Source organism: Sphaerodactylus townsendi, linkage group LG09 (genome assembly GCF_021028975.2).
Source record: "Sphaerodactylus townsendi isolate TG3544 linkage group LG09, MPM_Stown_v2.3, whole genome shotgun sequence".
Taxonomy (NCBI): Eukaryota; Metazoa; Chordata; class Lepidosauria; order Squamata; family Sphaerodactylidae; genus Sphaerodactylus; species Sphaerodactylus townsendi.
In genome coordinates, this window is record NC_059433.1 from 47,705,200 (window position 1) to 47,823,031 (window position 117,832).

A 117,832-nucleotide genomic window follows, 5' to 3' on the forward strand; every position below is an offset into this window, starting at 1 on the left:
GCCTCTCTTGGTCTGGTTGGGTTGAGACACGATATCGTCCTTCGTCTGGATTCAGATGCTGGTCATTTGAATCCTTGCCTTCTACAAGATCTTCTTCAGCTGAACTTAGGTAAAGTATTTCCCTGAAAAGCCCCCTCCATTTCTATAATCCAATCTATCATTTAAAACCTTTTTTATATCTTAGGAACTTGAATGTATGTGCTCTTATGTCTCACTGTGTGTGTGTATTTTTAAACAAATTTATATAAACATTTAAATTCAATTTGGACTCTTGCTTCTCTGTGGAATATTCATTGCTAGAATTCCTTCCCCGTAGATACAGTCTAAAAAGATCCCCTCTCGGCCCCTCTCGCTGCCAACGTGAGAGCTCATTCCCCTTTGCTACTTTTGTGCTGTTATATTTTTAGCAGCTGGTGGAGAATCCCTTTAATAAAATCCTTACCCCTGTTAAGGCCGTAACACCTCCCTGCAGTGACTCTATCCTATCCTTTTTCTTCCTTTTGCTTTGGACATAACCTTTTTTGTTGTTTTTAACTTCTTTGGCTATTAGTTTTGTCCTGGTTAAGAATCCCAATTATTGAGAATGAAACAAATTTGGAACGAAGCAAACCCACATTTAGATGTCATGACCAAATGGAGTCAATGGAAGGTTTCTGTCATGAGTCTTAATACATTGCATAGAGGTAGTAGGGAAGGAACATGTGAGCCTGGTAGTTAACCAGGGATGTACCAGTCAGGAACAAACCCCAGTTAATGGCTTTAGAAAGTGCCTACTGGTTTAGTACTGAATCTTCAAGAAGAGACTGCCGCCATAATCCTAAAGTTGAGAAGCAGTGATCTGCATTCTAAAGTATATAAACATTTGTTTGCTTTTTTGCCTGTTCACCAAAGCATAAATTACTTGTTGCCTGTGTATAGTAAGTTGTACAGTGTTTCAAAAACCTAGGCTATGTTCCTGTAAGACAAAAGCAGCCATTGCTGCTATGAGTGATTATTTCAGGGGAAATAAACGAACGACACCTGTATAGAATTGATATAAATTATTCTAACCGGCAACTGTGCCTTTCAATTGAAAATTCATGAAGTATACAAGGTGTCCCCTAAGCATCTGGTAGTACAACGTTATATGACTTCTGTTGTCTCTCTCTCTAGGCTGATGATGCTGTGAGCTATAGTAATTGATGCTAATTTATAATATACTTTAAGAAGCCCCATATTGAGAACATTACGGGTATGAAAGGGTTCTGGGAAAGCATATGAAAACATAATTTTGTGTATTATTTAGGGGGAAATTACCATCCTAATTTCCACAGTGTGACAATCAGTTTTGTTAACATACAATTCTGAAGAATAGATTTTACAATTAATATTTCAGGGAAAACATACTGTAGTTCTCCTGACTGCTTCTGTGCATCTGCCACAGTGGGAAAGATGTACTCTAGGCATAAAAAAATTAAATGGGAAAATATGGCATATACACACTTCTTTATTACAAAAAGCAATTTCCTATCTTAAGCATGTAAACTATTTTGGTAATACAATCTGTAAGCACAGTCTGGTTCTACACAAATCCAGCTGTTTGTCTTTTCTGAAGAGATCCCTCCGAAATACCACTTTTGCTCTGTTCATCTTATACTGTCTGAAATAAGTCCAGCTATGGATCATGTGACATGTGACACTTCTAAGATAGTGTCATTGAATTCAAATGGACCACCTCTAATTAAAAAAACCTAATTCATCATTGAATGCATGTAAAAAAACTATATAGTTACTTCTTTGGTTGACAGGACCAACAGAATGGGAAGGGAAGTGGAGATTCTCCACCATAATTTGTTTCTTTCTTCCTGATTTTAAAAAGCTACAGAGGCTCTCATATGACTTGGTCATCTATCTTGAATTACACTGTAATGCTGGGCAAAATTGATTTCCTAATAAGATGCATGGAATAAGTATAACAACTGCATGACTACTGAACACCCTTCCCTGCCCCCAGGAAACAGTAATCATTGACTTTAAAGCACCTGATTTTCACTATGTGAGATTTTATTAAAGCAGACATAACCCAAGTGTTTTTTTAATTTGCTTCATAAAATCCAAATAGCAACCTTAAAGCTCTCAAAAATATAAGAGACATCTTGATGCCCTTTCATCATCCTCAAGAAAAATGTCTTCTTGAAGCAGGCTGCCTCACCCTTCCTATGTTATGCTGAAGTTATGAAAACTTATTTTCCAGAAATCTTTCCAACTATTCATCCACTCATTCTCATATATTAAAATATTATATTTATTCAATTTGCTTCATCTTCTCACACATAAGGACTTTTGCACTTATCATCATAAACTGGCTTCTGGCTATATACAGAAAAAAGGAAACAAACCCTGGTGTCTACTTGCCTATGTTTGGCCCCCTTCTGCTGGCCCCCTTCCGCTGGCCCCTTTCGCTGGCCCTTCCGCCGGCCTCTACATCTGGGCCTATAACATCTATCTAGACCTACCGTTCTCCCTGGGGGTGGAAGAATTTAATATTAGGCACCGGGCGCCACCTACACCTATGCCTATATTTATTTTACATTTAAATGCTAATGTTTAGCTAGTTTTCGCTGCTTTTATAAGTTTTAGCCTATTTATGATGTTTTAAAATTGTATTTATTATCTGCTGTACACCGCCCAGAGCCCCTCGGGGATGGGGCGGTCTAGAAGCCCAAAGTATAAATAAATAAATAAATAGAACTGGTCTGGAGTAAGACAGCACAACTGTGCATTGTTATAGGGCCACTTGGGCACAAGTCTAGGGATGCCAACTTTCTTTTAGGGCTGTTGGAGAAAGTAGTGCAAAATCTAATGCATCTCCAGATGTGTCTCTTCTGAAAGCAGTTGCTATATGATCACAGTGGTACAGAACCAGTCAGCCATTGATTTTCTATGAGTTTTATACCATGCATACTCAAGTAGACACATGCACATTAGACACTGCTTCTTACTTAGGTCTAAATACACCCTGGGGAAGTCAAAAAAGAGAGACCTCTCTTCATCATGTAAAGAAGCAGGCGGTCTAAGGGAAATGACATAGACTCCTAAGTGATCATCAAAACAAAGGGACAAAGTTCTGCCAGGTGTGAAAGGAAAATTGAGGTGGGAAATTAGCAGAGTTTATTGTGGGAAAAAGGAATATTCATGGACAAAACACAAACTAAGAAAATGACCACAATACCCATGGTACTTTTGTTCAGTCATGAATAACAGAGAACAGAGGATTGAAGGGGGAGGATAGAAAAGGATGACATTATTACCTATACTTTTCAGTATATGGCTATTGTCTGGCTAGTTTCAGAGGCATCGCTGGGCCAGAGCGCGCTCGATGTGCACTCTGTGTCCCCCCACCCCACCCCCCCGCGGCACCCTGCTTCCCCTTACCTTAGTGCAGGCTGGAGAAGTGGTCTTTTTTCTTCAGGCTGAAAACGACCTGGTGGGAACTACACTTCCCATGAGTCCCTGGGGCTTGCAAGATTTCCTGGGAAGTGTAGTTCCCACAAGGCCATTTTCACCCTGAAGGGAACAGGCCGCTTTTCCAGACTGCAGTTTCACAAAGGCAAGTGTGTGTGTGGGGGGGGGGGGGGGGAGGGCGCCACAAGGGGGTGATTTCCTACCCCAGCATGTGCCCGGCGCAATGCGCACCCCCCAGCCCCTGGTAGCTCCGCCTCTGGCTAGTTTATCACCATTTCAGCATCTAGTGACCCACAAGGACCTCAAACAGCTAAAATCTAGCAGTTCAAAGTTCCATGATAGATCATTTGTTGAAGAAGTCAAGTGGGAGTCTGGGCAGCAATTCATTCAATAATCCAATGGATATCCTGAGTGCAAGCACACGGCACAGAATTAGATGTGACAAGAGACAGTCAGAACCATATACAGTTTGGGATGATGAAAACAGCTCTTATTATAAGCTCAGGAACAATGGTTTAATTTCCCCAGTTTTGGAGACAAGCAAGCAAATTCATGAAGGTTTTCTGATTGGTGCATGGGGAGACTAGAGGCAGAAAGGAAGTGGGCTTCACCAAGCTATACAATCATACAGGATTCACCTAATTCTACATTCATCCAGAACATTGCTAACTCACCATTCTTAATGCTACAAACAGCATGCTTCATTTTAGCTTCTTTGTGCAATGCTGAGTTGCAAGTTTCAAAAATACAGAAGGAAAAAACAAAAATGTTTCAAGAGTCATTGTTATTGCAAGTATCAAAATTGCAGCATACTATCAGCAGCTAAAAATACCTGGTTTCTACATTAAGGCTGAATTTGGAACCTGCTGTGCAAGCAAATAGATATTAACTTCTCCCACTGAAAACAAGCTGTTTATCATTAGGCACAGTTTTGTATTTAAGAGGCTTCAAACAGTTTGCAATAACTCTGTTTCAGTGTTTTATTAATCATCTGAATGTCTTGTTCAAGATACAGGATATTGTTCAAAATACAGTTACGTCTCCATTTGAAGCAGTAATGTTATTATTTAAAGAAACCTAAACAGTGTATTGTCAAAGGCTTTCACGGCCGAATTCAACTGGTTGTTGTGGGTTTTCCGGGCTGTGTGGCCATGGTCTAGTTTAGTAGATCTTGTTCCTGACATTTCGCCTGCATCTGTGGCTGGCATCTTCAGAGGTGTATCACAGAGGGAAGTCTGTTACACACTGTGTCTGGTGAGAAGGGAATGTTTTTAGTGGAATATATACTGTCCATGTCCCAGAGTGGGGAACCAATCAGTAAGTGTTTGGGTGGAACTTGCTATGCAAAGATGTGATTGATAGTATTGTATTGCGGGTGGGGTTTTTCAGTTCCAATGTAGACCTTTCCACAGCTGCAGGGTATGTGATAGACTCCTGCAGAAGTGAGGGGGTCTCTCTTGTTTGCTGAGTGTAGCAACTGCTGTATTTTCCTGGTAGGTTTAAAGATTGTTTGTAGGTTATGTTTTTTCATCAGTTACCCTATTTGATCTATGATTCCCTTGAGGTATGGTAGAAATATTTTTCCTGTGGGGAAAAAACCAAACCCAAACAAGTCTCACGGGAGTTGGAATAAAAATATAAACATGGAGAACAATCTTAAGCAGGTCTATTCTGAATCCTACTCTTGTCTATTTCATGGGGCTTACTCCCAGAAAAAATGTTATTACAATTGTACTGTTAGACACAATGCCAACCTGAGCAGAGTTATATTCTTTGAAATCCACTGACTTCAGTTGAGTTAGAATAATGTAGCTGTGTTGAGAATTGCATTATTTTGTGGGATTCAGTCCAGTTGACCTCAGTGGAACTTATTTCTGAGAAAACACACTTGGGTCCATGTTACACAGTGCAGCTAATTTAAAGGATTAATGAGAAATTTAATTTTATATTTGTCTGTTCATTGCAAGCAGTTCATTCTTGATAATCTTGTTGAAGCTTTGCAGGAAGATATAAGAAGATTAAACTGAATGTATGGAGATTAGTTCATCTTTTTACCAAAGCACTGGATTTCTATGGTTGGTTCATATGTGTGTGCCAGCCACTCCTTTGTCTTCATACAATCCTTTCTGAGTAGAAAATAGTGTAAGAAAAAATCAGTGTGAATTTTGTGTATCTATTTATTTAGAAATGTTATGGGTTACTTCTCCAGAAACAAGTCTGCTCTTTCAGCGGGAGTGCAATCCCCTCCAGGACAAAATAACTCCTCAGTCATTGACCAGCAGTACTTCAGTCTTATACAGATTGAGCTCCAGTTTATTGGCCCTCATTCATCCAGGTACTTTCTCGGGGCACCTGTTCAGAACCACAGCAGATCCACCCAACTCAGCTATTATGGAGAAACAGAGCTAACTGTCATCTACATATTGACAACATCTCCAAATCCTCACATGACTTGTATTTTACTCTGCAAAGTATTTCAAGACAATGTACATGTTTAATGATGAAAATGCTCTGCACTTACGTAGCACTTTCAGCATTCAAAATGATTTACAATTACTGGCTTATGATTTTTATACCTCTGCAAGGTAGAAAATTATTATTAGATCCATATTGCAAGATCAATGGCTTTCCCAAGGCCATCTAACAAATTTGTGTCAGAGGACTTGTGAGCTTGACACTATACTTCTGCTAATGCATCCTATAATTTCACTAGCCTTTTTTATTACTTTCTTAAGAGACTTTCCTCTGAATTAAGAATTATCCTCTTATTGCTACCCACTGTGGAAGGAGGAAAAACCCTAGGATTTAATAGGTTAGGGTTGTTCACAGCCAGTCAGGTGTTTCCATATCTCTCCTGGTGAGCATGAGCTAAGCTGAGCTTCTAGTTTGTGAACACTGACCACTTAAAGCCTGTAATGTACTGCATAGGTAAATTCGATTCAAAGTGCAACCAGAAACAACAAGCCAGAGACTGAAGAGCTGGACAGTTCTGAGTGGTCATCTAATCTATGATCTGATTGGCTAAGCAAACAGCTGATGAGGGGAAGGATGAACAGTTTTAGTATCCTGTCTGTAAACATGAGAATCTGGAGGACCAAAGCATTTTGAATATTAGCATATTCTGATAGCAGTGGTATACACACTCATGAATTGCGATATTGTTTTTTGGAAAAGCAGAATAGGGATGATAAAGTAACTCTCCACTCAGACCCAAAACTAGAAAGGAAGGTCTTCTAGACAGAGAAGAATGATCCTAAGGCTGTTAAAAAGGGACTCGTGCTCTGAGGAGAATTACCTAATCTGTTGTTATTTGAAACCTGTAATATTTTGTGGGATTCAGTCCAGTTCAGCAGTGAGATTTTAAAGTTGGGGTTCTAATGGAAGATAGGGTACTGAAATAGAGGTGCAAGCCTTCAAGAACCCAATAGTTTTGAGAAGCACTAATTAGAAACTACTAATTGATTCAGGAAATTATAGCACCAACAAGGAGGAAAAATCCCCTCTCATATAAGAACTAAGAAACCGAGAAATAAAAGATGACTCTCTCTAAAGCCTTTGAAAAGAACTGACAATTCATTAATAACTTTACCATCTTTCAAAAAATTACCATTCTTGTTATCTAATAAAGAGTTTTATTTGTTGCCCTTACGTAATTGTCAAGTGCCACTATAAAAGGTGGGGGTTGTTTTCAAATAAAGAGACATTTCCTCTTTGCAGTTCCTGGGGCTGAGCTAAAAGCCAAGCAAAAAACAAAAAAACTAAAAGCCAAATAAATAACTTCCTAAGGGCGAGACATTATTAAAACATTAGCCTAAGGCCATTTACACATTACCAAAGGCAGCTCAGTATCCAGTGGGAAAATCTGCTTCTCAGTGTGCAAAGGGTATAGGGTTGCCTCAACACGATTTTCAGAAAAAGAAGAAAATCTTTAGTTATATAAGCAGTACATTGGTTACAGAAAGAAAAAATAATAGCCGAGAGGCATTGTGGTGTAGTGGTTAGTGTCAGGCTAAGATCTGAAAGGCCCAGGTTTGAACCTCCACTCTGCCACAGAAGCTCACTGGGAAACCTTGAGCCACTGACTTTCAGCCTGACCTACCTCACAGGGTTGTTGGAAGGATAAAATGGAGCAATGGAGAATTAATGTAAGCTACTTTGGTTCACCATAAGGGAGAGACACACGGTATACATTTTAAACAAATAATAATTTAATTGTCTGATTGCAAACCATTATCTATTTACTCACTCTAGTGAGTACTTCTACTGAGATTAGTGGTACAATTGTAGAATGCAGCCAGAGTGCTAGTCCACCTAATACATTTTCTACCCTCAGGCTAGTCACAGTTTGTTCAGAACTCTCTCAGCCCCACCTACCTCACAAAGTGTCTGTTGCAGGCAAAACAGTTTGAAAGTCCCTTTGAGTCTCCTTACAGGACAGAAAGGGTGGGGATTTACATTCAAACTCTTCTTCTACCCAGTGTAGAACTCCAGTGACCCAACAGTTGGACCCCAAATCCCAACTATTATATTTAGATGGACAATCGCAATGTTCGAACCACAAATACACCCAGCAGAAATACCACGGAAGGGAGGGGAAATGCTACCAATATGATAGCACTTGTTTCCACTCATATTTGTGATTGCTAGTGTAACCTCAGCTTGTGGGTTCTGTGGGGCAGTACTTGGAAGGAGTTGCAAAGAACCAAATTTAAACAAAACAGTTTACTTCTCTTTACAAATAACATTAAACATCAACATTTAACATTACAATTCAAGGTCCTGTTCAGGTTGCATTTCAAGTCCTGCTAGTTACAGTCTACTGATACTGCCAAGTCCAATTCTTCTTTGCAAGTGGGTTGGCTCCTGAAGACTCCAAGGGCTTGATGAACAGGATGCAACATGATGAAGGTTTCCAGGAGAACTCTCACCCATTACAACCACAAAAAGAAACCCTGAAACAATAAACTCCAACATTTACAACATAGCAAAAACAAACAACTACCTTCCCAGTAGTTCCCAATAATATTGCAGTTTACCTTAACAAGGTGTTAAGGGCTTATAGAAATCAAGGTCCGAGTCTGGTAGCCTTGTCTTCTCCAAAGAGCTCTGCAGCATTTCTGCTGCTCTGAGTCTCCACCCCCTTACTGGTTCAACCCATTCTGGGCATGGGGGTTACACTACTAGCTTCACATGTTACACCTGCTCAGGCAACTACGTAGCCAAGAGAGGATGAAACTGTCCTGCTGAAGAAATCACACATTATAAAACTCATTACCATCCTAACAAGAGAGTCCATAAACCTGGGGAACAGACTTCATTTCCTTCCTCCTTAAATCAGAGATGCAGCAGCAGCTGACTTTTAAAAACCACGTTCACCTTCCGCAGTTAACTTTCTCTCCGCTTCTGCCTCTCCTTTGGTGGTGTGGACAGCTGCCTCGATGACGCAGCTTTGCGCCTTAACCAATGAAACCGCAAAAGACAAGCCCAGGTTTGCAGTACGGCGCGTGCGCCGGGGCTCCGCATGGCTACATAAACACGGATGATGAAGGCTGAGTCTCCGGGTTTCTTGCTTGAGGGGAGAAAACCAGCCCTGGGTGACGCAAGGAGTTGGGAAGGCGCTGCCGGGCATAACAGCATGTGCGACTCTCTTCCGGGCAGCGACTGTTAGAGGAGGCGGCCTGGGTGCGTCCACGTGCGTACAAATGAGGAGGAAAAGAGTCGGCAGCGGATGCATGACCATGTGTTTGCAAAAGGGTCAGTAGCTGCCGCGAGGTCCTTATGCTGGCTGAAGCAGCTTATATATTGGGGACCCTCCTGCCGTTGCCGCATCGTCAGCTGCTGAATCTTCGCCCAGCTTCTGGGAACTCCCGGCGGCTGCTATGCTGTGGATAAACTTGGGCTGTGCTGGAAGCTCTAGTCCGTTGCTTTTCAACGCAGCTAGTCTCCTCCATGAATCTCCCGCCGCCGGCTGTACCAGCAGCCCCGGGGAAAGGGACGTCCTCCCGGCCTCCTGAGCACGCTGCCTTGGCGGCAGGCCCACCTGTAAATGGGGCCAGTGGACTCCAGGGAACCCCCGCTGCGTTGCGTATCCAGACTTCGGAGGCCTCTGTCTCATGCCCAGTGCCCGCCACGGGGCGTGGGGCAGTTGCTTTGAACCCCAGGAGCAAGAAAGTTCCTTCCAGTCTGGTATCTTCAGTCTCACAGGAATCCCGAGTGATATCTACTGCCGGAAGGACTCTGGTGGCCAAAGTAGCTCCCCTAACTCCTGTCCAGCAAGTCTCTAAACCTTCCAATGCTGCTGCTACACTGGCATCCCCATCTGTGTCTAAAGCCCCGCCGACCACTACACTGCAGTGCAGTGCAAACTTTCAGATTCCACAAGGTAAGTGATTTCTTTAGGTCTCTCCCCTGCTCAGTACAGTGTTGAGCCTAAGAGCACATCTCTGTCTTGTGGATTTCATTCAAAACCACCTATCTAAAGGAATGTCTGAACAAAGTTGAGCCTGTCCTTTAAATGTGGGTAGGAAAGACCAGGGAGAGTAGCTTCACTGTAATGCTGTTACTGAGTGAGGAGATAAGGGGCATTCTGGTTGTCTTATTTCATGCAAGTGCCATTTCTCTGTAAGGAGACAGATGTGGGAGTACAAGAAGCTACAGCAGGTCATCTTTGGATGTCTCTATGTACATGCATTCATTGAATAAAAGCTCATGAGTGGTGTTTGATGGGGCTGGCCCTTGTAATTTGGAGGCCACTACTTGATACATGTGAGTACCAAATCTCAAGATCGGGGTAAACAAGAAGTTATTCCTTTGGCAAATATCCAGGGAAAAGTTTAAGGGAACAAAGTCAGACTACAAAACTCTTCCTCTTCTGGACATTCAGGGTTCAAGCTGAATCTTTTGTTAAGTGGCAGTAGTCGTATGCAAGACTGCCCAGGTCTCCATCAATTCCTTCCTCAGAACTTGAGTGGTACTGTGTTCAGTACTGGTGAGTACCAGCACAAATTGTGTAAAAATCCAGTAGGAAGTTGCATGCCCTATCCTGGATGGCCAAGGCCAGCCTGATCTGGTCAGATTTCAAAAGCTAAGCAGAAGCAGCCTTGGTTAATAATTGGCTGGGAAACCACCAAGGAATGTCAGGGCTGTTGTGCAGATGAAGGCAATGGCAAACCATGTCTGTTAGTCTTTTTCTGCCTTGAACCCTACAGGGTTGCCATAAGGTGACTGTGACTTGATGTCACTTTACACACAGAGGAAGTTGAACACACTATATGGACTGCATAATGGACAGATAACTGGGCAGTGTTGCATCTAATCTTTCTACTTTTTAGTCAGTGAATATATTGGGTCATTGAAGGAACAACTGTTTGGGAAAGTAAATAAGTAATAGCATCTTTAAATTAGAATTGAGGGCAGGTCAAAATGAATTTATAGTCCAAAAGCAGATGCAACATGTTTGGCAATAGCTCATGCATTTCAGTAGCACTCTGAAACATACAAAATAAAATGAAAATATTCAGTGCCTTTATGCAAATAGTAGATAGCGGTTGTAACTCTGCTTAAATCTCAAGGTTTTGTTGTAGTGTGAAGTCCGTGCATACTAATATATGTAGCTTGCATAGTGGCTGCCCATCTCAAGGTTGATATGAATTCCTACTACCCACTGTTCCATCCTCTAATGTAGTGAAATAATTACCTGCCTCTTTTGTTGCTGATTCTACCCCTTCTTGAAGTACATTAAGCAATGCTTTCTTTGACTATCACTTCTAATGTTCCCTTCCAATTAGTGGCTGTGAGTCGGTCAGCTCTTGTTTGGAACTGGTTGAGGTCTAGTATGAAAGTCCTTAAACAATGTTAGTACACTTTGTTTCAAGGGTGAGGTACACAAATCTCCCATTTTTCTATTGTAGTAATTGGACTGTTGTGTCATATGTACCAGATTTCCAGTTCATGTCAGAAGCAGCTGCTTGCACCATTGTATAAACGACTTCTGGAATGTTGACAGGATGCTTGGGGTTGTGACAGCCACCATTATTCAGATTGGATCTGTGTCAGTCATGACTGAAGACCAGCCCTTTTGAACAGAATGGGCTTTTCACTAAAATTAGTGTTTCTTTGGAGGTGGTTAGGCTGCTGTTTAAGGTAGTAAATTCATTCATTCCTTAAGCCAAACATTGAATAAAAAGGCAGTTCTTGACTGGTATCTGAAACCATAGTGGTCAAACTTCTCCAGGCACTCATTGGTGATACTTGCCTTCCTTTTATCTCTTGCTATTGGATCTTGTTATAATGGCTTGAGTAGAATGAATGAATGAAAATTATGTTTACATCATTCCACATAATTGCTTTTAACATTGAGAACAGCTTTAGATCAACTGGTGGGTGTGTCAACAAGGCTGCCTATAACTTCATATTTTTTATCATGGGGAACAGATGGTGGTTTCTGGGAAAGATGCACTGATGTCATTTCCTGGATGAAGCAGATTGTTGGGATCTTTTCCACTCAGGATAGTTACAGGACTCAGACAGCTTTGGTCAACCTGGTGGATGACTTGTGGCAGGGGATGGACAGGGGTTGTGTAACTCAGTTGATTTTCCAGACCTGTTGGTGACTTTCCGTACCAGTTATTATGATATCCTTCTGGGACACTTCCAGGATGGGATTAGGAAGTAGCATTTTGTGGTGGTTCTGGCCCTCCTTGAAAGGTAAGTTTCAGAACTGCTGGGGAACTGCAGTTCAGCAAACCATGTATCAGTTAACTGTATGAGAAGTATAGATGTCAAACAGCTAATATTTCCACATCCTTAAAAACAGGTCCTGCCATGTTCAGGTCTTGCAAGCCTTCTGAAAGGTATGATGGGATAGAGCAGTGGTTCCTAATGTTGTGCCTGTGAGCATTATGCACTCATGAATGTATTTGCTGATGCCCATATGCATCGTTCCCAAGGTGAAGAGCCACTCCAGGCTTTCATCCTCTTTAGTGAAGTAGGAGGTGATTCCAAAAAGACTTTTTGGCACAGAACATCTTTTAGGAAACACTATCATTCATAATGTGAAAGCTTGGAAGTTTAGCATTTCCACTGTTCTATGATTAGTACTCTCTTCCCTCCTGTGACAGCCATTTTGCTCTGGTGCCTTTCACCTCTCACAGTTCAAAAATTACCAAGAAGTTCAACATGATTGGAATCTCTGTCTCCAGAAGCACTTTCTGAAGTTTAGGAACCGCATTAGAAAGTACATTAGCAGCAGCAAAGGCACTGAAGGAAGCAGCTGTTGGTTTCATGAGTTCCTGATGGGAAAAAGGAAGTCATTCAGATATTTGGATGTGTGATGGACCCCCACACCTTCTTCATATCACCAAGGCAGGGAAACCACTCTCTGACTGGACTTGTCCGAATTTTCCCTCCTTTTTCACCTAATATGATAGCGTTTGGTGATAAGAACACTTGCCTTTGGCCCTGTTATACTCCCCAGAAGTTGACGAATGCTTGTTAATTAAGAACTTTTCTCAGCAAACTCCTTTATAAAAGGCACAATTAATAATGATACTGAGGCACAGATAACTTAAAATGGAATAAAATATTTTTTTAGCAGACAGGAGATGGGAATGGGAGATAATTTCTGTGAAAGAATGAAGAGGCAGCAGAAATATATATTTACAAATGAGAGCTTTGGCAGATAAGCAGTATATTCTCAGGCACAGGCTTAAATGAGTTTGGTTGGTTTCAGCTTAGCTGGTAAATTCAGATTGTTCTTAAAGATCGTACAGTTACTTAGTTCTCAGTTTGTTTAGATGGTAGTCTGGCTAATGGATATCAACACTGGGTTCTGTTGGGCTTGGTACATTTACTTCAGTACCCTCACTCACCCCTCACAGATGGAAAATCCCAAAATTAAAACACTCCCTTAAGAGGAAAATAAGGCAAAACTTAATACAACTGACTAACTGGTCTTTGGGATTCTTCTCTCCTCCCTTGCAGATCTAGCTCTCCTTGGTGTTATATATATATGCCCCTTAGCCTGGACCCCTCAATAATTTAATCACCAGTTCACTCCCAGGCTGTGTACATTTGCTTTCAATCACAGCACACAGGGCTGTTACACAGTAGGTCAAGCCAAAATCACACTGGCTGCCACTACTTTCCTCAGAGTTTAGTTAAGTTTGTTTCCTCAGAGTTTAGATAAGGCTGATAGCTCTTTTCCTCAGGAACTTCAAACTCCCAAAGCCTTTCAGATTGTTCTCCACAGGGACAGCTCCTCCTCCTCCTCCTCCTCCTCCTCCTCCTCCATGTCATCAGATTTCTTACTCCATCGAGTGCAGGGTTCTCTCAGCCAATCAGGTGGTTTCCCTATTCCCAGGCCTTTATGCCTCACTCTGAGTGTAAACTGTAATGGCTTCTGCACTTTTAGAATACACACTTTTCTCTGCAGTCCATCAGAGAATGTCAGGTTGTCCGGCATCTCACCAGGAGAGAATCCAGAATCTACCTGTTGAAATTAAGTCCCATGTGCCAATGCACAACTGGGTGACAGCACTGCATGATGACTTCATTTTTCTAGCCTGTCTTTAGGCATTGTTTTACTATGGCTTTGTTTGATTAAACCTCTTGAAAACCTTTTAGTGATGTGGGAGGAAGTTCAAGAGAGTGGGGAGGAGGAAGGTATTTTAGAACCTGGCTGTCATAAGTCCTTGGTTCATATTTTAGCTGGGTTGGCGTCTAACATGATTGAAGTGGTACACAGGCTTGAGAAACATGATCATTATAATGGTGTTAATGGGATGAAAAATATGGAGAGACAAGATGTCAAATATGCAATCTCTTATTCTAGTCTAAGCAATATGGGTAACAAGTTCCCTTGCCCGCCACTTTGTCCTCAGTTCTTGTTTTTTTGTTTAGGATATTTCTGTGCTGCCACCTCAGAATCTTGCCGGACACAGCTTACAATTAAAATAATATCACAATATGAAGAACAAAATGATAATTAAAAAGATCTTGTCTCTGGTCATCATCTGCTTTACTTCTGAAGGTGCAGTCACAGATCAGGGGCTGGGAAGTAGATCTTAACAGGTGGTCTAGATAGCATGGGAAATGGTCTTTCAGATATTCTGGTATCATATCTTTCTTTCTTTCGCCTTTATTTGGCATAAAACAAATAAAATAAAATCCTATCAAAAATACAGAATTTATAATAAAAGCAGTATTCAAATGCAAAATATATAGCATAAGTGTAGGCTACTGGATATACATCACTTCCAATAAAAATTTGGTACCATTTAACAAGTTGTGAGATCAGATTTATCCAGTAAAAAAAGGAGTCTGCATGGAACATCCATTTAATCAGGAATCAGAGAAAACATATTAGAATATTTTAATCTAATATTTGCAGACTTAGGGCAGTAGAACAACTGATGATCAATGTTTCAATTTGTTGTTCGTTACAAGAGCACACCTTTTTACTCATTTCTAAGTTGTTGAATCTACCGCGCAATAAAGCAGAGGGGAAGACGTTAAAACGAGCAAGTGTAAAGGCTCTTCTCTGATTAGGATTAGTTAAAAGATACAGGGATGGAGCCATTCTATTTTGGTGTAAGGGAATTGAGAGATGTAGGGGAGAACAAGTTTTCCTAGCAGCCCTGTTTAAATTGATCCATTCTCTTTCCAAAAAAATTTGTCTTAATAAATTATAGGATTCTAAACTGGATAAAAGGGAAAGAGAGTCGAGAGGTATGCCAAGTGATTCGATCTTTCTCTCTATTAGAGAAAACCATGGATTAGCCTGGGTGTCAGATAAGTGTAGGTGAACCAACGAGCGCTCATTGTGTGAAAAATGTGGGCGAAGCCAGAATTTAAAGGCTCTCGACCAGGCCCTATAAACTAATGAATTTTGACCCAGTTCTAAGCAAAGGGCTGCATAGGGTACACAGTTTGGTAGGCTCATAATTTTATGGAAAAAAAATGGATTGGACAATATTCAGAGAGTCGTCAACTGCAGTAGCCAAATGGGAACTCCATATAATAGCTGCGTTTCTGTCTTTGCATTAAATTTTTTTACTGCTGCTGGAATAAGGGAGTGGCCCTTTCCATAGAAAAAGCGTCCAATAGCAGAGTAACTGTTGGTAGCAGCTGCAATAGCAGTTTTTTTGTGGGGTAACCAGGAACGGTTATAAGAAAAAAAAATCAAGATATTTATATCGTTTAACCTGCTCACTGGCACATTGTTAATTGCCCAGTTACGTTTTTTATAATGTTTGGCAAAGACCAAAATCTTGGACTTTTGATGGTTAATAGCTAATCCATTATCTACACAATACTCCCCACATCTGTTCAGCAGTCGACTAAGTCCAATTTTTGAACAAGATAAAAGAACAGTGTCATTAGCATATAAAGGAATTGGGATGTGTGTTGTGCCTAATTTAGGGGCATGGCTGTTAATTCCCACTAAAGCTAAAGGTAGCTCGCTCAAAAAAAAATTGAAAAGGGTTGGTGCTAATACACAACCTTGCCTCACACCTTTGTAAGTTGGAATGAAATCAGTCATAAGACCTTCTCGCAAGCACTTTACAGTTTGTACCATTATAGAGTTGCCTTATTAAATAAAGGAGTTTGTTATCTATTCCTTGTGTGACCAAATTTGGTCCACAAATGCTCTCTAGAAACTGTGTCAAAAGCTGCCTTCAGATCAATGAAGGCAGCATAAAGTTTGCTTCTTGGGCTTCTGGAATATTTATTGGCAAGATGTGAGAGAAGCATAGCATCAATCTAACGTTGATTTCCCCCTCGTAAAACCTATTTGCTCTGTTGAGACATCCAGGCCTGCAGTTTAGGTAAGAGTGCCTTTGCATATATTTTACCAATAACTGATATTAGACTAATTGGACAGAAGTTGGCAGGATCCAGTGGGTCACCTTTTTTGTAGATGGGTACAATGACTGCAGATAACCAAGATTTAGGAATATGACCTGAGTCATTGATTTGGGTAAATAGATTAGCCAAAAGAGGTGCCCACCAGTCTGTATGCAACCTCAGTATCTCTGGAGATATTATGTCTGGACCAGAGCCTTTACGGGGTTTCAATTCAGTTATTGGGCCAATGATTTCCTGAGTTGTAACAGGAGGCCATTTAGAGATATCTAACAATGGAGAGAATTGATAGGTGTTACTGACCTCATCCTTTTGAAACAGCTTGTGTAAGTAATCAGTCCAAAGCTCAGGTGGAATAGAGGTGGTTGCCCCTAGTTTAGTAGAGTCTAGTTTGTTCGTCATGGCCCAAAACTGTCTAGAATCATTAGAAATTACAGCTTGGTAGAGGAGATTCCATTGGGACTGTGCATACTGGACCTGTTTCTCCTGCATTAAGGAATAAAGGGTAGCTTTGTATTGAGCTAATTGGGTACGTAACACAGGATTTCTGAACCTCTTAAATTGTTGATAAAGTACACAAATTTGTTTGTTCAATTCTAGACACTCTTTATCAAACCAAGGGGCACCCCTATTACTGTGAGAGGGTTTCTGTTTGATGGAACTCAAAAGAAAGTCTGTGATATACTTAATTAGTAGTTCAAAATTGCCAATTGCCTCAAGAGAAGAATCGGCATTGAAAACAGCACTTGAGAGGTTACCTAAGTTATAGGAATTGATTAGCTCATTGGTAGTGGAGGCCAGTTGGGGTGTCCAAAAGAGCTTTGGTAAATACTCATTAGATATATTTCCAGAAGCAAGTATCATATCATTTATGACCTCAAAGGATAGGGGTCAACAGTTTGAATTTTGTCCAGAAAGAGATGGGTGACTACCCTGTTTCCCTGAATATAAGACATCCCCTGAAAATAAGATGTAGTAGAGGTTTTGCTGAAGTGCGAGATATAAGGCTTCCCCCAAAATTAAGACGTAGCAAAGTTTTTGTTTGGAAGCATGCCCGATGAACAGAACACAGAAAAATAAGACATCCCCTGAAAATAAGACATAGCACATCTTTGGGAGCAAAAATTAACATACTGTCATATTTTCGGGGAAATACGGTAGTACAGATCTTTCAGTTGTGACATGCTCTCTGGAACTGAACTTGGACAATTGCTTGGCTGTTGGATTTTAGACCAACTGAAACTTCTGGGTTGTTTTCAAAAGCAGAGTGCCCACTTCAATGTGGCGTACCTCAGAGGGCGCTACTATCCCCGTTGTTATTTAACATCTACATGCGACCCCTTGCTCAGGTAGTACGGAGTTTTGGGCTGCTTTGTCATCAGTATGCTGATGACACACAGCTCATTCTGTTGATGGAGGGGGGAGCAACCGCCGCCCCTGCAGCTCTACAGCATTGTTTGGAGGCAGTCGCTGGTTGGTTGCGACAGAGCAGGCTAAAACTGAATCCATCGAAGACGGAGATCCTCTGGCGTGGCCGAGAGTGGGGTGGTGGGATTTTCCAGCCGCCGGTGTGGGAGGGGGTCACATTGGCGCCCACCCCTTCCGTTCGCAGCCTGGGGGTCCACCTGGATTTGTCTCTCTCAATGGAGACCCAGGTGGCCCATACAACCCGGGCAGCCTTTTTCCATCTTCGCCAGGCCCGGCGGCTGGCTCCCTTCCTCTCCCGAGTGGACCTAGCCACTGTGATCCATGCAACGGTCATCTCCAGGATAGACTATTGTAACTCGCTCTACGCGGGCCTTCCCTTGCGTCTGATCTGGAGATTAAAATTGGTCCAGCATGCGGCGGCGCTCTTGTTAACAGGCAGCAGGGGATGGGGCGGTATAAAAGCCTAAATAAATAAATAAATAAATAAAATAGAGCAATCAAACTTAGATTACTTGAAATCCGAGTTTGGTGCATTGTGGTCAGATGGCAGCTTTCAAGAAACAGTCATAACTGGCAAATAGCCAGATCTAATAAAAGTTGTGACATTCCATGACGGACACCTGCACCTCCACTCATAGACCAGGATCAAGTAGTGTCCCCAAGCTGTATTGGGCAATGATAAATTTGTTGGGAATAACATTTGTCTTGTGTGTCTGTAGTAGAGAAATGCATACATCTTGTTTGTGTCACTGAAATGGCTAGATGATGGTGATTATGTAGTTCCGTCACAAATTGCTTCAGCCAAGTATATTTTTGTGCCATCAAGTCACAACTGACATATAGTGACCACATAGGGTTTCCAAGGCAAGAGCTGGTTTGCCATTGTCTTACTGTGTGTCATGACCTTGGTATTCTTTGAAGGTTGCCCATCCAAATATTAGCTAGGACTGACCCTTCTTAGCTTCTGAAATCTGATGAGGTCAAGTTTGGGCTGTCCAGGTCAGGGCCAAGTATTGTCTTTAATGCCATGCAGAAGAGATGCCATAGTCCTCTTACAGTTTCCTACTACAAGCAATTGCATGTACTTTGTGCTGAGTGTCAGAAACAGTCGGGTGCTCCTGCTTGTGTGTATGTATGTGTTAAGTGCTGTCAAGACAATACGGCTGTATGACTCAGTGTCCTCCAAACTATCCTATTGTTAACAGCCTAGCTCATGTCATGAAAACTGAGGCTATGACATCCTTTATAGAGTCAATCCATCTCATGTTGGTGGTTCCTCTTTTCCTGCTTCCTTCAACCTTTCTTAGCATTGTTGTCTTTTCCAGGGATTCTTGTCTGCTCTTTACATGACTAAAGTATGACTAGGCTTGGTGATTTGGGTGCACTGAATCTCAGATTCAGCCCGAATCTGGCCACATTCAGGCACATTCGAGCTAAAATCAGCCCAAATATGTCATGCCCGAATATGAACAAATCCGAATGCAAGGCATTCAGGCTTTCTTTGGTATTTTTTGGTGTTTTTGAGTTTTGGCCTGCAGGGAGTGCAATTTTAAAGCTAGCAGCACCAAAATGTCAGGGTCTCATCCAGAGACTGTCCTGATGATGTCACCCAAGGTTGGTTCAGGAGTTCCAAAGTTATGGATCCCCAGAGTGGGTGCCCCTATCTCCCATTGTTTCCAATGGGAGCTAACAAAAGATGGCACCAGACTTCCAAGGTTGCTACAGGAGGCCCTCCTGGTAATAGCATCCAGGCTTGATGAACTTTGCTTCTGGGGGGTCAATTTTATGGGCCCCCAAAAGGCTTATTTTGTTTCCCTGCTCCTACACATAAAGCCTGCTGGACTCTGTCAACCCACCCATCCTCATGGCCCCCAGAAATAGATGTATTCATCACAGGAAGGCGTGACTTGGATGCTGGTTTGGAATGTCTGAATATTTTGTTGGGCATTTGGTGGTGCCTGTCAGTGTTCTCAAATTCTAAAGATTCCAACATGCTTGACAAGGTTGGGGACCTCTGTAATACAACGTCATTTGTCTGTGGTGCTTGCTTTGTTGTTCCTGTCTCTGCTGCAGCCTGCTGAAGGACTAGGAGGACAAGCAGGCTCTGCTCTTCCTCATAGATGATAACATAATTCAGTAAAATCAAACTTTGTCCTGTATGGTGGCTCCACAGAACATTTGCCTTTTTCATTTAAGACTGTTGAATATGTGATCGCATTCAAATGGATAATTGAATATTTGACAAGTCCATTGACTGATGTGCACCTAAAGTAGAATCTCAATCATCCATGCTTTTTGTTTCAACAACAGAATTATTGTTGAAATGAGCCCATGTCAGTGGCTAAAGCAGCAGTGGCGTAGTGGTTAAGAGCAGGTGTGCTCTAATCTGGAGGAACCGGGTTTGATTCCCTGCTCTGCTGCTTGAGCTGTGGAGGCTTATCTGGGGAATTCAGATGAGCCTGTACACTCTAACACAAGCCAGCTGGGTGAGCTTGGGCTAGTCACAGTTCTTCTGAGCTCTCACAGCCCCACTTACCTCACAGGGTGTTTGTTGTGAGGGGCGAAGGGAAAGGAGTTTGTAAGCCCCTTTGAGTCTCCTGAAGGAGAGAAAGGGAGGATATAAATCCAGCTCTTCTTCTTGCACACAGGCAATTACCAAAGGTGTGCTTACTAATTTTACCATTAGATGGCAGCGTTGTCTAGCCATAGTTCGCTGTGTAGCCTGGCTCAGACAGTTGCCAGGCTATGTTCCTCATTCTGGAGGCATTTTCATACATGATGCTAAAAGTGCCTTTAAGCCTCTTGTATCATGCACATGAATACTAATGTGTCATAGAAAGCAGAACAAAGGCATTCTAAAACTGCATCTACATTGTAGCATTTGCAGATTTTATGGTTTGTATTAAACTGGAAAAGGTGAAAGTTGATCTAAGCCTCACTGACAGACTTTGCACTTTTATCCGAAGTATGCAAAATCACCACTAGGAGCTTTTATTTCTCTTGTTTTGTTGCTGGAAGTTAATACATACTCCTAGACTGAAACAAAGTGGCTGGTTCCACTTTTCTTTGGGAAACTATTTCTTGCAAATTGGCCGGGGGGGGGGGGGGTGGTGGTGGTGGTGGTGTTGCTGTTGCTTCAGCATCATTTCTAAAAGCGTCCAAGAACATGTTTCCCTTGAAGTCATTGACTCCGCTAATGTAACGTGGGAATAATGTTTTTAATTTGAGTGCGAATTGCAGCTGTGGCTACAGTGTAAAAGAACTTGTTTTCTCAGTTGAGTGAACAGATGTACACTCAAGTAAGAGTGTATGTCAAACCCCCCTCCCCAAATGGATATTTTAATTTTTGTATAACAAAATGAAAAAAAGTTAGTATTCCCGATGTCCACAAATTCCACTACTGGTATGTTATTCGGTTTTGTATTTTATTCCAGAATCCGAAATTATAGCCTATGGCGCCATTATAACCTATGGGGAAGTTGTGTGAGGGGGGCTGTTTTTTTAGCTAGAGGCACCTAATTTGTCACAGAGCTACTGGCCTACATCCATAGAAGAATCCTCACGTTTCAAGCTGGGTGGGTAAGGAGGTCCAATTTTATGGACCTCAAAAGAAAGTTCCTCGATCCATCCTCCATTATTTCCAGTGAGGGGAGGCCTTTTCCCCTCCAGAGCAAAAACAAAGAAACATACCAGTGAGCAACCACCGCTCAATGCCTCCCTCCCCAAGAACCAATGCAAGCCCAACAGAAGCACAAACTAATGTGGAAAGTTCAACATAACCAATGTCAAACCAGAGAATCCCAGCACTTCTAACTCAAGCGGGGGCACTTTTGCACATTCATCAGAGAAGCCCAGCAGAACCCAGGGCCAAAGTAACAGTGCAATGCTACTTGGTACCCTTTCAGAGTTGCCAGAAATTGAACTTTGAACCTGCATAGAAAGCAATGTGCTCTGCCAGTAAGCTACTATAGAACACTCCCCCTCAGACTGTATATTGAAAAGCAAAATATTGTCCACTAATATCAAAATCAACCACATAAATCCTCAGAATTGTGGCATACAGGGCTATGGTATGTTTAAATAAAATCGTTGGCTTACCCTCCCAACATTAAAATCAGCATTTTTGCATACATAGGTGTTTTGGGGGGAGGGGATGCTAGGGCATTTTGGATTGTCAGAACAACTGAAAATGGTGCCTGGCAGACAGTAAGCATGGGGTGGCAATGTATACAGGAGTAGCAAGGAGACAGAGTGAGACATACCTCGCTGGTGGAGTCAGATGGGACAAGTAAATAGAACAGTGTGGTGGCTTAGAGGGGGAGAAGGTGATGAGATGGAAGAAGCAAAGCTAGAGAAGGAGGCAGAAAAGCTGAGACAGAGCAAGAGGGGTGGAAGTTGGGGCCAGAATGAGGCTGGGAATCACTGCTAAGAAGCGTGGATTGGGCAACTGGGGGAGAGGTTGAGAAGAATGATGCATTACTGAGGGAAAGAGCAAAGGGAGTGAAACTGAGTGGAGATAGGACAAAGTAAGATGGAACACAGAGAAGAAGTGGGGCCTGGTGGGTGGGATTTCCCCACCCTTCTGTCATCCCAGCTTGTTTGGACTGGTAATTAGTAAAGCAGTTTCCATGACATAGTGCTAAAATAGGTGTTGAATCTGTATTCTCTATTTAGTGTTCTTCATTAATGAGCTCCACAGAATCTAATGTGGCATTTGTGTGTTTTTGTAGGAACAGTTCTTGTGAGGAGTAACACTGGCCAACTGATGCTAGTGTCTCAACAAGCACTTGTGCAAGCCCAGAGCCAAACCCCAAATAATACAAGTCTAAGACGGTCATTGCCTGCAAATGCATCGGTCGTCAAAATAAGGACTGCACAGGTAATAATTTCAGTAATAAGTATAGTGTATGTCAAAATGCTCTTGCTACTGTTTGTTTCTGTAAGGCTTGGAGTGCTGTCTTCTCACTTCCTTGCATGTTGGCTTGTAAATGAAGTAGATCAACTTTAGATTTAGGTTGGCCTTGCAGTGTTGTTATTGTGGCTTGACTGAGGAGACATGCTTAAATATTTTTAAAAGATTTTTTTTAATGCAGTCAGTTGTATAAATGTCTGTAACATAAAGGGGTTTGTGTCCTCACTGTCTTGTATCTCCAGTGCTACCATACTTGTGAACCAGTACCTGTGAATATGAACATGTAGTGCCTTTGACAAACCCCTTTCAAGTTGCCATGTATCAGTCCACGATTCTTATGTATAGCTTAAATGTGCATTCTTATGTATATCTTTCTGATATGACTACCCCCTTCAAGTTGCCATGTGTCAGTCCACTGCTATGCATTCTTATGCATGTCTTTTCATGCAACAGTGTCATATTCCAACTTCCATGAGGCAAAGAATAGCCATGAAATAGTGTAGAAGAGAAGTGTTGACCCTTTACCTGAGATTTTTGCTTTTTACCAATATTGTGTTTTTTATAAAGAATTCTGGCACACCTGTAGTTAAAGTACTGGCAGCTCCTGTGAAAACAGCATCTCAAACGATTCCTCTTACATCAGCTGTTAAAAAACCTACTGTGATACAGGTAGGACTTCTGTCTTACTTTTTGGTACAGATTTAGATGAATTTTAATCACTGTAATAATAAAAATTAAACCAATGGCACAATTACTGCTGTTTTCTCTGTTCTTTAACGTGTTTCCAAAAGTGAATGCATCAGAGTGGCTCAATATTGTCCTGTTCACCCATATGAATTAAGTGGTCAGTGTAATCTTCGTTGATCAAGTTAGTGGGGTCGATGTTGTCCAATGTCAGTGCCAACTGTCTGCATTCCTCAGAGTTTGGAGCAGTGAAGCAACTGGCCCAAATTTTAATCATTTAAGCATGCTCTGTCAGTAAGTGTGTCTAGTGTATGGAAGTGTGTCTAGTGTATGGAAGTGATGTAAATGTATACAGCTTCATCTTTTGCAGCATTTTAAAATGTATTGTATGGGTTGTGTATGTACTTTCGCTAATATTTCCTAAAGTATTCAGTATATGTAGATGGGGGAGAGAGTTGAAAAGGGGGAAGGGACTGGAAGCTAATGTGTTTTGTTTAGGAATGTCTTGATGCTTAGATGGGAAGGCCTTCCAAATGCATCCCTTCCTGAGGATCTGCAATGCTGGAAGGGAAGAGCTTATGCTGATTATTCTGACTTCTTCTGATGAGGATTGAATATTTCTGATAGGAGCATCCCTTGAACAAAGGATTGCATAATTTTAAAGCTGCTGTCTCTGACTAGTGGAAGCTGTTCCAGTGTTGAATCATGCTGGAGACCCAAAGAAAAGAGGCACAAGATACAGTAACATGAGGAAAGAGCGAAGCCGCCTAGATGGTGGGGAAGAAGCTAGGTCCAAAGCCAGGACTCAGTCAGAAGATGCAGGAAATGGTCTGGGGAGATGGGAACTGCCAATAGGTGACAAAGGAATGAAGATGAGACAGCTGACAGGGAGAGCTGGAAGAGGTAGAGGATGGAGGAATAAAAGGTAGGATAAACTGGATAGGCACAGAGAAAGTTGGCTTTTGAGATGGTACTCATGAGTAAGCTTAGCAGTCAAGGGATAATAGGACAGGCTGTCTTATGGATTAGTAGTTGGTTAAATGTTAGTAAACAGTAAGTAGGGATAAAGGGACTATTCTTGCAGTGGGGGCGCACAATAAACTGGGACTGGTGCTATTTAACTTGTTCCTAAGTTTTTTTTTAAACTTTCGTGGGTGAGTAGCATTGCAGCCAAGTTTGTAGTTGATGCCAGATTGTTCAGGGTGGTGAAAAACAACATGAATTGTAAGATCTACAGGAAGCTCACTCTGAATTGTGTGAGTGGGCAGGAGCATGACAAATGAAGTTCACGACATGCAAGTATAAGATGATGTAGAAAAGAATATAAAATCCTAGTATATGCTGATAGGGTTTGAACTGGCTGAGACTGACAGGAAAAGGGATCTTGGAGTTATAATAGGTAGCTCAGTGAAATGTTGACACACAGTGTGCATTAGCAGTGAAAAAGGCAAACTCCATGCTGGGGATTATTAGGAGGGGAGTGAAAATAAGATGCCCAATACTGTAAAGTTAAAGGCCAAGGCCCCATTTAAGGGTGCCAGGTTGGTCAAGACCAAACTAAAGTGCTGAAGTCTGAGTTCACGCACACCAGGGTAGGACTTCCACCAGTCCCCTTAACTACCCAGGCAAAGCCTGTAGCCCTCCTGGAACTGGGATCAAGAAAGTTGTATACGTATTAGGCAGGTTTCAAAACCAGTTATTTCGATAGCTGTATCCAGTGTAGGCCAAAGTACTGGGTTCAGATAGAAACTCCAGAATTTAGGAACACCACAAAATGAAGTGATTTATCAAAATATTTTATTTTATGTACATTATTTATAGTCTGCCCTTCTCACTGGAACTCAAGGCGGATTACACAGAGTGAGTCAATACAGCTGACAAATGGGATATTCAGTGAACAGTGCAATAGGATTAGGGTTATAAAATCAACCAGAAGAAAAGCGTAAGCATTAACATCACACGTTAAATTATGAAAAATTTCATGGTAGATGGGGTCACAGTGGAGAAGGCGCATGTGCGGGCAGTTGTAGATTTTGCCGATTTGCAGGTTGGCAGGAATTGTGCATGAAAATACAATAAAAGAGTAGTGAACAGTGAAGATAAAAATAAAGCTAAATAACCAACATAGGCACTTTTACAAGCATTGGTTCTAATCTAGAGTTACCTTGTCAAAATAGCTCCAAAGTCTAAGTTAAAAAGGTGACAAGCCATTTTGACCCACCCAGAATCAAATATGTCTCAAAACTAGTGCCAGACAGAGGGCAAAACCAGAGTAAAATATCATTCCTTTATGCTTCATGATCTGTGTTGGCATGATTCTGGTCAACTAATCAAATGTGATCTAATGATGTAGCTTAATCAACTATCGGTGTTTCTAACTAGGTGTCTCAACCTTTCAGGTAAGATTGCCAATTAGTCCTGACACTGTGGTTGCATCAGATCCAATTAAGGAAACACCTACCTTCAACCCATACCACTTTGTGTTAATGAGATAGAATGTGTAGACTCACTCTGGTGACCTTGAAACTACTAGGCCCAATGATTTACCTATCACCTGTGAAAAACTCTCACTGTCCTTATGTGTCCCACTGAAGTGACAGTAAGCTTGAGCAGCCAATTCCCATTTTTTAAATTTTTAACAGGAAACTATAAAATAGGCATAGACTATTGACAAGAACCACGGTGCAGCCTCTTTTGGAATACTGTGTACAGTTTTAATTGTCTCTCAAAAAGGATATTGCAGACCTGGAAAAACTGCAGAAGGCAATGAAGGTGCCTAAGGTGCAGATTGGGAAACAAAAACTGTCCTGGAAAAAGTTTCACGGTGGCCCCCTTGCAAGCTTCTCATCAGGCGTAAGGGTGGACCCTAGCAGGTCAACAGGCACAGAACTGAAGGTCCCCATGGCAGCGGGAGATATGGAGGATTATGTCTTCCACTGTGCAGAATCCAAGATTTTATCTCATTTTCTCCAAGAAACTCAAAGCAGCATAGAATTTACCTTCCTAATTTTATTCTCACAGCAACTTTGTAAAATGGATTAGTTGAGACAGCAAAAGAGAGAAGGACTGATTCAAGGCTATGAAACTAACTTTATGGCTGAAAGGGGATTTGTCCTGCATCTCCCACCCTAGCTTTCTAATTGTAAATCACACTGGCTTTCAAACACTTTAGGTGGAGACTAAGAATGGCTTGCCTGAAGCCACCTGGTGGGTGTGGTAAGATGACAGTTGGCCACCTTTTGGGTTACAAGGTCTCTCCTGGGAACCATTGGAGGTGGGTACAGGGGTGGTGATCTGTGTCTGTACATGGTGACATCACTTCTGATGCCATGCGGAAGCAATAGCATTGCACCAGGTGATCTTTCACTTGCCCCCAAAACTCTTTGGTTTCCATAGAGTTTGGGCGAAACAACTGGCCAGAAGCAGCAATCAGCATAAGATTACCTGTCACTGGTGGGCACCTGGAAACCCTACTTGCAAAAGACCCTGAGATGCAAAAAAAGGGCTGTGAGATTTCTATGTGAAATTCAAAAGCAACCAAGAGAAACACATAATGACTTGTCCCAACAGAAATAATTGATGGATGTTTGAGTTTTGCTTAGTAATAGCTGCAGACTGTACATTTTCTTTCACTAATTCTGTGCGTGTGTGAGGAGATTCACTTTAGTCACAATCCCTTTCTTCATGGCTGATTAAGACCAAAGAATACATCTGGTGTTCCATTTGGAGAACTCCAACATGATGTGTAGTGCAATCCATTCCAAATAGCAAGGCTGAAGCTATTTGAAATTTTTTAAAAATAATCACATTGTCCTGTCCAAGCACCCACAGACATTTTTCTCACATTTTCTCAATTTGGAATGGATGTGTTTGTACACCTGAAATATACCATCCATGTCATCTACATTTTCACCCTTGAACACTGAAATAATAAAACCGCTCAAAGAAAAATAGTTATATATGATTAACAACAAGATGCATCAGCAGTTTCTAGGGTGCAGCATCAGATAAACAAAAGCGCAAGGAAGTTACCAGGACGATGTAACTGTTCACTTGCTCAACCATCTTTACAGTTCCATGCCATCTCATCTTTTGGCTGTACCACTTTAAGAGAGTAGCGAACTGCTATATTTTAGAGCTTAGCTCCTTGATAATATTTATGGTAGAATAATAGTATTATTTTGAAATGTTTATTCCTGTTGAAGTGGGCATTTACATAAATACTTTTTTTCTAACAGTCATCAACATCTACAAACTGTACTGCTACTGTTACTATTGTGAAATCTTTTGCTAGACCACTGGCAAAATCTCCTGACTGTCCTGCACTCTCTGTCACTCAAAAACCAGCTCCCGACAAAGAAGTCATATCAGCGACACAGACCAGCACTTCAACAGTAAGAACAAAATTATCTGAAATCATTGTTTTTGGTGGTAGAAAGTGGTGCAAGCAGGGCATGCTCCAGAGTGGCAAGGTCTTTTTTGCCCAGAAAAGGCCAAAAGTGGTAAAGGTGGTCCTGGTACTTCTGCAGCACAATTATCCAGGGGGTGAGGCCCAGTAGCCTCCCCAGGCTTACTCATTTGGGGGTAGGGCAACTCCATCTAGAAGAGGTGACATCTCAATTGCTGGGTCTGCCCATCAGTTGTACCTCCATCTTGGTGGGATTAAGCTGTAGTTTATTGGCCCCCATCTATTCCAAAATTGCCTCCAGGCAGCAGTTCAAGGCTCCACAACTTCCTTGGATTCTGCTTGAAGTGCAAAATAAAGCTATCATCTGCATGTTGATGACTACCCAACCCAGATCTCCAGATGACTTTTCCCAACTGTTTCATGTTAAAGAAGATGGGGGACAAAATGGAACCTCGAGGGCCCCCAGAGGCCAAGGGGCTGAGCAGCATTCCCCCAGCACACCTTTTGAAACCTGGAATCTAGGTAGCACCAAGACTACTGCAGAACAATGTTTCCTAGTCCCAATCCCAAAAGATGTTCCAGAAGGATTCCATGGTGTTGAAAGCTGCTGAGAGGTCCAGGAGAATCAACAGGGTGGCACTCCTGATGCCTGTCTCTTGGCCTAGGTCAGGGGTAGGGAACCTGCGGCTCTCCAGATGTTCAGGAACTACAATTCCCATCAGCCCCTACCAGCATGGCCAATTGGCCATGCTGACAGAGGCTGATGGAATAGTAGTTCCTGAACATCTGGAGAGCCGCAGGTTCCCTACCCCTGGCCTAGGTCATCAACTAGGGCAGATAAGGCCATTTGAGTCCCATAACCAGACCTGAAACCAGCTGGCATACCCTCATTTTACCTGTTTATACCCTGCCCTGTCAAGCCCTGTGTGATTATTAAGGTGGCTTACAATAAAAATATTTAAAATAAATAACCACAATATTGCTATTGTGCCATATTGCGCAAGAGTTTAAACCCACCAGTATGTTCTGCAGTATAATATATAGAAAGCGTATGTTATTTTTAGCTGTACAGTTAAAACAGATTGCATAAAAACATCTTAGTAAAATCATTAGAATGCAAAATGAGTCAACAGTATGATGTGGCTGCTAAGAAAGCCAATGCAATTCTGGGCTGCATCAACAGGAATATAGTGTCTAGATCAAGGGAAGTAATAGTACCATTCTATTTTGCATTCATTAGACCTTACCTGGAATACTGTTTCAAGTTCTGGTCATCACAATTCAAGAAGGAAATTAACAAGCTGGACTGTGTCCAGAGGAGGATGACCAAAATGGTAAAGGTTCTGGAATTTTCGTTGGAGAAGAGAAGGTTAAGGGATGACATGTGTAAAAGGGTTTTGAAGCTCAGACTCCCTTTTTGGAGTCTGCCTCACTCAAACTCTCCCCAGAGAAATAAAAGAAGAAACCTCTGACAAAAATGGAGGGGAAACTCTGGAAGAGAGAGTGTTGGCCCATATGCTGACAGACACCTCCCTTTGCAGGCACACTGAAAAAAGTAGACTGGAACTTCGGGTAACGTGAAACAGAATTTGTAAAGTTTATTTTGCTAGAATTGAAGGCTTCTCAGTTGACTTGAGAGGTTTTAAACGCTTGTTGATTACAGAAAGTAAACAGCTTCTACTTGTGAGGTTACTCAGTCAGTTACAATAAAGTTTTCTGTTTGGTCACACGCAGGTGGCCAAAATACTTCTTCTCTTAAAGAGGTTCTGGTTCTTAAGCTTTCTCATACACACAGGTTCTAATTTACTTCAGCTTCCTCTCACAGAGGTTTCAGCTTTTAGTTGTTACACATAGACACTAGATTCTCTCTGATCCACACCCTTTCCAGTTCACACAACCACCCAAGTCTTAAGACTGGAAGGACTCTGGCTCAACACTCGCCACCTTCCCTTTCAGTCCCCTGTTAGGGCCTAACTGCCCCCTTTATGGACTAGTCTTCTCCTGACTGGGCTTTGAACTGGGGTTGGACAGACACTAGTCAGGTGCCAAGCACCTGAGTGGCGGATTCACCTTCCACCAAGCCCAGGGCTTTCCCTCACACTCTATCAAGCCTCCTCAGCCTGACTAGAGCAATCTGACTTCTTGTCAGAACACACAAGCAGCAACAGATCTCCCTTCCTGATCTGCTCTCTCTGCTTTGGATCTTGGTCCAAGCACGAACCAAGGAAAAAGAACCCTCAGCACTCCAGCTGCCTCCTTTTCTTTCCCCTGGCAATTTCCTCCAACCAATCAGAACTGGGCAGGACTTAACTCTTTCAGGGCAGTCTCTCACTGGAAACCACTTCCCAAATATGGGCATTTGTCACAACATGAAAGCCATGTTAAATATTTGAAGGGATGTTATGTTGAAGCGGGAACACGCTTGTTTTCTGCTGCTCCAGAGACTGGGACACAGAGTAATGACTTCAAATTATGGGAGAAGAGATTCCATCTACCTTCCTGACAGTAAGGGCTGTTCAACAGTGGAATGTGCTGCCCCAGATGTGGTGGAGTCTCCTTCTTTGGAGGTTTTTAAAGAGAGGCTGGAGGACCATCTGTTGGAAGTGCTTTGATTATGTGTTCCCTCATGGCAGGGGGATGAACTTGATGGCCCTTGTAATGTCTTCTAACTCTATGATTCAGGCATTAGGCAAAAAACATGTACATAACATCACTGGAACACCTGGGAAGAAAGCTACCGGTAGGTGTTTATACTGCTTCGGGACAACTGAACAGGATTTAATTTAACTTTATGTTCTTGACTTCCACTGTCAGGAAATGCTGGAGAATGTGAAGAAGTGCAAAAACTTCTTAGCAACTTTAATAAAGTTGGCATCAAGCGGACCTCAGGCTCCAAAAATGGGACAGAATGTGAAGAATCTGGTCCAGAGTCTCTTGGTAAGAGTTCACCCATGAACACTTAAATACTGATCCTAGTTGCCTTTATTCAAATGGCATTTTAAGCTCTGTATAAAAGTGCAGCCTCCCCCAGATTGAATCTAAAAAACTTTAGAATTTGAAAACTCATTGTCCATCTCCATACATCTGCCTGAATGATTCTTGGAAATGAGCAATTAACCATAGTCTGCTTATAAACCTAACCATTTATAGAACTTTGTTCATGTATGGGTTTACTGTGCTAGTGGGGCATTTATTGCTATGGTTTATATTTCCACCTGCATTGTTTATGGAAGTGTATGTAAATATTGCAAAAATACTATATTGTACACAGCATAATTTCAGAGGAATATGTCACAGCTCTGTGTCAACATATTCAGAAAAAGGACTGCTATAAAAAGGGATTATTATAGTCCTAAATCTGTTTTCTGCATTGGCCTTGATACAACAAGGCTTACAACCACAAGTTTTCTTAAGAGGGAATGGCTGTTTTTGCAGATTTCTTTCTTTTTGCAGATTTTTGTATGGAGTGGGTCCATTGGGATCTGTTTAGGGGACAGGGGTATACAATGGGAGAGAGAAATGAGTAGAAATCAATACAGGCTCTTAAGGAACAATTAAGTCTTTGGAATGTTTGGTTGGATATAGGCTGAAGTGTCAAAATGAGCATACTGCATATGGTTGGAACTTGGAATTTAATCAGTGACTACAAATTAATTCTTAAACAGTTGAAGAAATAATCTCTACACATAGAGTGTTAATTAATAGTGTCATGCTACATTGTCAAAGACCTAGCTCTTGGCATTAATGTTGTTTCATTTTCCAGAATAACTGTAATGAAGAGAGAGAAACTGTGCATGATAAGTCTTATTTTCTAGTTCTGTTGCTATCTTGTGAAGATTGGTGGAAACAACTGATTGTAAGACAGAAACAGTAGGAGGGAGATGATCTCACCAGTGGCTTTTGTTGCAAAACTATAGGCATATTCTAAACAAAGGGCCTCATTATTCTAAAGTATTCTATTACAAACTCTACACATACATCTTGAATTGCATTATATCTAGGGTCTGGTTTGGGAAATACCTGGAGATTCTAAGAGTGGAGCCTGGAAAGGGAGAACTTTGGGGATGGAATGGACCTCAGTAAGGTATCATTCAAAGCCGCCATTTTCTCCAGGGGAACGGATTTGGTCATCTGGAGATCAGTTGTAATAGTGGGAGATCTCCAGGTGTCACCTGGAGTTTGGTAACCCTGCCTTATAGCAAATATTTATAAAGGAGATCTGAACTTCCAAGAAAATAGTCTACCAAGTATCTATAGGACCAGCCTCCATGTACTGGAATTGGAATAACATAATCCTTGTATGAAGTTATTCATTCATGCTAAGAAGTCATTGAATTGGTGGTGTCTGGACAAGCTACATCTCGCATCTATACTATGATTTCTTTTTCTACCTAGGAAGGCAAAATTGAGCCTGAAGAATTTACCAAAAAACTGTACATTGAGCTGAAGTCTTCTCCACAACCATATCTTGTCCCCTTTCTCAAGGTATGTTTTAAAGACAATATTATTAATTTAAAAACCTGAAAAACCTCAGTGGTGATTTTCCTTTGTAGGCAAGGATTGATGTACCAGGGCAGTTGAATGGTAAGCCCATACACGAGCCATTTGGGATTGGGGGTGAGATGAGACCTTAAATCTAAAACCTCAGTACTGGTTTGGTCTCCCTTTGCAGGGAGGTGAAACAGCTGCATCCCATAATGTAGGGACTTTGCCAAGGGGTCCTTGTTTCTGCAACCTCTGCCTATGCAGTGTTGTAGTCAATATAAACATATAGGATTTGTAGGAATTATGTGCCCCCTAAGCATCAATTTAGTCAGTGGCTGAATGGCTCTTGTTAAATAGCATTCAGTTTTAAATTCTTAGTAGCACTACTAAGATCCTCCTTGATCTGAGATTGCAAATGCCTTAGCAGACCAGGTGCTCGGGAGCAGCAGCAGCAGAAGGCCACTGCTTTCACATCCTGCATGTGAGCTCCCAAAGGCATCTGGTGGGCCACTGCGAGTAGCAGAGTGATGGACTAGATGGACTCTGGTATGATCCAGAGTCAGAGAGCCAATGGTGCTCACTGACTGCTTACCTGCTTTCAGTAATGCAAAACTTGTATAATTTAGCTTGATTATAATGTTTCACTGCTTTGGAGGGAATACATGGAGTGGAATGGTATGCATGGTAAACAAACTTAGGGCTGTGCCAAATAGCAATGTATTTGCTAGAATGTATTTTCTAGAAATACATTTTCTAGTGTATTTTCTGCAACCGTATAGACGTCAGTGGGACCATTGAGTGTCACATGCTTCTCTTGAATATGACTTCAAATCTGCCAGGAAGATGTAACTTTAAGTTACTTTACAGAAGGTTGTGCACTATGCATTGTAAGCAGTGGAACAATCTGTCTTTGTTACAGATAATCAAAATGCTTGCGGTAATGTCCTGTATGTACACTCCCCATGGAAGGAAATCATAATGGTTAAAGTATTTTTAATCATGATTTACTGTGCATACTGGCTGCAAATTGGAAAGTTACAGAAAGCTAAAAAGCATCCTGCATATTCAAGGTGGTGTGTTCTAAATTTTATCTAACAAGTTCTTTCAAGATGCAGAAACAATGAGCAGTTTTGCGCTGAGGATTTGTAATTCACTGAATTCCAGATAGTGTGGAGAAATGAATTAAATGGTAAAAAAAGTTTGAGAAATGCTGATTAATTAAAGACAAAAAAATGTGATTGTTATTGTGACAGTCTGTGCTCTAATATTCATAGACACTCTGGCACTCAAAAAGTGTGTGGTTCTCAAGCATGAGGCTCAAGTGCTGTTACAAAAAATGTTGACTCTGGTTGCCAAGAGCAATTAAGCAACCACAACCTTAGGAACAGGGCAGTTGTCATGGAGATGCTTTAGAACTTTAGAGAACTTGCTGTCAGCTTAGCAAATTAATTTGGTAAAGATTATTGAACTGAGATTCATCGTAGAGACTGAAAGGTCATAGTTCTGTTGTGGACTATACATGTTCAGCTTGCTCAGGAGTGTACAGATGCTTTGTTTTTGCAGCACATCTGGGCTGCTTCTCTGTTTTGTGTTTAGAATGTATAGAAAGGGCTGTAAAATGACTCGGCTCCCATGTCTGATGTGAAACACTCAATATGACTGGGGCAGATCTGTTCCATCCATTTTCAGGGAGGTGGGCCACTGTGCCTCAGACTTGTCAAACTCTAGATCAGTTACCTAACAAAAAGTAAACAGATAGAGGTCAGGCAAGCTTGCTGGAAAATCAAGCATGATCAGTTTCATAGTGATAATTTCATTGGGTTCTGCTAAAGTTGTCTGTGATTTCTCTTTAGTACTACTTGACTTGTCGAAAGGATATGAAATTGATACTTTGTCCCCTTTCCATTTTAGAAAAGCATGCTTGCCTTGCGGCAGTTAATGCCAAACACACAGAGCTTCATACAACAGTGTCTTCAGCAATCTTCAACGCAGTCCGCTGCTCCAGTTTGTGCTCCAATGGTGGTCACCACTCCCTCCTTGGTTGCTTGTGGCCCTCCTTTGAACACAGCAGCTCGTCCATCTGCTAGACCAGCCCCTAGGACTCCAGTGGGGACACTGTCTCCTCAGATCTCAAACTCTGTCTCCTGTACACCACTGGCGACAAGAGGATCTCATTATTTTCAGTTTGTACATCCAGTCCAAACCTCATCAGGGGTTCTCCAGGTGTCAAATCCTGTCCCACCCTCTCCACTGACAACAGGAATAGTTACAAAGACTGTACATCTGCCCCATTCCACTGCAGTGACAGGAACAGGAACCACTTCCCTTCAGGGTATAAAACCAGCTGTTGCTTCTACAGCATCCTCCTCCACCCTTTCTGCTCTCAATGCTGCAAAATCAGTTTCTTCTGCTGCAGTAACAACTTCTCTCCAGGTAGTCAAGCAAACCTTGACAACTGCTACGGTGACATCTACTCCAACAGTAACGTCGTCTCTTCAATCTGTAATACCAATAACTGGGACACCAATCACTATCAGACTTGCCCATCCCAATTCTGTCCATCCCCAGTCAGCTCAAAATTCACAAGCTATAAGAGTAAAGCAGCTGGTAAGCTTGTTTGTCTCTGGACTGTGCATACCTTCACAATGTGGTCTTTTTTGTTGGAGGTTGCTGGTTTTAGTAGCCTGTGTTTTATGAAGTACAGTCTGAAAGGTGATGAAAAAGAAATAATGCAGGGCGGGAAGGGAGGTGGAATTAAACTAAAGGTTAGTCTGCCTTATTTGTTAGTTATGCTTATTTGTTGGGTTTTTTAAAAAATATTTCAACCCCCCAAGAAACACAAACAAAAGAAGAAAACTCAATCTAGCACCTAAATAAAGTAGAAAAAGAAGTATATCAGAGACAAAAATTTAACCGTGGTGGTCGATCTACACATAAGTTTATGTGAGAGGTTTCAAAATGCCTAAAAATAAGTCCGTATGCAATTGTTGTCTATATACCATGCATTCAAATATTTATAGAATTCTAACATCCTCAACTCATTGGTTTACCAGAGGTGGGCATTTATCTTTCCTATGTTGTAATGTAAGTGTTTTAGCTGTACTAATGGTGTGGAGGACCCATTTTTGTTATTTGCCAAGATATGGACAGTTAGTTTAAAAGCACACAAGCATCTTCATAAATCAGTGAACATTTTAATACAAAATGGATATGAGTTTGGCTTTTCCCTGAAAAACCAAATGAGTGGATGTGCCCAAAGAATATGTTAAGAGATATGTCCTGTGAGTTACAATGGCAGTAGATACTTTACTCAGTCCTTTGCTAAGAGTTGCTGTGATGTCTTGTATATCCTAAGCATAATATTTAGCTCTAAGTCTCAACTTAAGATCCATGGAGAAAGCAGGTGTAAGCTTTAAAGGCTATATGCCATTTCTTTGATGAAGTAGGGTGATCTAGCACCATTCGTTCCTGAGACTCTGCATATTATCTTTTAATGACATCACATGTTTAAAGACTAATATTGTGGATTTTGTTTTCTGCCTTGATTCAATTAGTTTCTTGGCACAAAGAGGACTCTGAGACACTTAATGCTGCAGGGCCTTTTTTCGATTCCAACAGATGTTGCAGTTGTAAATATTGCCACTCAGTGGGACTTGACAAATCGTACCTAGACCACAGCTGAGAAAATGACAAACTCAATCAGCGTAGGCTATCAGTTCAGTGTAAAAATCACTTTATCAATCGAAGCCTTCTGTTTAAAAGATTCCTTTCCCATTTTTAGTCTCAGTCGACCCAAAAATATTAATTTAGCTTGTGAAAAAGGATCATGATATTGTAGTTGCATTATGCACCTTCCTCAAATACATCTGACCCTTCAGTGCTGCACTGAAAGGCGGCATTTCAGAAAGAGTACTGTGTGTGCTTGGAAGAGCCTGGTAAGCTCTGAAATGCACGGGAGCTCCCTATAGAGGTCAGTTCTCTGTACCCCCTCCCTCAGCTATATTGAGTTGTTTAGTGGAGAGAATGGGGAAATGTTCTGTTCTGAAGCCATTGTGTTTCCTCTCTGGAGGAGGAAGCAGCAGTAGGATTCAATTGTTAGACTTCATGGAAGCGCCTTTTCTACTCCCTCTATATATGTACGAGTGTGCGCATAAAGCAACTGTAATCGCTTGTATTTGGTACAGCCTGTGTTTTATCTCATTTGCCCTCTGTTAGAATGTTTAATGCACTTTTTTCTTAGACAGTCCAGCAGCCACCAGGAAGCACGGTGAGAAAAGTGACCTCAATGCAGCAAACTTCAGAACTCCCTGTTGCACACAAATCGAGTGAAAAAAATCCAATAAATGAATTGATCCAGGCAAACCAGCTTTCTGCAGGTGTGGTTGAATTTCTTCTACTTTAAAACTAGTAGATTAGTAAAATGGTATTTGGTATACAACTGAGGTGATGGGGTGATTGTTAAGAGTGACAGGCTGGTGGTTAAGAGTGGCAGTGTTGTGTTAACTTTCTAAATGAATAATAGTGCTTCATAATTAGAAGAAGAGTTGGCTTTTATAACCTGCTTTTCTCACCCATAAGTAGTCTCAAATCAGTGTATAATTGCCTCCCCCACCACAACAGGCATCCTATGAGATAGTTGGGGCTGAGAGAGTTCTGAGAGAACTACAATTGGTCCAAGATCAAATGTAGATCTCCAGATTACCGTGTTTCCCCGAAAATAAGACAGTGTCTTATATTAATTTTTGCTCCCAAAGATGTGCTATGTCTTATTTTCAGGGGATGTCTTATTTTTCTGTGTTCTGTTCGTCGGGCATGCTTCCAAACAAAAACTTTGCTACGTCTTACTTTCGGGGGATGCCTTATATTTCGCACTTCAGCAAAACCTCTACTACGTCTTATTTTAAGGGGATGTCTTATATTCAGGGAAACAGGGTAGAGTGCATCATTCTTAACCACTACACCATGCGGGTGGACTATCTTGTTTCTATTTGCACGTAATAACATGGAGCATGGGTAGCATTTCTACAGAACAACAGCCAAATTGCTTTTTTTTAAATTAAAAAAGGTACCTGCTTCTATGTGGGAAGGGTAACAGCAGGTTTTTCACAACTCTGTTTGGATAATGACACAAGCAGAGCCTGCTGGATCAGAGCAGTGGTCTGTCTAGTCCAGAATAATGTTTCACACAAAATGGCTAGTAGATGCGTAAGCCATGATATGAGTTATATGAACACAGCCCTGATATGAATTATATGAGCACAGCTCTATGATACATGGTCTCTATCAGATAAAAAAATCATTCTGTTCATAAAATGATGTATAGTGCATAGTATAAAAGAGTTTGACTTTTCTAGAGGTTCTGGGTGTTAATAGATGTCCATGATATATGGAGAGCAACATTTCACAAATCACTTATTCACAGTAGTTGCACTAAGTAAAGAACTGGATTTTCCCAATAGCCATTTTGAGTAGTGGTACAGTGCAACACATGAGCAACATTGGCATCTCATGTGAAATGTGCATAACTCCTCAGCTAAAAATAAAAACAGACTAGAACAGAGATGCAAGGTCAATTCTATTCAATGTCCTTTCACTACCAAGTTCATAGTGCATGTGACCAGTCGTGGTAGGCCCTATTCACCATATAGCTTTTGCTGGGGAAGGAGATGGATTTACATCATGGATTTACCAAAACATCTGTTAACCAAGGGATATGTCAGTGGGTCATTCTAGTATTTCTGTGTCTGTATTCATTTTCCACCATTGCTATATCAAAGTGGTTTCTCTGATGGTAGCCAAGTAAGGACAACTGGCATCTTCTCATAAAGAACTATATGTCTCATGACTTTGAGCCACAAGGCAACAGAAAGTCTTCTGGTGCACCATTATTCTGAGCAGCCACCCTATCCCAGTAGTCTAGAAATTCTCTTGGTGGTTTCCATTATGAAAGATAAAGTTTTCTGAAAGATGGATTTCATCAGTGGCTTTTCTATTCATATAATCTGACTAGTTTCCTTATAAAGTAATATTTCTTAATTAGCTACACTTAATGTTTACTCATACCCATTAGGTACTAATTTGACTTGGCAAAACTAACTCAGTTGTCCAAATAAAATGACCCATGCAGGTAATGCAACTGACTGAACTGGTGCTGTGACCTTGACACAAATATGTTGTTTCCATTTAAAAACTGGGCTATCCTCACAGCTTTTTCCTTCAGCGTATGCATTGAATGTCATCTTGGATTTTGTTTTCTACAGTGGATTGTTCATTCTTTCTTTTTTTTAGGATCCATTGTGAAACAAATTACCCTGCCAGGAAACAAAATTCTGTCGCTTCAAGCATCTCCTGTTCAGAGAAACAAAATAAAAGGGAATGGAACAACATCCTTCAGGTAAAAATAAACAAAGTCGGAAGTTTATATGGCTATGGGGAAGCCTGAGTTAAACGAAAGGGAACAGACAGCAACATAGATGCAAGTGACACCCAAATAAATATTTAAGGCTTCTGATGGGTGTTTTCACTTCCTTTGTTGTAATGTTCTATAGTTAATGAAAGGAAAAGCCTAAGAATTTTGCCCTGATGGCTTTTTCAGGTATTTTGCATTTTGCAGCTTCATTGGAGTTCTATGCTTCTGAAGTTTAGACTTTAATTTGGCTGACTGGCCCTAGTTCGAGACTCTTTTAATCTGTATTGCTTCTGACTGATTGCAGAATCTCACTGTAAGTGCCTATAAGTGCACTTAAATTTTATTAATGTCTTTCTCTGGGTTGTCATTCTCATGGGGTTTTTTTGGGAAAATTTTGTGTGCATCATGCTTGGCTATTATTCCCTATGAAATAACATGAAAAATACTAAGTTTGAAGTACTGTAGGTACTGTTACTTAAAAAACAAAAACAAATTTAAGCTGAACATTGATGTATTTAGTTGGAAGAAGTGTCATGGTTAGTCTCTTCCCCTGAACAGTTATACATAATACTAGCTTTAGACTTAGATTAGAGGGCAGATCTTCCAAATTTGACCTAAAGGTGACATTGTGATTCTATCAGATTAGGAAGGCTAGGTTTCATGGGTATAGTTTACAAACTTTTCTGAGAAGTGTGCATGTATCTGAGGATGAATAGAGCGCTCTAGATGACCAGACTTTGGTTCCTCTGAACTCCTGAAATAGGGATTACAAGTAGGGACCCATGAGGAATTTACAGCCCAGGGGGACAGCAGCAATAGTGCAAGAGGAAGGAGCTTGGCCAGGCTTGGACTTTGGAGAGTAACAATACCAGGAGCACGGGGGGAGGGGCAGGGCAGGCAACTATTGCAGCTTCTCCTCACACCCCCAGCCAAGCTGTCCAGCTGAAGTGCTGTCACTGTTTGCCTGTATTGGTTCCCTTTTAGCACACATGCACAGACATGCACATGTTTGGATGATTTCCACCCCGTCCATTTCCCCTGTGCTTCTAGGTTTTTCTGCAAATCTCTCCCCACGTTTGCAGGGAAAACTTTCTGCTCTCCATCTGGTCCCAATATGTGGATTTAAGTATCCACAGATCAGGGCATAGTTGGCAATTAGATTATGGGATTGAGTATATGAGGAAACTGAAATTGTTGAAGAGTTTTTATTCCTTTGCTCCATCTTCAACCAAGATGGGAGACTGCAACTAAGAAATCAGAAGAAGACTTAGGCTGGGAAGTGTAGCCATGATATGGTGAGAAAATATTCTTAAATGTAAGGATGTGTCAATGGAAACCAAGTTCAAGTTAATGCATGCCATAATATTCTCTATTATTATGCATGGGTGTGCAAGTCAGACAATGAAGAAAGCTTGCCAGAATAGATTCCTTTGAAAAGTGATGTAGGAGAGTTTACAGATACCATGGACCACCAAAAAGACAAATAAGTAGGTTCTAGATCAAGTCAAGCCTGAACTATCCCTTGGAGCTAAAATGACTAAACTGAGGCTATCATACTTTGATCACATTATGAGAAGGAAAAAGTTGAAGGCAGCAAGAAAAGAAGACCCAACATGACATTGATTGATCCATATAATGTTAACAGAAGGACATTTTCACTGACCCTATTCTGTTCCAAGAAGGTGCGTCTATTGTTCCCAAAGGACATCATTTCAGAAATCATTTTTTGCTGCTATGGAAAGAGAGGGGGCAAGGAAGTCACATTCTGTTGACATAAATCCCATCTATCAGAACAGGTAAAACATGGGTTTCAAGCTGTAGAAAGTTACTTCCAGCTCTGCATTGCTATTGCAATGGTGTTGAGAAATCTTATCACTTTAGTTCATCTGGTTAGCTTGGCATGAATCCCTATTTTAATGTAAGGCAAGACAGTGAATATATGTAACAGTACACAACTTCTCAAAGTTGAAAGCTGCCTGTCTTAATCTAGATTATGTTTAATAATTCCATGTGGTTTGTGATTAGCAATTTAGGTTTTCCAAGCCACCATTTGAATCAAGTGAGGATCAGTGCACGCAGTACAACCCAATAGACATTACACTGCTGTCTACCTTCAGATGAAGTCTTGTTATAACTGTAATATGTGTCCAAAACTACAAACAATACAAACGTACCACAAAGTATCTGAAATCAGTCCCTAATATACTGATAAAAATCCTGTGTAGTACAAAACAAAGGTCTTGTGTAACATAATGAAAGTCAGCTAAGCTAGCCAGAACCCGAATGTGCACCAGTCTCAAACAAGCTTCAGGTCTAGTAGAATATAAATTCCACATGTCTGTGCTTCCAAAATGTACAAAAGTTTGTTAGAATAGCAAGCTGCAGCTCAGGATGTTCAAACCAGATTTCAGTTTTAGGTAAACAGAACAGTTGAAGCACAATTGTGTGGCCTATGTTGAGTCAGCAGAGGGCGCTAGAGGTTTGCTTGTCCAGTTCTTATGAATTCTGTTTTGTCATTTTCAGAATTAGTTCACTGTAAATTTGTAGCTGTGTTCTGAACTTCTGTGGAGCCAGAAAGGACTTGTGGTTGCTTCAGTGTAATGGTTGATTAGATGGTTACCTTCCATATGAGAGTATTTGAGTAAGTTAGCTCATACCTGCCTGCACAAGTAGAGAAAAATTCTGTGGTAGAAGGGTTAAAACAAACAGTATCATATTATTTAACTGAAACACTGCATTGGGAGGGAAGAGGCAGGAAACATCCGCTCTGCCATGGAAAACCTCGGTCTGGATCTAACCCAACATATACTGTAGGAATTATCAAAATCATTGACTACCTTGGTCCTTTATGCATGTAGTACTTAACCCATGGCTGACAGCTTTAGAGCGGATTTTTCCTGTTTTTTGTCTGTTTTGTATTGTTTAAATGCTGTAAAGTGTCCCCATTTGAGCTGAGCCTCCATTTTGCCCAACTCTTCTATCTCTGAACCCTCTTGCTGGGGAGGTTGCCTACTGCCCTTTTTTTGGGGGGAGGGGTGCCATCTAGGGTCTAGCATTACTTTGCTAGACCGTTTAAATTTAATGTTGATTTCAGTGGTCTATTGCTACAGGGATAGACTGACAGCATCAAAAAATTTGTAAAGGAAGCTGTTCTGAGAGCTCCGAATTACTGGTCAGAGAGTGAGAGGAATTGATGCTGGATGAATGGGACAAGGTGGGGAGGAGCAGAAAAACCTGATAAAAGTGAAATTCATACTGTCTCCCATCACTTTACCTGAGAAATGCAAGGAAAAATCACACTTTCAGAGGTATTGAAAACTGTAGAGGTTCTCTGATTTGAGGTGCGATGAGTTTAGGAGGGGGTAGTCCAACTTGAAGGGAATGTAAGCTAAGTGTGGAGATCACCACTGTGTAAATGGCCCTGTTTTCTTAAGCAGTGAGAGAAGGAGAAGACTTTGGTGGCTTGCCAATCTTACCCCAGGAAACAGGAGAGTTTTTTTTTCTTGGCTCTCAAAATCCTGAGTAATTCATCTTAGTATTTCTCAGCCTGTGTATTTTAAAGGTAGTGAGATTTCAACAAGATCAAGATCATTCTCAGTCCACTGACTAGCTTCTTTGTCTTGTAGTACTTGTACTTGCATTGTTTGTACTTGACAGACCAGCTATGGATGTCATAGGTCATCACTGTATTTGATACTCTTTTTGTAATGTTCCCCTGAGCTTAATACAGGCCCTGCACCAATGCTGCAGGGCATCTTTGCATAGGCGTCTATTACTTTCACCATTCATATAGGCACAGACTAAATGTTTCAATAGCAAATTAGAACTTTCCTACCTCTTCCCACCTACAGCAGTCCACTGATCTCCACAAAATACTGCTTGTGCAGGAATGCATGGAGGGGGATATGCAGCAGGAAGGGGAAATCAATGGAAATTGCTGATGTAGTCAATTGTATACTTTCTCCACAGTTCTGATAGTCTACTTAATGTTAAAGAATCAAAGACTGCTTCTTATGTTAGTGTCCTTTCTTCATGTGTGTCTATGAGAAACTGAAGTGACCTGGACTTCTTTGTTCACTGCAGAATGGCAGCAGTACAGAAGACAAAGTGAGAGATTTCATCATAAGTAAAACATTTGGATAAGCTACATTTGACTATTATGCATGTCAAATGCATGTTTATGTCTCAGACAATTCAGACTAGACATCTGGCTTGTCCATTAATTGTGTAACATTAACCTGACCTTTCACTGAGGCATCATTTAAAAAATTTCAAAATGAAATATTTGGGGTGACAGTAGAACAGCTGAAGGAGCCTAGAAAACTTTCAAATGGCAAAGTAATTGGCCAAGTTTAGTAATTTCAGGCATTGAGGTAGATTATCTTACTTAAAATCTGCAAGGATACAGGTAGGGGGAACCAAGTTGTAGCCAATGCTTATCCTTTGCCTACTAGTGTCCAGGAGGCTGAGACAGGTTTCCCTCTCTGTGATTGGAGAAAATCTCCTTGTTTCTCATCTCATACTACAGGACTGGATCCAGACTAAATTTGCAGTTTCTGCTGATCCCTCTCATTTAATTCTTTTTTCCTATCACTCAGGAGCAGCATTTTGTGGAGATCAGTAAGGTGCAGTGCAAGTGAGGAGGCAGGAAAGTTCCATTCTGCCATTTGAAAACCTCGTCTGGATTCAACTTCCCTTCTGTGGGTAGAGGTTGTGGCTTAGTAAAATGAAACAAACACAATTCCCTGGTGAAGACAAACAGCCAAATTAGCAGTTCGGGTGCTCGCTACCCTTTAAATTACTATCTAAACTTTATGGGAAGTATCAGCAATTGGACCTCCTCCCACCAATTCTGTTTCCACATCAACAACTTCTGCAGACACCCAGCTCCTTTAGCAAGTTGACTGTGTGAGTAGTGGTGGCTGGAGACTAAGTGCAGAAAGGGGGGGGACAAGGAAGGAAGATGGAAGTTGACAAATAACAGAATGGAGAAGGAAGTATGGCAAGCAGGTTGAAGGAGGTGAAGAGAAAAAAAGGTACTTGACAAGAGTAAAGGAGAATTATGGAAAGGTTAAGCAGCGGGGAAGCAAGTAGACACCCGGAAGCACGTGGGCAGGTGCCTCTGTGCCCTCTAGAGGACTGCTGGTGTAATCCCACAGGGAAGTGAAACAGAGCAAGGCAACTCTTTCTTGTTTTTATAATCCTGCCCTGACTTGAATAGCACAAGATAGCCTGATCTTGGAAACAAAGCAGGGTTGACCCTGATGAATATTTGGATGGGATACCATCAAGTAAGTCCGGGGTTGCCATGCAAGGGCAGGCAATGGCTAGCTACCTCTGAACTTCTGTTGCCTTGAAAACCCTGCTGGGTCACCATAAGATGGTTGCAACTTGATGGCATTTTTCATCTCCACTATTTGTGATTCTACTCTTAGTCATCATTCATGGCAATCTCCTTGGATTTGTTCTCCACTCATAAAATTAGACTGTCTTATCAGCCCTTCAAAACAATAAAAGCTGCCTTCGATGTAGGAATTAGATGAATAAGAAGTTGAATTAGTGAAGAGTAGGTTTGAGTTATCCAGTGGACCAGAAATTGTCCAAGAGCAGAACTGCAAGTTGCATGTAGTCGTGTAATTCTTTGTCATAGTGGCTTTTCTGTATCAGATATAGCAGCTGGGGTGGCTTTTTATTGAATGCATAACTGCTGTCTGTCATTTTTGGAGGGGATATTTCATCTTCATTCCAATCTCCTTCTGGGAGAAAAGCAGTTCAACAGAGTAACTTTGAGCAAAGAAATAGCCACAAAGGAAAATGTTATTGTTCCTCCTCCTTCTAACTCACTCGGAAGTTACCTGCAGTTGTTTTACCTGATGGGATTTCTTGGGGGGAGAACAATTGCAGAACTTCAGATAACAATGAATGAGCATTTATGGGCTGGAGTCCACTTCCTCTGATGAAAATTGGGTCCCAATAAATCTGTTAGTCTTTGAAGTGACAGAAATGCCCCATTAGTTTTCACTGCAACTGTGTAACATGAATCATGTCTGCACAATTATCTGACCCAAGTTCAGTGCTTTCGAGAAGTGGTCTGTTTCTTGCTTCCCCACAGCATCATGCACTCTCAGGAGTTTCCAGAGCATTTTTCCAATCTCTCTGAAACCTGTTTTAGGAAAATTCTCAGTAAAGCCTGGATGGCTGATGTATGGTTGGGAAAATTCAGTTTTTCCAGCCCATACAGTAGCCATTTTCCCTAACCCTGTCACAGCCATTTCCTCCTCCCATCTCCTACTACTGGAAGACTTGTTATTTTTTTAAATCGCTATTAAAATTTCATTATGCTGATGTATCATTGTAACAATAGCTTTATCGGGTTCTCTGAATGTTCAGCTTTTATTTTTTTTCTTTTAAAAGTCCCCTTCCCTTGCAGAGATACAAGGAAGAAGGCAATATCTTCACAAAGGAAGGAGCTAGAGACTTAGTTTTTAAAAAATGAAATATGGGAACTCAGAGAGCTCTCTGCACTTGAAGTTACTATATATCACTAAATCACTATAATGATATATTAGGGCTGATTGTTTTTACTTTCAAAACCCTTGGTGGGCCTCGGAGCGGTGAGTGGCCTCCTGAGAGTGTGGTGTTGGCTGATTGCACAGAAATCGGTTTCAGTTGGGGTGAGATATTAAATTAAATAAATAAAAAATTAATGTTGAATCCTTGTAGCTTCTGTGCGTAGTCTGCAGCTGCACTAGCAATGGAGAAATGACAAAATCCTTTCCCTGTGTGGATGCCACTGTGTGGAATTCATCACATACTTCATGAAATTCTGCCCTGAGTAACTTTTCTTAAAAAAAAAAAAAAAGCTAACCTTACAGGCCTCTGTTGCCAAATGCAAGTAGCTCATTTTTTTTAAAGCTAATTCAAAGCAGAACTACCCCCAGACAGCATCATACCTTTTTTCAGGGCTGCTCCAAATGGAAGTGAATTTATTCTAAACAGATGTGCTTCAGTGTTTACTTCCAGTCTGCTCTGATAAAGAAGAAATTAGGATGTAGAACCTTCAAGCACACTGTTGTAGTTCATAAACTACAACATAGCCGCTACATTAAGTGCATTTGTCTGATGCACAAGAATAACTTAGATCCAAGCTTCATAGCATAATAGCTCTTTTTGCTGACAAGCCACTCTGAGGGTAGAGGAGCAACAGGGACAGGACAATAGGCAGGGGCAGGGGCGGAATCTTTCTCACATCTCTGCATTCAGAACATCATGTTTCAAACAAGGTTTGAAATGGGTGCTCACAATGTAAAGAACCCTCTCCCAGTTGGCAGTTTGCTGGTATAAACGGCTCTCTCCTAAAGTTTTTCAATTAAAGAGGCATCTGGGACAGAATCATGTGTTCACCTAACGTTCCATTTTGCCCTCACTCTTTGAAGAATGAATCTGCCTGAATATGAAACCTGAGAGCTTTCATTACTCTGCTTTTCAGGCTTCTTATCGTGTTTTTTCTAAATTAATTGAATAAACAATACAAGACTTGGCTAAATATTCTGTAAGAGCTTACGTTCTAAGCTAGTGCAGGAAAAACCTATGAATGTTACCAACTGCTCTGGATTCTTTATAGTACTAGTAAAAGGCAGGTTTGAATATAAAGTTTTTCCTTATGCTAAATTAGGATTCCAGCTGGCAGTAGTGAATGGGACATTCTTGTTTGCCTTGTGGCCCTGCACCAAATGTAATGGAAGTCATTTGCTTGTAGGGATGAAGATGATATCAATGATGTGACTTTTATGGCTGGGGTCAACTTGAGTGAGGAAAGTGCATGTATATTAGCAACAAATTCTGATGCAGTTGGCACACTTATCCGGTCTTGCCCAGAGGAACAACTTCTTTCTTCGGATGTGCTGCAAATGAGAATCTTAGAAACAGGTGAGAGAAATACAAGTTGGGAGATGTTCCCTCCTGTAGGCAAGTTACATCATGTCTTACCTATGATGCATTCATTTCCGCAGTGTATTATCATCACTCTGTACTGGGTAAACCTGCTTGAAGCAAGGCCATGGAGTTTGTGTGATAACACATAATGGCGTACTTTTGGAGTATCAGTGATGAAAGTGTGATCCAGTACTTTTGTGGTATACTTTTTTGTGGTCTCCATTAATTGTACTGGGTTTTGCATCTGCTTGGAGCTTCAGTTTGGAAATTTCTAAGGCTAGGTTTTAGATATGGAAATGTCTCCCAGTGGAGCCATCATCTTGACACCGTGTGCCTGAGTAGCAGAAATGGTAGTTTTCCACTTAATCTTTTGTCTGTCAAGGCAGCATTGGAGAATGTATTGTTCAGAGACACTTCTTTTGCCAGTGAGATTTCATCCTTCTTTGGTATAGAGGACAAGCTTTCAGCCTCTAAAGCAATGGCTGAAATCTCTGACCATGCAGAAAACTTGCTTGAAAAAAGTGCTGCCGATATAACTCCTAATGCTGGAGCCTCTGATACTAAGCTCCTTGGCACAGTCCCATCCTTATCACCCTTTAATGGAGAGATGGCCTTGCGTTCACCAAGTTAGTTCTGTCGGCCATCTTTTTCCTGCTCAGAGTACCAGAGCTACAGTAGGATTCTATATCCATTCATATTCAGAACCTGATGACCTGAAGTTTACTGAAAGAATTTTTCATTCAGGAGAGAATGAACATTGCATTCACATGCCCTGAGAGTAATATTCCTGCCTACTAGAAGTACATTTGTATCTTTGTTTCAGTGCAGGAATGGGACTGTCAGGTGACTTTGTCTTAGGGTAGCTCATTCATCTTTATTCTCAAGGTTTAGTACAGGGGTAGGGAACCTGCGGCTCTCCAGATGTTCAGGAACTACAATTCCCATCAGCCTCTGTCAGCATGGCCAATTGGCCATGCTGGTAGGGGCTGATGGGAACCAGGCACATCTGAAACTACAGTTTAGTATATTCCTTTCAGGCTCCAGTTGATCACAGTTGCCACAGAATGCCTGCTGGTGCCAAATTACCCCTCTTTGCTTAGCCTTGGTGGACAAACATTTCAACTGCCTCATCAGATTTCATACTCCATTAATACCACCTATACCAGGGGTCTGAAATCTGCAGCTCTCAATTGGCCATGGTGGCTGGGGCTGATGGGAATTGGGGGTCCACGAACATCTGGAGAGCCGCAGGTTGCAGACCCCTGACCTATATCCTCATGGAAATGCTTCATATAAAACACTTCCATTCCCTGCAACAGGTGCCTTTAACTTGTGGTGTTTAAAATAACTGAGTAGGAAGCTGTCAGTCCTCTTCGTAAGAGCTGAGATTGTGCCTCTGGGATAAGAAGATTCCTGAATCTAAAAGCTAGACATAGAATAGTTTGAACTGAAGATCTGCTTAGATACAAAGCCAGTTAGTGTGAATGTGCAGATGACCATTTGAACATCACAAAGCAGTGAGCAACCTGATGTTTAAACAGAAAATGAATTTACATCTTTTTGGTAATAGTATTTTGTTGTGGGCTCAAAGTCTGAAATCCTGTAAGAGGAACCAAAGTTTTCATTACACTTTGAATGTCCAAGACATTTGCAACCTAGTAGCAAAATTAACCTGGTGCTGAAAATAATTGAAAGCCATTGATCGTTTTAACTGGTGATTCTTGGACATCTTTTGGCTTGTTAAGTGGCACCATTTGACTCTAAGTGCTTATTGGCTTACATTTGACATCTTGCACACTGATGCTTGGCTAAGCTGTCCTGCTTCCCTTGGACTAGGGGAGGAGCCCAGTGTCAGAACATCAGCTCTGAGGTCAGAAAGTCCCAGGTTCAGTTCCTGGTCTCTCCAGTTAAAGCAGCTGGATAATAGGTCATGATAAAGACTTCCATCTCAGACCCTAAAGAGCCACTGCTGGTCAGAGCAGACAGTTCCGTCATAGATATTTTATTTATTTACTTCAGTTATATCTCACCCTTCTCCCCAATGGGGAGCCAAAGCAGATTTCTTTCATTGTACAATAACCCTGAGCCTAACCTTAGGCTGAAATGTGTGATTGGCCCAAGGTCACCCAGCAAGCCTCTACTTTGATTTCAAACTGGGTTTTTTATCCTAGCCTCAGTCTAGGCAGTCAATTCAGAAGGGGGAGCGGGGAGGGGTAAGCAAATATGGGGCTTTCTGTGGAAGGAGTCTCATCTGCAACAAGGCTGAGATCTGTTTGGATGATAAATATCTTAGGTCATTTGTGTGACTTGGTGGCTGTTTGTGTTCATGTGGCTGACAGGAAATGGCTCAGAGCCCAACAGCTGCCTCAAAACACCACTGCCTCAACATCACACCCAGCCCAAAACTTCTAAGAGAAACCCCAGAGGTCACTTCATGACTCTATTGTTAAGCTGTGTTGCCTGGTAAGGGTGCACTGCTTGGATGTGCTACGTTTGGCTTAAGCTGTGCTGCAATTGAAGTTAAATTCATATGTCTCTTAAATAACTCAGAAATAGTGTGCAGTCTGTCAGCCCCAATTTCCAGTTCCAGAGTGGAGAGACAATCTCAGTTTCATTCTAGTGGCATAAATGCATACAAGGAAAGGCCAGGACATGTAGGGAGGATTCATATGTTACAGGCCTGCTTAGAAGTGGTGACATGCTGGGAGTTCTTAAGCTTGCCAGCAAAAGAAACTAGTAGCATCACTTGGAGGTCTACTTTAAGGCAAACAGATGAAATTCTTGGCATACAACATAGGAAGATATTTCACATCCCCTTCCCTCTGGGCATCCCCTCCATTTAGTTAATCAGGCGCACCTTCTCCTTTGTACTTAGAAGGAGGGGCGAGCTTTCCCCAGATAAGCTGCTTCTGGAAAATAATGACATCTTAAAGGGACAAGTCCAGTCCCAAACAGCTTGGTGAGAGTGCCAATGGAGTTAACTCATACAGTGTTAAAACTTGCACTGCCAGGTTCTGTTTAGGTGGGGGACTTTTCTGTTCTCTAGAACATAGTGGTCCATAGATCAGAAGGCTGTCGCCACAAAATGTTTCCACAAGGCCAGGCTTTTCAACAAAGCTTGGAATCTAGCAGTAAGAACTTCAGTAGCAAAGTTTATGCACTCAGCATTAGCAAAGACATGTTAAACCAGTTCCAAAGAGATGAGGCATTGAAAGACGAGTAATGGTCTTATGGCAACTTTCCATTGAGAGCAAATTTGGGAAGATTTTTATTAGGAATAAAATTTAATATGACCACCAGAGGCCAGATAAAATGGCTTCAGAAGTTCCATTTGTTTCTTGAATATTCCACTTTTTCCCTGCTCTGGGGACTCAAAATAGCTTACACTGTTGCCATCTCCATTTTATGTGCTCATCAATCCTGTGAGGTCAGTTGGACTGAGAGCATATGATATGGTCCCAGAGTCACCCAGCAAGCTTCCATGGCAGAGTGGGGATTTGAACTAAGTTTCCCAGATCCCAGTTCTCCATTCTAAATGCTACACCACACTGACTTTGGCCCAAGGGCTTCTGTAAAGTAATCCCATTTTTGCTCTTTTTGCCACCAAATCTCAGGATCTTAATTGGAGCAAATAGTTTAATATCAGTATGAAATTAAATACTACTAGCAGAAAGTGCTTTCTAAAGAAGTTTATTGGTAGAGAACACTTTCCCACACCCCACAGTGACCTTGTTTCTTGTTAATGAAAACAGTTGAGAGTCATCTACATGCCCATTTTGAAGGCTGTGTTCTTGACAGGTCATAGCGTTATGCAAAATATCCATCTGAACATCAGTATACTTGGCATTCTTCATACATCACACTTCAGAGGGAGAGTGCAGGAATAAGAAAAGGTTTTTGGTAAGCTTTTAATAGAAGTTTGTAGGACTGAAACTGCAAGGCCAGCTAAGCCTTTCCCTATAAGGTTAGTTGTCATCCTTGGTTAGTTTATCAGAAATGTGCAGGCATAGCCAAGGTAATATTTAGGCATGAGTCCAATCAGCTTTCTTTTAAATAGATCTACTCTGGTGCAGTCAGGCCTGTTCCAGGTTTTGGGGGGCTCTGGGCATAGGCAGCAAGTACCTGGGTCTCCCTCCTCTGCCATCTCCTCTGCATGTTTCCACCTGTTCATATGTACCTTTGCCACTACTTGGCCGTGCCTCTTTCCCACCAGCTCATTTGCACACCCTCCCACCAACTACCTTCCTAGCCACATGCGTGCCTTTTCCCCATCAGTGCTGGGCAGAATGTACGGCTGGAAACTCTTGTACATAAGCAAATGGGTGGGGGATTGGAGGGCAGCAGCCGCCGCCTTAGGCTTCACCAGAATCTCTGAGCTCTAGCAACTGCCCTATTCCAAGCTATGGTGGGGCAGGCCTTGTTAGTGCTGGTCCTACTAGACTCTATATGAATGAGCTTGAATTTGCCCTTTCTTCAATAGCCCCTCTCTCAGCCCCTCTAGTAACTAGAGGGGCTGAGGGAGACTGTCGATGAAGAAGAATGCAAATAACTCATTCTCAAACTTCTGTTATAGAAGAGGTGACAGGGGGATACTTTGGGATCTGTTTGGGCTTGCTGTTTTTATTCCCAAGCCACTGCCTTGGCATGTGGGGCAAGCTGCCATTTGCTGTTGGTTGGGCTGTGTGTCAAAAGGACCTGGGCTGAGATGCCTGGAATATGTTATTAAAAAAACCCTCTGTTCATTAGCATGTCAGGATTTAACAAGTGCAGTGTCAACTGGGCAAAATGTAATCCTCTATTTCTTTTTAATTACTGAAATTAACAGAATCTGGCACTAATTTCTACAGCTACTGTTTCTACCCTTTTCTGAACCACAAGGCTTGATTTCTGTATTCTTAACTTTTTCCTATAAATGACCTTGCAAGGAAAATTATTCTACAGGCTAAGTGAAACAATGTCTATTTTCTGAAGCTGTAGGCTAGGTTTTATTAATGTAATGTCTAAGATCTTTGAAGTTGTGACTTTACCAGGAAAATCACAATCTCCAAGCCTTTATTCATAATGGGTATGACTTCCAGGGGGAACAGAATACCTGCTGTGCTAATTATTTCAATTATCAGCTAGTACTAAAATCTGTAATGGATTTTCTGTGCCTCCACAGGTAAAAGGCATGACATTACGGAAGTGAATTCAGAAGTTCTGGGCTTGATCTCCCATGCTACACAGGAGTGGTTACGAGGCCTTCTGGAGAAACTGACTATAATTGCTCAGCATCGTATAATGACCTGTAAGGTAAAGGAAATCATAATGGTTGTAGTCTATTGGCATCATTGTGCTCTTTCGGGGTTTTTTTGCAGAAAGTTGGGTAACTTTATGGCTACATTTGAAATGTGCATCCTAAATCCACCGTGAAGAATTATTTTATTTAGATCTACAAAATATTGGCTATAATGTTCTGCCAAACCACACTTAATGGTAGGAACAACATCTGTTTATGGAGGCTTGTGCTGTTCTGGAGAATTCAAGCAAAGTGCTGTTTCACCTGGCCTTGAAGATCAAGCCCAGAACCTCTGAGACTGCAGTGTAAAACTCCTGGAAGTAAGCATTAGAGCATTGGGTAGTAATTGTAAAGGCAATCTTACTGGAAGTCAGAACTCTTACAGCACCATAGTGCTTAACAAAGAAAAGTCATCTCTTCTCTTTTATTGCCACAGTTCATTCATCAGTAAGTCCTAAAGCATTACTTGGTATTTGAGAATTCTCCCAACCACATTTTTTTATCTCTAGTGTCTTCGAAGTACATCTGTATATAACCCATAGATAGGGAAGATAATGAAGATGGATGGTTAGTATTAGACTTGACATGGCTGCTTCGCAAGTAGCTGTAGGAAAACTTAAACCTCCAGCGTTTCAAAACATTTAGTGAATTTTCAGTCTTGACAGTTAGGGCAGTAGATAGGATAAATTGCCTTTTCAGAGAATTTGAGACTGAATCCAGTGGTTGTTTTCTGCTAGTGGATCCACACAGAGTTTCTTCAAAGGCTACTCCAAAGGATCCTCTGGAATGGTGGGAGGGGGAAATCAAAAGGAAATTGGAAAAAGCATCCTGATAGAAAATAGCACTTTGAGTCAACTCCTGTTTTTACCCATCCGATCTAGGTCAGTGTCAGCTTTTTTCATTTCCAAAACCCATGCTTTCTAAAGGGTAAAAATCAGAACTAGTCTCCAGAGGAGGCAGCTAACATTACATATGTACATACACGTAACCAGGATGTAAAGTACACTGACTGCATGACAACAGCTTAAATGATAAGTGATCAACCTAGACTTCACAGAACATCTTCAGACTGTTGTGTTGGATGATCAGTGTAGTATAAAATTGGCATGAAGTGGGATTCATTGTTTGTGTTTTTAGGAAATATGGCCACTGCATTCAAAAACAGAACTTTCTTCATTAGCCATCAGTGGTTACTGCAAAAATCCTTTATAAAGAGTGCTTCTGCTTTAGCATGGTTGCCTTACTATTCTGAAACCAGATGTAGTCTCTCTCCCTCCCAGTGGAATAAGAGACATAATTGAAAGCACCATAAATGAAGACACATTCCTTGAAGTCAAATGTCAAATCCACCATGTTTGACGATGTTGCAGCAATGCTTTTAAAACTTGGAGAAACTAAGTTTATGGAGAGATCTAACTGTCTTACAAAATATGTTAATTTTTCCCACTTTCCTGTAGTGGTTTATCGATTTCCTAATTATTTTCATAGATTAAATTATAATGTAGATGATGATCATCTCTCTTTCACTGCTTGCAAATTTCCTGGGCTTCCATCTGGCTACTATTGAATGCTGGATCTGACCTATGACTTGGCAGGCTGAAATTGGACATCAAATAAAATTATTTCTTCATACACCTGAGTTACCAACCAGGACAGAAAACGAGGAGAAACCTGGCTTAATATTTTTCTATAAATAGACAAATCAATACATAGATGGGGCGGGGGTGCTGTCCATGGAACAAAGTACTTCACAGACACCAATCTCATATTGCTTGATGAGTAAATATTCATAGAAACCTTTTGAAAATAACAGTAGTCTGAAACATTTTGTTGCATCTTAATTATCAAAGCAGATGGGAAATTGGTTTTAAACCAGGACAGACAGTGATCCTACTTGATCTGTAAAATCATAACCTGACAACCAGGTTTTTCTTTCAGGACAACAACATGTATGCCATGTCAAGTGATGCTCGGACTCAGCTGAGGTTTCTTGAAAAACTGGATCATATGGAGAAGCAAAGAAAGGATGAAGAAGAAAGGGAAATGTTGCTTCGAGCAGCCAAGGTGAGAGAATTCGGAAAGGTTTGTCATTCACAAGACCCAGAACAGCTGAACACCCTCTAAACCTTCCTTCTGAATATTTTCTGGGTTTAATTGGTACTGTGATGCATCCATGTAAGAGATGCATACTCAGTCACAAGGCCCTTGAATGTTTAGACATCAGGTCCCTTATTTAGTTGTGGAGACTGCAGATTCCCAGTGTTCAGTGCATAAAATGAAACTAAGTTTTCTGGCAGGAAAGAAAAGCTTGCAGCTGCCAATGTATACTCACACACAGATCTAGAGTCCATATCAGTGAGGTGAAAAGCTCCAGTTCCCTGTTGGGTTACCTTAATGTTGCTTGAAGACTGGTCCTCCTTCAGCATTACAATCTGCATATCTAATTCTAAACAATGGGCCCCCAAGTGCTAATCAAAAATCCACGCAATAAGATTAGGAACAACTAAGGCAAATTTTTTTTTGCCAACCTCCTCCCAGGTTTGCAGAAAATCTGAAAATTTAAAAAGCAAAGGGAATTTAAAAATGCACGCAGTGAAAAGAAAAAAGTGAGACTTCACAACATAGCATTGTGAGATCTCAGTTGTCATTGTAGGAGTTGGCTAGCTGCCCCTGTCAATGGTGCTGCAGCATGTGGCAGCAGTGCCAAGGGTGGCAGAGGGAAAGGAGTAGGGAAGAGACTGTGTCAGCAAGAGATGTGGAATCAGAAAGAGAAAATGGTGATGGCAAGAGCAGCAGAGGACATGGCAGTGGTGGAAGGAGTGTTGGAGGATAAAGGACATGAAAGGGAGGAAGAAGGCCTCTCCACCACCTTTGGGTTGAAGCAAAAAGTGCACTGTGTATGTGCTCTCTGTTCTGAGTGACTGCTGCAGTCCAGCTTATGCAGTAGGTTGAAGGCAGAACTTCTCTAGCTCAGAGTTGCGTACCCTCAGCCCAAAATGGCATTGAGAAGAGTCTTGGGATGACTGGGGAGGGGAAGAGTAGTGACAGGGAAAAGAGAAATGTGATAGAGTTGGGATTAGCAAGAGGAAAGGAAACAGGAAGATAGGAATAGGGTTTCTCTCCCATGAGGATGGGATGTTTTTATATCTCCTTGGAATGTTCTTCATGTCTCTTCATTTCCAACTGCTCTGGCCCAACTGACAACGAATTACCTGTTCCTGTTTGGAACTCCTGTTTTGCACCCGTCATGCCAACTCGGACAAACACTCATTCTCTAAACTTGCCCCTTTTCCGCAAGCCTTGTGGATGAGTGCGTCAAAACCACAACCTTGATTGTTACCGTTAATAATTAAATATAAGAGTGTCATAAAGTTATCCATTGGAAGCGTTACAATTTAAAGCTATTATTCCAAGGATTTTAAAAAATGGAAATTCTACAGTGTCAAAAGGGTACAATTATTATTAGTACTGTACCTTGCTTGTATTTTTAAATTATTTTTTTATTTTCATAGAATTAAAATTCATTATTACAATTTATATAATATGTGATGCTTGCTTACATCTATTGTCGGCCGCTCATACAACATCTTAAATACCAATTAATGCCTTGCTTGCATTTCTTGACCTTAGGCCTTTCAATAGGCAATCACTGTCATTCATTTTAAATTTCATGTTGAACATTTCTTTAGCATTACTGCGAGGGCAGAGGAAAAAGATCGGGACTGGAAAACCAAGGCAAAATGGGTGCATGAAGTTTAAGCAAGCTCAGTGTATGAAACTATTTATTTGAATTTCTATCTCACCCTCATCCCAGAAAGCAGTACAGCAGCTTTATTGCTTATATCATGAGTAAGATAAGGTGGGAACCTAAACGGATGACTTCTGCAGGGTTTTGAATGGTGAATACTGCCCTAGCTCTTCTCTTAAACCAAATGGCATGTTTCCCTAACAGCACTGCATTTCTGTGCACAAAGGATTTTTTTTTTGCTGTGGTGTCACAGGAGATTCTGTAGGGTTTTAAAGGGAACAGACATTCAGAAGTGGCTTGCTATTTCCTGCCTCTGTACTTGATGCATCCATCCTCGAAGGTCTCCCATCTAAATACTTGCCAGGGCTAATCCTGCTTAGCTTCTAAGATCTGATAAATTCAGGCTAGCTTGGGCCATCCAGGCAGTGACGAAGGGAGGGGAAACTGTGCCTGGGGCATGAGCTGCCCACACGCCCCCTCCCGCTCCCAAAACATCCCACCCCCGAAATTCCCTTGGCCCCGCTATGTGACTGCAATGGCGGTACCTGGGACAAACCACCCCGGATGTCCCCATTGCCTCTACGCATCTGCATCCAGGTCAGGGCTTTTTTGTATGGTACAGCATTAAACGATTGGAGCACCCATCTGGAATCTAAGAAGGTGAATTCCAGACACATGTTTACAGCTGCCATGATACTATTCTTTAGATGCTAGATGATGGCCCCCACAGAGATACTTCAACTTTTTCACAATACTTAAGGCAGCTTACAATACAGACAAATAAATTCAGGCTTGCATTACTACGGTAAGTTAACATGAGAAATAACTTGACGAATTTAGTATCACATAAAAAGGACTGTGCAAGAACAGTTCCCTTCCCATCACCACTTTTTAAAAATCCAGAGATCTTTACTTTCTAAGAGACTCAATCCACCTCTTCTCCCCAAACAGCCAACTAAATTTCATTTCCTTTTTGCCTTCTTTCATGCTTTGCCACAAGGCCTTTGATCTCCCAGTCATTTCCACTATCTTCTGCTCCTCTCCAACCAAAGCTTACTTTATCCCCCCTGTCCTTTGTCCCCTTTGTCGTTTCTTTGTTAGGGATGGCAGCAGTGTGCATAGGCTGCTTGCCTAGAGCGACACAGTACCTTAAGCTTGGATCCCAAATGACTTCCTTCCCAGTTGCAAAAGTAGACAATATGTACGTCCTTTGTGGCAGTTGCCACTGATCATTCATAACGTGTGCCAACTCCATCTGTCTCTGAGGAATTTATCTGGGATCTTCGTATCTTCAGGACTGCATCTCTTCATATTGCCCACGGAGAAACACTTGGTTATTCTGGTGGAAACCTTCCGGTGGTCCCTGACCCCAAGGACATTTGGCTGTCCTCAACCAGAGCCAGGACCCTTTGGGCTCCAGCCCCAACCTCATAGAACTTTCTACCAGGTGACATCAGGACCCAACAGGATCTAAACAAGTTCAGCAGGGCCTGCAGGACAGAGATGTTCCACTGGGCCTTTGGTTGAGGCAGTCCTGAATCCGCTTTATCTTGCTGGCCTCCTGACCTTGCCCCCCCTTCCCTGTTGTGACAGTGATTGGATAAGTAATGGAACAGGGTGATGATGGATTTTAGGCTGTATAGTGGTTCTATGGATACCTGATTAGTTGCCATCAATATTGAATATTGCATTTCAAAGTTTTAATGCTAACTGCTATTATTGTTACCGAATTTGATTTTATGAATTGATATTTGGTTTGGAGGCGGTTGCTGGTTGGTTGCGACAGAGCAGGTTAAAACTGAATCCATCGAAGACGGAGATCCTCTGGCTGGGCCGTGAGGGGGAGAGGGGGACGTTTCAGCCGCCGGTGTGGGAGGGGGTCTCATTGGCTCCGACCCCCTCCGTACGCAACCTGGGGGTCCACCTGGATTCGTCTCTATCAATGGAGACCCAGGTGGCCCATATAACCCGGGTTGCTTTTTTCCATCTTCGCCAGGCCCGGCGGTTGGCCCCCTTTCTCTCCCAGACCGACCTAGCCACAGTGATCCATGCAACAGTCATCTCCAGATTAGACTATTGTAACTCGCTCTACGCGGGCCTTCCCTTGCGTCTGATTCGGAAGTTAAAACTGGTCCAAAATGCAGCTGCGCGTTTGCTTACAGGTAATGCCATCTGGGATCATATCCAGCCTGTGCTACGCCAGCTGCACTGGCTCCCAGTAGAGTTCCGAATCATTTTCAAAAGTGTTGGTGTTGACCTTTAAGGCCTTACGCGGCCTGGGACCTTTGTATCTTCGGGACCGCATCACCCCACATGTCCCAATACGGCCTCTTCGTTCAGCAGAGGCCAACTTACTGGTGGTCCCTGGCCCCTCGATGATACGGCTGGCCTCCACACGGGCCAGGGCCTTTACAGCCCTGGCCCCAGCCTGGTGGAACGCTCTACCACCAGCTGTCCGGGCCCTGCGGGACCTGACAGAGTTCCGCAGGGCCTGTAAGACGGAGCTGTTCCACCGGGCCTTTGGAGGTACCAGCCGTTGATGGTGCCCCCTCCCATGGCCGTACATCTGCGCCTGTCATCTTGGGATTTGCTGCTCTTCCCTCCCATAAGAGGGTTTGAAATTGGGATTGCGGATGCCATCTTATACATTAATTTATCTATTATAGTCAGTTTCTATTTTACCGCTGCTTTTAAAAGTTTTAGTTGTTTTTAACTGTACCTGATGGTCATTATGTTGTGCACCGCCCAGAGCCCCTAGGGGATGGGGCGGTCTAGAAATCTGAAAATAAATAAATAAAAATAAAAATATTAAATCGTGGATAAGGTACCCTGAGTCTGGCTTTGGCTGGGAAGGGGCAGGGTGTAAAATCTAATAAAATAAAATAAATCAGTTTTATAGCTATATCAGTGGTGGTTGGAGCTGCCTGATACATCATCTTGCTAAAGGGTGCCCAGTGAGTGCATGACTGTGCTGACTTTTGAATGGGAAACTTCCAGCTCATGCCTGTAGTACCTCAGCTACTGTGCAAGGATTTTTTTTCTCATTAGCTTTCACTGAGAGTAAAATATAGCCAGTTATCACCTTTGTAAATATTTCAGAATCTTCAGACATTGTAGAACAAGAGCGAAAAGTCTTTACTTAAGGAAGCCTGCTGTACTCAACAAAAAATGGATCTTTCTCCCTTACTAAAACATATTCCCCCCCCCCCCCCCCCCAGTCTGTCGCTGACTTGAACATCATCACGCTTAGACTGGAGCTGACTGACAATGTTAGCATCATTTCTGGTTTCTGTTTCCTCTGGGCTAAAGCAGAGGCAGCATTCCCCGGTGAAGGGAGTGTTGCAGGGAGCCAGTCTGGACTGAGGCATTAAGCCCCTACAGCTAAACTTTCCAGTCAAAAGGGAAAATTGTAACTTATGAAATATTTAAGGATATATTGTATATGCCGTGCTCAGCCATTGGTATTTGTATTAATTTTCTTTTTTTGATAGAGCCGTTCCGGTAAAGAAGATCCAGAACAACTGCGATTGAAGCAGAAAGCAAAAGAGGTAGGACTTTTCAAGTCACCATGCCTGCCTTTGTGTTTTTGAGGGAAGGTTGGCAGCCCTCTCCTGGCAATTAGGTCAGGGTTTATTTTGCTGTTGCATACCATTTGCAGAGGCCTTGGGGAAGGACGGGAACTGCCGCAGGCAAGGGCAGCACTTCAAATGAGGTCAATGAATTATGAGCTCTTAACATTTTATTTTCATAGTTTACAAAGAACGGTTTCTAGACAGGCCTAAACTATAGCAGTGTGCTTGGTAGGAATATAATGTGGGATTAGAAAAAAAGACACTTTGAGATTTAGCATCTGGGACCGTACAATAGGCTACATTTTTCCAGGGTAATTGTTCGTTTTGTAAATCTGATACTGCTTATAATTCTTTGGCTGGGAGGCGGTACTGGGATTTAGTTTTAAATGGAAAACGCCTCTGGCTTTTAATTTTCTGGGCCCAGCAGTTTTCTGTTCTGGAATGGAGCCCTTGTTTCACACAGTTCATGTTTAGCTGCAGGGGTTTTAGTTTATAGCTTAGACTGGTTAAGCTTTTACTCCCAGAGGCCTCTGCATAGCAACTGCAGAAATCAACAAATAAGTTCATTTATGTCTGCTGCAGCCTCCTCTCAGTAGCTGACTTTTTACATTTCCCAATATCCATTTCCTGACTTTTCTAGCCGGAGAGAAAAAAGCTCCACTAATTGGAGCTTATTTTAATTGAGCCTTAATATTGGATCTCACTGGAGTTGCCCCCAGAGCTAGTGGGAACAGAATTAAATGAAAATACCTAAGGTTGAAGACTGTGTGAATGAGAAATTTTTTTTACTTGACCTACAGATTCTTTTCCCCGCTGAATAAATCAAGTCTGTTCACATTTCTGATTAAGGATCTGACAGCAGACAATAATAAAGACAATTGAGGTGTGAGATGTGTGATACAGAGCTGAAGAAATTGGTTTCTATAGTTACTTGACTGATTTCATGCCATTTTTAAGGATCTCTGTGGTAAATGAGTGATTTTTTTTCTGAGCAACCTTTTTCTTAACTGTGCCTCTTGAACTATGAAATTTGTTGTTGCTTAACATTGCCACGGTTGGCTTCGAGGTGCCAATAGCAGCAGCAGCAGGTTATTTATGAATGCTATAAAGTCCCTTATTGTTTGGATTAATGTAGGAGCTGAGGCAAAACACATGGCAATCCAGAAAAAAGGTTTCAAAATCAGTTTGCCAGACTTCAATTGAAGTGGAAGAAGTCCCACGAAATAGAGGAAGAGCAGGAGTGACGGAACTTGGCTTTCTCCATCAGAATTTGTGCTTATGGAAATGGACACCTTGTTTAACTTAGTCTCATTCCATCAATGTCTCCCTACCACTGGCTGCAACTAATCTATACTTGTTTTTGCAAGAGTCGTAGTGGCCATACTGGAATATTCTAGTGAACTAATGCCTTGAACCTTTAAATACTATAGTGACAACACAAAATTCAGTCATTCCAATATGACCAAGGGTGTAGTGGAATGTAACTGAGGAAGCTGTATTAGGGGTTTTCCCCACGGACCAAATATCCTGGGATAGACCTGGGATCATACATACAGGGTTGTTTTTATTTCGGTTTTTCCCTTCACACGGCTGCCCATTTCCATGAAGGAATAGAGTTAAGACCGGGAAGAAGTATTCCAGTTTCTTTTGCACAAGCCCGCCTTTTTTTTTTTTTACAATGTAGATGCAGCACGCATGCTCAAACTGTCCCGGTGTTCTGCATTTTGATTGGCTCTACCCCTCCAAAGGCTTGTGATTGACTGATGCACAGTAAAACCAAGCAGGACGGACACACCCTTTTCTCTAGCTTTGCAAAGGATCCAATGCTCGTGTCCACCCCTTCCCCTTTTCTCTTTGCAAAAGGAGCCAACGCTCGTCTCCACACACCTTTTTTTCTCTTGAAAAAGGAGTTGATCCAAGACGTTCCCTTGCTCTCTGGCGAGGGGGATGAGGGCTAGGAGTGCTGGCCATGACAGAAGAATGCAAGGTCAGAAGAGACCAGGGAGGTGGGCACAGGGGCGGGGAGAGCAGGTGGTGAGGTGGGAAAAGTAAACCGGTCCGTCTCCTGCAGTGTTCACATGGGCATGGTTTTGGTGCGGAGTTTTCAAAAGAAATACCAATTTTACCGGGTTTTGAAAAACCTGGGAGAAGGGATATTTGGTCAGGCGGGCCCAATTTAGGAGTGGAAGCCATGAAGTTTATTGCAATGGATGTAGAGAAGAAGTGGGTGCTTCTACTGTGGGCCCAGGCATTGCCATACTGTCTGTGTTCTGCTTATCTGGGATGAAGCAGACAGCAATAATTCCCTCCAGTTAGCATCAGCTGTTGCATTTTAGGTGTGTGTTAGGAGGGACCATAATTTGAAATAGTAATTTGAAATAGTAATTGGGGTAGAACTATTTCTTTCTACACAGAGCATATTCAAGTCAGAGCTCGTAGCTTCTAGGTTCTGAAAATTTTGTATATAGATAGCTGCAATGATGTCTGTGCACAGAATACAGTGCAGAAAATGCCATGCTTTAAACAACCCTGTTGTCTTCCCACTTTGGCTCCAAGTTTAGCCCTGATATGTTTAATTGGGAAAATGGTTGAACATTTTACTTTGCATGGTTTTCTACACATAGCAAGCATCGATTCCCAGTATCATTCTGTAATATAGTACTTTGGATATCATAGAGTCATAGAGTTGGAAGAGACACCAAGGGTCAAGTCCAACCCCCTGCAGTGCAGGAACACACAATCAAAGCACCCCTGACAGATGGCCATCCGTGCTTTCTCTAAAAACCTCCAAAAAAAGAGACTCCACTACACTCCAAGGTAGTTCATTTCACTGTCAGACAACCCTTACTGTCAGGAAGTTTTTCCTGATGTTTAGGTGGAATCTCTTTGCCTTCACCTTGAACCCATTACTCCTGGTCCTAGTCTCTGGAGCAGCAGAAAACAAGCTTGCTCCCTCACCAACATGACATCCCTTCAAATATCTAAACATGGCTATCATGTTGCTTCTAACCTTCTTTTCACTAAACATACCCAGCTCCCTAAGTCTCTCCTCGTAGGGCATGGATTCCAGACCTTTTACCATTTTGGTTGCCCTCCTCTGGACCTGTTCCAGCTTGTCAATATCCTTCTTGAATTGAGATGGCCAGAACTGTACACAATATTCCAGGTGAGGTCTAACCAATGAAGAATAGAGAGGTACAGTTACATCCCTCGATCTAGACACTATACTCCTATTGATACAGCCCAGAATTGCATTGGCTTTCTTGGCCACCACATTCACACTGCTGACTCATGTTCAGTTTGTGGTCTACTAAGACTCCCAAATCCCTTTTGCATGTTGTCAAGCCAGGAGTCACCCATCCTGTATCTGTGCATTTCATTTTTTTTCTGCCTAAGTGCAGTATTTTACATTTTCTCTGTTGAAATTCATTGTGTTTGTTTTGGCCCGCCTTTCTGAGCACCATTTCCTTTTTGGAAAAGACTGAGACAAAGAAGGTGTTGAGTAGTTCTGCCTTTTCTCCATCCCCTGTTAGCATTTTGCCATTTTTTCCATTCAGTGACTCTGTCCTATCTTTTTTCTTCCTTTTGCTACTCCAACTTGCCAAAGTACTAGAAGAGTCTTGACAACTTAGTGTGAATAGAAAGACTGTTCACTGTCGCAGTAGTGATTCAGAATTAGACCTTGAACTACAAAAGTTGCATGATCCTGAGTGTCTTTGAAGTTAATGGGAGGGAGGTCTTATCAGCCTGCCAAGATCTTGCCTGCCAAGGTGTTCTCAGCACAGTCACTCATGTGACCCACACATAAGATCTTGCTCCTCACCTTTCAGTTGGAGATTGACCTAAGTAATTTAAGGCTATGTAGAATTAGAGAAGTGCAGAACAAGGAAACCAAAACTCTGATTGAGAATAGTCCCAGGAATTAAACTGAAGTGGTTTTGGTAGCACAGAAACAGACTTTAGTGGATGGAATCCGTACGGGGAAAAGATGGCAGGCAAGAAGTGAAGCATCAAGGCACTTTATATACCCTGAACTTGGAAGAAAATTCTGTATTAGGGTGTGGAATAGAGAAGTACATTTCTAGGTTTTTTTAAAAGCATGGGGGATTATAAGATAAACTTTTGCTAACCTTAGTGTTCTTCATGTGCATATATTAATGCACAATAACACACTGTTTGATATATTCATATAAGTTAAATATCTTGCTTTGTTACCACAATAAAGCCAAAGATAATTACCTTAAACTGCATTATTCTAAATTATCAAATATATTTGGGAAAATTGAGTACAGGAGTGACATATCAGCATTATAAAAAACCAAAAGGAAGCTTTTTACAATTTGGGCCCAGAAACAGTGGCTTGTATGCTACCACTCAGCTCAGCAAAATTTGAAATCTTCCTCCAGTGGAAGAACCAGTAAGAGAAGACTGCTTGGACTGAAGGAAGGCTTCAGACTTTGCTGATTAGAGTAGTACTAATTAAATATGCTATGCAGTTTGTATATGGAATTTATGCATGTCGTTTGAATGGGAAAGCCTGACTGCATCTTGCTTAGGTTTTAGGTTTCTTGTAAAAGTTAGTGTCATAGTTCCTTTCTTCAGCCTGGAACAAGCAGGCCAAACGGAAGAGGTCTTGTTAGTTAGAATGAGTTGTGAAAAGTTGGTCTTCTGCCAGACTAGCTCTCAACATAAAAAACAATGCCACACAGTTGGTTTGATGCCAGAAATAATCCCATGGTGAGAATAGTGTCTTATCGGAGCATTCTCAAAAGAACATCATATCATGCTTTTAGAGGGCACTAATCAGAGGTTTCAGTGAAGTCATGTGTTGGTCTAGGTAACAATATCTGTGTAAGCCGACCAGGCCATATCACCCCTAAATTTCTTGAATTTTGAATTCAGTGAGATTGGCAAAGCTCTGGATAAGAAGCTAAGAAATTTAACCTTTCTTTCTTAAAAGGTAAAGTTCAAGCACCGGGTCATTTCTGACCCATGAGGTGAAGTCACATCATGACATTGACTATGTTTACAGGGTGGTTTGTCACTGTGTTTCCTAGTTGTGTACACATTATCCCTAGTAAGCTGAGTGGTCATTTTATCACCATGTCATTCCTATTCTACCTAAGTTGATTTTATTCAATCAGATCTAGAGTTGTTTTGAAATAAAAATGTTAATACATTGATAATTTATTGGCTGCAAAATACAGGCTTTCTACTGTGAACCTGGAACAAATAAATCTCAATTTCTTCCTGGAAGTTTGAGAGCTGTGCCCTGCAAGGATACAGTGTTTTAAGGGAGCAGTCAATCACCAAGTGGCAGCGTGATTTAGCGGTTAATGCATTACATTCATTCAGTCAAAAGGTATTAGTCTCCACGTGACTGTTTAAACTCCAGGTAGGTCCAAGTAACTGCGGAAGCAGACACAACCCAATATATAAACTTCCACATTAGGATGGATATCTTCTGGGTTTTTGTGTATTCATGAAAACCACAGTATGCAATTGAGTAGCATTAGACTTGGACATTCAATTGCAATTTAATTCTGTTGATCATTGCATCATGTATAGCTCCATCTACAGCAAGTAGTTTTCTTGAAAATGACGCTAAACGAATATATTTCTCCAATCAGAATCTGTTAGGAAGATATTTTGCTTCTCACCCTTACTTCACTTTGAACTTCATGGATTTCTGCTTCGATTGTGTGTTCCTGCATTGCAGGGGTTGGACTTGATGGCTCTTGGGGTCTCTTCCAACTCTGTGATTCTATGATTTCAGAAAGCAAAGGGTTTGCATAAGTTGAAAGTAAGCTATTCAACTGTGTCATGTGCGTTTGATTTTTGCTTGCATATTTTTCAAACGTTCAGTGGTGTTTTGGAATGTTTTTTGAATGTTGAGGAATGGAAGAAATATGGCTAGTTGAGAAGTAAACTTGCACTGTTTTATATGAAAGGCCTTGCCAATTCATGTTAAGAGCAATGTGCTGGCCAGACACTGTGATTTCAAATGTTAAACAAATGCCTAAAGAGGCACTATTGTGTAGCAGTTGAAAGTACTCTCCCAACAAAGTAGCTTGCTTCCTTAACCACATAGATGTAGTAGCATTATTAACATAACGATCTTTGAAATGTGCATTAAGCGATTTAGGGCACTATGAAATGTCTGTGTAGATATCTCAGAATATTGCTTATTAAAAGTTACATTCTGAATGTTAAGGTTTTTAAAAGCACTTTTGGTAAGTATAGACTGTTTGGTTACAGGTCTAGTGGTCATCTGACACAATAAGAAAATACTGATGTAAAATGCAACTTAGAGATTCCACACAGGGAATCTGGAGTGTTTGGGTTTTCTTGACAAAGAGAATTGGGGAAAGCAAACCTGCTCAGATCTCTGCAGCCCTCAAGGAAGCTCAGTAGCAAAGATGATGTAGGCAGGAAATGACAGTACAAACCGAAGCTATCAGTATTACGACTGTCACTGAAGGATTAGATTGGTGAAAGAAGGGACACTGAAGGGCTAGGTTGGTGGAAAAATAAAACTGAAATGGTGTTTACAGTTCTATATCTTGAACAAATCATTTAGATCTTGGGGCATTGTGTGATTTCCGGGCTGTATGGCTGTGTTCTACTAGAACATGGCCATACAGCCTGGAAAACCACACAACACCCAAGTGATTCCGGCCATAAAAGCTTTTGACAGTACATTTAGAGCTTGTTGAAATAGTCATAGTAGCCTCTGTCCCATTTTTCCATGACTAAAAACCATGAGCAGCAGTGGCATAGGAGGTTAAGAGCTTGTGTATCTAATCTGGAGGAACCGCGGTTGATTCTCCTCTCTGCCGCCTGAGCTGTGGAGGCTTATCTGGGGAATTCAGATTAGTCTGTACACTCCCACACACGCCAGCTGGGTGACCTTGGGCTAGTGAGTCATAGCTTCTCAGAGCTCTCTCAGCCCCACCTACCTCACAGGGTGTTTGTTGTGAGGGGGGAAGGGCAAGGAGATTGTAAGCCCCTTTGAGTCTCCTATAGGAGAGAAAGGGGGGATATAAATCCAAACTCTTCTTCTTCTTTTCTTTACTGTAGTGTGCAGGCATGTCACATTTGAATGACATGATAAATGCTTCTCTGCACTATCATTGATCTGGTTGTATGATTGTCAGAGTCAGTCAGAGCCAAACTAGTTTAACAAACTATGTAGTATGGTTTAGGTTTCTAGCACTTCAGAAAACAGGAGATCTTTTTTTTAAAGCAAGGATTGATTGGGGGAGAAATGTAGGCTCATCTCCACTCAAATATGAATTGAAATCTTCACCATGAGTTTCTTGCTGGAAAGGCAGGATGCAAATGATACTGTGATGAACCCACACATCTTTCTCAAATCACCAAGGCAGGGTAACCACTCTCTTGACCGGGCTTGTCAGATTTTCCTGCCTTTTTAACCTCAGGGACTGAGCTGCTTTTTATATGGTAGTGTTTTATAATGAGAAGCAATTTTCTTCAGCCCAGTTGTATTCCCCGTAAGGCGAAGGATGCCTATTTTAAAAACTTTTTTTACAAACCCCTTGATAAGGCACAAATAGTAATACTGAGGCAGAAATGACTTAAACAGAATAAAATATTTATTTAACAGAAGGTAGAAATGGGAGATGAATAACTTGGAGAAAGGAATTGATGAGGCAAGAAAAACATATTTACAACAGAGATTTTTGGCAGATAAGCAGTATCTGTTCTCACAGACTTAAATAAGTTTGGTCAGTTTCAGTTCCTTATACTTCAGATGATACTCTGGCTAATGGATGTATACCCTGTCAGGTTTGGTACATTAACTTCAGTACCTCCACTCATTCCTCACAGATAGAAACCCCAAAATAAACATAGAACACTGTCTTTAGAGGAGAATAAAGCAGACTAACTGGTCTTTAGGAATCTTTTTCCCTGTTCCTGGAAGATCTGTCCCTTCTGTTATATATATATGCCTTTCATCTTGGGCCCTCAATAACCTAGCCACCAGTTCTCCTAGTCTGTGTATATTTGCTTTCCACCACAGCACACAGGGGTGTCACACAGTAGAGCAGGCCAATCAGATGGCTTCCCTGTTTACAGGCCTCTATGCCTCTCTCTTGACTGTAAATGGCTCGTGACAGATGTGCACTATTAAAATCACACTTCTCCTCTGCAGTCCGTCATAGATACATTCTTTTTTTATTTCTTGTTATGGTACCTTTTTATATAGGATATTTTTTTTCAATAATAATATTGGAAGGCATTGTTTCTACTTGGGTTTGAGGCAGTACAGCCTTACAACTTAATAGTCAGATTATTTATCAATTTCCTGAAAAGATGCCAGGTGTCCAGCTGGTTTAGGAATATCTGCTTGCAATTGCTGAACTTTAGTATTAGAAAAAATGTAAAATCCTAGAACTAGACTGTTTCATTTAATATAGTCATCTGTTATGCTGTTTACCAGGCAGCAGTAAATGGCTGTTTCATTGTTTGCATAGCTTGCTGGTGGGATGTGATGGGAGGTTCACTGGCTGAGTCTTCAGGTTAGACATGAAAAAATTGCACTCAAATGAAGCATCTTTGTAAAGTGACACTTGACTGTTCTTTCCCTTCACTGACCTTCATGCAAGATAACACTTTCTTGCACATGAAGCAAATCAGTTTACCTCAGCAAGACATGTTCCATGTCCAAGACGACATAGCGCTTGGACAATATAATACAATGGCAGAAGTGGCTGTGAACTGCTGTATGTTGCATTGGATATTGCAGGCATGTTGTGAGTGGGGGCAAACTGGGTATGATCAGGCACAATTCTGGTAGATGTGATGCCCAGAGAAAGCTACATGGTGGACAGGGTTCCATGCACTTGAAAGGATGACTGATGCAGCAGCTAATCCTCATCTCCTTTCTTGCCATCAGAGACCCATGTCATATATGACCATTAGCCTCCTGCTCTTGGGCAGTTAACTTCACTCTCTCAGGTTTTCATTGTTGCCCCCAACCCTGGCTCCTTCATTGCTTCGGGCCCCCTAGCTGCTGCACACCATGGATTTAAGATTGCTGCCCATAACAGCCCAGTAAGGCTCCAGACGCATTGATTAGCATCCATCCTCCTGGCCTTCAGTTCTAACCTTTTCTTAGTCTAAAGCAGGGGTATGCAACCTGCGGCTCTTCAGGTTGCAGACCGCTGGTCTAAAGAGTATGCCTTCACTCTGGACCACAGCCCTAAAGGCTAACCATTGTCAGAGTGCCTGGACAGACTCTCACCCCACAGGTTTGCCCCCCTGGTTTATTCTTCCCTTTACCTCCTTTAGCAGCCCCTCTTCTCTAGGAATGGATTCCCATAACCTGAGAGGGTGACCCCTGCTCTCCCCAAGTGACATACATGTCCTGTTGAAACCAGCAAGACAGTAGAGCTATTGCCAAATGAAGACTAGGGTAGGGTAGCTTAATTATACTGAAGCCTGGCATATGAAAACTTTATACAAGTTTTAAAAAAATCAATTTCTGTAGTAACGAAAAGTGTTTTAGAACTGAGCAGAGAACAGAGAAGGCTTCACTTCTAAAAAATTGCCTCATGTGATTACAGCTATGCTGCAAATGCCATTTCACTATTGGGAAGGGCTTTAAAAATGTACCTCACTTTATTTGTGCTCCAGGTCAGATTAACTAAAATGGTTATTGTGTCACCTGGAAACTCCTGACTGCTTCAAGACCAAACTTTAAAAACCTATATATTATTATTAAAAAGGCCAGCAGCAACAAAGACCATTTTACAATTTCTGAGACGTTTTCATAGCAATTTGATCTTTACGCAGGGTTTTTTTAAAAAAAAATCTTTGTACTTGAAACAGATGGGGAAAAATCGAAGAAGGGGAAAATAGGCTTGAAATGCTTTCTAGCTGGCTTCTGATCTCCTTTCAGAACAAATATACAGTAATTCTGATACACGACTGATACCCCCATCTCAGTTTCAGAAGTTTCTGCTTTTTAGTTGAAGAGTTTGGATATAGAGTTTGGATTTATATCCCCCCTTTCTCTCCTGCAGGAGACTCAAAGGGGCTGACAATCTCTTTGCCCTTCCCCCCTCACAACAAACACCCTGTGAGGTAGGTGGGGCTGAGAGAGCTCCGAGAAGCTGTGACTCGCCCAAGGTCACCCAGCTGGCGTGTGTGGGAGTGCACAGGCTAATCTGAATTCCCCAGATAAGCCTCCACAGTTCAGGCGGCAGATCTGGGAATTAAACCCAGTTCCTCCAGATTAGATACACGAGCTCTTAACCTCCTACGCCACTCCTGCTCCTCCTACGCCACTGCTTGAGAGAGAGGAAACTTCCCCATCCTGACAGCAGTTGTGAAAGACTTCAACCGTCAAGCCAGTTAACAGAAGACTGTTTTATGCCTGCATGATTATCATTTAATGGTTGATAGTGATTACCTGCATGTGTGAACAAGGTTCGACAGTCTGAACATCTCAGAACTCAGGAATCCTGATATCACTTCGAGGGCAATATTACTGAATGGGTTTGATTAATTCATAGCATAGCGTTCTCACGTTATATGTGCACATGTGTGGCTTTGATCAGATTCAGTCTCACGATGAACTCAATGGACCTATACTCTCCCCCAGAAAGATGATAGCACAGTCAGTTGAGGTGCAGCGGTTGAAAGAAATCGTATGTTTCTGCATTCGAATATAGTCCCAAATGAGTATGAGAATTATCATTCATTTTAATGTGCCACCTTTGTCAAAACTATTATTTTGTGCATTATTGAACATGGTACTTTGATACAAGAGCATTTATAGTTCACTGAACGACTTTCAAATGGATGGGGGAGAAGGGCTAGGTAGGCACTAGGGTCCAGGTGGAGCATTCTACAACCAAGGAGGTCTGGCATGCTTTGTTCTGTGGTGGAGGAATATACAACTCTACCATCATCTTTCTGTGGAACAGAATATAGCATTCTTTATTTTCTTCATTTGTACCCTGCCTTTCTTGCCAATGGGGACCTAAAGCAGCTTACATAATCCTCCTCCCCTCCATTTTATTTTAGTGCTTACATTTATTTTTGCTTACATATTGTAATCTGTTACAAATCAGAGCCAGGCTTTGAATTTATTCCATTTGATCCAAGATCAATTTCTACCACTAAAAGGAGAGAACAACTTTTTGATGGTTTACTCCTCTCATTGCAAATTCAGTTTGCTCCTTATACTATTCACCCTCTGCCTGGTGTGGGCTCATCACTCAAAAGCAGTATTTTGGTGGACTCTCTGGGCTGCAGCAGGAGACGGGAAGCAAGAAACCTTAGTTTTTGATAATAAAAGCACTTCATGTTAGCAGCAATAGACCTTGAGATCCAACACATTGTTCTTAAATGCTACCCAAACATGTTTTTGTAGACTTAATGCCACTAATTCCACATTGCAAGGAACCATAATATGTGAGCTAATAGGTCAGGTTTGAATGTGATAAATTCTAAACTGTTTCTTTGTTTAAAATACGCTGACTTTGTGTAAAAGGCAAGCCAGGGGCAGATGGCTTGAATCCAGCTGAAGCTTTCAAGGCACTGTAATCTAATTTTAATTGATACTTTCCTTTTTTTCCTCTTGACATTAGATGCAGCAATTAGAACTGGCACAAATGCAGCACAGGGAGGCTAATCTTGCAGCTCTGGCAGCCATTGGACCAAGAAAAAAGAGACCCTTGGATTCATCGAGTCCTGTATCTGGAGTTGAGGTACTTTTTAAAAAATGGTGGTTTGTTTCTGGATCTTTTGGCTGATTGTCTTTTTTTTGCTTCGTAAAATATGTCTGTTACAGGATGTTTTATATAGCTGGATGTGTTCGTCAGTTTTATAGATGGAGAACTCTCTGTAATTTGTGCAAGAATGGCTGTTTTAGCTCTAGCAGCTAAATACAGTGGGAGTGATTTTCCTCTTGTTCTTCCTGCAAGGGTTACTACACATTTCTCTTTTACTGTGATGATAACAGTCATGCTGCCATAGTTTCTGACATCTCTGTAAGACAAGTCGCAGGTTCCCTCTATTGTCTGTTTAGAGTCTCTAAACATTTCAAAACCTTCTTGTCTTTCCAAGAACTTTTCTTATAGACTTCATTTCCAGCAGTATATAAGAAGTTCTGTTCTCAGCAGAACTTACCCTACACCCTTTCCATTATATTATTCTTGAAAAGGTCCTGGGGTTCCTTAATGAGATTTCTTCCCGAGTTTAAGTAGCTAAAGAAAATTTAAAAACAATCAAAAATACATCGGAATGATCTTTCAACAGCAAGTACCTTTCATTTAATTATAACAGTGGGTATCAAGCCAGCTTTTATAGTTCCCAACCTTTTTTGATTCTGTGGGCATCTTGGAATTCTGACATGACGGTGTGGGCCCTGCCACCAAACAGCTGCTGCGGGAGGTAGACCCGACCATACAACGGCTGCTGCAGCTTACCTTCGTTTATTGACGATCCGTGTGCTTTAGTGGTAGCTGTTGCCAAACCAGTGTTTTTAAAAATCTTCCAGCCAATCAAATCCCCACAGCCAAAAGTCCAGCCTACTTTCTAGAAATACCTGACAGATACCAGGAAATGGGTTGGTAAGCGCCATGGCGCTACTGGGCACCATGTTGGTGGGTACCATGTTTCTGTAACTCTTCGTCACAAAACAGCTACGCTTTCAACATCAATAGATACTTAAACACAAGAGAAAGGGGTGGGGTGGGGGCAGAATCAGTAAGTGCACATTAAAGCCATCTGGGCAGGAAACAATCATGGTGGCTAAGCAGGGAGCTGCCCACTATCTAGTCAGTCAAAATTAACACCTCTAAAAAATCTTCTGACGTTTTTAAGTCTTATAAGCAACTTGAGGAGCTAAATGTGTAATTTCTACTACCCAGGTGTAGATTTCTGGTGCCGGGCATTGGTGGTATCAATAGCAACTCTTATTTTCAATATTTCCAGGAGAAATTGAAGTTCTCACACAGATTAAAATAATCTCCAAAGTGCACCTGAAGGGGATGGAAAGACACATTGTTTGTTGCATTATGGGGACACAGTCTGTGTTCATGTAGTCCTAAGATTCACAAATTAATGCATAGACTGCTTCAGACTTCACTTCCAACATCTTTACTTTCGGCGATCAATGCTATGTCATTTGAAGTTCAAGAACTGAAATTACAATAAATGTTAACCTCACAGGACATTCCTAATTCATGTTTCGCAAGAGAACTGCTTTGCTTCAGGGAGGCAAATAGACTTTCTAGACCAGGGGTAGGGAACCTGCGGCTCTCCAGATGTTCAGGAACTACAATTCCCATCATCCTCTGTCAGCATGGCCAATTGGCCATGCTGGTAGCTTGATGGAATTATGGATTCTGAAACATCTGGAAAACTTTGATTCTCCTAGGCTAGTACACACACCAAAAGTAAAGAGCAAATTACCAACAGCAGGAAACTTCACTACTGTATTTCAAACTAGACCATGTTGTAGCTGCATGGAAACAGAAAAAACATAAATGCGAATGGCTTGGGCTTCTGCTGTCCCTATTTATTTGAGCATCCTTTCAGGTATCTCTAAGAAACAGTTGCAATTTGGAATTGGGCAAATAGTGAAGGAGGTATCCAGAACTGCAGTCTGTGTGGGGCATATCAGTTTTGGCTAGAATATTCTGCTTCTCAGAGTACTGATGCTGAGGGAATCCACTTGACTGACTGTAATAGCAAATTAACAGCCTGTAGGAGTATTAACTTGCCTTTAAGCTTGGGCGTATTCTTTGAAATTTTAATAAATCAGTGGCTGTCTCCTTGCTGCATGTAAAATGCACTTTTATCTACCTTAATTACTACTAAAGGACTTTAAATCATGATCATGATAGAAGAACTTTCCCAGGTCCCTCCCTTTAACATTAAGCTTTCATTAGGTAAATCATGGTGTTCAAGTCAAAGTAGGCAAAGGCTGCAGGAAAATAAGGCAGTAATTATTTCTAGCTTTTTCTATAATTTCTTACTTTTTCTATAATTCTAGAAGCTACAGAATGGCTGACTCTGACCTTATTAAACACTTGTGCCGTAGTCCTACATAGCATTAAAGGTACCAGTTACCCATGAGAGAGAAGCATTTGAGTCATGCATTAGAACAACAGAACCCAACACTTTGCAATACATAAATGGTAGCACTCAGTAAGGCATGCTCTCTCTCTCTCTCTCTGTGTGTATTATAGGCAACCTCATGATAATGTATAGGCTGCTGACTTCCTAAAGACTGTCATTCATCTGCAGGCTGTTTCACACCATACCAGAAGTTTCTCTCTGGTTGCAGCTTCCTGCTTACCAACAATCATTATCTGTGAAGTGAGAAGACAAAATTAAGATATTATTAGGTGTCGAGCTGAAGCATCCCTATTCTTTCACCCCAAAACATGCAAAGTAGCCTTACTTTGAGTCCATAAGTATGTCTGAAAAACTTGGCTGTAAAATGTTCAAGTGTAAATCAGTCCCTCTAACACATATGCATGAGAATACATTTGCCTGGTTACTGATTCCATCTATTTTTGGGCAATGCTGACCCTCCTGGCCTTTGGTCCAAGCGCCATCAGTATTTGTATTTGTATTGATATATGAACTGCTGCTATCATGTATTTTAGTGTTTTTTATTGGTATACTATTTTATGATATTTTACATTGTAAATGCTTTTTACGTTTATTGTACACCGCCCAGAGCCCTCCGGGGGTTGGGCAGTCTATCAAGTCTATATTATTATTATTATTATTATTATTGTTATTATTATTATTATTATTATTATTATTATTATTATTATTATTATTATTATTATTATTATTATTATTATTATTATTATTATGGCAAAGCTTACCTCAGGTGCTTGAAGCTCCACTCATGAAATGTTTACCATGTAGGCTGTCTTCACTTAGCGTACTAGCATCCAAGGGTTCTCTTCAGGCTGTTGCTCCCTGTGCTACAGACCACAGAAGAAACTATTTCCAGCAAATGTAATTGCTAACAGTTGCATTGTGGGTATTTCCTTGTTTGTATGGTTTCCAAAGCTTAGGCCTTAAGAGGTACAGAAAGCCAGCCAGTTGCGGTTTATGCCATCGGGTCCCCGTCCCACATACATAGATTTCCCTTGGGAATCGGGAAAGTTTACTTCAGGTGTAATTCCCACATCCTGTCTCTCCATGACGAGAGACCCCTGTTTGCAATAGACATATGATTCCTCCCATGAGAGTGATGGAGAGAGAATGTTATAAATGGATCTGAAGGAATACAAATAGAGGGTGTGTTAAAAGCATGGTGATCACAAGTTATTTGATTTAGAAAATGATATCTTGGAAACTTTTTTAAAGAAGCAGAATGCTTTCAGGTCGTGTATATCAAGGAATTTTAAAAAAACCCATCCTGACAAGTAAACAATGTTCTGTTCTTCAGAGATGAAAGTATGGCCTTGAAATGGAAGAATGTGGCCGTAGGCCTCTATGTACCATGAATCACCAAAATCTTATTTTCAGGAAAATTGACTGATTTAAACATGTAGCATTGAATCAGTTCGTTGCAAGGGTTCATGTTCCTAAAGCTGATAATAGTTTGACAAACACCTGTCTCTTATAGTCTGGTATACACAGATCTGTTTACTATGCTTTGAGTGTAAATGCTGAGATCTCTAAGAGGGTTCTGGATTATACTGACTTTAAAGATGAAGATGGTTGGTCCCTTCTTAGCCTAGCAGAACTTCTGAAACTCCCTGTTTGTAGCATGTTACTGGGACTCCTCCCCTCCATCTCTGACTGAATTGTTACATGGCCTGAAGCACATCCTTGGAATACCAGTCTGTGTAGCTGCCCTATGGATAGAAATTCCAATGGTACTAAAGTGCTGGGATAACTGATGCCAAACTGAGTTGAACCATGAATTCAAGAAGATCCCTCAAGTCTTCACTTTGCTGTTTAGTGGCAAAGAATCAAGCAGCTAATGGTACCAAATAGACCACTGTGGTGTTTAGGGGACTGAGAGGACCAATTAAATATGTTAGAAACTGAGGAGGTACAGAAGAAATTAAGCTGTTTAAGGCAGAAGCATTTTGATCACATGAATACACCTAGGACTTACGTGGCACATTATTTAAGGAAAGAAATTGAAAGAACAGAAATAGGCATGAAGAAAGACTGAATTGCTCATATGGCAAAAGAGATACAGGAACAGTTTGTTCTTATCTTTTCGGAATTATACAAGAATGATTCAGCAACAGAAGATGGACTAGAGGAGTACTTGAGGGATACATAAAAGAAATACATATTGAGAAGTTTACATCTGAACACAAGGGCATACTGAATAACACTATTACCATTCAAGAATCACCACAAGCTGTAAAGGAAATGAAAAAAAGATAAAGAGCTAGGTCCAGATGGATTTACAGCAATGGGTTTTAAGTGGAAGTAAATTTAATAATACTACTGCAGAAAGTCATGAATGAAATAAGTAAAGAGAAAATATTGCCCTCATCATGGCAAGAAGCATGTATAACATTGATTCATAAAGATGGTAGAGTAGAAGGGATGATAGCATGCAAACATCTGGGATCCTTTCTCTGCAACCTATCTCCCTGCACCCCAGTGCTATAATGTCCCCTGCCCATCAGTATCAGAATATGGTCCCTAGCCCCCCTCTTCCTCCCCACCCAGGCAGATGCCCCTCATCACCAAATCCCTGAGCTCAGATACCAAGCCCACAAATCAGACATCATCTCAAACCACACTAGCCAGTGGGTTTTTTATCTATTGCATAAGGTATGTTATAATTTTTAGATTATTAAGATAAGCAGGATTTCATGTTTATTATTGTCATTCACTATTGGCAAGAACAGTTTTATAATTAAGGTCTATTGTTTATCATTGTATACAAAATTATCTATAATATATCCCCAACTTCTTTTTTTCTTAGTCTACTAATATAATTGTAATGTTTGTTTTAATTATTGTAATGTTTGTTTTAATTCATTTTTTCTTTCTGTGATATTTATATTTATAATGAAAACAAATATTTTTAAAAGATGTTAATTTGTGTGGTGAATTCAACTACTCAATAACCTATTGCATATTGCAGTTACTCTAGTAAAAAACTGCCTAGTAAGGTGATCTTCAATGCCATATTACACAAATCTCCATGATCTTTCCACTACCAGAGAGCAGCAGGCTATTATTGGTGATTGTCTTTTATCCAGAAGTTTAGATATATCCCAACCAATGCTGCTTTGCTCACCCAGTAATTCCTGTACCTCAGAATATTGTTGGCAAGGAAAAGGGGTTCCCTGATTTTTTTCCCCCAGTTCTGGAATGAGCTGCGCTTGGAAATGTCACATTTTTAAGCCCATGGTTTAACTCAACCCAGTTTGGTATCATTTACCTCAATGTAACATTCTGCTTATGCTACAATTTTTGTAGTATAATGCTCTTTGATTTCTATACCCAACCTATTTCAGCTGTATCCTATTTGAGTGCAAAAATAAGAGCCAGTATGGAGCCAGGACAGTATGGAGTTTGGGGAAGGAGCTCACATGTGCAAAGGTGTGCTGAGTACGTTGCCAACACTGTGTGTTTGGTTCTGGATACCATTGAGTTGCCTTATTGCATTCCAACTTACCGATCCTGTTCCTTTCCTGTGGACTTCAAGTACACTCTGAATGGACGGAAGGGCCTTTGTACAAGTTCAACATCTTATGTTTAGGTTACAATTACGTGTATAACCCTAAGTGCAGACAAGAACAATCAGAGAAGTTGGAGGGTGCAGTATTTTTAAAACTGGCTTCGTCAGAACTTGGAAGCTAGGCAGGATCAGCCATGGTTAGTACTAAAATGAGAGATTACCAAGGAAGACAAGAGTCATTATGCAGAGACAGACAATAGCAAACAACTGTTTTTTGCCTTGAAAACCCTACAGTGGCGCCATAAGTCGGCAGTGACTTGATGGCACTTTCCACCACTACCAGTTCAGACTGCATGTAGCTACTTTGCCTCCTATTATACTGAGCAATTTGCTGAGGCATTTATCATGACAAATGATTTCAGCCTATCTGGCAGTCATTTGAATAATCACATTTCCAATTAAACAGAAAGATGAAATTGCACCCAAATTCAAGTTAATCTATAGCTTACCAGCTTGGGAGGTGGGGATTGCAGTAGCTGTAACTTTCAGTATTATGATGTGTTCACAACTTGGGTTGACTGTCCTGCTTGAGTTGATTTTATGACAGTGTGCCGTGTCTAGTATGCTAAAGTCAAAGTTAAACCGTCTAAGGTTCAACAGTCATAAGCCAATCAAATTATTATAATCCAATTCAGAGTGCCAATTTCAGAGGTAAGAACTTCTGTATTTTTAATACAAGTAACACCAGCCTAGTCTTTTATGTTAGCATCTCAGATTGCATTATAGAGAATCAAATATTCATGAGCTGCAATGGTCAATTTAGATGAAGATCAGTAGTGTGTTGCCATGAGGCAAATGCTTCCGATCTCATTAAAATGGGCAATAACTGAATAGGGAATTCCTCGGTAACAGCATAAACCATTTTCAGTGGTGGATCTTGTGATTCTGAATTACACATAATTGGCTCATGAATGCAGTAACTTGGAGAAAAAGGTGATCATCCTCAGAGGGATCCTTGAGCTTTTTAGTTCCTCTATGGAAATGACTTGTCCTTTAAGGTGCAAATGACTGTGGAGTCCTTAGTACTCTACCTCTGTACGTGACTGCATTGAGTTCATTGGAAGGGATTAAAACAGCAAAGATGTCATCTCAAATTCCTAGAATCTGTCAGTTGAAGTTGAAAATGTTTGCATGCAAATTGATTAATTTGGTTTCTATCTATGGGATTAAGAAATGCACTTTATTGGCCTATAGATCTCTCTTTGAAAGCACAAGGAACTTAATTATTTTCTTATGTGTGGAAGATATATGCAGGTTAAGTGACTGATGACATTGTTGCCTTGGGCTAAACATATTGATAGCACAAATGTTGATGACATATGATGGGTCAAGAGGCATATAAATTTGTTAGTAATATGTTGCTTAAAATTATATGGCAAAGAGCCCAAATATTTCAGTTTAATAACTGTCTGTTAACTAACATGACATAGATTGTACTGTGTTACCTCCAGGTATAGATTAAGAATTTGTTGGAGCCACTGAAAGTGACATATATACATAAATCTTGGAGATAATAGTACAAAAACTGACATTACATTTTCAGTAATTTGCCTTAATATGTAAAACACTCCATTGGTTACATTTGAAGGGTCTTGTAGAAATATCACTATGAAAACGGGAAGAAAGGCTGCATAGCTGAATATTAATACTAGTTTCTTGTAGACCTTTAGACGATTTAGTGAAGTTCCAGGATTATAAATATGCACTTATTACTGAGGAGTTCAAGTGAAAAAAAGTATCTTTCTTTTTACTATGGCATGCTTTATCCCTAATTTTTTTCTCTTTAATTCAAAACCACTTGATTCTCAAACATTTTTGTAATTATGTATACATCTGTGTATTTTACTGCCAAAAAATTGATTTTCGTAAGAACTTTTATGTCAATAAGACTCTCAACCCCATTTTTGAATAGCTGTCTTTGTCACAAATATTAACTTTTGGTATTAAACATCAGTGTAACTACAGTGTAGCACCGTGGTGGCGAACCTTTGGCACTCCAGATGTTATGGACTACAATTCCCATCAGTCCCTGCCAGCATGGCCAATTGGCCATGCTGGCAGGGGCTGATGGGAATTGTAGTCCATAACGTCTGGAGTGCCAAAGGTTTGCCATCACTGGAATAGCAGGAACTTAGCTGAATAGTATCATGTGCAACTGCAACCCACTTAATGGGTGTGTGTGTGTGTGTGTGTTAAAGAGCATCACATAGCCAGCATGATGTAGTGGTTAAGAGTGATGGACTCTTATCTGATGAACTGGATTTGTTTCTTCACTCCTCCACATGAAGCCTTCCGGGTGACCTTGTACCAGTCACAGTTCTCTTGAACTCTGTCAGCCCCACCTACTTCCCAGGGTACATGTTGTGGGGAGAGGAAGGGATTGTGGTAGTACAGTCTTAAGCACATCAATATTGGACTAGGCCACTCTGAATTTTGTGGAACTTGTCTTTATGTAAGCAATGCACAGAGAAGCATGTGCTTGACAAAGGAGATGGACAATTGAAATCAGAAGGTTTGAATCCTAAGCACTATGGATGGATGGATTTTTATGTGTGCATTCTTGAACCCCGTAAGCAAACTTCTTTTGGAAATATTTCCACCTGAAGTTCTTTGACTTTTGAAGGACATGACTATTGGATTGCTGAGAATCCCTTGGGTTTATTTCATTTATAATATTGCCTGGAGCTGCATTCCATATCCTGTTGAGGTGGCCTCCTTTTCCATGCTGTAATGGCAGCTGCACTACAAAGCTAGTCCCCCACCCACCCATCTACCCACCCCATACTCCTTAACGAGTTGTCTCTAAATTGAACCATAACCATTTTGTATCTTACCAGGACTGCAGGAACCTATCTATGGCTAGCAAGTTTTCCTTTATGCCTACTTTGTTCACAGCCATTGAATAAGTGGGAAAATTTCAAATGATAGCATTTTTATTGGTTTGTTTTAGATCAGTGAATAATGCAGCAGCAGTAGTATGGTGCTAGCAGGGAAGGAATTAGCATATTCTATTGTCTCCTCAAAGTGCCCATTTAAGCTTTCTGTTCTTAATTTGCTTAAGTGATACTATTGGCAACGCAATGTTTCTTGTTGCACATTCTTGCTCCTGACACCAGTTAAGAGTTTTTTGCTTAATCGTTTAACTATGTGTTCTAAGAAAGAAGGAATACTAAAGTGGTGTTGTGAATTTTTACAGTAAACATGGAATAGTTAATATTGTACCCCTTGCTTCCTGGTGGTGTTTTAATAAAAAAATATTTCAAGTGAGCTTGGTCTGGAGGGAGTTTGTCCCAGTTCCTGATCCAAGTGAAGTTCCTGAAGAAGTCCATATTCATAATGCAAACAAATATTCAAGCATATATTTTGACAGACTGCATTTAATAAGCAATCATGTGCCTGCCTTTTTTTGAGATTAGCTGATGGTGCAGTGCTTTGTGCTCTCTCTAAATGTAGTCAGAGGCCATGGCTTTTGACACAGGGGACCATGTCATCTTGTCTGATACAGGCAGAGGGAGAAGATCCGATTATCAGGGGATGTACTTTCGATTTATTTAAATTATTCCTTAAGGACCAGACTCAAAGAGACCATTTGTCATCTGTGTGGGATCTGTCCTGAAGAGTCCTCAATGCACAGTCCCATCTTCCATACTATTTGGTCTCTTTATAAAGGAAATATCAATTGTAGTTTTGGAAATGGGTGCCATCAATATGGTGAAAGCACTTAGGTTTATATAACTCTACCCAAATCTCTTAGTGATGTAGTAGAATCCTGAGTCACTTCTGAGGTCTTGAAGGATACGCTGCTGCCCACCTTCAATGGGGTTCAGCTGAACCTTGTTGACAGTTAAGAACTTATAGGTTATAGTGGATCCATCATTACTGTTGAAGTATTCTGATTCTGAAGTCTCTCCATTGACTTCTGGGTTAGCAGGAGAAAGTCCTACCTCTGAAGACACAATCAGATGAGCCCATAGGAGTGCTGTTCCGGCATCTAGTCACCTTCAAGATGGGGATGAGATGTGGGAGGGAACACAGAAGATGGGGAAGTTGAGACCTTCCTCAGTGAGAAAACAGTGGCAGCTCAGGTCTGGCTCAGAAAAAAAAAGAGCAGACAGAGTGAAGGGGAGCTCTGCCTGAGAGTGTAGCAGAGCCATTTAGCTTTATCTCTGGGAGAGAACAGAGTGCTTGATTGTAAGATTGTCTCTGGTGATGAGCAGACCTTGTAAAATTTAGTCTGACTGGGAAAAGGGCAGGCTGGTATGGGTGGAATCCTGTGTGTGATAGAGGACCAGCCTAGTGGCCTGTCAGTAAAAGCCTGTACCTGAAAGAATTGTAGAGAAGTCTAATTACTCTCTGAAGTCATAACCAGTTTAAATTTTTGTGCCTCAGCCAGGTTTCTATTTTGTCTACCTAGAGTAGACAACCTACCTGCTGGTTTGTTCCTTTAAAACTAGCCAGGAAATAATTGTTTGAGTTGTTTATATATTAATCCAACCTCTAATCTCAATCTCCTTGTGTCCCACAAAACGTATCTCACTGCAGCGAACCCAAAGCCTATACACCAGGGGCAGAGAAAGGGGGAACTGCACCTGGGGGACAGGTACAGCCTGCGCCCCTGCCGCAGCGGCACCCACCCCGAAACACCCCCGCCGCGCACGCGCCCAGGACGTCTCCCCCCGTCTCGTTGGCGCTACGCCACTACTATACACTGTCTACCTGTAGGACACCTAGAAGCCTATCGATTGTATTAACTTACACTATGTAATCGACCTTGAGTCTCAGTGAGAAAGGTGAACTAAGTAAAATAAATATATGGGACGAGGTGTTCCTTCATATTTTGAGCACCTAGATAACTTAATAGTTACAAATAGTAGTTCTTTTTAGCGGTGCCTGGACTGCCCAGTGGTTAGTATCTAACTTCCATGCTACGAAACATTCCCAGTGCCAAAAAGCATTCCATGTGATCTTGAGCTGGTCATGTCCCCACCCTCTACAAGGTTGTTCTGATAACAGGGGGAAGGGACAACCATTTATGTTGCTGAGAGCTCTGTGCATGAAGAGCAGGATATATATTGCCCCAGCTATATGTTGCCCCAGCTGGTGCTAGTTGGCAGCCTGTCTTCAGCATTTTGGATCAGATATGCCTTGCAATTCTCTTTAGACACAGAGTATAGTGTGGCAGTCTTGTCTAGAGCCAGTGGAGTCCAGTGAAGATGGCCCTGAAGCAAATGCTAGCATGAATTTAAGAATGGATGGTGGAAATACTGAATGAAACAACTTGCAGTTGCTCTCATCATTGACTGCCCCAGTCAAAAAAACTATATGTAATTTACTTCACACTTCATTCAATTAAAAAAGGAGTTTAGTATATTTACTTCATTTATACCCCTCTGTTTTCTCCGGTGGGGATGCAAACCAGATTACATCAGTCTTTCCTCCTCCAGTGCTGTGTAGTTGGTTAGTCTGAATGTGTATGAAAGGCTCAAGGTCACCAAGCAAATCAGGATTTAAATCTTGGTCTTCCAGATACTAATCTGATTCTCCAATTACTGCATGGAACTAGCTCTTAAAACTGGTCATGTGAAGCAGCAGGGGAAAGGATAAAAGAATATGACACAATGGTGCCAGAACAACATAGGAGTAAAAGTAAGAAACTGTCAATGGTTTAAGAGTGCTCTAGTTGGCTGATTACCTAGATCTGTTTGGGAGAAGATATGGAAGAAACAATAATCCTCAAATCTTTTATGGCAAATGTGACTGGTGAAATTTGGGTAATACTTATGTACAAGATTCTATTTATGTGGCTTTTTAAGTTATACTTTTTGAGTTCTGACTTCTAATTGCTGTGATTTTTCTCTCTTCTTTCTCTTGTCTTAGGGCTTGAACAGGTCACCCAACTTTGCAAGACCATATCTTCATCCAAAAATAACACGCATCTGTCTCAGGGATTTGATTTTTTGCATGGAACAAGAAAAGATGATGAAGCATTCTCTAGCCTTGTATCAAGCTCTTCTTAAGTAATGACTAGACTTACCTTGCATTTCTGCTTATCACATTGCCAAAGAAACACTGGAATACACTGTTCTGTAGCATATTTTTCAAAAGAAACCATTCTTAGGGCAAACTTTTTTACACTTGCAAGCTTCTTATTTAATTACCACCTGTAGGGTTTTACTAAAGAGAGGGCCATCAAACTATTCATTGCACTGGAGAGAAAGTGCCTCAGGTGTCTGATGCATTTCAGCCTGCAGTATTATTCACTGGCAGATGGCCAGTATGCTGGTATGTTACCTACTTGCAGTGGCGGAGCTACAAGGGGACAGGGGTGTGCGTTGCACCGGGCGCCTGCCTGGGTAGCACGGAAATCACTCCACGACCCCAATTCCCTTCCCCCCTCACCCCACCCTGCCCCGCCAGGCTGGAAAAGGTAAGTGGGGGAGGGAGGGCACAAGGCGGTGGAAAACTTGGATTGTGCCCCAGAAGCACTCCTGCCCAGCTACGCTTCTGCCTACTTGACTGACCTTCCCCAGTTCAAGAAGGTAGCTGGAGGAGAAACCACTTGGGAGGAAACCAAGGAAATGCCAGAAGAGGATCCTATAGACTGCTGCTTCTACAAAGAGGCATAAAAGCCATCTCCAGTAGCATGGCTTGTGGTCTTCATACAATTGGGCAGATGTGCAAGCAAGCTGAATCTAGTTAAGCAATGAGGCGAAGAGTCTTTAAAAACAAGGTTGTCTAAATTAAGACAGTATTAAGAAGCACTTAATATTGGCAGGAAATCCCTTAGTTTTTCAGTATAAGATGCACTTGTTTCTGCATTTGTTTGTAGATTTTCAAAGAGAAAGCAGTCCTTGAAGGACAAGTGAAGTAAAAAGCACTCTCTGTTTTATGTAACATGTAGGTTTATTTGATCTCCTCTGTCCTACAGCACACGACTCAGAATGTATTTAATGATTAGCAGGGCTTTGATAAACTGGTGACTTTAACATGCTCTTAACCAGCCTCTTTGTAAAAAGCAGAATCTGCTGTGGCACTTAGAGAAGAGCACAAAATTGTTCAAGGAATTGAACTGTGAATTCTGCTGGATTGCAAAGTTAGTCGGCCTGTTACCTGGTCATAGATCATTAATAAGGGACTTGAGGCGGTCATAGTCCCCATACTCTTATTTTCTACAAATCATACATTCTTCTGTATACTTAGCATACCACTGCATCACATGACTGTGTGACCATGGGTGGGAAAGACAGCAATTGAATGTGTTTATGGTTAAAATCCTGTTTATTAAAAAAAAAGGGGGGGGGGATAAAACTCTACAAGATGAGGGTTATGGCTTTCCTATATTTTCTAGATTGTCTAACTTCCTGAGCCCAAGACCACTGCACTATGTTGGGAGTTTCAAACCTAGTCAAAGTTTTCCAGTTAGAAAAATGGCAAACCATGTTAGTTAAACCATTGCAGTAAATTTGTGTGTGTGTATATAATATAATATTATATATATGTGTGTGTGTGAAAAAGTAATTGTCATTTATGATCAATCAGTAAGTAGTGAGATATTAATGGCACTGGGCAAAAATGTTTTGTATAATGAATGCTTATCTTTACTTTTTATGTAAAGTGCAGCATTTCTCCCTCTTTGTGTATTCAGTCTTACTGACAGAAGTTGTTTAAAATTATTTTAAATACTGCATTAAATTTTAAATACTGCATTAAAGTAACTATTTTATTAAAATTCACTTAATATAAGAAATGGTGTCATGGAACCATAAGAGTTAGCACTGTGTTTTAATATTTTCCATTCATGTATAGTGAACTCTTTAGCATATAATTGAAATGTCTGAGTACTCTCACCCATTAACTTGTAGCCTTTCATCCTCTGAGTCTTTCATTAATTGACAAATGAAGCTATTGAATTAGAACTTTTTTCTTACCAGTGTATCATCCCATTATCAAGTAAACCAGCAATTTCCTGCTGTGTGCTGGAGTTCGTTAATGTGCCAGGAGATGTTGTCCCCTGCGTGCTCAAACTACCTGCACACAGAGGATGCTGCTTGCTGTATCTCTGTATGATTCATTACCCTGGGAATTGTTTCTACAGTGCAGCAAGAAATTAGGCCAAGTGGTTGTCCCTCATAAAGTGGAATGGACTGCTGTCAAAGACTCGTGTGAAAACACAGGCTAGCCTTACACCTGACAAGCTTTTCTGTTCCTGTTTAGTTTATGTAACTGAGGTGTGTTCACAACCTTGGGAAAATAGTTCTTTCTGCTGATATTAAATGTAGTTGGGCTTCACCTGACATCTGACATAATGGCAATATTCTTGGCAGCCTGCTCAGCCCTGCCTGGGACAGACCCTCCAGTTGGTCTGCCTGCCTGCCTGCCTGCCAAGCAGAAGTCCACCGGGTGAGCTGCCGCCTGCTGCCACTGGGAAGGAGTGAGAGTCCTTCCCCACCCACCCCATTGGGAACACCACCTGCAGGGGTGGGGCCACAGCAGCTACAACAGGAGGTTCCACCAGCAAGCGACCAAGGCAGCCAGCCTGTTCCAGCCCTGCCTGGTTAGACAGACCCTCCTGTTGGTGTGCCTGCAACCTGCCTGCCTGCCAAACAGAAGTCCCACCCGGGTGGGCGCTGCACGCCTGCTGCCACTGGGAAGGAGTGAGTCATCGCCCCACCCACCCCATTAGAGACACCTGCAGGGGTGGGGCTGGCAGCTACAACAGGGAGTTCCACCACCAAGCAGCCCAAGGCGAGCTTCAGCCTGCTCCAGCCCTGCCTGGGACCAGGCCCTTCCAGTTGAAGTCTGCCTTGCCACCTGCCTGCCTGCCTGCCTGCCAAGCAGAAGTCCCGCAGTGAGCTGCAGCCTGCCTGCCACTGGGAAGAGAGTGAGAGTCCTTACCCACCCACTTCATTAGGGGACACACCTGCAGGGGGGGGTGGGCCACAGCAGCCCCTACAACAGGAGTTCCTGTGCCAGCTTGGCCAAGGCAGCTTAAGCCTGTTCCAGCCCTGCCTGGGGGACAGACCCTCCTGTTGGTGTGCCTGCCTGCCTGCCTGCCAAAGCAGAAGTCCACGGGTGAGCTGCCGCCTGCTGCCACTGGGAAGGGAGTGAGGAGTCCTTCCCACCCACCCCATTAGGGAACACCTGCAGGGGGTGGGGCCACAGCAGCTGCCCAACAGGAGTTCCACCAGCGACCCAAGGCAGCCAGCCTGTTCAGCCCCCTGCCTGGGACAGACCCTCTGTTGGTCTGCCTTCCTGCCTGCAAGCAGAAGTCCACGGGTGAGCCTGCTGCCACTGGGAGGTGAAGTCCTTCCCCACCACCCATTAGGAACACCTGCAGAGGTGGGGCCTGGCAGCTACAACAGGAGTTCCTGCCAGCAGCCCAAGGCAGCCAGCCTGTTCAGCCCTGCCTGGGACAGACCCTCCTGTTGGTGTGCCTTGCCTGCCTGCCAAGCAGGGATCCACGGGTGGGCACTGCAGCCTGCTGCCACTGGGAGGTGAGGATTCCCACCCACCCCATTAGAGACACCTGCAGGAAGGGTGGGGCCTGGCAGCTTCCCAACGGGAGTTCCACCAGCAGCCCAAGGCAGCCAGCCTGCTCAGCCCTGCCTGGGACAGACCCTCCTGTTGGTCTGCCTGCTTGGTGTGGTAGTAGTAAGCGAGGCTATGGGTTTTGGGGAGGAAGCTGGCTGAACAATGGGGGCACCTACTTTGGGGCAGGGGATCCCGGTATTGATGGGACGGGGGGGTAGATATGGCGGGTAAGTGACGGCCATATGATGGAAGGCGAACAAGATACAGTCATGCTCGTTAGCCTTCTGACCTCCGACCCTATCCCAAAGAGGCAGCGGTGGCAGCGAGTTCAGGGTTACTAAGCTTCGTCGCTGGTGCTGATCAATGCCAGGTCCATCATAATACAAAACCGCTGTGCTCCGAGAGATTATCTCGAAGCCCAACAGATGGACCTGGCTTGTATCACTGAAACCACAGATGCGTGAGGGGTGAAACCCGTAAAAGCCTTAGGCGAGAAATCACGCCACCCGGGTTGGCGTGCCTCCACCAGCCAACCCGCGAACACAGGGGCTGGGGAGGAGGTAATGGCGATATTCATCCGTGATTCCATTTGTTCCCTTCAGGCGGCCCCCATCCCAGAGATTGCCGGCATGGAGTGTATTAGAGCCTAGAGTGGTTGGCCGTGGAGAGGATGGCGGTCCTCCTGGTGTACCCGGTGCGCCCTGGCGCGCCAGGGGACAGCCTGCTCGCGACTGCTGGAGGTGGTGGCCCGGACTGGGCATTCGCGGTTCCCCAGTCTTATTGTTCTAGAGGGACTTTGTGTCCATGCTGCGACGCACTTCTCACTCTTCACAATGGCTACCGGACCTGGTGTCATCCAGCATGGCGGCACTAGGCCTCTCCTTGGTAAGTTCTGGCCCCACTCATGAGGCCTGACCCTGCGCTGGATTTGGTCTTTGGTTTGGGGGTTAATATGAATCATATCCTCTACGGATAGAATGCCATGGTCCCCGAGCCATTTATTCGCCTTGAAGGTTCGGATAGCCCTACCACGCCAAACCCACGTCTAAGGCGAGGGCCTGATTTATGCCCGCCCGTGGAGACTTATGGATCCGATTGGTTTCCTAAATGCTCTGCGGGACCCTGAACCCGCCCGGCACTTTCGATGAGCAGGTGGAGGACTGGAACTCCCGGCTCTCCGATGCCATCGAGATTGTTGCTCCCCGGCGTCCTCTTAAGCCCCGTGTTGACCCGGGCTCGCTTGGTATACCGGGGAGCTGCGCCCATATGAAACGGATACTTAGGCTGACTGAAGCCCGAGTGAAGCCGAGGAAATCTCGCGGCGAAGCTGCGCGAACATCTTATAGGGCGTTTATGAAGGCCTATGAGATAGCAGCGAAAGGAAGGCGAAGAGGGCTTTCTTCTCCTCCTCTCTTGCGTCTGCTAGCTCCCGCTTGACGCAATTGGCCCCGATAATTCGGTCTTTGACCTCCTTATCGGAAGGGTCTACAAATCATCGATTGGCTATTAGCTGCCAAGGGCATTCATGAGCTTTTTTGCAGATAAAAGTCCGCGTTGCTTCGCCGGGACCTTCCATGCCACGTTATCTACAATTAGTGAACTGGAGGCTCCCTTGCCGTCTTCGGGACTGGGTTTGGCCCAGTTCTCCCCTGCTCTCCGAAGCCGCTGTTGACAGGAGGGCCTTGGCTGCTGTTAGACCTACTACCTGTCCCTCTGGATCCGTTACCCCTCACGAAGCTTATAAAAGCTTGCCGGTGAACTCACGACCCCATCTGTTGAACATCATCAATGGCTCCCTTGGAGGCAAGGGGGTCTTTTCCAGATGGGTTGAAGGAGGCGATGGTCCGCCCACTCTTGAAAGAGAACCATCGTTAGATCCAGGTAATCTGGCCAATTACGCCCGTCCTGAATCTTTTACCGTTTCTGGGGAAGGTAATGGTGAGAGAGTAGTGTTGGAGCAGCTTCAAGGGTTTTCCTGGATAGCGCTTCGGCTTCGTGACCCCTTCCAGTCCGGCTTCCGTGCTGGGCATGGGGTGAGAACCGCTCTTGTCGCCATCACAGATTGCGCATCCGGTATGCAGCTTTCGACGGGCGGATCGGCGCTGCTGGTTTTGTTAAAGAATGCTTACCGCAGCTTTTGATATAATTAGATCTTACGACCTTTTGACCCACCGCCTGGCCGCTTCGGGAGTACGGGGCACTGTCCTTCAGTGGATTGCCTTTCGTTTCGCCGGGACGGAGTCAACAAGTGTGAGTGCCGGGGATAGAAGCACTTCCCGGAGTGCCAGCTTCAGTCAGAGTACCGCAGGGAAGTAGCTGCTATCCAGCTATTATTCTTAACATCTATATGCGACCACTTGCTCAGCTGGTGCGGAGCTTTGGGCTGATCTGTCATCAATATGCTGATGACACTCAGCTCATTCTGTTGATGGAGGAAGCCCGGTTGCAGCCCCTCTTGCTCTCCAGCATTGTTTGGGCGGTAGCTGGTTGAAGTTTGCAGCAAGAGCAGGTTGCAACTGAATCCCATCCCGAAGACGGTGATCCCTCTGGCTAGACCGCGAAGGGGGAGGTGAGGTTGAAGGGATTTCCAGCCGCCCGGTGTGGGAGGGAATCTCATTGGCGCCCGACCCCTCTGTTCGCAGTCTGGGAAGTCCACCTGGATTACGATCTCTCTCAATGGAGACCCAGGTGGCCCATACAACCCGGACTGCATTTTTCCATCTTCACCAGGCCCGGCGGTTGGCTCCCTTCCTCTCCCAGGCGGATCTGGCCCTTGTGATTCAATACAGCGGTCACCTCCAGGCTGGACTATTGCTTAACTTCTACGCTATGCGCCCGGCCTTCCCATGCGTTTGGTTCGGAGAGTTAAAACTGGTCCAGCATGCGTGCACGCCTGCTCACAGGAAGCGCCTTCAGAAGAACACATCCAGCACAATGTTGCGACAGCTGCATTGGCTCCCGGTTGGAAATTCCGGAGTCTTCAAGGTGTAGGTTTTGACCTTTAAAGGCTTTCGCAGCGGCCTGCAGGACCCTCGTACCTTCCGGGACCGCATCACCCCATATAATCCCAACTTCGGCCTCTGCGCTCTGCAGAGGCCAGCTTACTAATTGGCCCCCGGCCCCTCTATGATCTCGGCTGGCCTCCACGTGGGCCAGGACGCTTTACGGCACTGGCCCCGGCCTGGTGGAACACCCTTCCTCCAGCTATCCGGGCCTCGCCGGGACCTGGGTGAGTTCCGCTGGGGCCTGTAAGACTGTGTTGTTCCACCGGGCCTTTGGAGTGTCCAGCTGCTGACATGGTGCCCCCTTACTGCCCTGCCCCTAGGGCAGTTACATCAGGGTCCCCTCATATTGAGGGGTCCTGCCATCCCCCCCCATGGGGGTAGGTTTTAAATTGGGGTCGGACGCCTTTTATTATGTATTATGGTTTTTTGCTGTTTTATGAGTTTTAAGCTATTTTATGGGATGGAGTTTATGTGTTTATATTTGTACGACCGCTCCTGTTGATGTTGTAGTGAATGTTGTTCACCGCCCGGAGCCCTTCGGGGATCGGGCGGTATACAAATTAAATAAATAAATAATAATAATAATAATAATAATAATAATAATAATAATAATAAACATTTTAATTATGAGTCTTAGTAATGGCTGACAATTTGATATTTAGAGGTGCTTCTTTGTGCTGTGCCTCCTATATTTTAAGGTGGTAACTTGCCTCCAGTAAACATTCTCTGTGGATGACAGAATGACCATTCAGGCTGTTTATCTAACTGCTATTCTTTCAAAAAAACTTTGCTGTTGGTTGACAGGGTTACGCTTGGCTTTTGCTCCTGCAGTCAACTCGTATCTGAGGTGTGAGCTTTAAAGCAAATAACTGTTTTTAAAAATCTGTCATTGACTAAAGATTCATAGGTGTGAACTGACTAGTTATCTCAGGATGATAAAAGATCACATGAATAAAGCTAGGGGTTCCTGACCCCTTGGATAGCAATTTTAAGAAACAAAATTGCTAAGAGAAACTAGTTTTATCCAATTAGTTGAGTGTTTATTTTTAGAAAAGGTACTAAGTTGTTAAGGAAGGGAAAGATTAGTATATCATGCAGTCACTTTTAAGTTCATGATATTGTAGTTAAGGGATTTGAATTCTGATGTATTTGTTTTGTTTGTGGCCCACACTTCTCTCCAGTGGGGTCCCAAACCAGCTTAGATTGATCTCCTCCATTTTATTCTACCATCCTGTGAGGTAAGCTAAGCTGAGAGAGTGACTGCCACCAAGATCCCCAAGCAAGCTTCCAGTGCAGAGTGAGAATTTGAACCTGGGTCTTTCAGATCTTAGGCCCCTTCCACACAAGCAAAATAATGCATTTTCAATACACTTTTAATGCATTTCGCAGCTGTGCGGAATAGTAAAATCCACTTGCAAACAAGTATGAACGTGGATTGAAAGAGCATTACTCTGCATGTGCCGGCCTGTGTCCAGCACGCAAATCAGCCTACACTTTGAAAACATATCTATAAACAGGCATGGCTGATTGCAGACCATTTTCTTCAGGACTGTCTTAAAAGAATTATAGACCAGTTCATGAGATACATACACATATGTGCACATGTGGTTGCAGAGGTGAGCATGATACTAAATCAGAGGCAAATGCCAATGTCCATTTGTTATAAAAATTAATATTAGTATTGTTCATTAACTTTAGTAAAACACATGCCAAATATGCTTATTCCAGTGACAAATATTTATAGTTTGGAATAGTATTTATTTCTTGACAGCAAGTCACAACATGCACAGATTAACACAGGGCCCTATGCTCATGGGGCCCCTGGAGAACTGTCCAGCATGCCCATGCATTAAGGTGGCCCTGATTTTCTTTAAAATAGCCATGGGGCAGGCAGGAATAACTACTTCAAATTCTGTATGGAAGCATTCATTCCAGTGAAGTAGGTATAGATTTTTTATGAGGGGTCAGGGGTGGGACTATACCCCCACCCACCCCTGAGGTGTGGCCATGCTCCCAAGCCCCATCCCTGGCCTCAGTGCTTATAAAAGCAGCTCTCCGAGGCCGAGGACGGCAGACTCCCCTGCCTCACCCCCCACCCCCGGCTGGGCTCCCAGCTGGCAGTCCCTTCTGCCCTCCCCTCTGGACAGAGGCGTAGCTAGGGAAAATGGAGCCCAGTGCAAAATCTGAGTTTTGTGCCCCCCCCAAGGGGCGGCCACTGTGATGCTGGAATCCACGCCCAAACAGCATCACTTTCAATGGTGTTTAGACTAGGGAGCCCAGATTGTCCTTTTAAATCCACCTTAAAGGAAGAATCTGGGGTCCCCAGTTAAAACAACATTGAAAGTGATGCTGTTTGGGGGTGGATTATCCCCCACCCTGAAACAGCATCACTTTCAATGTTTAAACTGGGGACCTCAGATTCTCCCTTTAAATCCATGCTGAAGGGAACGGATTTAAAAGGAAAATCTAGGGAAATTTTGGGGTGCCTGCTGTCAGTGGTGCAATTGTTAAGCTAGCAGCACCAAACTTTCAGGATACATTTAAGAGACTCTCCTGATGATATCACCCAGGTTTGGTGCAGTTTGGTTCAGGGAGTCCAAAGTTATGGACCCTCAAAGGTGCAGCCCCCATCTTCTCTTAGCTCCCATTGGAAAAAATTGGGGATGAGTCACACCCTTTGGAAGTCCATAACTTTGGACCCCCTGGACCAAACCTCACCAAACCTGGGTGGTATCATCAGGAGAGTCTCCTGAAAAATCCCTGAAATTTTGCTGCTGCTCTAACCTAAAAACTGCACCCCCTACAGGCCAAAAACAAAAAAACACTTAAAAATTCAAAAGAACCACAAGCGGGGGCGGAGCTTTGGACATGGAATGGGGGGTTTGAACCCAATAACCCCCCTTACCTACATCCTTGACTCGTTCTCATTAGTTCCACTCTAAAATATCCATGCAGGACCAAGTAAGGGCCTATAGATTCAGAGTGCTGCTGAAAGGTACATTTTACAGCCTATTGTAGCCCAAGCCTGATTTAGGCACTGTGAAGGTCTGACAACCCTCTTAAATGCAGACAGCCTGCCTGCTAGTGGAGAGGAAGGCTGTTGTAGTATGAATACTAAATATGTATGAAGTGGGATTCAATTTTAGAAAATTGTACTTTATGATAGTACCTGGGAAACCTAGTGGGAAATGATACAATAAGATTAAAATTGTGGCACCAGATTTTCTGTGCCTGTCCCAAAGTCTTAAGGTTTGTAATACACAAGCATAACTATAGAATTGGACGAAAAACTGCTTTTACTGACCTCAATACGTCATTGCCAGCAGCTGGGCTTTGAGAAAGGTAGGGCTGAAATCTCTACATGGCTGATAGTGCTAGAGTTCATTCCCAAGTGGGAGTTAGCTTTTGGCAACTGAAATAGGTTTCCTGCATCAGCCTAAGGCGCTGTAGAGGAAACATCTGCTTCCTGTAGGATGCTGTAAAAAGAATGGGGAATACTGCCACTTTACTAATGCAGGCCATTTTCTTCCTGTGTCACATACAAGATACAGCTGAGGTAAAGCTCTTTTGACCCAGGTGCATATAAGCATAAATTCAGTCTGCTTGCTACTAAATGCCTCATCTACATCTGAGGAACTCAAGTGGGTAATTATGGGAGCATAAGCTTCTATAGCTGCTCTTCATTAACTATTGTTATATTACTGCTGCCCTGCCCTGCCTCCAGGGAGCTCTGAGCTGTCTCTTATCTTTGCAGGAACTGTGTAAGGTAGATGGGGCTGAGTGCAATTTGCCCAAGGGAGTCCCCAATGAATTTTAAAACTGAACAGAAATTTGAGTCTGGACTGTTGACATCTAAACCAATTATTCTAATCACTCGCTCTCAGCTGCACGTGACTCTTCCAGGCAGTTGTTGCAGTGAAATTACAAATGGTAAATGCAGAGAAGTAGTCTGATTTCTGCACTACCTTCCCAAAGCCAAAGTCAGTTTACAACCAAATTAGTGATACAAAATATGTGCAGGTTAGAATACAGAACATGGCCCTTAATAGACTGTTGAGTGGGATTTGAAATTAAATGGAGCATTTACAAAATGCTATAGTAGATCTTTTTATCTGGTAACACCATGAAGTTTGGACAAAACCATTTCATGTGGGGTGACTTCTTCCACTGTAGCGGGAAGCAGAACTTCTATTGCAGTAGCCCCAAAATGTGAAGCTGAGGGGATATGTCTACTTGTCTACTTTTTTTTAAATGACTGAAAAACACTATTGTGGTCTTTTGGTTTTTGTAGTCTCTGACTTCTATTTGAGGGCCAAGCAAGAAGATTTGTTCAATTTAATCACCAATGGTTTTAATTTAGCTAGTTCAAGTTGCCACAAGCCTTTTCTCTCTTTCTTCTGTTGCACAAGACTAACATGGCTGCTCCTCTGGAATTATGTACTCTGTCCTATGCCAGTCATTGTAGGTTGATACTGGCTTGGAGAAATCAAAAGTTGCTGCTGCATTATCTGGTACGCAGCCTACAGAGATTAAGCTGGTATCCTTGGAGGTTGGAGACCCAGTGGTCCAAGAAAGAAACCGTTATGGATTTTCCTTGTGAGGGGAGTTAGAGTAGGGTAACTGAGTATTTGTGTGAGAAATTTAAGTTTGAGAATAGATTTATTTTATTTCATTAACCATTCTTTTTCCTCAGTGGTGACCCAAAGCAATTTACATTGTTCTGCCCTCCCTTTTATTCTCACAAATAAGTAAGTTAGGCTAAAAGTGTGTGAGTGACATGGAAATATCTTGGGTGATCTTGGGTCGAAGTGGAGATTCAAGCCTGGGTCTTCTGGATCCTAGTGAAACACCCTTAAAAAAACCCTAGATTTGAGTCCACTAGTACTCCCACAAGTTTGGGGGTATAAGCTTTTGAGAGTCAAAGCTCCATCAGTTTTTACTCTTACAAACTTGTAGGTCTCTAAAGTATTACTTGACACAAATCTGGCTGTTCTACTGCAGTCCAATATGGCTGCCCTCTGAAACCACAAAAAGGTTTTTCACAATGAAGAAGAAGAGTTTGGATTTATACCCCACCTTGTGTAGTGGTTAAGAGCAGGTGGACTCTAACCTGGAAAACTGGGTTTGATTTCCCACTACTCCACCTGAGTGACGGAGGCTTATCTGGTGATCCAAAAGTGTTTCTACACTCCTACATTACTGCTGGGTGATCTTGGAACTCTCTTAGCCCCACCTACCTCACAAGGTGTCTGTTGTGGGGAGAGGAAGGGAAAGGAGCTTGTAAGCCATCCTGAGTCTCCTTACAGGAGAGAAAAGTGGGGTATAAATCCAAACTTCTCCTCTCCTGTAAGGAGACTCAAGGTGGCTTACAAGCACCCTTCCACACTCACTAAAGTTACATTGTGTGGCACTGCCCTAACATGGTGCTGATTGAGAATAAATTTCATTTTATAGCCACTGACAAGCTCTTCTTGCTTCTGTTCAGACACACTCTGAAATTTTCTACAACGTCATTCTAGCTCTCCATGTATCTGCTTCATCACCCCTGACCTAGCTTTGTTTGGTTGAAAAGGACATTTCATCATGGCCATATTTACTTTCTTGGTCATCTCAATATGCCAAAAAGGGATTAGAGTGTTGACAGAAGTGTGACCTGTGTCAGTAGGAAATTCCCCCAAAGCTATCAGGAAACTACGTGGAGCTCTGAGGGCAGACTAACCAAACTTATCTCCACCCTGCCCCCTAGTTGGCTGTTCTTGAGTTCAGTAAAATAACAGCTCCAGAATAGAAACTGTAGGACTTGTATGGTTACTAGTGGCCAGAAAATGGTGAATGTAATGGTGGACTTCCTAGCTTGTCTTTCAAGCATTCATGCACAGCAGACTGTGTTGCTGGCTTATAAATTACATTATGTGTTGAAGGAACATTAAATTTGTTGAATAATCTTGTAGGGATTAAACTGTTTCACAACAAGCAGAGTGCACAGTGGCTTACCACAGTGGAGCATATTCCGAACATGCGTGTGAGCTTAGGCACAAAGAAAAAGTTGGAGTCGTTTGTAGTTTCTAATCTAATAAAAGGAGTATTTATTAGTGAACTCCATTATTAGTGAACTCCATTCTGGATAGAAAGGTAGATAGATAGTTTCACTATTCTATTCTAGCTTGATGGGGATGGATGTCCGGAGCATCCATCCTCTCTGCACACGTGGTACTGTAGGCTAGAGATCAAGAAGGAGAGAGAGAGAACCGGAAGGAAGTCCGTAAGACTATTAATCTAACACCAAAGGGATAGTGCCAGCATGACAGAGTGAAGGTGACAATCCCTAGGTCCCTATCTAGCATCTGGCTTACTAGTAAACCCTCTCTGTGTTTGATGGAAGGAAACAGCGTAAAGCCTTCTCCAACAAAATTCAGCATTCTTGAGGTATCTGACCTGCTGCTGCAGCCATCAACACTGACCATGCATCCTTTTTATAACCTGGATTAATGCTTTTGTTTGGGGTTTTGATCCTTTTGGTCATAACAGAATGTACTTTGCACAATACACAAAGATGTGATCAAAATTTAAAATTTGGTGAGAACCACTGAGTCTCTGTGCAGCTTAGATGAGTGTGTATGCATGCACACGCATAGGCCTGAGGCCTTTGAGATAAATCTAATACTTGGTGATACTCTGATGAAAGGTACTATATATGCAAAATACTTTATAAACATTCATTAGCTAATGCTGGAAACTTTGCCACCAGCAAAAATCTTTTCTTTTCTCCCTCAGGTCCCTAATGACACAAAGTTAATGATTCTTCTGTGGGAAGACTAAGAGCACATATAAATTTGAGCACTGTGGGTCTGTTAGAATCAATGCTTTACCTTTGAGGGGGTTATACTTCACCAGACAAATCCTGCTCTGTATCTTGGTAGAGGGTGTCCCAAGGTAAAGTCACTCTCCCATCTTCTGCTCTAGTTTGTAAAACTGGGCAAATAACGGCAAGCAGATTGTGAAAAGTAATAAAGGAAAAACTATCTGCCTGAGGTAGAAGATGAGCAGTAAAAGGTTTTAAGACAGGAGACATAAAAATAGGTAGATACCTAACTAGTCAAGGAGCCTGAGAGAGACTTATTAAAACTGAGTTTCATGAGAAATGAGTTCATCTGATGTATTTCCCCTGTACTTCTTGTTTTACCCAATACTGTTTTCTTTCACTCTCCTGCACTCAGTCTTTTCATTTTCCCTCTTACTATGTCTGGTTATTCTGATGAACCAGCTCAGACAGGCACATCTGTTAGGCAGCAAGGTGGGCAGTTATAACCTCTCAAAAGTGAATCTTTGCCAGACAGTGAACCTGCTGGGGGAGGTGGCATACTGATGAACTATTGTAACCTTGGGAGAACTGAATGAGTGACAAGACAATATTATACAAATTTATGCTAAGTAGCAGCACATTACATTTCATTTACCCACACTATTAGTGTCTCTGGTCAACTAAAGCAGACACTGTACCTTAAATAGTGTGCACAAGTCTTTGCTGTGTGCCTCTGTCTTTTCTTGCTCCTCTATGGGAACCACTACTTCCACAAATTTTTCATCTATTGAAGACATATGAGCCCCTTCAACAGTTGAAAAGATACCCTCCCCTTCCTTATGCATCTGGTTATCCTGATTTTGGCACTAAAGCCTAAGCCAGTCTCTTCCTAAATCCTGCATGAAGGAGTTTCCTAATTCCATTATCACTTTGTTAATAAATCTTCTAGGTTCAGAGTGAAGCTAAAACCTCACCATAACTTCAGCCCTATAAGCCACTTAATATTGCCCACCTCCCTAATGAGAAGGGTGGATTACTGAGAATCATATGAAGCACTTCTCATGCTGAAAATGAACAGTAAAAACATACAAGCACTATTTGAGCAGACCCATGGTTTTAGAGTCTAGTCCAGTATTCTGTTTCTCACAGTGGTTGGCTAGATGCCCTGGAAGATCCAATAGAGCAGAAAGTCCAAAGTCCAGCAACTGGCAGTCAATGTTATGCTGCCCATTCAGCCAGACTACTAATTTTTCTGTGTCTCTCATTCATCCTTATCACATCACTGTCTCTCATACTTCTGCCTATTGCTCCCCTTCTCCATCTTCCTTTTTGGTTTCAGCCTTTGTGTGTCCTTATAGAAAACACTGCACAACTCCTCCTGTTCTTAAATCATGGATCACAGTGTCATCCTCTCAATAATGTCTTCCCACACTTATTATGAAGGACTCTTTGAAATTGTCTTTATGTAGGTTTCCCCTTACCTGCATTATAAAAAGAACTGCCTGTTTCTATAGAGCATGGTAGCCAGAATTTTATAAGCACGGTATGCCCATATTTATTGGGAAACTGTACGTTAGATCCTGTTAACTACTGGCAGAAGCCTATAGTGGAAGCAAGTCACTTTTTCAACCTCCCAGTCCTTTAGCATTCCTCCCTCCACCCCCACCCCCCATGACTCCTGAAAAGCCAGTGCTGTGGACTGGGTAGTGATATGGACAAAATGCCACAAGACACAGTGGGCTTTCATGAGCAGGCTGGGCTCATACCTGGTTAGTAAGCAACTCCAGGGAGTAGCCGTAGTCTTCAATTTTTAAAATTTGTACTTCAAAATCAAAGTCCAAAATATACACAAACCCAGAAATTCACCAACTTATAAAGTACTTATTGCATACTGTCTTCCAGTTTCTTCTATACCGAATATTAACCCTTAAACCCTACACTTTCAGCACTTGGCCATTAAGCATAAAAATAAAATAAATGCTTAACATAATTATTAATAAAAAGTCTCACTTTTCTCAGTGGCAGCAGGGAGCAGCAGTGGCGTAGGAGGTTAAGAGCTCGTGTATCTAATCTGGAGGAACCGGGTTTGATTCTCCGCTCTGCCGCCTGAGCTGTGGAGGCTTATCTGGGGAATTCAGATTAGCCTGTACACTCCCACACACGTCAGCTGGGTGACCTTGGGCTAGTCACAGCTTTTTGGAGCTCTCTCAGCCCCACCCACCTCACAGGGTGTTTGTTGTGAGGGGGAAAGGGCAAGGAGATTGTAAACCCCTTTGAGTCTCCTACAGGAGAGAAAGGGGGGATATAAATCCAAACTCCTACTCCTACTCCTCTTCTTCTTCTTGTCTTAATTTAACAATGTTTAACCTTTAAAACCACTAGTCATTAATTGGTTTTTTTAAAAAGTAGATATTCTAGGGTTTCTAGTAGATATTCTAGGGTTCTAGATAGTCTCCAGGTTTTCCAATTGTCCTTGGGAGCAGCCATTTTCAATCCAACTAGAGTGGCAGACCAACCTCTACTGCATTATAAAAATAATGTGTTCTGCTAACTGTGCATTCCTATTTGCCATTTCTAGCTACCTAAGGGCTACGAAACCCTACAGAGAGATGGCAACTGAAGGAACTGTGTATCCTTATAAAACCCTGGAGACAGGTTAAGTGACAGGTGTTTACCCAATGAGGAAGAGTGTGCCTTTAGAAACTTCACCTATTCTTCTTTTAAAACGGATTTTCTTCCCTCCCAATTTATGGTAGGCTTCAAATGAGAATGAAAACCTCCATCCACTGTGAGCAACTTCTAGGGATGGAATGAAGAGAACTTTTAACGAAAACAGCATGTAGGAAAACTTGATGCTTTTGTTTTCAGTAAGTGACAGCCTAGTTCAAACAGTGGGAGCAAGCAGGAGCAGCTGTGACAAAGCAAAGCAAGTGCTGAATTAAAACATCAGATACCTTTATGTAGCATTAGCCTCTCTCTAGTGGCTCAAAGGTACAGTGTATACAACACCACTCCTTCTACATGACCAACTTTCTTCCTTTCCAAATTGATGCTTGCTTGCAGAAACATGATGTAAAAACAAACCATGGGTCCAGCAAGCAGTAGTTTATGTCATGCAGTGGCTGAAAATGTTCCCACCATGATCATGAATGTGTCTGATGACAGTGCGAGACAGTAGGGTGCAGAGCTTAAAGTGTCAGACACTGTTTCTACAAGCAATTTGTCCAGCTCAATCTGGTCTACTCTGCCAGCAGCACTACATAGTCGCTGGGAGTGGCTGTTCATATCACCTTCTTTAAACTGAAGATGCTGGGGATTGAATTTGGAACTAGACTTGACTGATTGATTCAATTTTTAGCATGCCCTTGCACAACGGGCTCAGGGTGGCTTACAAAAAAAAGGTGTTAAAACAATAATACAGTAGAATCTCCAGTACCATATGGTCCCTCTGACAGATAAAAACATTACTAATAAAATACCATTCCCAGCCCCAAATATGTCACTCATATATTCAGAAAGGGAAGGAAAGAAGGTTGGGGGTGGGGGGAGGAACAAATAATGGGGAAGGGAAAAGGGAACGGAGAAACAGATCTTCTACCTCTAAACCACAGCTCCTTCCCTACATACTAAAGTAAGGGGGAATTGTCTACCAGCAGCTCTTGCCTTTGGCAACTTCAGTTGTAACTAGGTTTGAATGCTTCTTTCGCTGCCTATAGAATGTAGATGAACAAGAGACTATTTTCACATTCCTTGTTCATACAGAAAAGGCATGTTGTCCTGATAGCTTTATGAAATATCCTAAAACCTTTGCCTCAGGCTGTTATACAAAATATGCAAAATGACTGCAGTGTACAGCTTGCATTACTAGGCCTGCTTAATGAGATATGATTTTGAGGCCACATTATAAGAGGGGGGGAAAAATCTACTACCATCCATAGCTTCAGCATCATTAACTCAGCTCTGCCTCTGTGTTGGATTGAACTTCTCCAGAAAGAGCCACTGCTGTTGAAAAACGCTGCAAATTAACTGTACTTTTAGCCCAAGACAATACATCAAATACCTTCACTTCTCTGTAATACTGTACAGAGGTGGTGCGGGGTCGGGTGGGGGGAGATAAACAGCCTGAAACTAGAATGGTTTTCCCTCTTGCTCTGCCATGCTGCAGGCAAATGCCAACTTTTGCTCTCATAAAAAGAAATCTAAGGAGTTATAGAAGAAAAGCAAATTCCACCCTGTCCTCTGGCAAGTAAGCAGAACAAGACTGAGGCATTTTTAATTGAGGCTTGAAGAACACAAGCCTCTGAAGCTGGCATTAAAGAGCACCGTTCTGTCTCCCTTTATTTCAAGCTTCTCTTTTAAAAGAGTCTGGCTTACCCAGGCAAAACACCAAAGGGCATCGTAGAGTCAGCAGCCCTGTGGCGTTTGTCCTTGGGCAACTGCCAGTGAAACCGGTTTCAGCTGGCAGATGTGTATGCAAGCAGCAATTGGTGTGTCCTTTTCTGCCCCAGATTTCTTATTGCAAGCTGATTTTTTTTTTTTACACAGAACCTCCCCCTTTCAAACCTTCTGTTTATTTTTCATGTAAATGTTTTATTAGCAATTCCTACAGCATTACAGAAAAAGAAAATCACAGGTTCTGGGTTACTTAAAGAGTTCTGAGATTTTTTTAAAAAACAGCTAGAAACAAGGCTTTTTTCTTTCTGCTTGAGGGACACAGATGATGTAAATAGAAGGATCTTGCTGTTGTCTAGCCAAGCTGCCGCAATAATTGGTGAGGTTACAAAAAATCTGGTCTAATGCCATATGAAACCACAACAACTCTGCATTGTTCAGGGGAAAGTATGAAGAAGAAAAAGCAGGTAATACTTGATCATGTCAAGCAGCATTATTGTTATCGTGGGGAAAGTGCACTGTAATAGGTAAGAGGGTTGAACCATTTCTGAATGTTGCAGCCTTTCTTGGTTCTACACCAAGAGTCCAGCTGTCTGGAAAATGTGCCCCTGGAGCTCTTGGGTCTTTTGTTGTATCCAGCCAGTGACAGCTGCTAACTTCCACATGCACAACCAATGGAGATTCAGATACACAAAGAACAATATTCATCGGTAAATCTTTTGGGAATACGCATTCCCATCTGGAGTCACCTAGTCACCAGTATGGTTAGGGATTGGTGGGGTTGCCATATTTCTGGGGGGATCTGGAGATTTTCTGGAATTACAATTACATCTTCATATTACAGGGATCAGTTCTCTTGGAAAAAAGGGCCACTTTGGAAGGTGCACTCTGTGGCATTACACTTTCTGAGATCCCTTCCCTTCTCTTCCCTGGTCCTCTCCAGATTCCATTCCCCACCCCAGTATCTAGAAATTTCCCAATCCAGAATTGGCAAGCTTAGGGACTGGGTAGCATAGCCTATCCACCCACACTACCCAGAGTGCCCACAGACTGCTATGACTCTGTGGCCAGGGCTTTCCCTCCATGTCTTGGAGGCTACGTGCATTCCCAGGGTGCCTCCAGGCTGTGGCAATTGATCCAGGTCTCCAAACTTTCCCCAGCAGCTGCTTCTTTTCCCTCCTCTCCCCTCCTGCAGCTGGTCAAAGTTTTGCAGTTCAGGGAGCCTGGGCTCCAGTTGCCAGCTTGGTAGAGAGCACATTGGACGCTAGCTCCCCATGCTCCCTGGCAGCCGGCTCCACCCTCCAGCACCAGCTGTCAGCCCCATCTGGGCAGGTCAGTTTCTTCTTTCCTGGCAGGATGAACAGCACCCTCCAGAGTGGCAAAAGCGCCTAGGGAAAGGGGACACCAGCCGGAGCACTCCCCCATCAGGGCTTCTGCAAACTGCAAAAATAAAAAGAAGGGGGAAAACCCAACCCCACATGCAAGCATGAAACCTTCATTTTAAAACAAGCCTCTCTCCCTCTTTCTATCTCTCTCTCTGTGTGTGTAAAAGGAAAGGAAAGGGAAGAGGATATCAGCTCTAGTATTGGGGCTTCCCAGTGTGATGAGCTCTGTGCCTTTAAGGCTGTTGATTAGCAGAATTAGGAGAACCAGGAGAAGGAGAGGACGACAGACAAACTGCAATGCAGGCTGCCCCCTTGCGTGGAAACAGAGAGAATCTAGGAGAGCCCACTGCACGCCCACTGTGCAGAGAATAGTCCCGAGGTAAACATCCCATGTGTAATCATCCAGATGTGCCTTTATAGACTTCAGCCATCAAGACAGAAAAGAGAAATGATGATTCACTGTGGTGGAGCTCCACAGAGCAACCTGTCAAAGATAAGTCCTAGCATATCAGCACTGGTTGTTTCTCTAAATTATCGTATTGGAGGGAAAACTTAACTGGGCTTGTCCACATCACAGCCACCCACAAACTCCAATGCTATTGTGGGGAAACTGTTTCTAATGGTTGCTGTACAATAGGAAGGCATACTTCAACATTCAAATATCAGCACTTTAATTTGTAGAACTGTTTGTTGCTCTCAAATACCAACATGAAGTTATGGGTGAGTAGTATTTTTAGAACAAAGTTCCTCTGTTTACATATCTAAATAACAGTATGAAGGGGGAAAAAACAATTAGGAAATCCAAGAGTGTTCTGTGACTTCAATTTGCCTCTGAGCTTGTCTCACAACAGTTGATGCCAACATCTGATCAGTGTACCCATAGAAGAGAAAGTTGCAGATGTAAAGAATTGTTCTGACCAGTGTTGTCTTTATAGTATGAATCAATTAAAGCAAAAGCTGCTTTAAGTGCACAAATGTCAAAATGCCCTAACCTTTTGGACTGTCATTTCTAGCCCCTAAAATTTGCTTCTATACATGTGCTAAAGGAATTCAGTCAAACAAATACCGAAGACTGATGGCTTGTCTAGTTGTTGTTGTTTTACTCAGGTCATTTATTCACTTCTGGAAAGGCAAATAAAAGAGTTCCATTTAGTAATTAAATTAGTGATGCTCCAACACTTGGTTCAACTCACCATCTGTTCTCAGGTTGTGAACAGGGAGCTGATTGTACATTGATCACATTCAGTTTGAGCCTGTTAATTAATATTCAATGAGGAAATACAGGACAGAGAAATCCCTAGTGTTTCATGTATGCACATTTGCACAGAGCCCAATGACATCCTACTTTCCCCTGTCCTCACCGACCCGTTGTCACTGTACATCATTCAGCAACAATGGTATAAATAAACAATGAGCAAGTCTATCAGCCAACTAACATTCCATATTTTTAACATTCCATTTTAAAAAAAATCTTACCATTTGGTGTTTGACTAAATCTGTGTTATTGACATTGTTTCACACATGCATTTTGCATAGCCTTATAGGAAGTGTAGTTCCCCCCTCACACCATTTAATGACCTCATCTGACCATCCATGACCCTGAATACAAAAGCCCTCATTGTGCTAAAGAAATGTGAAACTCTACTGTGCAAGTAAAATTCAAATCCACTAGTAAAGCTACTGCCAAACTGTCGCTCCAGCCATCCAAAGCGGTCAATTTGGACAGGGTGAAGACATTAAAGGGCTGTCTGTTCTTGCTCAGGACGATCACAGCCGCCAGGTCAAAAGGCCTAACTACAACTAATGGCATCTCTACACTGTGTTCAATTGGATTGGCAGACTGGATTATCTCCTGCAAAATACTTGGACAATTAAGTGCAGAAGGTCTCCGCATAGCTTCGAGGCCAATTTAGAACGTAGCACAGGTAGGTCTTCATTCCCCACCCACCTTGCAGCCATTAAAATTTTAGAATCGAGGGGAAAAGCAACTCGACATGCGAACAGCTTTCTTTGCTAGTGCTGCTGACACTTAACTTGCTTCCACTTAACTTGCTTCCACACAAGGAGACACTGAACAGAATTTCTGGTGGAGCTACCAAAATACATTGAACTGGTACTTCTTACCAGCAAATCAACAACTAGGAACACAACAATCTTTTTCCTTTATCTTTCAGGCAGACCAACATGTTGAAGCGAAGTCCTGAATATTCTTCCTTAGCTTTAATTCAAGCTTGAACTTTGGTGAAAGCATACTTTCAGGGTTGTTGTTTTTTTTATTCCAGTGGGTATCATCTTATACTTACCTGCAATGAACTTCTTTTGAAATACAGTGCACAGTTTTGGTTGACGTATCTCAGAAAGGGTACGAAGGTACTGAGAAAAGTGCTTGTGCCCTGTGGAAAACCATGACACCATTAAGGAATTTGATGCAATTACTGTGAGGATGGTGGAAACCTTTGTAGGTTCTGCCAAGCCAGCCTGGAGGAGGCCCATTTACTTCCATACATTTACACATGGGGCAAGAAAGCCAGGATATAAATGGTTTCTGTCCTAAAATACGAAAAGTTGGGGTGCCAAAAGTACCCCAAACCAAATTCATGCGCGGGTTGATTCCAGGATGGAGTCAGTACAGCAATTACTCCTTTATTCAAATGGCAAATAAGCTAAAATGTGCAACTGGTCGGCAAGAGGGATGCAGTGATGGCCACAGGCGGCTCAATGGGAGGGATGGCCACAATGGCCATGGACAAATGCCCTGCAAAGGACAGGTCCTTCAATAGCCATTGAATTCAATGTTAATTCTTAAGGCGAAACTCCACATTCAGAGGCAAAACCCCTCGCACCCCGTGGGTCAACAGCCAATATCAGGGGAAGACCTCACCATCTGTGCCTGGTTGCTGGCCCTTGGGAGGAGCTAGTTTGCCACTATGTGAAATAAGATGGTGGATCATTGGTATGATCCAGCAGGGTTCTTCTTATGTAGCTTATGAAAACATGTTATCTACTACAATAAACAAATGGCTGCTCATAATGACCAATAAGATCACATGGTACCGAGAAGCCCAGACGCAAAATGGCTTCATGGCGATTTAATCTTTTAAAAAGATAATGAGGAGTCATGATTATACAGAATTAGGAGGAAGACGGAAAAGAAGGGGAGGTAGGGAGATGCCTTAGGAGTGATTGTGGAAATGGAAGCTTTATAGAGCTGAATGGCAGGTCATACCACACGCAGGGAGCGGTGCAGAAAGAGCCCCAAGGCAAGAGTGGGAAGAAAGAGATGGAGCAATGAAGGAAGAAGGGGTGGAGTGTGAGGCTTTTGAACTACTAGAGATGCATGCAGAGCTGAGCTGAACTGAAGGTGTGACCAGGAAGTCCTATCTTAATGCTGGCAGGAGGAGCTTAAAAGGGAGACCGGTTTGTTCTCAAAGCAAAGATTTTAAGCAACCTTTTATCAGAAGGCAGACCGGTCAATACAGCTACAGGGGAATTTCCTGGTAGGTTGATAGCCTGCCCCTCCACTTGGGCTGGTCCTGCCCAAGGTACAAGAGCCACACCAGCCTGGGAAAGATGATGCTTGATGAATGGGAGCCTCACCCTGCCTGTGGAAGGGGGCCTGTGTGAGTCTTGCTGAGGTCTGGGGAGGCAGCTCTGACCTGGGGAAAGTGGTTCCCAGCTTGCACAAGGACATGCTAGTTCAGGCAAAAGCAACTACTGGCTGGTGCAAGCCTCACTTGGTCCAAGGAAAGGTATTCCAGGCCTGGGCAAGTCAGGTGCAGGGCCTGGCAGAGCTGTCGGGGTTTGGTTGGTTCCTTCCCCCTTGCTCCATCCCTCCCTCATTTGTGGGGGCAGGACTAGGCAGGCTAGTGGCAGTTTTCCAGGGCAGTTTTCTCTTCCCAATGCACCCCTGGCATTGATGAAGTCATTCTTTTGTTACCCCTAGTTCTCATTTCCTTCTGCTGCAGAGACAATGAATGCTAATGTAGTTTTTATCAACACTACATGCAATGTTTTGAATGCAGTGAAAAAAAATTACACATGCTCCAATAATACATTCAGTCCCACCATAAGCCCTAAGCCCCAGTTGGATTCCTCTGGAAGCTTTTCATTTTCCAATTCTACCAATCCAGCAGAAGGCAGTTTTTAAGTGCCTTGCTGTAGCAAGACACCTCTTTCCAACTTCCAATTTTGTACAGTTGTATGTATTATCTTAATACATTTAGATACTGTGCCCTACTTCTCTCCTACATGTAACCAGACTGAAGAGGGGAAGACAGTATTACTTCTGTGTTTTGTCGAAGGCTTTCACAGCCGGAATCACTGGGGTGCTGTGTGGTTTCCAGGCTGTATGGCCGTGTTCTAGCAGCATTCTGTCCTGATGTTTTGCCTGCATCTGTGGCTGGCATCTTCAGAGGATCTAATAGTAGGAAAGGAAAGCAAGTAAAGTATATATATCTGTGAGTAAAGGTCAATAGGTGAGGGCATCTGAATAGGAGTGGCCTGGCAAGTGAGTAACAATGGAGATAGCATGGTCAATAGGTCACTGGCATGCCTCCAGTACAAGACACACACACCCTTCCCCCTGGACGCTACGCCACTGCCTCCCCCAACTCCCAGCAGTGGCCTAATCAGGAGAATTGGCCATGGGTGTTGCAGAATGAACCACCAGTGCAGGTTATTGAGTCTCCTTCATCCCCTAACATTATTCTATTTATTTATTCAACTTATAGGTCGCCCTTTCCGCATATGGGTTTTCCCAGGCAACTGAACCTCTCCCACCTCCCACCCTTTTTGCCTGCTGTCCAAGGTATCTGATCCTCTTGATCTGGTCTTCCCACTGCTTTAAGAAGGAAAGAACAAGGTACTGCCATCATTGTGTTAAATACTGATGTAGGTGGCTTCCATGCCAGCCACGAAAGCAGCAAATAGGCAAGATAGTAGTCTCAAGATATTCAAAGGACTCCCTAGATATGCAGAACCTATGACATTTTGATTCCATCCTTCCTCCATGAAACTCAGGGTAGTTTACATGGTTCTCCTTTTATCAATTTCAGTGACAACCCTGTGAGATAGACTAGACTGAGAGTGAATAATTGGCTCCAGGTGACCCAGTGAGCTTCATGGCAGAGCAGAGACAAGGATCTAAGTTTGCCAGATCTAAATTAACCTAAGGAAGAGAAAAATGGTTTCATGAGCACTGAACGTGTTTCGAAAGCAATTAATATTAAGCAAAGATTAGAGTCAGTTAAAGGAAATCGGTCAAGTAGAATTAGCCTTCTAAGCTACTAAGAGAATATTGAAATAAGAGGTTTGAGGGTGAATAGGATCTTTTCACCTTTCTGTGGTACTTTACGGATGCCCAAGTTTGTAATCTGTTATTATAGACACTGATAGAACTTTGTGGCTGTCTCTGGGTGATTCTGCACACGAGGAAAATAGGTTCGACCCAGTTCCCTGAGAAGGGTACTAACCTAGGTCGAAGCCACTGTTGTTTCCCACTGCAACCAGCTTGATCCCAGCTCGGAGGGTGGGATCATCCTGTGCCTCTTCACCGCTCCGTTCCGATTGGCTACTGTTCTACGGCCATGTTCCATCTATCCCCACACACGTTATAAAAAAAACTGCCACAGGAATGGAGGGACGAAGGTGGCGTTTTGATTGGCCGCTTACATTGGTACGCGGAAATTGTGCGCCGTTTGTGCAACCAGCCATCGCTTCGAATGCAAGAAAGAAGAGGGGGAAAAATTAGGCGCGATTTTCGCCGCGGCGGTTCTCCAGCTGTACGCATGCCTGAAACACTCAGCTGTGATTGGCTGAATGGGGGACTCCTGGTACCAGAGATTCCGCACTTTACTGGAATCGAGCTGAGTTCAAGCGTGGTTCCCTGAAAAAGTAGTAGTTCACAACTGGAGTCAGAAATTTGACCGTTACACGGGGTGAAGCTGGTACAAAACCACGTTGATCCCAGTGCTTGTGAGGAGCACTTAGGTCGAACACAGCTCAAACTTAGGTCGATAACGCAAGTGCAGAATTGACCTCTGTCACTTTATCTCCTGCCCTGGAGTTCTGGTCCTCTACAGGTATTCTATGAGTCAGATCCTTTGTTTCTCTAGCTGAATACTGCTTATTCTGACTCGAAGCCACTCCTCAGAGTCCCAAGCAGAGAAGGGCATTCTCTGATGTCTGCTTTTTGAGATCCTATAACTGGGGAGTGGAATCTGTGACAATCTGCATGCAAAGTAAGTGGCCTGTCTTTGAACTATTGCCACAGTGGCTTAGACTAATGCTGGAAGAAGTTGGTTGGACAGAATAAATGGTGCTAGGATGGACCTTTCCCATCCACTGTGGATTCACAGCTGTGAAAAATGAAACATTTTGGTGTTTCAGAAGCCAAATCAATTGAGCCCAAACACCTTTGGCCTTCCTAACTGTACATAAGCAATTACAAATGTGTTGCTTGCACATATATACTTGTTTCCATTGAGGTGATTTGTGCTGTGTATAATGTATTCCCATTACTCCCTTCACTTTAGCACTATTTGATGGGATCAAAGGCCCCCCTTCAATTGTCACAACTTTCTGACTCTGTGTTGTGTGGACTGTGTGGACATTCATATTTTCTGTGCATCAAGTTTTCTACTTGTCCTTGTGCAAGGCCAGAAACAGCAATGCAGGCAGCCTGCCTGCCTAATCCCACACAGCAAAGGAAAGGCCATTCTGTTCTTCATGTTAAAAGGCTGTTGAGCCATGGGCATTTTTGGAGTTTTGAGAAGATGCCCATAGACAAAGTGCTGCCTTGGAGGAATGATGTCATAAAGTGGGAGCAATTACAAAAAGGTTGGGAGGTCTCAGGCCAAGCATCCCGTTATATGAAGTAGGTATGTTCCTCAACTGGATGGGAGGGGACCCCCCTCCCTAGCTATGGAACTAGGGAAAATCTTCCGATCGGCAGGCCTGTATGCAGGCACAGTCCCAAATGTGGGACTGCACCTGAAGACTAAAATCAAATAAGCCCTTGCCAGATAAAGAGATTCAAGTGACATTTGGAAAATAATTCATGATTGAATTACAGTAGAAGTATGAATTAAGGTCAGAGAATGAGAATGTAGTTTAGCAATTTACACTCTTCCAAGTCTGTTGAAGTCAAAGGTTTAGAAGGGTGTAACTATTTAAGAAGACTTGAGGAATTACTTAGTTTTAGATGTAAGTATATCCTCCTGTTGATTTCTGGGTTACAAAGTACAAAAGGGTAGTGGGGATAAAAGAACTGTCTGGTATGATTGATAAATTCATTAATAACATGCTTATTGTGAATTTTAACTAGATTTTCATCCTATTGAGGAACTGTACTATTATACCCAGTGGACACAGCCTGAAGATGAACTCTCCCTGTTTGGAATGAGAATCTGTCTCCATTTCTATGCCTTATAAATAGGGTTGAAATTTCAAGGCCTCATTTCTAGAGAGTGTGCTTTAAACCCTGGGAAGGTATGTTTTGTTGTTCATTCTACTGTTCACCACAAGGCAGCATTTGCGAGCAAAGCTGTGCTCCATTTCTATGACAAGGCAGCCCAATTCAATAGCTGCACTGATGACACGAGTAAAGAGCATGTGCTAAATAACCTCGTTTTCAGGAACAGCAAGCACAGTTTTAGACAAGGGTGTTCAAAAAAATGACTCATGTTAATATGGCAAAAAATGAGTTTCCAAAGTCTATGAAGATATAACAAAAATGGTGGTGATAGTAAACTACAAATGTCATATTATTAAGCCCCCTGTTAATGTAACACAGAAATGACCAGCCAGGGTTAGTTAAGTCTGCTTTCTCTTTTGAATAGCCACTCTGGAGTGGTCCTGAAAGGACTTTGAAGGCCATGCATTTCCACTATGTATATTCATCTGTTGTGTGTCAACATTTTCAAGTATGATTTTGAGAGAATATTTATGCCATTATAAAGATCAATCAGAAACCACACAGAGTGCACACATGTTAAAAACCATCATGATGCATGGAAAAAATGTCTCAAACTTATCTCAACATACTTATCTCAACATTCTCAGTTTCCACTGCTCGTACAGTATGGGGCTTCTGGCAAACTCATGGCAGTTTGCGTAAACAGAAAACAAAAATATTTGAAGGCTGGATTCACATGAGCCCTAGCATCCTAGAGAAAAGGTTTGTGTAGCTAAAACTAAGTCAGCAACACAGGCAGAATGATATGCTGCCTTGCTTACCCCCACTCCGATTTACCGTAGGATAAAATTATACTCTTCCAATTACAGGGGCAGTTAAAATCGATACAAAGGTGGAAGAAAACAGATCATTTTTCTTATGGAACTAACTGTTTTCATTAATTTTTCATTAGTCCTGCTTCTCTTTCACTATCCATCACTGGCGGAGCTGCTATTCAGTAGATTACATTTCAGTTATCTTCCATGCTTCCAGGATTTAGCAGATATTGCTTGATAATGCTGCAAGCTTTGTGGCTTTAACTTTTAATGATCAATAGAGCACCATGAGAGGGATAGAGGGTGTGTACGCATACGCACACACATGCATTTTAGTGGAAGCAGTCTTATCTCTGAGCCGAAATGTTTCACAATTTGGATTGTTTCTTGAATAGACTTCTAACATGAATCTCATCCACCTATTAATGGAGCTAAAAACAGAACAAACAAAAAACCCCAACAAAACAAGGATACTCACTGGTTGGCTTTGAGCAACACACTCTCAGCCTTTGTTTCTGATCTATAAAAGAAGAACAGAAGAGGGTTTTATTTACTCTGCAGAATCTATCAACACAGGAATAACAAATATCTTACAGGGTTCTTAGGAAAGTGAACCATGTATTGCAAGAGCTACCTAGAGAACAGTTAATACTTACCTGAAATTATCCCCACCCCAAATACCAAACCTTAAGTCACACCCCTATTAATTGTATTTTTGCCTTAAATTTTTGATGTCCAAAACAAACTGGTACTTATGCTAATTTTTAAATGCTTCCTTTAGTTATTCTGTGTTAGAGAACTGTGATATCACAGTTTATGAACAAAAATGCTAAAGACAGAAGCAAAAATGCTAACACACTTTCAACTTGACTAATAAGCACTGCTGTGAATGCTTCAATAGATTGTAACACTTAAAATAGTTTTTAAAAGTTAGGACTATGACCAAATTCACATACAAATGGTGAAATGCAGGAAAGCTGAAATGCAATTGAAAACTGACCTCCCATCAAATTAAATTCTCAATAAATATACATTTCAATTTTTCCCTCACACAATAGACACCTGATAGTCATGCACTTAAAATAGCTTTTTTTAAAAAATAAGTGCCTGCCAACAGCGACATTCAGAGGTGGTTTGCCATTGCCTGCCTTCTCAATAAGACTCTGGTGTTTCTTAGAGATCTCCCATCCAAATACTTGCCAAGGTTGGCTTTGCGTAGCTTCTGAAATCTGACAAGATCAGGCTAGCCTGGTCTATCCAGGTTCACCAAGCACAAATGCAGGCGGTTTATTATAGCTTGAATCTAACCCAACCCCAAATTAGTAGGAATGCACCAATTAATCCGTGTATTGGACAGAAGTTCCAAGGTAGCATGCATGCACTATGTATGAAGCAAGGACAATTTACGTGTTGCATATCTATACATCATGAGCTGCTAGTACTAATGTTCACTAGGCAAGATTTGGCATCCAATAGTGTATATTTTCCTGCAGAGAGCTACTGCTGACAAACATCATAATATAGTACCGATTCTCTAGTACAGAAGAACTCATTTGTCATCAGTGCCAGTTCATATGACAGCAACAGATTGTGTGTGTTGCTCTATTGTTCTATTCCACTCCTGCCCAAGATAGAAACCCAAGGTATACTGTAATATACTTGCCGAATTGCTGGGATGTAACCATAGCATATAGATACACATGTAGGAAACAAAAACTTTACGGAAAAATTTTCAGGACAACATTTTTAGTCTTAAAACAGCTCCCTAATAAGAGAAATTTTAAGAATACAATATTTCTGCTACATAAATCTTAACCCCATTGAGATTTATGATGGGAACAGGCCATCTTTTAAATAGGAAATAAAATTCCTAATAAATGTAACACAGATCTTAACATTTGTCTTTACCACGGAGGGGAATAGTTGTTAACATATGGCCTTACTACAAATAGTTGCATTAAATCTTAGGAAAATAGAGGGCAAAACTATGGATCACTTTTAGAATATAAAGCTGTCACTCAATTCCACAGAGAATTTGCTTTTCCACTCTTTAATATGTAGTTCAGTGTATTCATAGTCTGCCCTTCTTACTGAGATTCAAGGCAGATTACACAAGGTAAATTAATGGAATTGACAAGATAAGACATCTACTAAGCAATATAATAGGACTGGAATTGCAAAAATCTGAAACAAAGCAGAAATTTGAACAAAGTATTAAATATCACATGTGAAACCAGCAATGAATGAGTAGAAATACAATACATAAAACAACAAATTATTACTGTGTAATTTGTGTGTTAAGTCCATAGATCTGTTCCCTTCATTGAAACATTTCCTGAACTAATCTGTTACAATATATCCACATGCCGTCCTGAACAGTTCTGTTTTACATAGTATGAGGAATGCCAAAAGTCTTTCTGACCTCCTAAGTAGTGGTGGGATCCAAAAATTTTAATAACAGGTTCCAATGGTGGTGGGATTCAAACAGTGAGGCCACCGCACACATGCACCTCCAGTCCCTATTGGGCAGGGAGGTTGCTTTAGTAACCCCTTCTCGGCACTCAGAAAAAATTAGTAACCACTTCTAGAGAAGTGGTGAGAACTGGTTGGATTCCACCTCTGCTCCTAAGGCAAGGTACTCCATAAGATAGGGCAGGGGTCCCCAAACTACGGCCCGGGGGCCAAATCAGGCCCCCGGAAGACATTTATCCGGCCCGCTGAGCAGAAGCGGATCTCCCCCTTCTCTATCTCCTTTTCCCCAGGTTTACAAACAGCCTCAAGCGCGGGCGACTCGCTGCTCATTCCAAGCGGCCGGAGGGGACCGTACCAATGCAGCAAGGGGGGGAGAGAGAAAGGCGGCAGAGCTGCCTTTCTCCTCCTCCCCCCCTTGCCGCATTGGTACGGTCCCCTCCGGCCGCTTGGAATGAGCAGCGAGTCGCCCGCGCTTGAGGCTGTTTGTAAACCTGGGGGTCGGGGTGCCAAACTCCAGGCGGCCCCTGGAGCTTGGCACCCCGACCCCCAGGTTTACAAACAGCCTCAAGCGCGGGCGACTCGCTGCTCATTCCAAGCGGCCGGAGGGGACCGTACCAATGCGGCAAAGGGGGGAGAGAGAAAGGCGGCGGAGCTTCAGGGCCGGATTGGAAGGGGACCGCGGGGGTGGGGGGCTCGGCCAGGGGCGGGTCGAGGGCGGATGGATGGCGCCCCCCCTCCGCAGGCGGCACTTGGTCCGGCCCCCGGCTGGGCTCTGGCCATGCGTGAACTGGCCCCGTTTAAAAAGTTTGGGGACCCCTGAGATAGGGCTTCTACACAGAATGCATGCATGTGGACAGTTGTTGATCTTGCCCATTTTCAGGATGGTACGTGTTGGTTTTAAAATAAATGGGTGTGCCACAATATATGATTGTTTTGATGCACAGTCTTTACTCTGGAGCAAAGGCTACTGTTAGGACAGAATTTGGAGAAACGGAATGGTTTCCAATAGACAAAGGAGTCAGACAAGGATGTCTCTGTCTCTTTGATCTATATGCAGAATATATCACAAAAAACTAGATTAGATTTAGATGAATGTGGTATAAAAATTGGGAGGTCTATTAAGAATTTGAGATATGCAGATGACATTACATTGCTGGCAGATAATGGTGAATACTTCAAGCAACTTTTGATGAAGGTTAAAGCAGAAAGTGTGAAAGAAGAAGAGTTTGGATTTATACCTTACCTTTCTCTTCTGTACAGAGACTCAAGGTGGTTTACAAGCTCCTTTCCCTTCCTCTCCCCACAACAGATACCTTGTGAGGTAGGTGGGGCTGAGAGAGTTCCGAAGAACTGTGATTAGCCCAAGGTCACTCAGGAATGCAGGAGTGTGGAAACACATTTGGTCCGTTGGAGGAGTAGGGAACCCAGTTCTCCAGATTAGAATCCACCTGCTCTTAACTACTACACCATGCTGGCATTACAACTGAACATTGAGAAGACAAAAATATAACACAATTTTAAGGCAGAGGAAGAAATTTAAATTATTCAAGTTTTTCTATTCATTGGCTCCATCATCAACCAAAAGGGAGACTGCAACCAAACAAATCAAAGGAAGATTGAGGCTGGGAAGGGTAGCTATTATGACATTGTTGTGGTGGAACATAGGAGGAGGTGGTCTGGCAGATAAGAGACCAAAGCCATGAGGAGTTTTATATGTACTTTGACCATACAGTCAATGGAGTGACTGCATATGCATATTCTACCTGGCTCTTGATAATAACCAAGCTTAGCATTCTGCACCTTACTGGAAGTCTCCAAGTCAATTTGGAGGGGTTACCTGTGTACAGTGCATTACATTAATCTAGTTTACTGTCTGTTCTAACATGTGTATATTTCCTGCCCCCACTTCACATCACTGGTTCCAATGAGCATTTGCTAGCAAAAATGATCTCAGGACATGTACAGCTGACAGATCTGGGTTGGGAAATACTTGATTATTTTGAGGGTGGAGTCTGAGGAGAGCAGGGTTTGGGGATGGGAGGGACTTCAATGAGGCATAATTCCAGAGTCTACCTTCCAAAGTGGCCATTTTCTCCAGATGAACTAATCTCTGTCACTGGAGATCAATCTTAATCTCAGGAGATCTCTAGCCATCACTTGGAGGTTGACAACTTTAAAGACATGGGACATTTTGAAGGGAGAACAGGCCTCATTTTTTTACAGTAATCCATACTGTTTGTAAAGTGTCATTCCACCCTAAATGACTGCATACACATTGCTTAATTTGTCATAATTTTTAAGTTTATATTATACCAAACTCATTTAATTTGTTACTATTGCACAGTACCAGAGTGTGTTAAAATACACGTATATACTGCCTTTCTCTCACTGGGAATATTTTATACTTCTCAACAAAAATCGTTCTTTCAGAACTATTTTGCATATTATGAGATCAAAAATTTGATGAGATCACAACACAAATAGTTCTTTCAGAACTATTTTGATGAGATCAAAATGTTGGTGATGGTAAGGGGCCAGTTTATAAATCAAGAATTGTATTGGATCCTACCATCTGTTCTGTTTAATCTTGCCTGATTTCCCTCCTCTTTGCAACATGCTTCATGTGGTATTTGCCCTTTTGAGTCACATGATTATCTTTTCACTGGTCCAAAAGGCTGCTTCACACATTTTTGCCAGTAATAAAACTGGCAAGATTTAACCTGTTGGTTTATGGAAATTTGAAACAGTGCCCCCATCCAAACCTGCATTTCCCCCATAATTTGATATTATAAATAGCATAGTGAACTAGCCTTGGAAGATTCTTCAGTTTCAAACACAGAACATCTGATCCAACACGTCCAGTTTTGTTTTGAGGCCCTGGGTAAATAGATCAGTAAGGAAATAGCCAAAGATAACAGAAAGCCTAATGCAAAGTATTGATCTTGGTACTGGTGATCCCTCCAGTCCCTCAAGAAATAATAAACCACTCACATTGAAGTAAGAGAAAATCAACCGGCCTGAGGGGCTTGAAGGTTTCTTGGTTTCATTTCCACTGTAAATAAACCTCAGGCAGCAAGAATGTCTGCATTCAAATACCAGTTGTCCAATAGAAATAATTCATAACATAGAGTTCTCCAGGACAGGAATGACAGAATCAAGTAATTGGTTTTAGTTTTCCAAACAAATAGTACCAAAAAAAGAGAGAGAGAGTCAATATTATTGCAGAGTTGTGGAGGATTTTTTTCCTCCCTTTTATTCCAGGTTGACAGAATGCATCTTTGGCAAGCTGGTCAGGATAAGACAAACACATTGAAATAGTTTTAGGAAGGCGTGTTCAGAGATGTTTAGTGGCTATGTACAAATTAAAACTTGGACTTTGCCTAGCATTAAAAAGAGAGTAGAAGTAGCTACACTAACATGGAGAGTCAAGCTGTTACCTCCTGGCCTTTGATACAAGGGCTGTAATGCAGGTTCCGGCTGTTTTGTTTCAAAGAGTCACAATCATCCAAATACCTTAGTCTCAACTACCACCAGTCCAATCAGACAACAAATTAGTGTTGACCAGCTTAGCTGTGAATCTTGGAAATACTGATAAGACTAGAGGCTTCACACTTCAAAATCCCATTTCTACCCAGGCACTAAGCCCTATATGATGTTACGTATTTTAATATTTTGTACTGGAATATTTCTTTTCAGAAACTATCTAATTTTAAATTAAATGCTTAATCATCCCTTAAACCAGTATTTGTGACATAATTATGAATTTATTTTGAAACGTTTTTCTTCAGGAAAAAGCTGTGAGTAAAACATTATCAGTCATCGTGTAGCACAGTATTTCATGTTCTTATAATTTGATACAATGAGAGGAGACAGGAGCTTTATAGTTCTAATTGATTAATCTGGGACACTTTTTATTCCTGTCTCTACTATTAACCCTTTCTTTTGGTTGGGATTATATACTTTTGTAGAGGGCAGCTTTATGACAACACAGACCGCATGGGAGCCAGATTCAAGATGAAAGCAACCTTGGGAAGAAACAGCATCTCCTAGTGATGGTTCCACCAAAAATTATTTAGGAAAAGAGTTAAAATATTATAACATAGTTAACAAACATGCTGTGTATCCTCTGAAGTTGTATAAAATGCTCAGTTACAGTTAGTATTGTAGCAACAAATTATTGTGCATCTTTATTTCTGAAGTAGCTAAGACTGGAAAAATTGATTTAAATCAAACCATTCAGAGGCAACAGCCTCTACCATCATCAGGCAGAAAATGGGGAGATGAGGTTTGGAAAATACCAAACTGCATGGGTGTTAGCAAGTATGATTTGGACTGTATGGTCCTGCTAATCCCACAAAGACTGACAACAATAATCATGCAGATTGAAAATATTAGGAATGTTGCTACAGCACAGAAGTAATAAGGAACCAAAACGCAAAACAACCACTAAAAGAATGCATTAATTTGCATTCTGATACCCTCTGACTGGAGGTCTCCTTATCAACCAGCGCCTTTGTAGACTATGCATCCTCTAGCCCCGTGGTGGCGAACCTTTGGCACTCCAGATGTTCTGGACTACAATTCCCATCAGCCCCTTCCAGCATGGCCAATTGGCCGTGCTGGAAGGGGCTGATGGGAATTGTAGTCCAGAACATCTGGAGTGCCAAAGGTTCGCCAGCCAGTGCCCAGCAATGCTGTTCTTACCTACTGCCAAACTAGAAAAGTTTAGCAGCTTTTCATCTCGTTTCCTGCCTTTATTTTTTCTAACCATTCATGCTATTCAAGTATCCTTTATCCAGAACAGACAAATGGCTATGAACTAGGTTATCACATAGACAGCAACAAAAACTGTAGAGCAGAATGTGGTTAGGCTCTCATTTGGGACTGGGAGAGCTGTACAGGAAAAAAAATCAGAGCACACAATGAGGAGCTAGAAAGAGGTATTTGTATTGGTAAAAATGCATTGATAATTGGTACAAACAACAATGCCTGCATAGGCATTTGGAACCTAATTTTATTCACACCTCCAGCTGTTTTTTTTACTATTATCAAGGCATGTCACATGCCATTCTGGTGTATGTTCCCAGCATTCCCTTTGCTATCACTTTATTATGTGAACAAAACACA

At 42.2% G+C, this 117,832-nt stretch overlaps 1 protein-coding gene across 1 annotated transcript; it reads left to right on the forward strand.

Moving 5' to 3' along the window:
• Positions 1 to 9,640: 9,640 nt before the first annotated feature.
• TAF4B (TATA-box binding protein associated factor 4b) lies at positions 9,641 to 85,209 on the forward strand. Its single transcript, XM_048508448.1, has 15 exons — positions 9,641 to 9,826; positions 22,467 to 22,615; positions 23,216 to 23,317; positions 27,571 to 27,726; positions 30,555 to 30,677; positions 32,136 to 32,225; positions 34,137 to 34,832; positions 36,466 to 36,601; positions 38,514 to 38,619; positions 46,394 to 46,563; positions 51,731 to 51,861; positions 53,786 to 53,911; positions 59,087 to 59,143; positions 70,789 to 70,908; positions 82,767 to 85,209. Exons 2-15 carry the CDS (start codon positions 22,502 to 22,504, stop codon positions 82,908 to 82,910), a joined length of 2,271 nt encoding a protein of 756 aa, XP_048364405.1. The 5' UTR covers positions 9,641 to 9,826; positions 22,467 to 22,501; the 3' UTR covers positions 82,911 to 85,209.
• Positions 85,210 to 117,832: the final 32,623 nt, after the last annotated feature.

Excerpts from the sequence above, each read along its gene's own strand:
- TAF4B (XM_048508448.1), top strand. The coding sequence starts at position 22,502 with ATGCTAGTGTCTCAACAAGCACTTGTGCAAGCCCAGAGCCAAACCCCA. Across the intron at positions 30,678-32,135 it reads ATCTGGTCCAGAGTCTCTTG|GAAGGCAAAATTGAGCCTGA; the intron begins GTAAGAGTTCAC and ends TTTTCTACCTAG. Across the intron at positions 38,620-46,393 it reads AATGGAACAACATCCTTCAG|GGATGAAGATGATATCAATG; the intron begins GTAAAAATAAAC and ends ATTTGCTTGTAG.